Raw genomic sequence first — 144,179 nt, forward strand, 5'->3', positions numbered from 1 at the left:
CATTTTACAAGAAAACGGAAAAGTTTCCTGCCAGAGATGCGAGAAAAGCAGCTATAGCTGAGCTAAAGCTTAAAGCAGAGCATTTTTATTCTGTGCTAGCATATTAACATATACTGAGACATATTGACAGCCAAGATGTTAAAATTTTTAACCAGTAAAAGGGACATAAAATGTCGTGGGTTAGGGTTAGGCTCTTCTTAATTTTGGGTTGCTGACATACGCATGTATGCATCCTAACCATTTCACGTACTCATTTTCTGCGTGGGAGCTTTTAGAGGCATCAAAAATAAACTTTTTAATACGTCTGGTTCCATCATTGTGAATGCTTTTGATTCATTTGCAGGTTTCCCTAAAACAAAACATTTCACATCAAACCACTCTGAATGACTTCGTTCACATTTTAATAATTTAATTATGCAAAAATTCTCGACTTCAAAAATCGGAATCCCCTTTTAAACATTTCAGATGTCTGGTTGCTTTTAGCACCACTGTGGACAATTCTGAGTCGATGAGTTTCTCAAAAACACCAAACCACTCTGCATGGATGCTTACATTATTAATGATTTATTCATGCTGCAATTAAGGACAAAACTGGAACTCCCCATTAAAGCAAATGTGCACATTTAAAATACACAAAAACACACATTCAGTTTACAACGTACGCCTGAAATAAACTTCCCAGATCAACTGAGTCGACTGAATTGATCAGTGAGCTTTTTTTCTGATTCTCTTCTGGGCTCTACTGGTAGCTTCTAGAATCATCTGACTGCGGACTGTTCTATCTCCACCTGCGCGTGACAAGGCAGGATTGTTGTTTTTTAAACTCGTGAAAACCGTTAAGTGACTCTTCCGTTGCATTTTTGCTCATCTCTTCGCTAACAGGAGACTGCTGGCTGCTGAGGGTCTGCTGGAAGAGGGTCCAGACAGAGATTTGTGAGTTCAAACACACCCACACCCCCGTCAGAAGTGCAGGAATGGAACATGACCGGTCGCATATGAACCGCGTGCGCTAACGTACGATAATATTTTGTCTGTGTCATTTAGCTAGCTTAGCATTACCGGAGAGAAAAAGACTGCTACTGAAATCTGCCACCATGGAATGGAAAGCTATGGAAATCAACCCTGAGGTTTGTGCTCCGTTTTACTATCGCCACTTGTTCACAATGAAAGCAGCGTTGCAGTTTTCACTCTCTCTGCACAAGTAATGTTAAATGTTATTCATTGAGACGTTTGTGTGGCTTTTTTTTTGTCGTTGCAGATGCTGAATAAGGTGGGTTCGCTGAGTCATGGTCCGAGGAATGGCGAGGCAGACTCTACTTGTTCTTTTTAATGGTGCTTGGCTTTGTTAAGTGATGCGGCGAGGTGGTAGAGGCCTTACTGTGAACAGTCTTGCACAATAGATGGGCGTAGGCTCGCCACTTTCCACCTACTGGGGGGGAGAACAGTAACAGTCTGTTTAGTCGAGTTAAAGCATCAGCAGTGTTATTTTATCTTTTTCTGTTTACTAGGCTTTAAGACATTTTCACTGTTTTTTTCCCTCATAACTGTCTAGTTGGTCTTGATCATACTTTGCAATCTGGTAATAGTAGTTAAATAGACTTTGATTCGATTTTAATATTGAAGAGGATTCACCAGCAGTTACATTAGAGTATTCTGTGATGAGGTGAAGAGATGATCCCCCAGCCTAAAAGATACACGTACGATGTCAAAGCAGTATCAGTGGTATGGTGATGACGGTGCAAATGTTTTTGTATGTGTCGCTGTCCGCTTGAGCAGGTGCTGGGCAAGTTGGGTGTCGGAGCAGACTGGCAGTTTGTGGACTTGTTGGGTTTGGAGGACGAGGCTTTGTCTGGAGTGCCCACGCCCTGCTGCGCCTTGATGCTGCTGTTTCCTTTAACTCAACAGGTATCCACACACAAGCTGATGCGCAACAGCAGAACCGAAACTGCTGAGATTTTGCCTCCTGGTACCTTGTCGTAAGACCCTGTGAACAAATTTAGGTCCTTTGGCCTGATTTAATATCCCTCCAGGGGAAATTGGTTCGATGATATATGTATATCCAGCAGTCAGTCCCCTCGTCTTCAAGCCTAGTTGGTCAGAAATTGTGATTATATTTTTTTACAGATGAGCAGCAGATTTTTCTAGTGTGGGTACATTATACTTAAAAAAATATATTTGTTGATTTATGTATTAGTGGGTTGATTCTTTGCAGTTTTGTGCATTTTACAAATAAATCAGCACATATTAAAGCACAGTAAATTAAAATCTTAGTTTCATTATTAAGGGGATTCAATGAAAAGTAGTGTAGTGGCTCATTACCACTGTATTCTGACATTTTTACCAATTTTAAAGTTGTGTAATCCCGTAGTGCCCTTATCTTGTCTAAGTCTCTGTAGATGTGTTTGATGGTTTTGATTCAGTTACATGCATATGTTATAAGTTAATGCACAATTTGGGAATACAACAAATTTATTTTTCTTTTTCCTCTGTCCTTTATCTTGTAGCACGAGGAGTTTCGCTCCAAGCAATCAGTGGACAGTTGCGAAGGCGTCTACTTTCTGACTCAAACTGTGGTGAACTCCTGTGGAACTGTGGGATTGCTGCATGCTGTTGCCAACAATCAGGACAAAATGACTTTTGGTTAGTAAGCTCATGGGCCTGCACACACACAATTGAAACTGATTTCAGTCGTTTTACTAAATGAATTAGTCAGTAAACTAGATGAACCATATTCAAACATTTTTACTCAAAGCTATTTGTCTTGAATTAAATTAGTGTTCAAATGAGTTTTTGCAGAGCATCTATAAAGAAATCTGTTAATCATGATCAGTAATTGCAAGTTCTTAATTAGCATTACTCATGTAGTTATCATTTTGGTCTTTTTTTTTAAGTTCTGTCTTGGCTACAGTGTTTTGATAACCAATACCTGGTTGAAATTAGTCTTAAAATAAAAAATTAATTTAATATTTTTCTCCAAGCATGGCCTAAAACAGCTCAGTAAAATAAAAAAATATTCTTCTGCTCCCCAGAAAATGGTTCTACCCTAAAGAAGTTTCTAGAAGAAACAGCTGGGATGTCCCCTGCAGATCGTGCCAAACAGCTGGAAAAAAATCAGGTACTCTACAACTCCCCACCTTCATTCAATGTAGGCTACAGTATATCTGAAATAGAAATGAGCATCTGTAAGTGGGTAACCAGGATTTAGCCAGGGCTTATATTGAACAGATAAATGCACGTCCCTGTTTTGTCTTTTGCAGTACAGAGGTCTAACAGCAGGTGGCACCTAAATCATAGTCTTGTCTACACGTTTGTTTTTGTGCTTGCATCATTTGATTAAATATTTCTTACATACATTATTCTTGTTTTCACTTGCAGGCAATCCAGGAAGCTCATGATGAAGTTGCTGCTGAGGGACAGTGTCGTGTAAGACTGAGATGAATACCCGCTTGCATACGTCACGCATATGAGGAAATCTTGTGTAACTTCTTGATACTGAATCTTGCCTTTTAAATTGTATATTTTACAGCCAGAGGCAGACAAAGTGAACTTTCACTTCATCACATTTGTCAATGTGAATGGTCAACTTTATGAATTCGGTAGGTCATTCTTTTCTTACTGTGTAAATTTTTATGGCTTTTTTGATTTCTTTGCAGACAAATTGGCTGAAGGCATTTTAATTCATGAATGAACTTAGGGCCATTTATTAGTTGTTTTTTTTTTTTTATTTAATGTGAAGCTCACACTGTGTAGGGTCAATTAGTTACATTCCCATTAATTTCTAATAGCAGAATTGCAATATAAACAACATTTATTTGCTCTTTTACTGGTCAAACTGGCATATAAAATTTGTACATTTCTATTCAGCTGCCTATTTAATAACATGAATTCAGTAAAGTGCCACATTGAGAGTAAGAGGCAACTGGCTGTTTAGCACAGTGAGTCATGCATAATTTTGCTGCGACATTTTGGTGCAGGTGTAGCAGCAGCATTCAGATACATCTCACTGACCTGACTCATGTTATTTGTATCATAGAATTGCATCACAGGTCTGCCAAAAGGAAAAACAATCGCTGATTCTGTGTTTTGACAGGATCTGACAATTTTAATGTGTATCCCTAGTAATACTTACAATAATGATTATTCTGCTTAATGTTTTATTAGTATTATTAGTAATTAGTAATTTCATTACTTAGGTTCATTGGTCCCGCTATTAGAAATGTTCACAAAACAGACAGATTTTTAAAAACATTTCTGATTGGGATGAATCATTATTTTATTATTTATTTAATCAGTATTTTTCCCTTTTTCCCTATTTACTGAAATCTCACTTGGTATAATGCATAATGTTCTGTCCGAATCCCTGAACTCCTAGATATCCACTTGGCATCAGTATTAAGTAACAGAGCAATACTGAATATTGATAGAATAATATGCTATGCTGCAGTATAATTTAGTAGTAGTAGTAGTTGGTGTGTGTGTGTGTGTGTGTGTGTATATATGTGTGTGTGTGTGTGTGTGTGTGTGTGTGTGTGTGTATATATATATATATATATATATATATATATATATATATATATATATATATATATATATATATATATCCAGTAAATATATATGTATGTGTGTGTGTATGGCTCTGGCTTCTTTCGTATGTTAATGTGTATGTGTGCTTGCAGATGGCAGAATGGAGGGGCCTGTGAAACATGATGCAACAACACCAGACAGCTTTGTCATGGTATTTTATTTTGTATTTGACTTGATCTGAATGAGTCATGTCTCTGAGTGATGAATTCATGCTTGTGATGCTTGCAGTGATCAGGCAAACCTGCTGCCTTGAGAGGCTTCTTGCTTCTATAAAACGGTGGCAAAATACAATGATAAACACCGGTGTTCAGCATCTGATCTAATTTGTTAATAGTAAAGATGGCAAAATGACTTCAGTGTTTGTCCCTTCCAGTTCATTTCTGATATTAAATCAGAACTTCACTTTAAGCTTCAGTTAGTCACACTAAGTTTTGGGGATTTGGAGACCTCTCTGGCATAAATGTGTGGAAGAACATTTTGTAATCTTATGCCAACTGCCTTCTCCCCCAAACTCAGCAATGTTACATCTTACAATTTTAACCAGAAAATAAACATACATAGTGTACATAGTGCAACTGCTGATATTGGCCCCATACCTTGTGTCACACAGATCGGTGCCGTCTCTACTTAATAATGTAACAAACAGTTCTGACATGCTGCATACTTTGTCAATAGGCCATTGCTGCAACCTTATCAAAGATTGTCCCATCCACAACATTGTTTTTTTTTGTTTTTTTTTTTGTTTTCAATTTGGTGCATTAATAGCGAATTTACCTGATTGGTGGCCTCATGCGTATGTTACAGTGGTTTTGAATGTGGCTCAACCAATCAGATTTTAGGGAGCTATCTGTTTTATAACATGACTTTAACAGTGATGTGATTTTAACTCTCGTGTTCTTGTCAGGATGCTGCAAAGGTGTGCCGCGGCTTTATCGAGCGAGAGAAAGGAGAAGTCCGATTCTCTGCTGTGGCTCTATGCAAGGCCTAAAGGTGACCAAGACCATGTGGCTGAGCGAGGAGCAACTGACCAAAATGAAAACACTTCACTCTCCCTCCCTTTCAGGCCAGAGCACACAAGCCCTGCACAGTCTACCCAAAACTGCCTGTCTGCCTGCCGGTTAATCTTACTCTGCTGTTTCTTTTACTATCTCTGGCTTTCAATCCGCAACAACTGCCAAGCTTTCTTTGTTTCTCTTGGTATGTTGTATTTGTAGTTTTTGCACAAGTGCCTTAACTGGCACTAGTTTTTTTTGTGATTAAAATTTTGTTCTAAAGATGTCATGTCAAACATGTGATGTTAAAGGTGGTTGGTTTGGACTTCATGTCTATAGTTCCACTGGTTAAAATCTGGGCTGAGTGGTCTGGGAGTATGGTGCTGGGTTTAGTTGATATAGCTGTGACGTGAATAATAGATGACGTGGGAGTTGCCGTTCTCTTTTATTCCAGAACTCTGTTGCCTCTTTAAGCCCAAGCACTTTGTGTGTGTGTGTGTGTGTGTGTGTGTGTGTGTGTGTGTGTGTGTGTGTGTGTGTGTGTGTGTGTGTGTTGCACCTGCGCAGACATTTTGTTGCACACAGAGAATCTGTCTCCGTTGCTGTGTTTACTGCTAATGTAGACTGCATTGAAAATAAACATAATTCACTGGATAATGACTCTTTACTACAAATGTCTCTTTCCCCTCTGATTAAATAAGTTCACAGATCTGCATCCTCAAGCTGTTCAAGCAGTACCTGCCAGAAACTAAAAGACATTAACAAAGATAGTCTATGAGCCAAGGCATGTTTAGCGTCATTATTGTACTCTTTTTTTTTAAGTTTTGCACTGGAGCTATAAGTCTGATGTAGCTAACAAGTAATGGATGCTAAAGCCTGAGTAGACTGATAAATCAGTGTGATCACACTGAAATGTACTGAGATGGAATTGCTCACAGTGGAGGTGACAGGAACTAGACGTGAGTTTTACCAAAAGCTATGACATTAAATGCTTAAGAACATGCTGCCTGGTGCCCGTCATACTGTTTTATAATAGCTTTGAGAAGGTTTAAAACTAATTCTTTTTAATTTGTTCATGGCGGAGAGGTACATAAGAGGTTGTTAAAAGTAACAAAATAAAAAAAAATAGTCCCCACTATTGTCAGTGTATTTCAAGAACTAGTAAATCTCGACCCACTCTAACATTGTCATTTCCAATAAGTGGTCCACAAACCTGGCAGATTTCAGATTAGAGTTTATCATACTATAGATTATGAAGCTGTAGGCAGATTTATGTTTTCAAGATGGCTGCTACTGTTTTGCGCTATGCCATGTACCTTTGGATGTTTACGTAGATGTCATAGTGTCAGACATCCTGAAAATAGTGGAACAGTGGCCTAATGCACTCATGCTATATCCTACATACTATACATGTTATATTTGTTTATATATTTGTATTTGTATTTATTAAATATGTTGGCTGTGTATTTCCTTATATGCTTCTACACACAGAACAAGTAATGATATATACAAAAATGAAACTGGTGGGAAATACAGTAATAGTCCTTTATATGGCAGCTAGTGATGTGTAATAGTCTCTTTAGTTAAAAGGAATAGTTACTTACTTGCTTCACATTGGCAGTAAGTTTGAGTGTAAATGCAGATTATGAAGTATCTGAGCAGAGTGGGTGCAATAACGGCTGTTCACCACCAGGGGGCGGCTGCTCATTTACCCCAGAGACGGGCTGTGTGTTTACCCGCTACAACAGAGTGGCGTGCAGTAATAAAATGACATGAATGTTAAGTTGAAATAGATAATACAGTGAGAGTTTTATATATCGAGGGAGTTTTATATATCGACGTGTCCAAATATCACAAAGAAAAACAGAGAGAGTCGGAAGAAGAAAAAGGAAAAAACTGTCAACAAAGAGAGAGCAAGAGAGAAATACAGTCACACAGAAACACAGGGCGAGAAAATGATATCTAAATAGAGATGGAGAGAGAGAGGAATGCGAAGAGAGACAGAAAGAGGGAGAGAAAGTGAGATAAATGAAAAGAGAGCTGCAGAGAGAGACAGAGAGAGCGATGGAGAAACACAGAAGGGGGGACAGAGAGATAGGATAGGACAGATGAAGAAACAGATGAGAAAGAGAGAAAATGATAAAGAGAGACAGAAAATGAGATACATGAGAGAGAGAAAGAGAGATTCGGAAACAGAGGGGGAGGAAGAGAGAAAGAGAGAATCGGACAGAAACAGAGAGTCAGAAACGGAGAGAGAGAGAGAGAGAGAGAGAGAGAGAGAGAGAGAGAGAGAGAGAGAGAGAGTAGGTGCTGCCTGAACTCCTCCATTGTCCTCGCGCATTCCTCTCTCTCTCTCTCTGCGCGCGCGTTCTCGCCAGGCAGCAGCAGCAGCAGCTCGCGCTTGTCCCGCATTGGCTGAACGCAGCGCTCCGGCGGCGTGAGTGTGTGTGTGTGTGTGTGTGTGGGGCTCGTATTTTTAGCGCCGCTCGGCTGCCAGTGCAGAGCTCGCGCGCTCGCGCCGCTCCTGTCCCGCAGCAGCAGCACTAGCCTCGAGCTGGAGGTGTGCAGCACGAGAGCGGCTTTGGTGTCGATCACGCCTGTGTGGAGATGGCGAGTCCCAGCGAGGAGACGCGCTCAGACACATGCGCGGAGCAGCAGCACGAAAGCGGAGAAACGAGCCAGGAGCCCGCAGTACAGGAGGCCCAGAAATGGATAGAGGTGAGTCCAGACACAGCGCCCTGAACACAGCGGAGCAAGTAGCCTCACACACTCAGGCGCTCATACTATATACTACATACATGTTAGAAACAAATGTTTATATATTTGTAATTATTAAATTATATTGGCTTTGTAGTTCCTTATATACTTCTACATACGGTATATATGTATATGTTCGCCGTTTGTGGTGCTGTGTAAACCATAATTTAAAAGGTTCTATAAACCAAAGGCTCTCCGTTATAGAGAAAATTCTACCATTTAAAACTCAAATGGCGTTGTTGTATTTCAGTATGTAACCGTTGTATTTACAAAACAACTTATGAAAAAGAGGTGTGTATATGGTTTACTATGTAGTATTGCACACGCGAGGACCACATATGTGTATTCTATACACTATATTGTAATATATAATAGGCTATAGTGTGTTGGTTCTTTTCCAGCTTTATTCAGCGTTTAAACTACACAAACGCTACAAACAGCGCTTTCATTGTAATGGCATGGCACTTAATGCTTTCTGGCTATAAATATTGCACCGTCACCTGTTGTACGTGTGTGCGTGCGTGTTTTAAACGTCCATTCCACTGCGGGAGACGGCGCGTGTCAGTTTACAGCAACAATGCGGGTGTCACGTGCGCGGGATTCGCTGGCGACAGTTTCTGTGCGAAATGTTTTGCCTTTTTTGTTCACGTGACCTTTATAACGCGAGCAGCAGATTCAGGCCAGATTAGGCTGAGCACCGTGTGCGTTTTGAATGTGTCTAACAAAGAGTTTGGCTGTGTTATTGGTAGAAATAAAGAAGAACGATGCGCAGGCGGTTTTTTCTTTTCCCGCCCGTATTCAGACAAGCCCCGCCCTCCCAGTCTGGGATACGGCGCACAGCTCGTGAGTGAGAGGTGCCAGCCAATCCTAACGTAGGAGGCACGATGGCGATAGCCAATCCTAGCGCAGGAAGGCGGGGTTTGTCGAGTACGGGTGCAAAAGAAAACAACACGCTTACTCTTTCACGGAACCGCCCCCCCTTTTCCCGCGTGATTCCCGTCGCCATGGCAGCGCGCAGGCGCAAGTGAACGAAAACGCATCTCTGATTCCCATGTCGCTGTTTTCATCTCCCAGCCTCACAAAACGGACCAGGATTAATAGTTACGTCCACATAAAAGGTGTTTTGGTATCAGCTTGCTACTCAGTTTGATCATCGTGCTTTCTTTTGACCTCCGTAACGATTTCGTGACCTATTTTCGTGGCCTTCGTGCTGTTGGATTGGACTGGCGGGTGTCGTGACGTCACTGCTCCAGATTTGAGTGTGCAGTAGATTAGAGATGGCGTTTTCTGGTGACAATAAACTGAGATGAGAGGACTCTCTGTATCAGCCTTTTGTTTGTGTGTATGTGGCTCTTTGGTAGAGACCAAACGTCCCCAGGATGAGGCGTATAACACTGTGTGAACAGTTGGCTGGTCTTCATGAGGGGAAAATGCGTTTCTCGCTAAAATGCTGCTTTTATTTGAAAAAGTAACAGAACAAATACGTTTTATTTCGGCTCCTTGGGTTTAGGGTTGGGTGAATAGAACAGCAAATGCAGCAGCACTGTGCTGTAGTCATACAGAAATCAGTGGAGAGGTTAATGGCCCACAAACACAGAAACACAGATGTGTGTGGATGGTGGACCCCCACTGCGCTATGACACATTAAAGAGTAAAAAGCTCACGCTCATTTTGCTTATTTTTATTATTTTACATTGTCTATGCAGATAGACTTGTTTGTTGTGTTGTGTGGTTTGGCAGAATTCACAGTTTTAGATCATTTTCATGTTTTCACTCATCACTACAATACCTAGCATGCATTGCACAAACAGCCACTGGGAATCCCTATGTAGTCAACCAGTCATGACTTTTAGTCTAGCCACTGAGCTACAGGCTAATAAATGCAACCCAACATGTAACATTGTGTAACAATTTCCTCTGTCACTGAAAAAAAATCGAAAGAAAAGTGATCCAACCTTTATTCAGTACACAACTGCACCTTTTTTTACCAGAGAAAAGAAGCTATACTCTAAACTGTGGTAAGATAGCCAGGCAGCTACCTTGCTCACTGTAGCTGTTAGCTTGTCCTCCTGATAAGTAATTTTTCTTGTTTTAGAAATCTATTCTCTTCGTTGAAATGATGATGTGAAGCCAGTGAGCACAGCTGTATGCCTGTAACAAGATATTCAGCTTTCTAGCAGTGATGTTAGCTATCTGCCCACTTATGTATTCAACAGCTAACAAAATAAATCAAAAAAGCCCCCAACTTCCACCTTCAAGATACATCAGAATAAGGGTTTCGTAGTTCACAAAAAATCTTTGTCTAATGACTACTGCCAAAGTGTCCCTTTAAAATACGCACATTTACTTATGTTTGTACATTCAGGAGATTCTGCTTATGAATGCGTGTGCGTATGTGTGATGACACCAAAAGCAATATGTCAGTCTGCCTCTGTCGTTCCATGGGCTGCGAAAAGTAGAGCAAATCAATTCCTTTCCCTTTATCCCTACCCTAATTCTCTCTCTGCTTCTGTGAGTGTCACTGCCCTCCCTAAGGTTTAGAATTAGGACTGGGTTTATTCTGTTATTTTTATCATTAGTGTAATTGCAGGTGCCCTACAGTACTGTGCAAAAGTGAGAGACCACCATTCACTTATTTAAGTCAGTACGGCCTTTAAGTACAAGCCGTTCATTTTTCAGTGTTAAGAAAAAAGTCCGAAAATTACACAGATGTTTCAACTACTAAACGAAAAATCAAAATTTTCAGGGTTGACACCCTAGCTTTTTTAATGTGTGTGAACTACTTACTGTTATTACAGCCGTCCATTATTTTCATGAGCCTTGCTCTCAGTTTTTCAAAGAAGGGTCTGGATATTTCTTCACACTGCTAAAGTTCAGTCTTTGAAGTTGGTTGCCTTTTCTGCATCTAGCAATCCAAGTAATCTCCAACAGGTCTGGACTCTGGAGTGGTCAGTCCATTGTTCTGAAAATACCAGCAGTTTCTTTGTTTCATTTCCAAATTCCAAATTCTTTTTTTGTGTCTTTTGTGGCTTCTCAGTAGCAGACTGCAACACATCCTTTCAGACTTACAGTGTTGAGTCGTCTTCTCACAGTGATCTGAAGCAAGAAAGGAGCTTGATTTTCTCCTATCTCTCAAAGATGAATGCTTTATGTACTGTTCATCTAATGCTGACAGTTGTCTTCCAGGTTATGCACCGTTGATAAGAGTTTGGAAATCCATTTTAGAAATTCCTGTGAATTATTTTATATCTAATCTTCACAGAAATCTCTTCTTCTTTCTCGCATTCTGAAAAATGAATAACTTGTAATAATGGACATTTTAACTAGAAATCATATAAATGAAAGGTGGTCTCTGACTTTTGTGCAGTCCTGTATGGTCTCAGAAGTTTGGTAATAGGCCCACCTAGGCCAAAATCATGCATGTGTCTCTTGAGGTATGTCAGCAGTAAAGGCAGAAGCAGCTGTGATGGTGAGTGCTTCATAAATAGCCAGGCCGAAATAGCTGAGCACCCTGCTGCTTCCAAAGAGCTTTAAGAGCATTACAACACACACACACACAGCACTGTGGGGTAACACGACAAAGGATGTATCTTTTGGGTTTTCTTTGTGGTGATGATACTGTGGGGGATTCTGTGTTGCTGACCTCATTTTTAGCAAATAGGTGTGTGTGCACGTCTAAAGCAGTTTGTGGGACATTGTCTGGATAATTCTGAGATGAAAATTCCCACAGCAGCTGTCACTAGTCAGAAACGGACAGTCCCGCCGTATCACTTTACAGAAACGCCACAGTTCCTCAGCATTGGCCTATCACATTACAGGAGCCCAGGAGTTTCTCTCCCTCGGCCTATCAGGTTTCAGAGTGTTTCTGGCTCGCTCTTTCCATACCTCTAAAGTAGCTTGCTGTTTTAAACCCATAGAGAACTCTGCTGTGAGCATCAAGCATAGGATGTGGGATTTAATGCACTTCAATATGTGGTTCACTTAGAGTGCGCTAAAAGCAGCAGACTGTTATATGGGGATGTAATGCACTGTGTGTGTGTGTGTGTGTGTGTTTTCATATAGTTTAAGGACAAAAATGCCCTGCCTATTAGGAAAACCAGAGAAAAACCTACAGTGTGGAGACCTATGAAATGACCTTCATTGTGTAAAGTTTTATTACAAAGTTTTATTGTTTAAAGTTGTGAAGTTAAATCCATTTATTTTTCCCCCTTTTAGTCGTGGTGAATTCCCACCCACTAGCTAGGCCCACCTCCATTGCATAATGCTACCCGGCTGGGAGGGTGAAGGCTAGCATGCGCTTCCTCCAAGACGTGAGAACCACCACTACATTTTTGTCATACTGCTGCCAACGAATGTCACTGGGCAGCTCAACATGCTTGGAGGAGAATGCTAACTGACAGTTCTGTTACCTTATGATTATACTGCATTGGTCAGCACTTAGCTGTGTGCGCTGACTGCACCCACAGTGAGGCCAATAATGCTATCTATCTTGGACTCTGGATGGCTGTGGCATCATTTGTCATCAGGGATCGAACTTATGCTTAGACAGTTGTGCCAGGTGGGAGCCCAGCTATTTCTTTTTGGATATTGGGGTTAAGATGAGTTTTTTGTTAAATACCATTTGAAAATGCCAGCTGCCTTTTACATTGTGTGAACAATTCATGATGACACAATTAAAAAATTACTTGATATTACTTGATATAAATGGGAAGTTAAGAATATTTTAATTCATTCTCTATAAAGTTACCATTTCGGAAATGCAAAGTTACGACAGCTATGACAAAATGTGTGAAACATATGGGACATATGCACGACCCAACGCCCTGAACGTGTGTTTGTGTGTGTCTGTGTGTTTGTGAAGAAGCAGAGATGAAGAGCTGATTCTGTACATTTCAGTACAGATGGTGTTGTAGTCATAGAACAACATACAGCCAGCTGCCTCTGCTCACTCACTCATACACACACACACACACACACACACACAGATTAAAGCACACAGCTGTTGTGGTGGGAAATGTTAGGAAGAGGCAGCACAAAGCTGAGATGGCATTGCATTTCCATATGTGACAGTCTATCTGTCGCCAACATAAAAGCATTCAAACCAACCCTTTAAGTTGAAGCATACTTTTAGGCTGTTTTCACACCTAGTTAAGCTGCTAAACTCCACACAAGACTTTGTTTTGTGACATTGTATCTTTTTCTTTTTGTTCGGTTGTTGTTTTTTTTTTATTGCAATAACTACAGCGCACCACGTTACACATGTGGGTGTTCTTTGATTGGTCAAGAATTTTACAGTGATACAAGGCAAGCCCCCTGTTACTGTAACATTTGCATCTATTAGTGTCTAAAACAACCTGTTTTTAATTTTAAGATCCTGATATGTCCCTCGAATATGCTCATGATTAAAAGTATAATCCTACCAGTTATTTTATATAAAATAGAGATGCTTAATGTTTAGATGTGTCACAATCAGGGAAATAAAAAGAAACCATCTACAATCGATTGGTTCAGTTAAATGTCAGTTTAACCAATCAGGTCATCAATGCCCGATCCAAGCTATCAAAAATACATTGACCAGGCAACTGACAAAATCAAATGTGTCGTTATTGCTCATGTGGCGTTATTAGCAGCCATGCTGCAAGAATAGTATGAGCATCTGTAAAGAGCCAAACGTTAAAAACACACATGATGTGCACAGAGAAATGAACTAAACTAGAGAAAAGTTTGGTTGATGTGCACCAAGCATGTTAGGTGCAAAAGCACCCTTAATTGCTAATTCAGCTATTCTACACACTGAAATGAGCATCTTTAGATATATGCTTGGTTTATGTGTGCATGTTGACCCCAGTGGAATAAGTACTGGCAGTGCGATTGGAGCAGTTGCACTGGAGCTTGTGGTGTAGGGTGGTCTAAAAACTTTAATATTACTACTTGTGCAACTTTACACATATTAGTCTGCTGTGGTAACTTAATAATACTTTTAAAAATAGCAAATTACATTGCATTTTTCTTCTTTTTATAGAGTGGGCTCATTTAATTTAATGTGCACTGGGGCCCCTAAGATCCTAGTTACGCCTTTGACACCAAAAGTAAGACGTCTATCTGCCTTGACCACTGAACATTGCTAAAGATTGTATCAATTCAAAAGTGGAAAATTAATATGCAGCAGGCAAGGCTGCTTTTAGTCATCTCAGTGGCTAAAAGAGCTAATCAAGCCACAGTCAAAGACACCATTAAAGCCAATATCCTCATCAACCTCAAAACTTACTGATCAACTGGCTTATATCCATAGGGGTTCAGTGTTCTCCTCCCTTTGACCTCCTCTGACTAAACCCTTAGGCCGGAGATGTGATCTGGGTCATTTGGTGCTAAGGACACACACTTGATTAAATTTGGCTGTTTTTGTGGCACCGAATATCCTAAATAACCCTCCAGCTGTTCTAAATTAATGTCACTTAGCTCCAGTTCTGGATACATTCTGGATAACACCTGGTTCAGCTCAAGAAGCACTTACAGAGACATTATAAAGGAGGAGACATTTCACTGGTTGAAAATGAATTGGAAAGCTCTTTATGATCAACATCTGTTTATGGAGAAAGTCAATCAGCCTGTGTTTGTGAGTTATTTGAGCCATGTTTCAGAATAAAGCCAATGTACTGCTAGGAGTTCTTCCCAAGGCAGCCTAAAAGATTAGCCTTACTGTCCAAGTAGGGATTAGAACCCTTAGCTCCAGCATACAAAGCTGCAATGTTACCCACTATGCTGTCTGTTTTTTATGAACCAGTGAGTTATAACTGAATTTAAGAGCTCAACACTGCCTGGCATAAATCCCTCATTTTACAATAACAAAATTTTGACTTAAAATTTTTTTAGTGCACCTTACTGCTAACATTATGTTTGGTTGTTGTTCAAAATAACCACATTATGCAATATGACCCTTTTTGAAGTGGTGTCTTATTGGGATTTCCAGCATTTGTGTGCGGATCGATGTCATTGACATGAAATCTGCATAGGCGGTCAGTACTGCACCAAAGGGGGCGCTCAAAAGTTATGTAGCTTGTGGAACACTTACAAATAAAGCTAGTGACCCATTAGCTCACTAGCTCTATTTGTTGGAACAGATCTTGGAAAAATGGAGTTATTATACAAGCTGACCAAGAGGGCACTTGTACAGTCTGAGGGCAAAAGGGCACGGGCTTAAGCCCCCCCTGCCATCTGTCTGTGACACGCTTGGATCTAGATGATTGTCCAGATATTGGTCTAGAATTTGAAAATTAATAAAAAAGAAGGAAAAACGACTACTACGTGAAATGCAGAAACAGCAACCTGGCGCTATGCATTACTCTCCACATAAGCAAAGAACAGTTACAGTTGGGTAAAAATGATAAACAGATTAAACAGTGTTAATAAATAGCTAAGGCACATAATTACATTTTGTAGTGTGTTGTAATTGCCATTGGTTTAACAGAAACTGACCATGGAAGCCCAGTAATGTCAAATTAATTTTTTCCCTTATGTGTTATAGAAGTGTTGTAAGCTTGTGTAACAAATTGGGCTCATTATCATGATTATGTCACAATATGTTTATCTGAGCAGACTGTGGTCATCGTCAATACTACTAGAACACTGACCAACTGCATTATTAAGTTTACATTACATTTACAGTTTTAATAAGGCACCACTGGTTCTTTTTTGTCAACTTATCAGATGTCAAAAAAATATCATGATGTGAACATTCGTATCATAATATTGTACCTTTTTATGATTTATTGTATTTTATTATTTATTTTTATTATTTATTGTAGTCATATCGCACCCATAGTAAGAAATGATTCATTTTTCCGATGAGTAGAAAAAAATTTGGACTAGTATTGTGACCATAATGCACACACAAACTGACTGTGTATTTAGCATTCTCAAGACGTTGTCACGATCTGGAGAGTCCTTTAACTAACATTACGTTTTAAAGGGAAGAGGGAGACATGAAGAAAGAGAGGGAGAAAGAGAGGGAGGCCTCAAAGCATGTAAAAGACTGAAATTTGCTCTTGAGATGGACAGAGACGTTTGAAAGACTGACAGAGATGTTATGTCTGCCTTGTGCAGAAACATTTGGCTATTTCTCTTCTTGTTTTTCAGAACACTGAAAGTGAAAGAGAGAGAGAGAGGGAGAGAGGGAACAGGGCTCATGCTGGGAGCGGTTGAGAGGGGGCGAGAATGTGTGTGCAGAAAGAGAGAAAGAAAGAGGAGCAGTGTTGGGTAATTTGTCGGGGGACAGGGGGGCTCCACATACTTTTGGAGTACACTGTTCCAGACGTGTTTCCTGGCAACTCCCGTGTGTGTGTGTGTGGAGAGAAAAATGGCCACAGTCTCTCTTCAAACCCTGTAAAACAAAGATGTGTTGTCCTGGACTGATAAAGAGTTTGATCGATATATTTAAAGGAATGGTTTGGTGAAAAATCTAAAGATTTAGATCTAAATCTAAATTTTCCGCTTAGCCTAGATGTCATCAGATCATCCCCTAGATCAGCCAAGACATGTTTTGTTTCCAAATTTTGCTTCTGTAGTTTTAAACCTGAGTTAAGAGGCTATCATTGCTAACAAACATTAGACATCAATAGTCACCCAAATATTTTTCTGTAAACACATCCCCAAAACTTCTCTCAACCTGCTCAACCCGCATCCTGGTGTTCATTAAGGTTGCTTAGACTTGTCGATGCAGTTTAGGAACCAGTATGACTTACTGTGAACTACAAAAAAGCAAAACCTCACTGTGTAGCTGAACACTGTGGTTCCATTTAAGGTGAAACGGGAAAATTTAAACGAGAAGCTGTCAACTAGCTGACTTCAGCTCCACATAACCAAAGAATTAGGAGTGGGCGATAATACATAATTGTCGTATCCCCCTCTTTGAAGGCATACGATGCCCTAAATTTAACTAAAGCTGAGCAAAGAGGTTGCTGAACTTTACCCTCCTCTGGTATCACTGCAGACGTGAAGGGTCGCCTACAGAGCACTGCTAGTGGTAGGGTAAGATTTCAACTGCTACCCCTTGTTACTCAGTTCTAAGAGGCAAAGTGACACTCGAAAATAAGGGGTTGGGTTAAAAATAAGAAATAGGACTGGGCCTTTGTGTCCAGGAATGGAATTAATTTTTTTCTTGGACAGACAGCCAAAATCCAGGACAACCCAGGAAAATCCTGGATGGGTGGCAATCCTAAGGCATGCATGTCATGCAGGAATGTTGATGCTACAGGTTATGTTTGGGATTTCTGCTCATTTTTATGAATAATTGTTGAATTTTAAAACTTGAAATGTATATTTATAAATAGAAACAGAAATTGCATCTAGCATCTATATGGCTGCATGACGTATGTGCAGACAAAGGGGATTTTGTGAGGAAGACAGAAGTCAGCACATCTTTTGTCTAAAATGGCTGTACACTGTGTTTAGCTACACCTGTTTTTTGTTTTGTTCATAGTTATAGTTGTACAGTAAGTTGTATGATCTTAAACCAAGTCTACATGACCTTAAAGAAGACCTGGATGCAGTGTGAGTGGGTTGACAGAAGTTTTGGGGATGTATGTACAGAAAGGATTTGGGTGACTACTGACTGCTAGTGTTTCTTAGCAATGTTAGCTCGAGTTTAAATCTAAAGAAGGAAAATGTGGATGCTAATTCTGATAGGGAAGTATTTATGTTTGTTTGTATGTGTCTTTTTTTGTGGTGCCTCTAACAAACACCAACACACACTCTTCAGCTTCTAAACTGCACAGAGGAAAATTTTATTGCTCAAATGTTGCTCTTTGATGGCTCAGGAGGCTTGCTGTTGATTCTCCTAAAATCCCTTACAGGAGATATAGCCTTAGACAAAAAGGAGACACGAGGTACTTCTCTCAGAGGGTCTTAGTCTTGGATGAGAAATGGTTGAGTTTCTCCCTTTTACTTCAGTCGTAACATGATAAACATAAGCATTTTTACCCTGCCAAAGCTCAATATTTGAGATCTCCACTAAAGCTCAAGAGGAGAAACATGTGACACCACTGAGGTGTTTTGCTCAGGCGAAACATCTGAGCAACAGGAAACTTCAGCAAAAGTCTTCTTTGTCTTTCCATCTGATCTCCTTGTGGTCTAGGAGAAAAAACTGAGATATTAAGGAGATCTGTTCTCCTAACTACTGGAGCTTTCCTGACAGTGAAAGGTGAGGGAAGAATGTTGCTCTTATTCAGAGAATATTACAAGCATGTGGGAATTTGGAGAATTTAGAAAAAGAGGTCTTGCAAAGGGATTATATACACACACACACTGGAACAGTAATGTTTGTATAATAGGCTCCCATTTTGGCCTACAGTAAAATATGTGACCACAGCTACTTGGCTTTTCTTACCACTCCTCTCATAAACAGTCTTTGCCTTCTCAAATTGATTAACAAAACACAGTAACAGAGGATTATACCCTAATAGCATCGTACAAACTGCATGACTAAATCATCACACATTTGCTTCAAATTGTGTTAAATTGTTTTGTACTCCCAAGCAGATTTGCTTATGTGGCGACTATACTTGGGGAATGAAGAAAATTGCATTGCAAGGGGATGTGGGGGTGCTGAGGAAGTTGCAGCACCCCCAGATTTTAGGATTATTTAACTGCAACTGCTAAAAACAATAAATAGAATGATTGAGCAGCTTAAGCAATTCTCCAGTAACGCTAGATAGTTGTCAGGTGGTTGCTGTGGTACGTCAGGTAGTTGCTAAGGTATTCCAGGTGGTTAATAGGTAGTTGCTATGCTATCCCAGGTGACTGCCATGTGTTATTACTATGACATACTATTCATAGTGTCAGCTGTGTCATTAAGAAGACTGCTTTGCCATTTTGGTAGGCAAGCTGTAACTCTGCTCTGATAGAGCTCATCTCATCACCGTTACTGCAGATACAACCTGCAGGTGGCTGAATACCAAAAACAAAATAGCAAAATAGATCCGAATGATCACGAAAAACATGAAAAGATATATGGACACTTTAGATGCAGTTTAGATTTGCTAGATTGGTGGACTGGATCTGTATAGTCTGTATATCATTAGTTCAGAAAATTTAATCTGTGAGATTTTACACAATAACTAATAAAAACGGCTACCAAAGCAGCCAAAGCTCTTAAACAGTAAACTCATTCACACATATAAAGCTGATGTTATCCTCTTATTCGTCAGCTTTTCATTTCTCTTTTTCTGTTCTACCTTAAACGGTGCTGCAGTTATACTGAGGTGCCTTAAACATAGAACAAATAATGAAATTTGGTGAATATGAAGTTAATATCAGCTTACCTCAAAAATGCATTAATTTACCTCAATAAATGCATCATTAATCAACAAATACCTTACACTTTTGCTTGGAAATGTTTAATGAGCAGCTAACATGCAGCACAGCAGAGCAGCTGTTGAATGTGTCTCAGCTGAGCTAATGCCGAATCCCAAAGCACACCCTTCTGTACTTTATCTGCTTCACTAATGAGCGCACTTCTAATGGTATATGCACTATTTTTACACACTATTTAGTGTGCCAGTGTGCAGTTTGGGACAGGGCACCACTAACGCAGCAGGAAATCTCAGCCATTTAGATTTCAGCTTTCAATTTGTTATCACTAAAGCAGCAAATCAAATAAAATCAAATCAATACACTCAAATATATCAGTTAATGCGCTTTAAAATGAGATTTAAAAAAGTGTTTAACTGCCTTTGCTGGATCAGTTATGGCTTTATCACATTAAAAACTGTCACACTATCACACTAAAAACTTGATGTTGCCTACCAAAATGCTGGCAGTGCGACTGTGACTTCATCAGAATCAATATGGCCTTTTTCTAGTGGCGGAAAGGGGCTTACATAGAAGCTCGTTATGTGTGGTCTATCTTCTTTTTGTCTTCTCATCTACTTTGTGGGTCCTCACACCACACATCACTTAGTCAGCAAATTTGAAGAGCAGTCTTCATCCTTTTGTGGAGGAAAACAAGTAATTTGACCAGAGGTGTTCAAACTTTTGCACACGACTGTATATGTCTCACAAACAGTGGACGGACAAATCTTTGACTGCTTTTTACAATTTATCACTGGCTTATCTTTGTATGATACAGGTTTCTCTGTTTATCTCACTTGTAAACTTGTTCTACTTGTAACTCCACTCCACCGACTGTTGGTTTCTCTCATTGTTTCTTCCTCATGCTCTTAGTGATGTTTTTTATCTCAACCTGATCATTTGGGCTCTAGACATGGACTTCTGTAAAGCAGCTTTGTGATGACTATAACTGCATCTAAAACCACATGCCACCATTCTACATAGTATTTCAAAACAGCATGCCATCATAAGTAGTGTCTTGTTTAGTGGTATATAGCGGTATAGTGGTAAATAGTATATAGTACAGTCCACTACTATTTGGATACAGCCAGTGTCTGGTGTAAAAAGCCTTGTATATAAATAAAACTGAATTGAATTGAAGCTTATTTACAATCTGATCTGTGGCTTTTTCTATTTTCTATCATGACTCAATCACTCCAAGCAAACTGTGCAATCCACAACCGAATAGAGGTAGACTCTTCAACTGAATAGAGGTAGACTCTACAACCGAATAGAGGTAGGCTCTACAACCGAAGAGGTAGGCGCAGCAACCAAATAGAGGTAGATTCTAAAACTGAATAGAGATAGACTCTACAACTGAATAGAGGTAGACTCTACAACTGAATAGAGGTGGACTCTACAGCCGAATAGAGGTAGACTCTACAACTGAATAGAGGTAGAATAGAACTGAATAGAGTTAGGCTCTACAACCAAATAGAGGTGGAAATTGGTAGCTATTAAAGCCCCTACAGAATAAGTTATTTTTCTACATACATTCAAAATCTCCACTTAGTAGCTAGTTGAGTCCTGTGTGGAGAAGTAGCTGCTGAGACTGATGTTTCCTATTCACCAGTTAAAATTTTCTGTCAAAATTTATTAACATTGAAATTAAGGTGGAATGGATAATTCGAATAAGAAGCTGGCTAACTTTAGCTTTGTGTTTTCCCCTCGCTCCTGTGGCTGACAAATTTGGTTGTTCTCTTCACAAATGAGTTAGGACAGTTGTGGATTAGCATGGGTACTTGATCCCAGTGTCGGCGCTCTGTCACCATTTAGTCTACCACTTTTTGTCTGTCATTGGCTTAACAACCATCTGAGGTAAGCTAACCAAACCAGTTTTTTGCAGTTGCAGGAGCTTCGTGGTTATCACTTTCAGAAATCTCACATACTCTGTTAAATAGAGCTATAGAAACCATTCCTGTTATCACACATTTATAGCATGAAATCTAACTACACACAATTTTCACTGCTATGCTGATGACTACAGTGCACCAAGCCTGCAGTCTCACATCCTGAAGTAGATGCCTTAGTTAACAAATATTGAACACACACACACACACACACTCTTAGCACCTCTGAGTTTCTCTGTGTGAAATGTGTGAGATGAATAAATCACACTCACTCAGACACACTGCAGGGTTTGTGTAACAGTCTACAAGTCTTTTTGCCTTGTCTAAAATTAGTGTGAATACAGCTGATCAGCTGTTTTTTTTTTAACATGTGTGTGTGTGTGGAGGGTAACACACTGACATTGAGAGTTCTTTCTAACCTGTTTTCCAACCTGTTCTTTCTTTCAAGGTCATAGCTCATGTGGTGAGTTTCATATGTGCTTGACTGTAATAACAATCTCACAATACGATGATATAGACAGTTTTTTTAGCACAAAAATCCTAAATGCATACAAATTGTAAGTGGTTTTGGTTGTTGTGTAGAGATTTGTGAGGTCGATAGTGAAGGCTGATTGTCCCAGCAGGCCAATGCTAATTCCAGTTGAGGTGGTTACAGGATGCCATGACACTTAACTGTCCAGATAAAACTCAAAACTTGGTATAAATATGTTTAACAACCAAAACATTGAATTGAACCCATGTGAAATAGGTTGCTTAAGGGCCAAACTGTACATGTAAAATAATTTTCTATTGTATTTTCAGACAAAAATAGCAAAGTTATATAATTAAATGACAATGAACTCATGTAGGTAGTTAGCATGCTGCAATCTCACAAACTTGCATTATTTTAATACAAAAAATTCTATCAGCAAAATAATAGGTTTTAATGTAGAATAAAGTGGCATAGGCACATGGCTATGCAGCAAACTTAGGGCTTTGATGCCATTTTTTTCACAGATCAACATTTTAGCATGTTAGTTTTTTCAGACTTTGCAACTAATATTGGCTTGGAAGCTGTCTGACTGACAAAATGTTTTCTTTCAGTGCATGTAGCAAAATTTACCCAATGAAAGAAATAGACAAATCACCTCTTGCTTGTTTAGGCCGAAAAATTGACTGATTCCAGTCTATAGCCGATCCTAGTACCCAAGTGTTACGCATTTAGCAATATCATAAAGTGTTTAGTACTAGAACAGTGGACAACATTCTAATTTTTGCCAGTATTTCTGATATCACAAACATTTTTAGAGCATAACATCAAACTGTATTTAAGTCATGCCTTCTCTTCTACTAAGTAGCAGGCCTGTCCTACAGACTATGTATAGGCTAGTCTATAGTAATCTAAAGTTCATAGTCTGTGAGCTAAATCAGTGATTGTGTGAACAGGACAAGAAAAGCTTGTCTTCCAGTGCACTGTCTGAGCTCTTCTGCTAGCTGTTCATCCTTTCACTGGCTTTCGTTTACAGGGAGAGACTGAAGGAGGCTAAATCCTAGCTCTATATATATAGGCGATTTGTCTGTTTGACACAGTCAGATGGCCTATTTTCAGATGTATTTTAAGACACTAAGTCCGCAGAGATGCTCTCACTCCTCCTCCTCCCCCGCTCTCAATGAGAATAGTCCGGCCCGCTGGTCCTGAGGCTGTTGCTAAGGTGATTATTGTCAAGTATAGCACCGATCAAGTGCTATTCCTATCCATGTGTTGTGGCTGAGGCACTTAGTGATGACATCATGGAGCTGGTTCCATATAGGAATCACGATGGTGAAGGCAGGCTAAGGCCCTGACAGTACTGAGAGTAAAAAGCGGGTTCAGTGGAAATGTGGTGGTTGTAGTGTAAGCTCTAAGTGTGAGTATACGTTCTCTCATATAATAGGCTTCAGGGTTCTACATCCATTTTTAGCTATGCATTACACTTGATGCTACTGCATTGCTAGTGTGTTTTGTCTAATCATACTTGTTGATAAACCTCAGAAAAACTAGATACTGTTATACATATCATATATCATGATAATGTCTTCATGTATTGTGATGTTTTACTTTTGCCATTTCACCCACCCCTTCTAGCAGCTGTAATACAACCTGTGGAGTTCCCCAGGGTTCCATTTTAGGTCCCATTTTATTTGTATTCTATGTTACTACTATGCACTAAAAGAGAACACAGAATTTTCACTGCTATAAAGATGGCTGAGGTGCTAAGTGATGACATCCTGGAGCTAGTCCCATACATACTTTTCTAAGTAACAGGCTTCAGGCTTCTGGATAACTGCTACTGCAGTTTTTAGTGCAAATTTACACAATTCCCCCTTACCTGAAATGCAATCAATCAAACATGTTTGTTTCTTTAGTTTAGAACTGGACAAAGTTACAGACCAAATTTGATTTCATTTAATTTTGTCAATTGTTATAGATTATAGAAGTTTGTTTCTTGTGCACTGGAGCTACAAGGCTAATGTAGCTAACAAATGATGGACACAGCACTGTGCAAACTGCATGCTTAAATCATCACACACTTGCATCAAACTGCATTGAGCTGTTAAATAGTCTTTATAGATTTTCATAGATAGATGTATCTATAAAAATGGACTGTTTTTTACTGTTTTTAGCTATATAATGTTCTTTTATCCACTTTTACAGATTACAGTGGGACACAGTCAGATGTTACAACATGTTTTTGCATCTTTTATTTATAGGTATTTGCCACAACCCTACTAATATAAACAAACCCAATTCACTACAGTTCTGTTTGTTGCAGTGTAAACATATGATTCTATAGGCTAACAGCTGTGAAAAACAGTTGCAGTCAGCTAAAATAATTGTAATCAGGTGATTATGTAATAATTGTGACAAGCCTATCAACAACTAGAAGTTGTGTAGTAATTTAGGCACACAGTTCACACCATGTTAATTGGTGAGGTATAAGTTTCTGTTACTTGTTAGCAACGTTAGCATCATAGCTTCAGTGCACATCTAAAGAAGCAGTACCTCAGACACCAAACAGGGCTTGGCTGACTGACATATTTGGGGTAAAGGGGAAAATTGTGTACATTAGATTTTTCACCAAAATGTTCATTTAAAAAGCTTCTCCTGACCTCTTCATTCATCTCCACAAACATTTACTAACTACAAAACAAATCACCTGTGCTTTTCATGTCAGTGTTTCACTGTGTGTTGAAGCTATAACAGTAAGTCAATCACCATCTGTGTGTGTGTGTGTGTGTTGGATTGTCAGCAGCAGCTGTGTGAGTTTGGCTCGACGGCAGAGACGACTGCTTGTCTGCCACCGGAACTTTTATTTGGTTCTTCCTGAAAGTGTCACCCACAATTATCTCTCTCTCTCTCTCTCTCTCTCTCTCTCTCTCTCTCTCTCTCTTTCTTTCTTTTTCTCTCTCTGTCTCTCTCTCTCTTGTCCTCTCTCTGTTTCTCTCTTGCTCTTCTGTTCTTTCTTTCCTTCTTTCTTTCTTTCTTTCTCCCTTCCTATTTCTGTCTCTCTCTCTCTCCCTCTTTCTGTTTCTTTTTCTCTCGTTCCTTTTTTTCTCTTTCCCTATTTTCCTCCTTTTCTCTTCCTGAAAGTGTCACCCACAGTCTCTCTCTGTCTTTCTCTTACTCATTCTCTCTCTTGCTCTCCTTTTCCTTCTTTTTTCTCTCTCCCTATTACTCTCTCTCTTTCTCTCTCTCTCTTCCTATTTCTGTTACTTTTTCTGTCACTATATCCTTCTTTCCTTCCTTTTATCTTTTTTCCATTTTTCTTTTTCTCTTTACTTCTTTTTCTCTCTCCGTATTTCTTTCTCTATTTCCTTCTTTCTTTCTTTCTTTCTTTCTTTCTTTCTTTCTTTCTTCTTTTCTTTCTTTTTTCTGTTTTCGTCTCTCTTTGTCCCTTTTACTTTCTCTCTTTCTTCTTTTTCCCTCCATCTCTTTTCTTCTTCTCCCTCTTTCTTTACTTATCCGTCTCTGTCAGTATGTGTATTGTGTGTGCTCTGTTTGTTAAAATGTGCTTTGATTTTCATTGTTCAGCTGAGTGTGTGTTTGATGGAAAGTGAATATTGAAAAACTAAAGGGCAGATTTCTGACCTCATGACCCGCAAAACCGCTTAACTCTAATCCACAGCCAGTGTTTCACATTGTGTGTGTGTGTGTGTGTGTGTGTGTACAGAGTGTACTGAACTAAAACAGCGTTAGAGAATGTTGGAGAATAATGTGATAGAAAACACTAGAGATGCTGGACTTGATTCTCTGCAGGCAGGAGACCTAATTTACTCTTGTTCTGCCTCCAATACAGTCATTCCAACCTTCCCTCCCTCTCTCCTTCTTTCTCTTTCTCCCTCTGCTTTTCTCTCTCTCTCTCTCTTTTTTCTCCTCCATATTTATCTTTTTCTTTTTCTCTCTCTCCCTTCCCACTCTCACACTTTTTCTCACTACCTCCATTCCTCTGTCTCCTTTCTCTCACTCTTTCTCTCACTCTTTCTCTCACTCTTTTCTATTTTTTTTTCTTTCTTTTACTCCTCTCTCTCTTTCTACCTCTCTCTGTGGGGGAGTGTTGGAGAAGACAGTGACCTGTATTTCAGTGCAGGCAACAACAGCTGCAAACCTACAGGCCAGGAAATCACTCCCAGACTCAGTTACATAAACCCCTGCAATCAGGAGGACTACATGAGTCTATATGAAGCGGGCTTGAAACTAATATGAACTGTGTCTGGCCTACACAGAGACTCATGAAGGAATCTTTTACATGTAAAGCCTCCATGCAAGTAACTTCCAAAATAATGGAAACCCCCTGTGTACAGTGCTTTAAAAAAGTATTTGCTCCCTTTCCAGTTTCTTCTATTTTTGCATATTTGTCACACTTTAATGTTTCAGATCATCATACTACTTACAATATTAGATTAAGATAACCGAAATAAACACAAAATGCTGTTCTTAAATAATGATTTCATTTATTGAAATATTTTCAGCCCTAACTGGCCCTCTGTAAAAAGTAATTGCCCCCTTCAATTCAATTGGGATCTGTTGCACTAGCCACACCCAGGCATGATTACTGCCGGACATGTTGAATCTAAACATCACTCAGATAGAACCTGTCTGTCAATGTGAAGCAGGCTAGAAGGTCTCAAAAAGCAGCACATGATGGCACGCTCCAAAGAGATTCAAATACAGATGCAAAACAAAGTCACTGAAATCTGCCAGTCAAGGGTTACAAAGCCATTGCTAAGGCTCTGAGACTCCAGCAAACTACAGTGAGAGCCATTATGCGCAAATAGAGAGCACTTGGAACAGTGGTGAACCTTTCCCAGGAGTGGCCGGCCTATCAAAAATTTCACCAAGAGCGCATTGACAGCTCATCCAGATGGTCACAAAAGTTAAGGTCAATGTACAACATTCCACAATAAGAAAGACACTGGGCAAAAATGTCATTGATGGGGGGAGTTGCAAGGTACAAACCACTGTTGACCAAAAAGAATACAAAGGCTCATCTTGCATTTGCCAAAAACAGGTAGATGACCCCCAAGACTTTTGGGATAATATTCTATGGATTGATGAGTCAAAGGTGGAACTTTTTGGAAGGCATGGGTCCTGTTACATCTGTCGTTAAGCTAACACCGCATTCCACCATAAGAACATCATACCAACAGTCAAACGTGGTGGTAGTGTGACGGTCTGGGGCTGCTTTTCTTCTGCAGGACCTGGACAACTTGTCATCATTGATGGAACCATGAATTCTACTCTCTGTCAAAAAAACCTGAAGGAGAATGTCTGCCTGTAAGTTTGTGACCTAAAGCTCAAGCGCAGTTGGGTTATGCAGCAGGACATTGACCCGAAGCACACAAGCAAGTCTACCTCTGAAGAAACAAAATTAGGGTTTTGGAGTAGCCGAGTCAAAGTCCTGACTTGAATCCCATTGAGATGTTGTGGCAAGACCTTAAAAGGGCAGTTCACGTTCAAAAACTCTCCAATGTAGCTGAATTAAAACAATTCTGAAAAGAAGAGTTGGGCCAAAATTCCTCCATGTTATCGCAAATGTTTGATTGCAGTTGTTGTTGCCAAGGGTGGTAAGTTTTTTTTTATATGGGTAATAATAATAAGTTCTAAACAAATCTTTTTCTTCAATAAATGGAATGATCATTTAAAAGCTGCAATACTTTTCACAGCACTATAAATGTGGGATAGACAATATGATAGGAAATGTTTCACAACAGCTGTGGTTCTGGTAGTAGCTAATCAATTACTGTGCTATGCTGCTTTCTGTTATGTTTAAAATTTAGGGCTTTGAGATGAACGATTGAATCACATGTATTATTATTCTATATATATATATACATACATATATATATATAGGTGATGATACCAGCTCCTGTAATTGTAGCCTCTCACTCTCATCGAGCTTGTGGATTCTTGTTACACTTTGCTGTTTCTTTTGTTAGTTTGTTACTGGTTGGTTTATCTGTAGGTCTCCTGCAAGCACTGTCCACTGTATTCTGCTGGAGGTGTTGCGTTAAAAGCCATTTAAAAGCTGTTTGAATTAGAGGTCACATTCACAGATTCTATCATAGCAACAAACAGCATGCATGTTGCCTCAGCCTGGACTTCTGTGGGTGGTCTGAAGGGTTTTTACAATAGAAATTATCATTAAACTGCTTTGTCCCACACAGTGGCAGGTATATATTGTGGAAGAAAACATGAGACCGAAATCTTTTGAAGAACCAAGATACATCCTCCTCCAGATGACACATTAGTGAAATTATAGGTAAATTAGACACAGAGGAAAGTAACTTAAGAAATATTAGAAACCATGCAAACATTTGATATTTACAGAAGGCATATCTATGAGGGAAGCCAGTTAACAAATGTCGTATGCTTTGGAGTGTATTGGAATCATGTGTTCTTGGCAGATTAAGAACTCAGGAGTTTCTAACCTGATGGTAGTGATCTCTTTCAGGCTGACATCATCCTCAGTGCCAAATGGTTACTGAATGACTGTCAATGTAAACCATATGCCTCTGCCCTCCAACACACCAATTCTCAACCCAACTGAAGCTAGCAGAGTCAAATTGCAGTGAAGGGAGCTCCTATAAGACAAGAACACTCAACAGAAATGCCTGTCTCTTTCATTGGCAAGACAAGAAGACAAGAACGCCCACAGCGTTAATGCAGTATGTAATTTACACAGCTGTGTAGCATTCATCATTTATCATTTATAACACAGATCCACACATGTATTAATGCTTCTTGATGTTTTGTATAGCCAGCTGTAAGCCAATGGTGCAGTCTTACATGTATAATAATGAATAAATTAGGATTTTTTTTGATGAATAAGATTTGAATCAGGACTATTCCCTGCATCTGAAGCGTAACTTTAAGGGTTAAGAACATACAAAAATGAATGTTTAATGTAAAAGTAAACTTTTGTGGTTGTGGTTTTACTTATTGTGTTTTTTCATATGGTTTAGTTAATAATCAATGATTCTTTCATTAGTAATGCCAACCATAACCGAATGCCTAATTCCCCTTAACATAACATTGGGGATGGGCAAGCCTGCATCATGTGTGGTGGATAAGAGGTGCCCAACTGACCTATCCATTCTCCGCCCACAAGTGTGTTCTTTTATAATACACAGTACATCCACGGAAGACCTTAAGATCTAGTCATATGATTTACACATCTATTAGTTCATGCATGAGGCCTTATTTAGCAAACAAGGGTACGCCCCCCTCTAAAACCAGCCCCCAAACTCTGTTTTATTGTCTGGAATATGGTCAATAACACAAGCAAAACAAGCTAGCTAGCAAAACGCTAACCTTTGGCTAACCTAACTGTTTCTTCCTTGCTATTGTTTATTTTTACCACATGTAATGTTCATGCTTAATTATAGTTTTTTGGGGCTTCTCACCATCGCCCCTACTTTGAGCTCTGCCTTCACAAAGTATTGGATTCGTTTAGAATTGTCACAGTCAGTTTGTTCCTATGCTAATGAGTTTTGGTTCCCACTAACATTTAGCCCTGAATTTCTCATGGTTGCCCTAAGATGTTCTTGTTTTGAGAACAGTTCTGGCCCTGTGAGACTAGTAAACTTTCTGTTCAGCCTTCCAATCAAATGTTTGTCCCAAAAAGAGTCACATGGCAAAAGACGTTCATACATAGGCAATGTTAATATCATTTGAAATTGCTAACACACTTTAAACCTCTAAACACTCTCTAACCTCCTGGGAATGCCACAGCTATCTGTGGCCAGGAGCCCAAGCGTGTTAACAATAATTGTCCTTGCTCTCTCTGGGTGGGTGGGATGGCTAACTGACGTAACAGAATTAGCATATTCAGCCGGCAAATGACGTCGTGTTAGCAGGAGATCAAAAAGTTTCACTTCACGTGTCTCAGAGAAAGCACGTGCTAGCCTCTACCCTCCTGGCCTGGTAGCATTGTGTGATAGGAGGAGAGCTAGGCAGTGTGCCGCAACTATGTTGGGAAGAAAAAAAAATCCTTTTAGGAAATCTAGGACACACAAAATTCCATAATCAGATGGTTTGAGATTTGGTTTTGGCCTCTGTTAAGACAAAGTAACTGTTTATGGGGATTCTCAAATAACTCAGAATATCTGAAGTTCCTTCTGTCGTGAGAAGCAGACGTGCGTTGGCAAAGAGCGAGAGAAAGACAGAGAGAGAAGAAAGAGCAAAGAGATCTGTGGGCAGAAAAATCTGCTCAGCGGATATTGTGCTATTTAGGAGAACAATGGTGTATTCATTATGATGAGACGGTGTTTGTGTATGCACGTGTAAATATGTTCATCACTCCTGTTCATTTTCTTTTAGCCAATGTCTTTGTGTTTGCATATATGAGTGTATTTCTGGCAGATGTATTTAAAAGTATTGTAAAATCTGAAAAATACATGCTGAGAAGTTTAAAAATCTTTAACTTCTACTGTTTTAGTTATGTAACATACTGCTCCCCATTTTTATGGGTAAGAGTATGTCATACAGTCATTCAGAAACCAAATAAGTAAGTCTGATTTCTTAACAACTTGACACTGTCTGATGAGTTGGGCATGTAGTTTTCACAATGCTAATTTGTAGCCATAAGCTTCTATTACTTGTTAGCTAATGCTAAAATTATTTATTATGCTGCAAATTTTAGTGCACAGTTTCTATTTATTTGTTAAGTTTAATATAAAAAATAATACAAAGTATAAAGTGCCATAACTTTTGCACAGGCCACATTTTATGTTTCATTCACTTTTTTTATGGTGTGTTAAACTCATCAAATAAACAGTAAATAAAATGCATTGTGTGCAAATTATAAACTAAATATAAACAATGCTATTACTGTTATATGCAAAAGTTTGGGCGCCACTGCTCCAGTGATGTTTTGTTGGTTTTCTTAGTGAAAGAAAGTCAACACATCCCTTTATAGGGGACAAACATAGACGTTTTGCAAATTTTAGTGCACAATTTCTGTTTAGTTGCTGAGTTTAACATATTGGGAAAAAAAACTATTGTCCTATTGTCCTATTGTCTTTGTCTTTGCTGATTGTATTTGGGGTTAAGGGGAAAACTGTGTATATTTCTTCCAAACTATCACTTTAATCAAGTCACTAAACATACATGCTGCTATTATAAGTGAGGGGTGGCCGAACATCCTTATGTGAGTTTTGGTATTATTACTATGAGGACATCTGCTTCTTACAAGTATAGCCCCCCCCCCACACACACACACACTTCCACCCTCAGCTGTAGGTGAAGGACATTAGACAATAAGTGAGCTCACTGTGCCTGATATAGCGCTCAGCTGTTTCAGAGTCCAGAGGAAGTATGTCTGTGCGTCTTCCTCCGTTTACACTTAAAACTCCTGTTCCGTTCGGTCTAGCTCAGAGCTCTCAGTGGGTCTCTTCTGTTACTTGTTGAGAAGATTGCTTGGGTATTTCCCTGTAACTCTTAAGTGCTCTCTCTTACATAGATCAAACACACACAGATACACTCCACATGCTGCACACACCGAGACTCTCAGGCTCCTTACTACTGAACACAGGCATATCAGTAAGTTGTCATTTGTGTTTGTGTGCCTGTATATACAGTAGTGTGCAAAAGTCAGAGATCGCCCTTCATTTGTTTAATTTCCAATCAAAACAGATGTTAAATACAAGTTATTAATTTTTCACTGCCAGGAAATAAGCAAAAAAACATTTGTGTATTACACAGAATCCTCAACACATAAATACAGTCATATGCAAAAGTGTGAACATTCCTGGTCGAAATGCATGTTTTGTTAATTAAAGTAAAAATAAAAGTGCATCCTTTACATGGAGCAAACCTTGTTTAGTTAACAGATTAGAAAAACAGTAAAACATAAAGTATTGCCATCATTTTTGTGCATTTTTCCCCAAGATATTAAATTGACCTGATAACCAGTACTTGTGCATTACACTGTGAAGAAGTGGGTTCTTTGTAGAGGATGTGTTAACTTGGGCCCAAATCCATTTCTTTTTTTTACCCATGCCCCTTGTTTTCGACTGTCACCTTGCCCCTTGGAACTGAGTTACAAGGGGTAGTGGTTGAAATCTTCCCCACAAAATGGGATGATCATCAAATGGACCATTTAAGGTGGAACAGGAAATTTAGCTGCTGAGACATCAGCATACTACTAGCAATTTGTTATGCTTGTTATGAAGAAAAGGAGCATAATACATTAAAACGACATTAAACTAATGTAAAACAATAGTTATCGTAAATACTAACAGAGAAAATACTCACATTTGTGGGTTTCTTTGGTCGCTTGCACAGCCATCTTGCCGGTGTTTTTTTTTTTCTCATCAAACTCAGTCTGGAGTATGCTTCTGAAAAACCTGCATTTGGAGGGCCATGTAGCTCTAACATGTCATTCTACCCCTCTGTCTAAACAAAAATCGGGACACCCTATAGGCATGAACATGCAAAACGAAGAGGTAAGGGCTAAGTAGTTGGGGCGAAGGGTGAAATGGGGCTGGGCCTTATTTTCACGTAGACAATCAACAAAACATTTGACCAGGGGTGCCAAAACTTTTGCAAAGACATTACCATATAACAATTTTCAGTATTTAATGTGTGCACCCTGTGCCTTTATTACAGCTTCCATACTTATGTGAGACTGACTTTCAATTTTTCATAGAAATCTGCAGGGATACTTTTCCACACCTCCAAAGTTGAGGTCTGGACTCTGGAGTGCTAAAGGTGAACCATTGCCATGATTTCATGGATCTGCATGACATTCTGCAAATAGAATTCAATGATTTAAATCCATTGCCATAAACTATAGCCTTGCCAGAATAAAAAGTAGGCCATTGATGTGATTATTGATGTGAGAGAAGCTTCAATGTCATTGCATTTGGATGTAAATGTGTAAATGACTGATGCTTCAGCACAGAAAAACCCTGTGATTCAGGACAAATTTTGTTCTTCTAAATCAACAAGATGGCAGCTTTATGTTTGATATATATTTGATCTGATCAAAATTACAACATCTCACAACTTATAATAGTTACAACTCAGTGTTTTTTGCTGTATAGTATTTCTCCAGAGATTTGAGAGATTCTGATAACTGTCATTTTCAGTGGCTCAGTGGCCATAATGTGAACATAATGTTCTTCTGTGATGGAAGATACTCACAATGCACTTTGGTATCAATTCAGCAGACATAGTCATAGTAATTATGATTGCATTAAGCCAGATTGTAGTGCCAAAATCCAAAAATCACCAAAATCACTCTGAAATTCTGTTTAGTGATTCTTACACTAAGTGAAAAATGGTAGATGTATGCAATAGCAGTCTAGAATGCTGAGAGGCGTCCATTTCGATCACAACTTATGTTATTTTAGATGTGAAGTAGAGGTCTGCACTCTGCGGGATTCCCGCTGGACCTCACGTCAGTATCTTGCAGTGCTGTACTAATTTTCAGTGTTGTGCGCTGGAGCGGGCAGGTAACCAGCCCACTGTAAAATGATACAGTAAAACAATTCAAATGAATGAAGTGTTCTAAACAATTGTCGAGGCCAGCAAAACACAAAAAACATTCTGTGGTTTAATTCTTGCTTTCTGTTCACTGGGAATAAATGGCATATGTTGAAGTTACTTCACAGTGAGCCTGGTGACCATGACTGCTGTGTTATTTTAGCAGAAAATAATGTATTTATGAATAGACAAATATAGACAGATATCGAATATTGGATGTCAGTTCGTCTTGACAGAGCCAAAATGTTTCATTTGTGGGCAGCGAGCAGGACAAAAGATTCCAATTTTCTGTGGGAGTGGGATGAAATCTTGCAGGAGCTGGTGGGAGTGGGACTGAAAAAACTGTCCCGCACAGACTTCCAATGTGAATTATGGACCTAGCTTGTAACACACTCACAAACTCACTCACTCACATTTAACAAGACTGTCCACAAGGGGGAGCTACTGGCACTCTAGTAACTAGAGAGAAAACAGCCTTGTGTTAGCTAGAGTCTGTTGAGCATTGTGAATGCGTGAGAATTGCATGGTTATTTAGGGTATACTGGTGCTTTCCATCAATGACACTTTGTGTCCTTTACTCAGCTGCCAGTTGCAATGTAAAAGCAATGATCACTTTACTCTGAGATGCTGCTAACCTATCCAAATATACTAGCTGCATTAGCTAATATGCTAGCAACATTTCCATTTAGCTATTAAAGTGCAATATTATTATTCTGTTGGGTGGTGGAACTACTTTTTTGAAAGAGGAAATTGCAGATATTAAAAACATGCAGTGCTCAGGGCTTCTTTGTTTTACATAGTGGAACATGAGGGAGTGTATTACTATGAATAATATTACAGACGTAAATATGTACAGAATTTTCTGTGGCCTTCACATCACTATAAAATTTCATCACAAACTGTTGTATACAAGCATCACAGACACATCGTCAGATTGCAGTGACAGTAGGCCTATATTACCTGTATTGCTCGGACAGAAAACCAGACGTGTGCGGATGTTGAACAGAGGAGGTTTAATATACACAAAGCGGCCAAAGTCAAAAAGAGAAAAACAGAGCTCGTAGTCAAAAACAGTCCAAAAGAAAAGCCCAGGCTTTTCTACTCTAAACTACCTGTCATATGATCATCAACACAGGTGAAAGCAGTCAAAACTCAGGTGATTGTGAGCGCTGATAGGAGCGCCTGTGAGAGTTCGAAGTCACGTGAGACTCCATGGTATCCTGGGAAATATAGTTCTCGTCTGAAGTCGTTGAAACGATGAAGTCCGATGAAGTTCCTCCATAGAGGGAGCCGAATGCGTGACATTACATAACAGATACCAAATTGTACAAAATGCAATACATCATGAAAAAAATGTATCTAATGCAGTGGTTGTGATGTATTGTCTATTTTTATATGTGCTTTCTTCTCAGTTCTCTTACACAACAGCCTGTAGCAGTCGGATAATCTTACCAGTTACGTCTTAGCTCACAGTCTTTGAAAGATTAACTGTGCTCTTTGCTCACAGGTTGCCATACCAGGCAAAGATTTTCTTCTATCAGGCTCTTGTATGCTAATGACAGGATTTTTTCTTACATCAGGACTTCTAAGTTTCCTCAAAGGAAATAATCTCTGTATTGCCTTTTTAGAAACATGCTCTCTATTTTTCTTAGCAACTCATCAGGCTGCCAGTGCAAGTGCTTAAAGCACATTCCAGTCTTGACTGACTGACTATTTACATGCACTGAATGAATCATTGTTGGCATTTGTCTCTGGGAGTTTACAACCAATTTCTTTGTATTGTCTTCTATTGCACCAGACTGACACCGATTCAGCACAGACAATACTTTCTCAAAATAGCTCATTTGGTCATTTGACTCACTTAGAGCTGCCAGTGATAGTACATCATCAGCATATTTTAACAGGCTAGAAGTGCTCACATTCAGCAATTTTAAAGGGGTAAATTGAAAATACTGTAGGCCATAAGGCATACCCCTGAGGAACACCATTCATTAAAACCACAACCTCACAATTACATTGATAAAAACACTTCAAAGACAGTTACAAAATAATGAGTTGATACAGAATATTAGTCCACCCTTAAAGTGACAATTAAGAAGATGTTGTAATAGAATATGCCTTAATAGAATTAAAAAAAGGTGTTAGTTTGATTGCTATACATGTCTGTGCTAACTGTATTACTCAAGAAAAGGGTACCAATAGAAGAACACTGTCGCTAAAATCTTTGATGCTTACTGGAGTGAAATACTACGACTATTAGAATATTTTAATTGTTTTATGATTAATCTTAAGCATAGACTGCAAGAACATCCTTATTTGCTAGGTTTGATTGACCTTACTGAAGAACTGTTGTACTTTTAAGGTTCTACTATTCTAAAACTCTGTCTTCTCTCTGAATGGCAGGCAGTGACGGGGAGAAGCTTTGGTGAGAAGGATTTCAGGAGCGGACTGGAGAATGGCATTCTTCTATGCGAGTGAGTGTTGCAGCTAGTGACTTATCTAAAAAAGTTGTTAAAAATTCCATGATTTTCACTACAAAAGTTATTAACTGTAGTACTTTAACTATTAATTATTAAAACAATTTCAGTGAAGTAAATCATCTTTGAACTATATAGTTAAAAGCTTTTTATTAAAGCTTTTTCAGTGGTTTAAGCCATGGTTCCCAGCCTTGGTCCTGGAGTATTGCTGCACATCTTGCACATTTTAGCAGCATATTAACCCCTTAATGAGTTCAAATGGAAAGCACTAACTGCAAGTGTTCAGTGTAGGTCTTTTATCAGGGTTCGACAGTTGTGGCTTACAGCAGTTAAATGATTGTAAAAATGTAATTGGCTCAATTAGCTCTAACTAAAGAATAAACTATGGAAAATGTTTAAATGGCTAAAGTAATACAAACTACAAACTATAAAACTATTTCAACTATTAGTTATAATACTATTTTATTGACTAGTGTAGTTCAACTATTAACAGTAGAAATGTTTGGCTAACAGAACCATTAGCTAGTGTAATTCAACTATAAACAGTCAAAAACTTATTTTCTAGTGTAATTCAACCAAAAATTCTTGAAAGTATTTCATTGGCTGGTGTAAGTCAACTAATAACTTTGAAACCATTTAATTGGATAATATTTTTTAAAATTAAAATGATAAAACTTTTTCATTGGCTTGTGTCAACTAATAATTATAAAACCATGTAACTGGCTAATGTAGTTTGACTGAAATATATAATTTTTTTTATTGGTTGATCAGCTTATAACTATGAAACTATTTCATTGGCTAGTGTAATTAGCTATAAAAAATAATAATATAAAAAAAAATAATAATATTAGCAGTCAAAAAATATTGACCATCAAAATTCAACTATAAACTATGTCAGCTATTTTATTAGCTAGTGTAATTCAGTAAACAGTTAAAGATTCATTGGCTGGTATTATTAGTAACTATGAAACTATTGAATGGATTAGTGTAATTCACCTCTAAAGAATATTTCATTGGCTAGTGTATTTTACTGGCTAGTGAATTTTAACTGTCAAAGCTATGTCACTGGCTAGCGTAATTCAATGACTATGAAGCTATTTCACTGGCTAGCGTATTTCAGTGACTATGAAGCTATATCACTGGCTAGCATAATTCAATAACTATAAAGCTATATCACTGGCTAGCATACTTCCGTTATGAAAAGTAGTCCGCTGGCTAGTGTAACTCAACTATTAACTATGAAAAGTACTTTATTGACTGTAACTCAACTTCGCAATTAACTGTGCAAGTAAAATTGAATTGGTTGGTACAACTCAAAATACAAACTATGCAAACTATTTAATTGGATAGAGTAATTAACAGCTATTAACTGTTGAAAAAACACTGGCTAGTGTAGTTCAGCTATTAACTATGAAATCTGTTTCACTGGCTAGACTACAGCAGTCAGCTATGAACTGTGAAAACTTTATCTTTTAGCACATGGGTTCTTTATAGCGTTTTAACTATGAACACTATTTCACTGGCTTGAAATAGTTTAACCTACTGTTAAAGCTACTTCATTTGCGAGAGGAAAATATAAATGTTCCCTTCTCTGAGTGGCTCTCTGGGTTTAGTAAACCACATGAAAATTTGGAGGGCTTAATAATTGTCCGATGGGCAGAACTGGCTGTGTTAGGCCTTAGCAAAGCACTCAAATGAGAAGAAACCTCTGCTTTGGTGATTTTTTCTTTTCACCTGAGTGGTCTTGAAAGCTACGCAGAAAGGTTTAAATTACTGAAATATACTCACACAGAAAGTGCACATGCATAACTGTTAAAGAACACAATGTCATACTCTTTAATTCTAGGTTGCTGAGTTCTATCAAACCAGGACTTGTGAAAAAGATCAACAGACTCCCAACCCCCATCGCAGGACTAGTAAGTACTCAGAGTGTGTGTGTGTGTGTGCGCATGTTGGTCATTCATCTGTTGAGTTTTTCTCACATCTCGCAGCATCACATAGCCTGGAAGCACTAGAATACACAATGTATTGAACATTCAATGTTTTGTCAGTAAATGACAAACAATTTTATAGCTCTTTATTTAATTCAGTTAACACTATGTTGACATTGTGCTCTGCCTACGGCATCAAACTGTGCATTCTTATTTGACTCAGATAGCATATGTAAAACATACTAGTGAAGAGTTTAATTTAGTAATGTACGTCACTAGGGCTTAATATGTGCCCGAACAAGTTGGGTCTGGGTCTGGCATGTCCCAGATTGGGCCTGGCCGGGATATTAAACACAAATCACGTTTTCATGCAGTAAAAAGCCTTATTCGGATTGGATCAGTTTATCAGGCAGATGTCTGTAAAACAAATTTAAACGTCTTCTCAGTGATAAAAGTCACGTATCCAGACCATAAAATTACCAAAAGAGGCGTGAGTTTGGGGCTGTAATTTCTACAAGCCTGGATTTTGCGTCACACATGTTCTAAGCTTTATTTGTGTGAATAGTTGATGCTATAGTACATATCACTGCACATATCAGAACAAATCCTCTATTTTTATCGTTTTTTAGTTTTTGACATTATTTGAATATGCCTGTTATCCTTTACATTATGTGCGAATTTCATGATGAATGGACCAAAGGAAATGCCCCAGATTGACTTGGAAAAAATTCTGGTTCCACTGACTTACATTAAAAGTAAAGCAGGTTTTTTCCTTCGCCTGTAAAGTTCTCATTTTGGAGATACAAGGTTTTTGTTCTGACAACATCATTATGACATTGTATAGCTGTGCATGGATAGAAAGTGCTTTATACATGTAGCCACCGTTATAATTGCCCCTTTAATCAGCCTGCGGGATATCCCTTCTCTGGTAGACTTTGTTTCTTTTTCTGCTAATACTTTCCCAGTGCATAGACGATGAAGATGAAGTTCTACCATCCAGACCAAGTTAATAGTTGAAAGACTATCAAAGCATTAACTTTGAAACAAAAATTTAATAAAGAAAAAAGCTGGGATTGTCCTAAATTATTTTATTTCTGGCAATCAATATTTGATATGCTTTCCAACATTACTGATGAATCCTTAGTACAATCAGCCTCACTTGCTTTATTTGCACCACAACGTCTTATTTAAAAGAACAACCAATTTTTATTGTATCTTTTGCCACATTAGTGGCTGGATGACAAATTCTGGTTAGATGGAAAGACAGCAGCCCCTCAGAATTTGCACATCGGATTAGGGGCATGTTGGATATTATTAAGATGGAGAAGATTAATTATATGGTTAAGGGGTCAACTGATAAGTTCACATCGATTTGGCAGTCTTTCCATAGTCATGTTGATGCTTTAAGCTCTGCTTATTTTACAGCTGAGTAAAGATATTGGTTTATATGTATGTAACAAGGAGTCTTTCATCGATTTGAATGTATCTCTGTAGCAGATTGTTAAAGTTGTGTTATCAAATTCAGAGATAAACTTTGTTCAAAGAAAAAATAAGGATACACACACTAGGAGAATAAATACGGGCAAGTAGCAGCGACCACAAAAAAATCGGCCACAAAAAATCTCCCAAAATCTCAGAGATGTGTATCCAGATGGGATTAAATTTATCATATGACCGCAGAGTTTGGTGAAAACAGTAGGTAATTTGGTCTGTAATGTTCTCAGGGGGAGAGGCATGGCCAATCCGGACAGAAATGAAATCATACAGAAACATCTGTAAAAGAAGAAGTTACCCCAGTACCCAATGTAATCTTAATCCCATCTGAATAGGGCTAAAGTGTATATAAAGTAAACAATTTTGTTTATTTAGCTGAATAGCTGAACAGGCTAACATGTGATATTCAGTTAGGCTTTACTGGATTCACTTTAAAACAACAAACAGATTAAAGAAAAGCTCTGCATAGCATGATATTGTTCAGTTAAGTCTACTCTTTGGCATCAAAAATACTCAAGGGAATTGCTAGATTTCATGATTGCTTATATAATAGACAGTGATAGGCCTATACTGGTGTAAGAGATGTATGTGTATGATGAGTGTTTCTGTCCCAGGACAATCTCACCATGTTTCTGAGGGGATGTGAGGAATTAGGACTGAAAGGAACACAGCTGTTCAACCCAGGAGACCTGCAGGACACATCAATACGCGCTAACCTAACGTACGCTACACTGTGTGTCTATTAACCAGGGGTTTCCAATCCCAGTCCCAGTGATCCCTTTCCTCTGCATAATTTTTTGTTTTTTCTCTACTCTACACACCGGACCCAGCTCTGGAGGAGCTTGTTAATTAATTGATGAGTTGAATTAGGTGTGCTAGATGAGCCAAAGCACAAAACTGTGCACAGTGTGGGGTCTCCAGGACTGGAATTGGGAACACCTGTATTAATATATCTGTCAGTGCTTATTGCTGTATACATTGTTTGAAAATCTGACACTGTTCCATCTTCTCCTCTTTTGCTGTTCTTGTAGGGGTTCAGATTGTAGTAGAAAGCTAAAGAACGTAAGTATGCTAAAGTTATATAATCGCTGTCATGAGAAAGGGTAAACAATGGGTGAACATTTTATGGCAAATAGACCAATAAAAATGTTAAAAGCAAACTTTTCCAGTTGTTATATTAACAGTTGATAAGAACATTATTTGCCATTTTGGAAATAGTTACAAATTGCAAGAAAAACAATAGGCATATGCATATTTTATGTGTTTTTATTTGTGTTATTTTTATCGATCATTCATTTTTATGTGTGTGTGACTGTGGCCTTTGCTGTATGTTCAGGTCCTGATCACTATTTACTGGCTGGGCAAAACTGCTAACAGTTGTGCATTTTATAACGGTCCGATGCTTGACCTGAAAGAGTTTGAAGGCCTTCTATCCATGATGAGGAAGGTAAAAAACCTGACAAATATGGCTGTCTTGTGTGGAGCATTAATCATGGAGACAAACCTCCCCAGCATGGGTGGACAATATGATGACACATTATTGTTATTGCGATAATTTATGTCACAATATGCTTTTCTGAATATATCATGCAGTGAGGAACCCTCAGGACCTTCACACCTTAAGAGAAGGTCTAATGATTTTTGGGAGCTAAATTATCATTTAGTTTTTAATTATCACTGTAGTTTCACTGTAGTTATTGTAGTAATGCTTTCATTTCATTGTCAGGCTTTTATAGGAAACAAAACAGTTAAACTCTTGAAATGGCCAGGAGAAAGTTATTCAATCAGTTAGCTAGGAGCTAACTTACTGATAGAATTCCATAGGGGTGTTAGCATGTACATTTATGGCATTTGGCTGATGCTGTTATCTAGAATGACTTATAAGTTGATCGATGTACACAGGTAGGCGAAGGTAATGCCCAGTGACTCTTATTGGTATAAGCTGGCCATGGGTGCTTGCCCAGGCGGGGGATCGAACCCCACTCGGTAGCGTGGAGGTTACCCACCACAATATATCAACCACTCAAGAATTAGCTTTATTGTAGAGTTGTCTTTTGCATTTATGGCCCAAACTAAAGACCTAGCTTTAACAGTCGCAGTTGCCATTGACATCATGGGTATCATCAGTATTTTAAGAACTCTGAACAACTGCACGTATCATTAAATTGCATAGTAACAGATTACAGTAAAAGATTAGATGTCAACTCATTATGCCAATGTATTATTTGTTTATTGTTGGGAAAACAAGTAAAAAAATATTTCCTTGCCTTTTTTAAATGTTTTTTCTTGTGCATTTTGTCAATTCTAACATGTTCACAAACCTCAGAAAGGCTAAATACTGTGATACGTATCATGTAATGTGTTATGATGTTATTGCCAAAATAGCTAACATATGGAAAGTTTTATTCTAAGCAGCATCCTCAGTGGTCCTTGCTCATCATTCCAGTCTCTGCCTATGTGTTTGTCTGTGTGCAGGAGTGTGTGAGCGAGGAGTCAGACTCTCCTAAGCGGAATATACGGGACAGTGGTTATATAGATAATTGGGAATCGGAGCGTTCTGATTCGCTGTCGCCGCCAAGGCACGGGCGAGATGACTCTTTCGACAGCCTGGACTCTTTCGGTTCACGATCACAACAGACACCTTCCCCTGACACTGTTCTCCGTGGCAACAGCGACGGTAAGTTTCCCTTCTCTTGCTCCTTAATCTGTTCAGTTCATTTTGATATCGATTTCGCATGATTGTATTTCATAAAACATTGTCTGAGAAATGAGAATATACAATAGATTGTTTCTGTAACAACGTGCTTTTTTAGGTCCCAGCTGTAGATTTTGTATACAGGTTTAAATTTTTAGCCCAAATCACAGAAAGGATTTTATTAGCGCCATAATTCATTTTTACATATAAATTAATTGCTAAGCTTATAGATTCATGCAATTTATGAATAAATTAAATGTATATATCATGTTCCACAGCTATGATTTAAACTTTCAGGTGACAGAATTAAATGATTTCCTTTGAAACTGCATTGCATAAATGTTAAATAAAAAATAGAATTTAATAATTGTAGTGTATTGCATGTATACATACAGTTATATACAAAAGTTTAAACAAATGACGTTTTTTTGAAATGAAAAAGATTCATCCGATTTCAAAGCACCATATTTTTACAACCGTGAGGCGCCTAGGAACCAATCACATACCAATTGAAAGAGGGGGTCATAGAGTTTCTGATTGTCAGTATGGCAATGAACCTCCAACAGCTCAGAGCATTCGTTCCAAGAACATCTAGTTCCAAGAAAAAGGTCACCAGCATCACCAGATCTCACACTGTGTGACTTTTGTTCCGTCGAGTAGGGGATGAATTTGACTATGTCGTTGATGTTGTCTATACAGCTGAAGAAGGTTCATATTGAGCACTTGTAAAATTACATAATAAACTTTATTCTCACTTAAACCATTTACAATTTACTGCATTGTTCTGTAATGATTTACAAGTGAAATAAATCATTTTGAAATCAGGGGAATCTTTTTGAATCACCCTGTATATTAATCACTGCCATACCACAGTGATTTTTTCACAATATGTTGAATTCAGCAGGTAAACAGTAATTATGTGTTAAATGAGCAGATTTATAGTCAACAAAACATGTCATTTGACCAGAGATGCACCAACTTTTGCATATGACCTTATGTCTGTCCCACATTTATACGTCCTTGCCACAACACTGAGCAAATGATTCACAATAAAGTCTTTTTCAAACGTGAAACAAATCTAGTTTCCATGGAAACTAAGTTTGCCAAAGAGTTGACGTGTGGGAAACCTGATCTTTGAAGAGTAGCAAAGTAAATGTCATAATTTCATAATCAGTATTTTCTGCATGTCATTACTATACAGCCTATAACTGGTGTGTTTTAAATTAGATTTTTTAAAGCAATTTCACATTTATGTTGAATTCAGATGTAAGTTGTGCACTAAAGCTAATGTAGCAGAACATGCTGTTACACTGAAACACAGTGGAAATGTCTTTAACACAATATTTTCTTACTGCAACAGCTCAGAAAACAAAATGCTGTTTTTGTAAAGGGCACATGTTCTGAAAGACTGAACTGTCATCACTTTTTTTAAGTTAAAGCAGTATGTAAACATTGTTGAAGCTCAAAATGTGTCATTCATTCTTCGGTCCATACAGTATATGTATGGAAACTAAGCTACAAAACCATTCATTGTTTTTGCGATGCCGCAGAAATCAAATATTCACCCAATCACCCTAATTTTTACCATTTATACATATTCACCCAATCATCCTACAGCAGTTTAGCTCCGCCCACTCAAGTTGTAGTTATAAGAAGTGTTTCAGTCTGAACTGCTTTTGTGATGAGGCACAATACAGGGCAACCAGTCAGAGCAGCTGATGACTTTTTGGTGCATAAAACCACACAAATGTTAAAGGTGGGGAAAAATAATAATTGTAGCCATAATTGTAATCATAATCTCTCTGTTCATATTTTCTGTCTTCCCATGCACACACAGACACTCATCATATCCAAATGGCCTGTCTAGTCACTGAATCTTCAGACTAGAACAGCTGGCCATGGACACACACACACACACACACACACACACACTTGCACCCACATAACTGACTACCATGAACACACAATCATAACACTCAGAGTGCAGCTGTCAGCTTTACACACCAACATGACACACACAGCTGTTGAAAAATGAGGATATATCATAGAATCTGTGAGATTCACATGAGAATTGTAATCTGTGACTGATCACTTCATCCAGAAACACACAACACTGGGGCTGTTTAATTCCACAAATTTTGGACTTGAGTACAAGTGATGGGAGTCGATGAGGTCGATGAGGTAGATGAGGTAGATTCCAAATGTTGATCCACACAGGAAACTCGGCGTGTGAGTTGTGGAAGGGTGCGTTTTCACACAAAGTGTCTAGACAGTGACAGCAGAATATCTCTTACTATCAAACCATGTGGAATGAAGTCCAAAGCTTTGGAGTCGACTCTCGATTTCCAAAAATCCTGGTAAGGAGAAATTGATTCTGCACAGTAAAGTTTCACAGTAAGTTTCATTGTTTTTTAAAGATCTTTTTGATTTCTTTTAAAGTGAGATTGAAAGATTTAGATTTATCATGAGTTTAATTTAAAAAAACTTTATTAAAATATACGCTGTCTCACAGCCTTGTTGTAGCCACACTCCTGCATTTTAGAGCAGGAAGTGAGACTGCATCCCTGTCCCTCATGGCCACATGGTGAGCAGTTAGATCCCATTGTTTTGAGGTAAATGTGTCCCAAAGTGTGTACATCAGTGCGTAACATTAAGAATTGTCACTGCTGCAACACAGATTTTCTGCAGTTAAGTAAACGTTTTTATATTTTAATGAAAAATACTATGAGTTTATGTGTGTACAGCTGTTCAAAGCTGTGTTTGCTAGTCATATACTAGCATTTTTGATTATTACAAATTACATTACCAAGCCTCTTCTGGTAAACTAGTCCAGCTCGAATAGGGCTTATGTCTCATGTTTATGTCTATGTTTCATGTTTAGCGGAAATCTTTCCAGACTCTCCTCAGGCATCACCAGCTACCCACTTCTGCTGCAGCCATATTTCATTATTAAAATCAGACACTGTTTCTGAGTCAACATTTAGTATTAGTTGAGTAGTTGAGTACTCTTCATTTACTACCAGATCGAAGAAAATCTTTATTAGTAGCAACTAGAGACTAGTAGCAGATGCTCCATTTGTAGGTAGTTATACACAGAGGTGGGTAGTTATGTTTCCTCAAGACTGTACTTAAGTAAAATATTGATGGCTTTGTACTTTCCTGAGCATTATCAAATCATAATACTTTACTTTTACTCAAGTATAATCAGTGAGTAAAGGACTTTGCTTTTTACTCAGTTACATTTTAGCTGTTCATATTTAGTTACTAATTTTATTTTTGGGTTTAAATTTATTATGTTTTGTTGTTGAAAACATGTGTACTGCTTTGTGATCGGTCACACTCAGTGTGGGGGGTCCCATGTTGGCTGGCTAATCCAGCATTGCCTGGTTACTAACGCATTCACCATAGTGTCGCTAATGCTAGCTTCAGTGGCAACAAAATGTTTGGTTCAATGATTCTTTGTTTGCTCTTTTCTAGTTTGGTCATGTGGTCTTACACACTTTAACTGAGATCTTACACATGTCCTCGTTTTCTTCAATTTGACAAATGAGTAACAATTCACTCTTTTCAGCAGTCTGTTGGGAAATTGAGCACGTTTTCAGATTTCCAAATATTCCTCTGCATATTGTAAAGTTTTTCAGAGGTAAAACGGGCACTAAGAGGTTACTCAGACCCCCAGGACCCCCTGTAATTTGCACCTTGGTCACACCTTCGAGCTGTAGCATTTTATTTTAGACCAAAATAATCCAAAAACAAAAATAATAGAGCCTAATCTTCAGTTCCTGTGCTGATATATTCTGGATTTACTAAGACATTTCACTACAGTTCTACAGTGGAGAAAGTAGTTTTTAACTTGATATTTTTGTACATCTTTTTAATTTTAACTGAGTGACTATTTTACCCAATTATCAATACTTTTACTTGAGTCTGGTTTTAAGCTATTCTGCCCATCTACTGTATATAGCAAAGGTCTTTTTGTTTAGCAAAGTTTTAGATGGACCTATTTCATTAATAAAATCAGGCACTGTCCCAGACTAGTCTACATTTAATGAAAATTATTTTAGCAGTAGCAACTAGTGACCAAAGGCTGATGCTCCAATTATAGGTTGTTATACATTGGAGAAATCTTTTTTAAAGTTTAAACTGCCATATTTCAAGACTGAAATAAGGCACTGTCCTCATCTAGTTGACATTTGCCGACTGTGCCGACTAGTGCATATATTAGTTGACTTAATATGCAAGCCGTAGGCTATAGACCCAGACCCAGTCATATCAACACGCACAAGCTGAAGTTAATCAATCGTATCAGGTCCCTAAGGCTGTCTGAATGGAGGTTAGAAGGCACCGTCTCGCCTGATTGCACCAGTCTCAAATATTTATGTGCGTTTTTGTGTGTGTGTATGCAGTGTGGATGAACAGTGGTATTGTTATTTGTTAGTTAGATATGAGTCCCCCTGCTGGCGGTGGTTATAACATGCATTTTGGAAATATGGACAATGAATTAGTTGCCAATATGGCTGGTGTTTGCCAATCTGGCACCTTCCCAGAATAGAGAAAATCATGGTTTTAACAGCCGTTTAACCTACTTGATATCAAGATATCGTCCTGTTAACATCACCCTGTAACAAAAAGGAAAATACTGTTGAAAAACATTATCAGCAACTGTTTCAACCAAAACCCATATTAAATTATGAAACAATGTACATAAAGCCAAACAGCCAATAATTTTGTTTAAAAAAAAAAACAATTGAAGTACAAAACCAACTTGGGATAGTAGGTTATATAAACAGAAAGCAGTGATTTATGAATGTACTTTGACCTGCATTTGAACAAAAAACAGTACAAAGAGAAAATATTTAATGTTTTATCTTATGAACTTAATTGTTTTTTGTAAATGTACACTCATTCTGAAACGGATGCCTGCAAAATTCCAAAAAAGATGGGACATGGCAAACTTAAGACTAGGAACATTGTTAAATGCATCAGCAAAAAAATCCAGCATTTTAAAAGTAACGTTCCTCAGCCAGGGATTTTAGGTATTTCACCCTCAACAGTACATAATATCATCAGACGATTCAGGGAATCTGGAGAAATCTATGTGCGTAAAGGACAGAGCTGAAAACCTGAAGGGACTGCATTAAAAACAGCATTTTTCTGAGATGGAGACCACCACATGGGCTCAGGAATACATTTACAAACTATGGTCAATAAACACTGTCCATCACTGCATCCACTAATGGAAGTGGACTATACTCTGCACAGTGCAAGTCATATATCAATAACGTCCAGAAACACAGCCAACTTCTCTGGGCTCAAGCCCTTCTGAAATGGACTGATGCACAGTGGAAGTGTGTATTGTGTTCTGACGAGTCCACCTTTCAGATTTTTGGAAACAATGGACATGGTGTTCACTGGGCCAAAGAAGAAAAGAACCATCCCGATTGTTACGAGCTTAAGGTTCAAAAGCCAGGGTCTGTCATGGGGGGTATTAGTGGGTAAAAGATTATAATGTAGATTTTCATTTTGGCAAAAATGTGCTCAGGAATACACACATAGATAAACTCGGGTACATGAGATCTGCTCTCCAGTAAAGACTAAAATGGATGAGCTTGTCCAGAAAAAAGAGTGCCAATGTGGCAGTTTGGCATTATTTCGGTTTCCAGCCAAACAAAACTGTGAATTTTAATGTGTGACACTATTTAAGTTACATGCCGTCAGTGTAGAATATAGTTATCATGATAAATAGCTAGTACTTTTGAAGCTAGCCCAGTTAGTAATTATAGGGTAGTAATATCACAATCACCGAAAAAGCTGTGTAATTCTCGTGTGGAATTTCATAACTGAGTTTGGATCACAATGATATGGTTTATTACCAATTCTGTATTTGTCTAAATTTACGTCATCATCCAAGCTTAGCCAATGGTCAGAAACTAGGCAAGTATAATTGGTCTCGTTTTCTCTGGCTGTGTAGGATGACCCTCCTACTTCTTCCATCCTTCAACTTGATGCTAACTATGGGTGTCTGTTGGCTAACATAACAGAATTAGCAGTTAGAGTTCTCCTCTAGTCCTCTATGTTGAAGCATGCAATGACGTGCAATGACGTGTGTTAGCAGCCGTTTAAAAAGATGTAGTAGTAGCGCTTCATGTGTCTCAGAGGAAGCACATGCTAGCCTTTATTCTCCCAGTTTGGTAGCATCATGTGGTGGGGGAGACTTAGCTAGCAGGTTAAACTGAATGGCACTAAATTTGGCGGTGGCACCCCTAGTGGTCTGGTACCTCTGGGTGAATGCATCAGTCCTGGGTTATGAAAATTAGCCCCCAGTTTATTCATTTTGTGTCTTCTTTTCTTTCAGACTCGGAGGGTGACGGTGGTCCCCGGAGGTTACCAGACGTGCGCAAAGACGACATGTCTGCCCGCCGGGTCTCCTATAAAGAGCCTCGCGCCGCGTTGCCCTTTAACCAGTATCTTCCCAACAAGAGCAACCAAACCAACTACATCCCCGCTCCATTGAGGAAGAGGAGGAGTGAGCGAGAGGAAGAGTGGAGGAGTGCCAGCAATGCTACTTCCCCTGTCGGAGGAGAAAGACCGCTCAGGTACTGTTAAATGAGTTGAGGAATGAGAGGTTGTCTTTCTTTTGGGAGAAGAACTGAAGATCCTGCAGTTGGCTACAGTCCATGCCTGTCCAGTTTCCAATTCATTTCACTTGAACTCAATTTAATTTCATTTGTACTTCCAGCAATAGATCCCAAATAGCCTCATAGTGATGCAGAGGACTATTGCTACTATTACCCGTCCAGGTTGTTTGGATTACATCATTTAATAGAACTGATAAAAGACATAGATTGTGGAAATATTGACAGTTTTCTCCTTAGCCTAAATGTAGTCGATTAGCCAAGACATGATTAGAGGTTGAAAATCACTTCTTCAGGTTTGCAATGCAACATTCGGTGCCAAATTAAAGATGCAAAAATTCAGACACTGAACATGTCTTGGTCTGATTGACTACATTTTGGGGCAAGAGGAGAACTGTGTTTGTATTTTTTACTAAACTATTGCTGCACAAGGTATCAAGCATCTGTCCGGGCTGTATGAACAAGTATTAGCGCACATATACATCTTCTAGGCCTTCATCCACCTTCCATCAGGCTTGGCCTAAAACACTTATGGTTTTCTCTTCTGCTGTGTGTGTCAGAGAGGAGTGTGTTGGGGTATTGAGAGATGGGGGTATCAGCCCCAACGCCCAGAAAACTGTCACCTGGGCAGTTGCAAAAGGGGCAGAGCCTGAGCTTGGGGAGGAGGAGCTAAAGAAGATGAGAAAGCTAGAGAAGGCGGGGATTAAAGTATTGCCTGCCACTGTGAGATATAACAGGTTAGCAGCTGCCATCGTGTGTGCATAGAATGGGAGTTCACTCACCAATGAGAGTGCATGAATGTGAATATGTGTCTTACCTCTCAGACAAAAATGTATTTATTGTGTGTATTATCTCCTCTAATATAGCTAAACAATAGTGGTGGTGTGTGTACAGAGCTGTGTGTGCATGTGAGCTTTTTCAACTCACCGATGTAGAGTGTGCGTGAGGATCCAAAATACTTGAAATTTACAACATTGCATGGCAGGTCAGAAAAGCAAGGAAAGGGGAATAAATGCGCAGGACACTGATAAAACAGCTGTGGCCAATGATTACGAGGGGCTTACAGACAGCACACAGGTGACATAGGCACCACTCATACGTGGCCATAACAGGCATCCTGTGTGATCCGATCGTAAGTGGACAGTACAGGTGTGAACAGGGTCCAGTGCATCTCGGAGACACATTGTGATCCAGTCATCCCTGAGGTGGTTAGGGAAGCCTAAAGCATCCTGATGCATCCCTGACCATTATGAACTGTCATCACCGCAAAAGTGCTTTGTGTAGCTTCTTTCCTTGTTTCCACTCATGTTGGTTTATAAGGCTATACGTCTCAGGGTGCACTTAAGATCAGTTACATTCAGCTATGTACAAGGAGACTTAGAAGGTTTGCCTGCCTACTTAGTTCTCATTTGTGCCTTATCTGAATGCATTGCCTGCTGTTTTATCAGACAACTTATGAGTGCATAGAGGTTGTTGTATGTCTGTTATGCTTATGACTCTAGCTGTGCTAGTTCCTTGATATTTGTTTCAGTTTGGTTTAAATGGCCTTACCTCAAAACTAATCTTTTGTCAAAGAGTGACGAAAAGCATACTGGATGCAAGTCGTGGGTTTGAAAGTACTAACGCTCCGCTGCTCGAACGACTTGTGATGTAGATTCAAATTCTCGTTGTCATGGCAACCTTCCCCCTCCAGTCCTAAGGTGACTGGTGTCGAACCCGATCAGGCCAAGTCTCCATCACCTGACATCATCCTTCGTCATGACAATGACTTCCTGCGGGCAGACCACCCACACGACCGGGACGCCAACAAGGATGATGAGGATGAAAATGCAGAAAGAAGAGTCCCAGACGTCCAGAAGGACGACCTGGCGTCCCGAAGAGCGCGTATGAACCAATCGAGACCCCACGTGACTCATCACTTCCTGCCAGTGGGGTGCAGCATGAAGGACCGCAAGCGATGGGAGGGGATCCGGCTGGCATCCCAGCATGCAGTGCTGGAGAGGATGGAGAAAATGGAGCAGGAGAAGAGGAGGTGTGTAGGAATGCATAAAGTGGAGGCAGGGCCCATTAAATGGGGCAAAATAAAACTTGCCGATATTGGTACGATGCATGGCTCGTAGGCTATCACAATATTTTTCATTAATCTTTCCTAAAACTAGCTAGCAAGTTATTAAAAACTTGGTAGAAGCTAACAAATTACCTTTTGTTTTTGTTCAGAAGGTAAATCTACAGTGGATTATTATTAATTATTGCACCCTTGGTAAAATATGCAAAAAAATATGTCAAAAAACTGCTAAGCTAAATTCAAAGCCATTAATCAAATACATACACATGATCACACACATCAGCTGAATTCTGTATTAATCCACCAAGTATATGGAATTCTGTTATGTCCTGCTAAAGCTCTTAACTCTACGAAAACTAAACAAAACACTCTATAAAGTGGGAATTCCTATTCTGAAGGTCGGAAAGGTGTTCCCACTAACATGCAGACAAGAGTTGGTTAAATCTATAACACTGACCAAGTCTTTTGAGATGGTAAATATGTCATGGATGTTAAAGTTATCATTCATATCACCAACATTAGCAGGCAAGTTAAATGATGCAGTTCCCACTCCAGAGTTAAAGTTGCAGTGTGTACGATTTAGCAGAAGTGGGACAGAGTATACAAAACCATGTTTCCATTGGTGGATAATCACCTGTATCTACGAATTGTTGTTTTTGTTAGCTTAGATTGAGCCCTTCATAGCAACATAGAAGCAGCAGGTCCATTTCAAGTAGAAGCAGCCATGTTGCACCGCCATGTTTCTACAGTAGCCCTGAATGGACAAATCGAGCACTGCCTTCTGCTTTTTTATGTTGGCGTGGCAGCTTGAATTTGGTGGTGCTGTAGCACTATGTTGGAGGGGTCAGAGAGGGGTGTTCAGTTGGTTGCAATCTGCAACATGGCCACTGTGTGCCACTAAAACTTACACACTGCACATTTAAGTTGTACATTGCATAGTTTTGGACTGTTACTTGGCACCTGTAAACTACTGTTAAAGAACTACAATGCTTGGCATAACCGTGGTGTATTGTAATTATTATTGCTCATAAATGAAATTAACTATTGAGCTTTGGTATATTTGTTCATATTTCCAAAAGCAGTGGGCCACTGAAGGTCATGTGGTATAGTAAATTCACCACAGAGGAGTTTATTGGCTTGCTTTGACATGTCACTGCTAGAAATTGGCTTTTCTGTTAAATTTACCAAGGGTGCCAATAATTTTGGAGAGTACTGTAAAGATGTAGTCTTAATTTAAGGAAGTTAAGGATTCAAAATAAAAGTTTCATATGAAACTTTTATTTTGAATCCTTAACTTCCTTAAATTAAGATATAACATTATATAACAAGATATATTATATAACATATATGACAAATTTAAGAGTGATATGAAGTGTCTGAATCAATAGTTCACTTTTTCATTTATTTATTCATTCTTATTTTCTTCTTTCCTTCTGTCTGTATGCAATGAAAATGTGTGTCCTTGGTGGTGGTGTGTTTGGGGTCTACGTGTGTGTTCCGGGGATCTGTGGGGTATTGTTTTTGGGGTTTTTTGTTGTTTTTTTTTTGTGGCATTGCCATACTAAAGTGAGGCTGACTCTGCCTCTACTGAAGTGTCAATCATTACCCGTAAGGACAACCCCTTTCTTACTCCTCGTGGGAAAAAGATGGGGGAGAAAGAGGAGAGTGATGAGGAGGGAGAGGGGCGGGCAGTGGTGCCAAATCTATATAAGGATGACCTGGCCAGGAGGAGAGCTCAGAGTGGGACCACCCTGCAAAGAGACCCCCGTCAGTCACTAGTCCAGACGGCCATTACTCAGTCTGACCTTGAGAAGTGGCAGAGACTTTCAATGAACACTGAAAACAGGTGCTTTGAAATAAACAAGCAAAAAAAACGAAGGAAATTAAAATCAAACCAGTTTTAGGGAAATGATGTTTTAAACTGCTAAAAATGTTTTAAACTTTGGGTATATTTTACACAGTGGCAAAACATGACTATTATAGCTAAACCTTTAATTAGGGATATAAATGTCAAAATGTGGGTAAAACATGAGGAAAAACCAATTTTCCTGTGGGATTCTAGTAGTTTGTTAGCGCTAAGCTAATTGCAGTTCGCTTGAACATTCTTCGGCCATACCAGATTAAACACAGACTTTTAAATCTTCTAAATGACGCTGTTTTCCATTTCTAACAACCCATTGATTAGGCTGCAGCTCGTATTCAGTCAGTGACATATCTAGGACTTCCAGAAGGCCTACTAGAGTTTTTTTGTTTTTTATTATGTCAGATTAATGAAACATATTAACAGAAAAACTACATGAAGAAAACTGCCAAAATCTGGGTTTTTCCCATGTGTCTTATTAGTAAATGTATTCTAAAATGTTACTTTTTATGTCTTGTGATGGAATACCAAATACATTTAGCAGAGTGTATTTGTATTCAGCCATCACTAGGTATTCTGCCCAAAGAATGTGTCAAAATGTGGAAGGTTGGCTTTGACTTTCTAAACATGGTAACTGTTCTGTTGTTGAAAAATCATAAGACACCAATAGCCCTTTCCACCTTGTTGTTCTTCAGTGAGGCCTCCCCTGCTGAGGCATCAATCATAACTCATAAGGACAAGCCCTTCCTGACCCCTGAGAAAGCGAGGGTGAGAGAGGATGAGAAGGAGCATGGTGATGAGGGGGAGTCAGAGGGAGGAGGGAGGGCGGCGGTGCCTAACATACAGAAAGATGACCTGGCCAGGAGGCGTGGCCAAACTGGGGCCCTCCCACAGCGGGATCCTCGGCAGACCCTGGTTCAGACGGCCATCACTCAGTCAGACTTGGAGAAATGGCAGAGGCTGAAGATGAGCACAGAGGACAGGTGCCTGACTACAGACCTTGACCTCTGACTGACTGTAGAGCTGACCTGACGTTAAAACACTGCATAAAGGCAGGTTTACAGTGTATGATGCTGTCGGAGACAAAAAATGCAAATTTAAGTTAAAAGAGTTAAAAAAAGAGTTAAAATTGGTCTTTGAACGTTAATGTGATACGCTCCACAGGGGCCAGTGTAGTGCCTTTGCAACCGAAGACAGCCTATGAAAAAGTTTTGGTGGCCCAAATTTTAGATTTGTTTTCAAAATCCCACAGTATGTGTTAAGAAGCAGAGATGTGTGTGAAAGGGACAGAGAGAGAGAGGTAATAAATTAAGGTAAAAAAGTGTTACTATTAATCATATATTAGCTCACATACGTTAGCGTGGCCCGTTTATATGTGTTGCATATAAAGGTATATAGACTGATGAGCCAAAATATTATGACCAGCTGCCTAATATGTTGGTCCTCCTCATGCCCCTCAAAACAGTCCTACCCCCTGAGGCAAGGACTCTACAAGAATCTCCTATGGGAGATGTTATCAGCAGATCCTTTAAATCCTCTAAATTGTGAGATCGAGCCACCATGGATCCAACTTGTCGTTCCACTTGCCTAGGTAAACAGTGCACGTGTACCCGACCATCCACATGACGTTAAAGAAAATGGGATTTATGAGACCAGAAGAGCTTCTTCCATTGGTCCAGTTCCAATGCTCACATGCCTAATGTGGGCACTTCTGGTGGTGGACAGGGGATAGCATGGGCACTCCAACGGGTCTATGACTAAGCAGCCCCATACGCAACAGGGTGTGGTTGTGTGTTGTGACATATTACTCCCGCAACCATCATTTAAAGATTTCTGTGACTTGCGCCACAGTAGCCCTTAGCCGGTTGGGACCAGATGGGATAGCCTCTGTTGTTCATGCTCATCAACAAGTCTTGAGTGCCCAACACCCTGTCTGCATCCAGTATGTTCGGTACGAGAACTGTGTGTGGTCATAATATGTATTGTGTATTCTGAGGTATTCCACTGGTTTGTAGTGATGCACTCTGACTTTAGCATATCCTATGGGAAAAGCCTTTACACTCTTATTGAAAGTCCTTCACACTGATTGGATCAAGAACATCAGCAACTAATAGATCCATGTTGTGGATCTATTAGTTGTTGTAAATCTATGTAGGAGAAACACCAGGAAAAAACAAATGAAGAACCATTTATCAGTTAGTTGTACACTACTGCTGTTAGGGCTGCACAAGTAGCGTTAACATTAACACGTGTTTCCGCAATTATTAAGTACTGCAATGAAAGAACAAATCAAATTACCTTTGAATGCGCAGCGCCAGAGTGATGGAATTATGGTGATTAACTTCCCTGCGCTGTAAAGTGAGTAACTTAACCATTTGGGTAAACAGCCAATTACAAAATACATGTGAGCAGCTCAAAAGCTCTATCTTTGATAATCAAATCTGTAGAAATGTTTTAAAACATGATTATTCAGCTGATATGTCTACTGTCACAACAAACCTGCATCATAATTAGGAGCTTTTTTAAGGAATTAAATATATATGTAATATATATAATAGTTGACTCTTCTTGGTCTTAAAACTGCTGGTAGTGCTATTTTTCCCCCTAGGAGATTAAATCTCCCTGTCTAATTTAATGAATAGAAACCCACTTAAAAGGAGTTGACATAAAGTTGGCTTGGTTACAGGCCGACTGCCAACAAACTCCTGGTTTGTTGGTGATGTGAATGTTGTGGAAGTTGGTCTTGGAGATTTGTGTAGATGTTGTACAGTCCTGCAGGCAGCAGCAGACGCACTGTGAACATGGATCGTTCAGTAACTATGAGAGAGATGCCTTCAGCGAGATTAAACCATCACCCAAAATTTATGTGCCAGTGTGTGTCTGTGAGTGCAAAAAGGTCACGTTTCACAAGACGTGCCTGGCTAGAGGCAAGACTAAAGAAAGGGCAAGTGAGAGAAAGAGAGAGAGATGCTTTGGCTGGTATCTGTGGGGCTTTTGTGTCAGTTTCAAGCATTGCGTCACTAGTATGATGCCTCCGCTGCAGATCTTCATGAAAGCAATGACAGAGCCTAAACGCTAGAGAGCCTTCACTTGTTTTTGGCTCTTTGAATTACTGTAACACAAGAGTTCACTCTTCTAATGACTTTTCTATGTGACACAAGCCAGGTTTCCATCAAGCTGTTGAATTAAGTTCCAGTGAATAACTTAAATGTTCCAAATCTTTAATTAGGCATTTTTTCCATTAGCTAGTATAAAAGAAAAAACTATTTATGTCACATTTGTAAGAACACTTCTGAGAAATGTGGAGCAAGACTACAGACAGATCTTAAATGTTAACAATAATAATAATTACTCATTGCGGTTTTGTTAAGTTTATGTTCATATTCAGTATGATAGACATACTATTCAGTATGACAGACAGACAGACTGTTTAGTACAGCAGACTATTCAGTATGACAGACTATTCAGTACAGCAGACTATTCAGTATGACAGACAGACTATTCAGTACAGCAGACTATTCAATATGACAGACTATTCAGTACAACAGACAATTCACTATTCAGTACAACAGACTATTCAGTATGACAGACTATTCAGTATGACAGACTATTCAGTACAACAGACTATTCAGTATGACAGATTATTCAGTACAGCAGACTATTCAATATGACAGACTATTTAGTATGACAGACAGACTATTCAGGTCAGCAGACTATTCAGTATGACAGACAGACTATTCAGTATGACAGACTATTGAGTATGACAGACTTTTCAGTATGACTGAAAGACTATTCAATCCGAACGACAATTTAGTATGATAGACGGACTATTCAGTATGATGGATGGACTATTTAATACGACAGACGGACTATTCAGTATGAAAACGGACTATTTAGTACAATACACAGCCTATTCAGTATGACAGACTATTCATAGAGACACTACTCAGTACATCAGACGGACTACTCAGTACATCAGATGGAATACTCTGTACGATAGACAGACTATTCAGTATGATTCATAGACTATTTTGTATAATAGACTATTCAGTAACACAGACTACTTAGTATGACAGAGCATTTAGTGAAATAGACAGACTATTCAATACAACAGACTATTTAGTATGATGGACCATTCAGGAGGACAGACAGACTATTCACAATTTTTTTCACAGTTGTTTCTCTTCATCTGACCTTTTTTTAGTGTTTTTAGGTCAGACTTCTATCTTTTTTTGCCGCTCTTTATAAATGTGTATTTGGGCCTGTACTGTGTGTAACTGTGCGCACTTGGTGTACTTGCATCTGCGTGGTGTTTGTGTGTGTGTGTGCGTGTGTGTGTTCAGTGACTCGCCCCCCGCTCCTCTGTGTCAGGCCTGTCTTGAGAAAGGCTCCATCCTTGCCGCCTCCTCGGGAAAGGTTGCCAAGGGTGACCTGGCTGCTGGCCGAGGGCGTTCCCACGGCGACCGGCGGCGATTTGTGACGTTCGGGGGGGTTACTGAAGTGGAGAGTGTTTCCTGGAAAGAGGGAGAGGAGCAGGAGGATGAGGAGGAGGAAGAGGAGAGGAGGAAAGAGAGAGAGAGGGATGAGTCAGAGACACTTCGACGCCTCCTCTCCACGGCAACAGTTGCCATGCCCACCATTGGGGTGAGCTCAGGGCTCACAGCAGAGAGAGCGGTAGGCAGGTAGGGAGAGCAAGAGTAGGGGATACACACTATACAAAACAAACACACACACGCACGCAGTTCAGACACACATAGATACAATGAGCACAAACACAAAAGCACATTCAAACACATGAAAAGCACAAAATGCACAAACGCTTTGCTTGCTGAATGGCCTGGTTCTCCTCTCCCCTCCAGTGGTGGCCGTGATTTGTAGCTCGGCGGCTGAAAGATTTGGCAAACACTTTCTCACTAACTCACTCTTGAAGTTTGCACGAAAATGAACCAGCAGCTTTGATAGCCGAACAGACCAGCCCCAGTGTTGCTGAATATGGAACTTGACCAGAACCCGCTCGCATGCACTAACATATATGGATTATCGCAGATGGTTTTCGGGAGGAAATCTGAATGCAACAATAGACTATACTCTAGTTTGTGAGAGTGCACAAAATGTAAATTACCGTGCAAAAACCACCCTTCATTTATTGACAATCAAAACAGCAGTTTAATTCTTTTTTAGTGTCAGAAAACAAACAAAAGCTATAACGAGTACATTTTTTTTTCAGTATTTTATGCTTCCACTCTTTGCTCTTAATAGAATTTCATTCTTTTCAGGAGACTCTGCAGGGATATTTTCCACACCTTAGAAGTTGGTTGTATTTTCTACTTTTCATGATCCAAGTGATCTCAAACACATTCAGTGAACACCAGCACCTTTTGCATGTTTGCAAATTTTCTTTTTTTTTGTGGTTTACCGGGTCTTGCAAAGTTGTTAGGTGTCTCATTTTCTCGAAATCATATATATTATTTTCCTCAGACTTTCCCCTGGATTAAGTGGATTCTCTTATAATACATAAGATGTAATATCTTCTAATAACCATTATCTTATATCATTAATCTTATATCTAAATATCTCCTGAAAAAAATTAATAACTTGTACTTAAATAAATGAAAGTTGGTCTTTAATTTTTGCACAGTACTACGTAGAAATTTTTCTTCAAATGAAAACAAAGACGACATTTTAAAAAAGTCTGCAATAGAAAACAATCCCAAGCCCTTCCTGATACCAAAATCAGTCCAAACATGGCTCCGATAACTGAAATTTTGTCGGGCCGCATTGGGCCTAGTTTGGCTAGCAGACCTCTACCTCTCACACACATGCTTACTGAACAGCCTGAACTAATTATTGTTATTATTGTAGGCAGGTGTGATTGGGGCACTATTATTATTACTACCCCAACAACTCCACAGTGATTGGGCTCATCTGCTTAGTCTGGTATGTTTCAAGGTACACTAAGATAAGCCATCCATGACACCTAGGCCAAATATTAAGCAAATGTAGTTAGAATGTAAACATTTTTGAGTCGTTGGATGTTAAGAAGTTGTAAAAAACTTGAAGATTCACATTTCTTTACAGTGGTGGTGATTGGAACCAGGAGATTGCAATGTCTACAATGCAAATGGTAATGGTAAAATAGAGATAAATCTGAAGAAACACTTTTTCGTTGGCGACTATTTTGCCTTACAACATCCTGGATGTACCTCTCCACCGTTAATGGATTAAAAAAATGTTTTAGGCCTCAAAACTATACCCAGTGTCTTGAGCATCAGGGAGAGATCTCGAACCATTTCTTATAATAACTTTCTGTTTTCTAACTCTACAAGTTTCTTGAGAGTGGAGCATTTCACATCAAACCAATCTGAATGGCTTTGTTTCCATTCTCACATAGCAATGCTCTTTGGGTCAAACATCTGCCGTAAACTTTGTCCTAACATAACAGTGCGAAACCCATAGATGTAACCAGAAACAATTAGTATGTTTGTGGTGGCCATTGTTTTGAAATGCTTAGCCATCATCTAATCTGCAGTTGAACAGTCTGTGGTGGTAGGAACCAGATGTCTTATAAGTTTAAAGCCTCTAAAATCTACATTACAGAAAGTTATTCAATGAAATTAATACTAATGCACTGCCTGCTGCCTGAAACATTGGTTTATAGTAGTTTTAAAATATATGGCTATATTTGCTTTGTAGATACCATGACCCCTGCTTTCTATCACTGCTATTTAAAAAAATCTGAGCCAGTAAGTACAGTGCAACATTTCACTTCAAACCACTCTGAACATCTTTGTTTACATCTCAAAGATTGTCCTATGCAGAAATTTTGAAAATCAAGGTCAGGTGTGCTGAAGCAGAGAGTAGCCAGAACAGTGCAAGACTGTAGCCCCCCGGGGTGGGATTTTGAAACACGCAAGATTTTACCTTTGAATAATAGGAAAACACTTTTCTGATGACTAACATGAACTTGAAGTACATTTTGATGGGTCAATACTTGGAAACATACTTGTTTGATTTTTACTGCTCACTAACTAAAACCATTGGGTTAATGCAGGAAGAAGCCAGATATCTGACATTATTGCTAGGAATCCAACTAACATATTGCAATCATCCAACTTTGCTAACTGGCTTCAAATCATCTTTACAATTTGGAGCATGTATTACTGATGGTAAAAGGTAAAGTTAGCAAGTTAGCTACCTAGCTAGCTAGATACCTTATGTCAGTTTGGGTAAACTGTATTGCATTATGTCTTCCATAAGAAAATTATCTTGCTCCATGACCAGTGTGCCTGAGAAGTCGTATTTCACTAATGCTAGCCAGCAGCATCGATGTATTTATTAGCCTATAGCTAGTGAGGATTTGTTGAGTATCGTAGGGATTTCCAAAGGATGTATGACATATTTGGATAAGGAATGCTGGGTATTGTTGTGAGAAAACATTTATGGACAAAATCATGAGCTTTGGCTCCCAAATGGCACAATCATCTAAGTGTTGCCAGGAGCTGAGTCCCCGATGATACCACACCACATCCCAGCCATGGCCGGGAGTCCAGGACAGCAGAGTTCTAGCCACTGCACAGAATTGGCAGTTAGCGTTCTCCTCCAAGCATGTACAGCTGTCCAGTGACATTGCGTTAGCAGCAGGTTAAAAAAGATGCAGTGGTTGACTTAATGCTAGCCTTCCAGCTTTGTGGCATTCAGGACACTTAGTGGGTGGGAAAAAATGTTTGGTAAGAAAGAAAAACAAAAAAAACAATTCGGTCAAAATGCTGAGACTGTCATATACAACACTCTGCTACAGAATACTTTATGTTCTGTTGGTATTTACATTCTGTTCATGTAAGCAATGACGGTGTTACTTAGTGTACCTTTAAGGGCTGATGTTGGCGCATCTGCGAATCAGTTGGACTAATATCTTCATAGTCTTGCAGATTTAGAGTAGTGATGCATTATGCAGTACTGGCAGCTGCTTGACTGTAAGCTTTTGTACATGAGTATGTGATTTAATGGCATTTAATGTGAGTTTGGCTTGAGAGTTTGAGAGAGTAAGAGAGCATCTGTGGGTGAATTAAAGTGTACACATGTGATCTACGTATGTGTGTTACCTGACCATGTCTGAATATGAATATTTACGGTGCTGCACAAAAATCTAATTTATTTAATTTCTGATCAAAACAGGCATTAAATTCAAGTTATTTCGGTATTTCTGAGATTAGATAAAAGACAATTTACTTGCTTAAGGAAGGGGAAAAGTAAAGGAAAATGAGTGAAAAAACAGTTTCCAAAACTGGTATTAAAATTACTAAGAGATTTACAAAAAATGGGACTTCTATGAAAAACGTAAAGCAAAAAAAAAATGAAAGTTAATAAATGCAACAGCTGGACAAAATCGTTGAGACCTCTATGTAATTTTCTGATAAACATATCTGCTTTTTTCTGACTCTGAAAACTGAATACATTCTACTATCGGCCAGTTTGATTGGAAATTAAATAAATGAAGGGTAGTGACTTTTGCGCAGTGCTGCATAACTGTTGGTTGCGCTTGGCTGAAATGCATCTTGCTTTGCTTTTATCTGCGTCATCTCTTTCTTTGTCTCTTCTTGTATTCATTATTTCTCTTCTGCCTCTATCACTCCCCCCACACACACTCAGTGGAAGTGCGAATGCAGCCCCTGCCCTGAACTCATCCTCAGAGTCTCCACAACCTTTGACCTCTGTCTCAAAACGCTCCTCAGCCTTGGCTGAGCGGGAGGCTCTGGAGTTGAGGCTGGCTGAGAAAGCAAGGGATGAGAAGGAATACGAGGAAAATGAAGAGGAGGAGGAGAAGGACAGGCAGCCGGACATAGAGAAAGATGACATGATGGCGCGAAGGACAGGAGCATTTCAGAAGGGAATGAGCGGGACGTCCTATAACCAGTTTCTGCCGCCGCCAGGCTCCAAGAGGGACACGGGTGGTTTTGGGTCGAAAGAAAGGAGTACAGATCCTCTTATGCTGGAGAAAAACATAAAGACAAAGCGGTTCAAGTTTGGACAGAGGTGGGCGTATTGAAAATGAGTGGTGGCCTCACACTTGTGTGTGTTGAATGCGTGTCTAATACGAGTTGCAGTGCATTATTATACACTAACCGGAGCTGTAGACCTGTATTATTGCCAGATGGGAGGGGCATGTTTGTGAAATGGTCCCAGACTGGCTTGTGGGAGTTTTTGTCCAAGGTGTGATGGAGTAGGAATAGATAAAATATTGCTTCCTCTTGCCCCAAATATAGCTGATAAGTCATATTTGGTGCCCAACATTTCCTTCTTTGTTAGGCACTTTACTGCCTAACAATGCCCAGTCTGGGAGCAGCATACTGTTGGAAGCAGTGTAGCACCAGCTAGGGCAGCGGAGGTTAAGTGCCTTGCCTAAGGGCACAACTAGATAACATGCTAAAATGCTAATTAATGAGGTATAAGCTTTCATTACCTGTTATCTACATTAGCCTTATAACTCTTGTGTAAAACCAAGGAAAGGATGGTTTGGACACCAAACTGTCCTTGGCTGGCAGACTTTTAGGGTAAGAGGAAAATTGAGTCAGTTTGTTTTTTCCCCAAACTATGCCTGCGGGGTGTGTTGCCGTTGTGTGTAAGACTACGCTTATTACTGAGTGCTCTTTTAACAGAGTTGATCCGGTAAACCTGGAACCAAAGCTGTCAGCATCGGCAGCCACAGTTGCTCTAAACAAACCAGCCATTATCAGTTCAACTTCAGCCCACAGTGCAGTTCGCAGTGACTGTTCTGGTTTTCATGATGATGATGAGCATGATTATGAAAGTCCCCTGCCTGACCTGGAAAAGGATGACATGCTCACGAGGAGAGCAGGAGTACATCAAAAGCAGAGTGGGAGTCCTTTTAATGTGTTTCTGCCTAAACCTGGAGCTGTCAAAAACAAAGCCATCACTGGTAGTGCACAATACCAATCCAGCGAGAAAGAGAAGACAAACACCCAGGACAGGTTAGGCCCTCTGAGGAATGCAGTGCGCATGAATGTTTGCTAAATGTTTTGTCCAAAATAGGAGAGTTTGTCGGAATTAATGTTTTTAAATATCATCGCCTTGGATACTAATTTTGTGCTGTGCCTTTGAGATTGAGATTAATATTGAGCATAAGATTGAGATTGAGTGTGACTGTAGATCTGAAATTTTTGTGTGCAGTTCTTTCTTGTATAAATACAGTATTTATGGTAACACTTTATTTGGATGGCTGTAGATGCTTTGTAAATACTCAGTTTATCTTTAAGCAACATTCAACTAAATATCCATTAAATGCAGCTAAACTTTAAGTTGAGTGTTACTTGGATGGTCCACTGTAGATGCTTTGTAAATGCTCAGTCTGTCTTTAAGTAACATTCAACTAAATTTCCAGTAAAAACACCTGAACTTCAAGTTCAGTGTGAAAGAGTTTATTAAATCTATCCCTAACCCCAACCCTAACCCTAACCCTAACCTCAAAGCAAAAACCTACACCTACTCCTAACCCTAACCCTCACCATAATGTTGTTGATAATCAGCTAATTATCACCAGAAAGGTGGTTAATGATTTAAGGATCTGTAGAGCATCTACAGGGGACCATCCAAACAAAGGGTGACCGTATTTATACCTAAAATTATATACCTGATCAGCCGAGAAATGTTTAGTAGAGATGGTACAATATCACTTTTTCTGATACTGAGATGTTGAAAACTTCAGTATTCACCATCTTCAGTATTGGCTGATACCAAAGCTGCTCTGATACTTTTCTTTAAAAACTTTAAAAACTGAACTTTACTAAGCTTCAAAGCAGTTTACATAATTAGGCTATCATACTCAAACTACTCGATGCCTGTAAGATGCCTGCTCATGTTTTAGTGATGACTAATCTGTGCTGTGAAAAGAAAAAGTTGCCTGGTCCTTGTTTTTCTTAAATACTTTTGCTAATTGTTGCTGTCTCCTGTATTTGTTTGCTTTATTTGGTAGACATTGAGTTTACTTTTGCTTGGACATTAGGCTGCCCACACTGTGGCCCATCAGCTTTGACAGTGAGAGAGTAAAATTGACCAGTGATGGTTTATTTGTAAGAACTCTGAGAATTAAAGCTGCACTAATCCTTGTTATAATGTATGCCCTTGTTATAATTTATACCACTCACACTTTTACTTGGACATCCCTGCTTTTCTACACATTGTGTCTTTTTTTTGCATTCCAACTATTTCTACAGCAGTTTTCCATTATCTTGCTGGCGCCTCCAAGTGCATTACTTTTAGAATACTAGCAAAAGTTTGAACACTCCCAGTAAAATTACATGTTTAGCAGATTTTCTACAGGGTTAAGGGTTAAAAATGGTATTTTGTTCTGCACATTTTTGTGCACAATTTAAGAAAAAAGATAAAATGTGCCATAATTTTTACACAGCCAACATTTTATGTTCTATTTTCCCCAATATGTTACATTCAGGCAATAAATAGCTATTTAAATAGCTTTAAAATGTGCAGAGGTGTGTTCTCTTAAACATGTAATTTGGCCAGGGGGCCAAACTTTTGCATATGGCTGTAATTGACCTACCCATGCTCCACCCACAAATGCATTCAACAGTCTGTCAACTAATTTTCCTTTGATTGCTGTATTTTATGGCCAAAATATCCAGTTGAGGAACAGAAGTGCCATTCGTCTTTTGTTTTCCGCTAAGTTAAGGACAGCTTACTTTTAAAGTTATCGTTTTGTCCCCTTGAGTGTCTTTAATGCATTCTAGGACAACGTGCAGTTTACAGCTGTCACTACAGCCCAGTGAATCTGAGAGTTTGGCAGGAACAGGAATGTTATGAGCATAAACCTCTCAAAAATGCACAGTGCTTCAAATCACATATGAACAGGTCTTCATAAGCACTGCTTGAGAAAGCCCTGTTTTATTGTTGAGGTTTGTGTCCATAAAATCGAAATTGAGAATTGCAGTTGCAGCTAACAGACTCGCTGTAACTGGTTTACACTTTATATTCTCTGCAACTGGATCCATACTGCGTTTACTAGAGTATGCTGAGTAGGTCAGCAGAAAGCTAAACGGAAAACAGGATGATTGATAACTTGGAGTTCAAGCATTCACAGAAGTTGTTATGTAAGAACTGGGACATACAAAGTAAAGAATATCTTACATGCTTATAACAAACATAGATTTAATACTTTACTTAAACTATGGCTGACATCAAAATCCAACATAACCTTATCATATGAGGAGCAGTAGTAGAAAAAGAATGTTTTTTATTTATTCCATTTCATTTCTATCGTGGTAAGATGTTATTAGTGTTAAACATATTTACCATGTATAAACTTCTGCTCATAAACGACTCAAAGCATTAATGAGATAAGAAATAATACTGCGTTCACATGTTCTGCGCCTCATAGCGATAACCAATGGCAGCATTAAACCATGCCAACGTTGCCATGGTGATAGCATTACCAACAGCTCTGTGCTCCTTTATTTTTGTTGTGTAACACCAGGTTTGTCTGGAATTCAGCAGCAAGAAATTTGGCATCCATGTCTCCCAAAATAATCAATATCCTGTTTAATTGGCCACTATAGTCGATGCAAAAGTTGGGAAAATTGAACTCTTGGTGGATTGTTCTGCTCACGGAAAGAATCCGTTTTTTCATCGTCAACTGTCAACATTGTGAACGCAGCATAAGGTGGACAGGATTTTTGCCTACGTTCTATAAAGCTTGTCAGACCTCACAAGTTGCTAAACTACTGCGGCTAAAGAACACATTTGTGGGCGGAGCATGGATGGATGAAATGCTCATTTGTATGAATTCAGACTATACAGGCATGAAAAATGGAACACTGCTCACACGCTCCCTTACAAGTCCACTCCTCTTTCGCTTTAGTAACCATGGAAACCCTCTCAGCTGCACCCCTAGCGCTGTGACCCCACCCTCAGCAGACGTTGAGAACACGCCCAAGATGCTGGACAGGCAGGAGGCGTGCACTGAGGGTGTGATGGGTGGGAAAAGTGATATTTTAGGTGGGGCCACAGGCAAAACTCCCTCCCCCAAACCTGACCCCAACCCACGGCGTCCGTTTTGGCTGGAAGACGATGATCTCCCCCCAACGTGAGAAACTGTTTAACCCCCTTAGAAATGTACACACGTGCACACACTCACAGTGTATTCCTGTCTTTGTGGGGATTCAAGTCATTGAAAGTAGTTTGATGGTTCATTGTAGAGAAACTTGCTCAGATTTCTTTACAGTGGTGGTGATAGGAACCAGCATTTGTGTCTTCAGTGAAAATGTAGCCGTTTTATTTACAATCCAAAATGACAGTGAAACATGTATGTCATTTGAGTTTTATATCATTGCTGTCCAAAAAAATCTCAATTTTTTTTGCATTTTTTATATTTTACATGTAATTCAAGCACAGTAGTTGTCCTTTACATTGTGTAAAATCTTCTGATGAATGGACCAACAGAAATACTCCAAAAGTATTTGGCATGAAATTGTAACCATTCAGCAGAATCCAGACGCGTGAGGATAAAACTGACAAGATGGGTTTTGTTAACACGACAAAAACGTAGTCAAAACACAGGCGTGGGTCAAAACCAAGAAGTGCAAAAAGATCACGAAAGTGATCATATCATGAGGCGAACAAAACAATAGGGCAAGACAAAAGACGAGGTCAAAAAGGCAGGCAAAAATAGTCAAAACACAGATCCAAAATACCAGGCAGCAATACAAAAGGGAACAGGCAAAAGGCAGAGTCAAAAAGGAAGCAAAGGTCAAAAACAGAATCATGCAATCAGAAATAACGCTCAGTATGTCTCTTGGGTAATGGAGTCCACGTCGGACTCCGATTCCGAAGGGAAGTTCCTAGTCACGTGATCTCCCAAGGGAGCTTGGGAAATGAAGTCCATTTCAGTCTGCGAGTTCGTACAAGGCGTGACAGACATCTTTTTACATGAACTTTAAGAATATTTTTTTCCTTCTCCTGTAATTTTTTTTTTGGACACCAATAATATGTAATGTTGATAATGGAAAAATAGAGGTAAAATGGTTTGCATTCTATTTTGCTTTACATTGCCATGCATGTACCTTTTCGCCATGAATAGCTTTTGCAAATGACATTTCTCGGAACCATATCTCAGAACTAGCGTGAAACGATGTCTCAGGCATCAGGCAATGAATTTGTAACCATGTCATGTAACAGCATCCTGTCAGTTAGCATTTAAAGCCTTTATACTTTTTGGACATCTGGATCACCACCAGTGTGAACTATTCTGAGTAGGTGGGTTTCTCTACAATGGAGCATTTCACATCAAATCAAAGAGATCTCAAGATCAAAAGGGAAATACTTATCCCTTTTAGCCCTTTTACTTTTTGTCTTAAGCACTGCATCCATCATTTTTTCAAATGCCGACACATTTTTATGTTTTCCATCATTTGGCACCCACAAATTGAATTATGTTCCCTCATATACACAGACATTGACTTTTTCCCTCTTTGTTAGGGATCTTAAAACTGTCTGATCACTAGCAGCTGCCATTCAAACAATGCATAGTTCTCTCAATTGTCATGTTGCAATATGTCCTTTACCACACTAAAAGGTTTTGCATTTGCTTGGTATGTGAAATAGCGTAATTCTCTAAACAGTCATCAAAGTCCACCAGTCTTTTTATATACAGCTTCAGTTCCAGTACATCTTTCACTGGTAACCAAATGTGCAGCCATGTCCATGTACGTTTTCTCTGGATGACTTTGAGGACTGATTTTAGAATTGTGTGTAAATCTACTAAAGTGCATTGGACTGGGAAAATGTGGTCCGGTGTTGTGTGCTGATTGCTAATGCACAGAATCAGTTTTGTCCACAGGTTTGTTGTGTATATTTATTCTGTATTTAATGGGTTTCCACCCAGAAACACCCAAGAAAAGACTGTGCTATGAAATGTTAACACAATTATTTAACAATGTTGGTTTTTAATAGCTATAGACCTTATAACCCTGCAGAGGTCTTCAAGTCTGGACCCTGAATCCAGTTTACAGTCCTGGATTATGTATTCACTGGGAGTTAGTTAAACGGTTGATGTAACAGATTGGCGACTTGGCCACCGAAAATGTTTGGGCAAAAATGGTAAAAATAAAAAATGGTCCTAAAATTTTGGATAGGCCTGTGAAAAAGTGAGTAGGCCAACTTAGACAAAATTTCCAGTGTTGAAATTCCACAGTGTCATGACATCAGACTAAAGCTTCTTCCTGACAACAAAGGAGTCATCACCCTATCTATGCCGCCTTATGGTGATACAAAAACAATAGCAATCAGAATACTGGACAACATCGCAACACCTTTCACTATGTGTCCGCTCACCACAGGCACAACTTTTGCCCGATGAACCCGACATAGCTGAAATAAAATCAGACAGCTGAGATGCATAAAGAAGAGGAAAAACAACACAGAAAACCTTAAAACCTTAACCTAAAGCATACTGCCATGGTGGGCATGAAAACATGTTTATGGACCATTTATGTCTAAGAAATGTTTGCGCTGACATTTTGACACAGCCCATTTCAGCTTTTGTAGTAAAAGAGCATTGTAAGTATCAAACTCACAGAAAACTGACAACGTTGACACTTTTTAAATTTGTTTTTAGCTTTGGCTGCGTAGAAAACAACAAACTCTATGGCATTGAGTCTCAACTTTACAGCTCTACATCTTTTGACTGCAACTGAAGCTTCAAATTAAAAACTGATAATGAATTGAAGAGCTTTGTAGAGAGCATGGTTTGATTTGCCGTGATACAATGACAGAACCCACTAAATGTAAATCAAATTCTGTTATCTTAAAAAAGCAGTTCAATAAATATTCTCACCCCATTTGATTGTATAGGCCTGTAGTCAATATCTTGGTAAGCCCAGGCCCACCGATCACCCTGCTTTTGATTTTCAGCTGAAGGCAAAAAGTTTTGATCAGAGAAAAGCAAAGGTTACCTACAAGGACCTACAATGAAGTGTCAAAATGTAAGACATAACAAACTATTTATGGTAATGAAAATGACTAATGGAGATGAAAAATGCTGTTGCGTTCGCTTTCAACTTCTCCAGTACAGGCTTGATAGCACTTACAGCAAAAAATGACAAAAACCAGGGCCAACGTGCAAATTATGACTAAAAATATGATGAAATTCATTTTCTTAGATGGTCAATCATTCTCTGTTGTCGACGACATGGAATTTCATGTTATATGCTGATACATATTATTAAAATTTTCGTTCATTTATGGTCATATGTAAAAGTTTGGGGGTCCTAGATTCATGTTCTATATGAAAATAAGTTAACTCATCTTGTACAGAGCACACACTTTTGCACATTTAATGCCCTGTTATTGGTTATTTGCTACATGTAACATACTAAAACCATAAAATGTGGTCTGTGCAAAAGTAATGGCACATTTTATATTTTATTTTATTTTTATTATATATTTTTTTCCAATATATTAAACTCAGCACATAAAATAATAAAATAGAAATTGTGCGCTAAAGTTTGCAAAAAGATGTCATATTTAAGTTTGTCCCCTGTGGAGGACAAAACATGTAATTTAACCAGAAGTGTTCACACAAGAAGTTTTTATTTTTTTTAAGTATTTATTGTCAGCTTTTATTGGTTTAGTTTTTTGGCCCAGTGTGTCAGCCAGGAATTTTCATTTTCATTTCTACCAAAGATTACAAAATCCAAGACTGGGAGCTGGATTCAAGGTCTGATTTGAGGGGTCAATGCATGATATTTAAATGGTTCTTGACCTTTGGGTAGATATTGTGGATTGAAATCTATAAAGCCTACTGTAAAATAGATTTACAGTAGGTTTTATAGCTGGGTATTTATTGAGGACAGACCAAGTGGCACAAAAGAACAATTTTGTGTAGTAGCCAAATAACCTGCAACATTTCTACTTGCAGCAACATTTTTTTTTCATAGATTTTCCCTTTCTTCATAGAAGAGGCTGGTTGGCCTGTTATATTTCATCATGTATTGATTTTGCTCTTCATATCAAAGGCTCACAAATCTTTCTTTCATTTTTTTTTATCAATTTTTAACATTCTAGATTCAGTCACAAGGCTGCTATTGTTTCTGATGAAACAGAGTAAGTTTGTCTTTCTCTCTGCCGTCGGCTCTCTCGATATTTCTCTTTCCAACCTGCGCTGCCCCTGAACTGAGCTTTTGCATGTACTTTTTTCTTTAAGCACAGGCACTCTTTGCATAACTTCTACACACATGCATGCAAACAGATATGTTTTAGCCTCTTGGGTTGAATTTGTTGTGGTGGAACCCTACTTCTACGTTTAACTCCACCACCATTACACAACAGTACTGAGAATGTCTCTGAAAAGCATTTTTTATGGTTTATGGCTGGTTTACTGACTTGGAGTGAGTTTCCCAGAAGTTTCACACTCTTAAGGTCACCTTATGAGTTGGCAAGAGCATTCAAATAATAGTATTATTAGTAGAATTAGAAGCATTCTATTGATTTTTAAAGATCTATTTGTTGAATTTTAATGTGTAAACAAAGTCATACAAATAAATCAAGCAATTTTTTGTCAGTTGTTGAAGTGAAGGTGCACTGGCCATATATTTTCATTACCGATTCCATTTTCTTTACAGTCAAATTGGCCAATGACCCTTTCTTTTTGTATTTCATATTTGTGGAAAGTGAAAAGTCAGTTGCTATTTAAATAACATGAATTAAATAAGTTGCTGCATCTGAAGTTAGAAACAATTGGCTATTTAACCATTCATGCATAATAATATTAAATTAGAAATTATGTCAATATAATATATTCATATTAACATAAGTTTATATTCAAAAAATTGGCCGAAAGCCGATCACTTGCTTGGAGCAAAAATGTGCTCATTCTGATCCTGGCCATGTTTTAGCCTGCAAATTTTAAGTTTTGGGTAAAAATGAAAATGAACAACATATCAGTAATCTTTGTTTCCTGTTGTTTTCAAAAACACTCCTACTTTGGATGGTCTTGGTTTGGTGGCTCTTTTGGGAAACTGGACCCCTTCATTCTTGCCTTTCCTTATTTAATCTATTTCTCTGAGAACTGTGTGTGTTGTGCCATTGCTAATATTAATTTCATTCTGTCATTTATTTTAATCCCATATTTTGACTTTCTGGATCTACTTTTTTCTCAAGCATTTTTCTTTCTTCATTAAAAAACTTCAAGCCTCGGGTGATGGTGTTGCTTTGGATATGGGCTTCTCCTTCTTTTCTGATTTTTGCACATACGTTGAATTCTGCTTGTAATGTTTGGGTTTTGCTTGATGTTTGTAGGAGCGTCAGTTTGATTGACATGCGTGATGAGGAGGAAGTGGACACCCTGTCACCACACAGCCAATCACGGCACGAGAGGCTGCACAACCAATACAACAAGCTGAGGGAGGAGGAGGACCAGTGGCAGGATGTGAGTCTCACACACGAACACACACAGCAGTATGAAGTAACATATCATCGCTGTCAGAACAAAACCTTGTATTTCCAAAACGGTAACATTACAGGAAAAGAAAAAGATTATTAACTTTAAATGGAAGCGAATGTAACAAGATTTTTTTTTCAGTAATATTGTAATATTAGAGTATTTCTGTCCTGTAGTTTTTAGACTATACAAAAAAATGCAAAAAATGACAAAAGTGGAGATACAGCGTTCGACTGTAGATTAACATGCATAAATGCAGTGCTTCTTGTTGTAAACATTAGCATAGAGATGCAAACACACAAACCATCCTATACATGATTCTATTATCGCTTTACCTTTGTCCGCCCTTCATGAAAAAGTCCCTTTTTTTGTCATGATGGTCTAAGAGTGGAGGAGGTAGCCCACATCGGCCCTGAGGTGTGCCTCGGGCCGTTAATGCAATCTCGTTCGATAAGTGTGGAGCAAGGACACCCTGGAAGTGCCATTATGCTGATTTTTTGGCAGATATACAGGCAGGTTTCAAATCAAATGAGAGACCCTGAATAAATGAGTTGCTTCCAGGTGTGAAACATTTAAGCGATTACATCCTACCAAGCTTTGTCTCGTATAAAAATTCGGAATTCAGCCCAGCTGACCTTGATTTTGAATCAAAAATGGCGCTCCTCAACTCGCCAGTGTTTCAGTAAGAACATCTGATGTCATGAGAGACAGTAAGGAGTGATATTGCAGAAGGATTTCCCGATAATTTAGGTGCTTTATATGTGGATGAATCCCTGTTTTAGGAGTTTGGCATACACATAATCTAGTCCAAATTATTTGATATGTGGGTACATTCTTCAAAAATTAGTTTGATTGACGATGAAATGTTGGTTTATGATGGTTTCCAAGTGCCTGTTTACATCTTGCATTAACATGTTTTTTGCATCTGGATCATATCCGGATAAATTTTGTCTGGATACCATTTACACTTTCCGGACTTTATTTTACATGTCAAAAAAATGTGTTCCTGGTGTAGCCAGATGAGATCCCTATATAAAAAGCATCAGTAATAAGCACTTGGCTTGTGGAAAGCTTCAGTCTTGTGTATCCTCAGTCTTTCTTTTCCTTGTTTATACTGTTGTGACTCATTGTGACATGATTCAGTATGGATATACTTCATATCATATATATATATATATATATATACAATTATTACATATATATATATATATATATTCAATACTGCCGTTATGTCTTGCTCTAAAATTAAAGTCACCCAGTAGGAGGATCCTTATAAAGTGAGTGTGATGAAGCACCTCAACTAATGACTGGTAGAAGCACTCAGAAATGGTAATGTTGGCACATAGTGGGGAATACATTTCTCGAAAGTGACATCCAGGAGATTTTTTCACTTTCCATGTTGTCAGTTTAAGTGAACTATTTTATAGTATTCTATCCAGAAATGTATGAATGGCCAATTAGAATCTTTTCTAGGCATATGATCGTTGGGATGAGCATTGTGATCCTCAAATAGTCACAAAGGCTAGTAAGTCTCCATTGCTAGCAGTCATTGCCTTCAATGTAGTTGAGTAATGTTGTGGCCAATTCCCATCCACTATCTAGGTCTCCCTTACTCACTCACCGCTACCAAGCCAGGAGGATGAGGGCTCGTGCATGCATCCTCTGAGACACATGGAGTTCCATTGAGTCTTTCAAACTATGACAAATGCAAAGTCATCAGCTCAACATGCTTGAAGCAGAGTGCTAACAGACACATTGGCTCGCATCCCCCTGAGTGAGGGAAAGGTCTGTCCTACCCACCCAGAGAGAACAATGGCTGTGGCTGTGGTATCACCGGGATCGAACTTGCAGTTTCCCAGAGACAAGTCCAACAATTAGTCATTGCTCCAGTTGAGAAGTATTGCCCTGCGCCGCACTTTTAAGGCTCATTTATAAACGTTAAATGCGTATATGGACATGGACAGAGCATTCTGTCCGTACTCTGTGTTCATTTTGTCTATATTTGTGCACGTTTTCTGAAAGCTTACAGATACAGATGAAATCTCCCAGATATGTGTCGCCAATACAATGCTTTTCTATCCAGGTGTGCTCCCTTAGCCTTAGCCTCCTCAGATTCACTTCTTGGCAGTGGACTGAGTGATGACTGATGAATGATTTGTATCTCCTTTACTCCTGCTCTATATAAGCTGTATATCACACTTTTGTGTGTTTGTGTGTAGGACCTGGCTCGGTGGAAGAATCGAAGACGGAGTGCCTCTCAAGATCTGATCAAGAAGGAGGAGGAGAGGAAGATGATGGAAAAACTGATGATGTCAGAGGGAGATGCCCATCGCAGGAAGAGCATCAAAACTTACAAAGAGATTGTGGAGGAGAAGTGAGGAGATATTTCTGAATCCAGCAAACCCTCCCTGACTTTATTAACTTCATTAACCCTCAATACTTGTAATTAATTAGCTCAGTCTCACACAAACCTTCAATCAAAGTAAATTTAGTCTAAGAGAACAAAAGAACTTCTCAAAAAATATTCCACATTATTTCACAGTAATTGGCACCCCTGCATGTAGTACTTGTGCAACCACTGTGCCACCATAACAGCAATGAGTAAGAGAATTTACAGCAAACCCCACAGGTTTATAGTAAGGTTTAGGTCAGAGGACTGGGATGGCCATGTCTAAAGCTTGACTCATTTTTGTGTGATTTTGACTTATGTTCTAGATCACTGTCTTGCTGGAGGATCCAACCCTGATCCTTTTTGGCAGAGACAGATTTTCACTTTAAATCTCTTTGTACTTCATACTTAGCATGTGTCCTAACAAGGTTCCCGAGGCCTTTGGAGGGAAAAAAACTTCTCTGAAACATCACAGATCCTCCACTATTTTACCTTTGAGTATTTGTTGTCAAAAATTATTATTGGGTCATTCTACAGAAACGTCCACTTTTTTATCTATCCGTAGGAGTCACTGGTGTTACCAATCCTCATTGGTGTTACACATAAGAAAGGTAACACCAGAGACAGTAACACCAGTGACATTTATGATGAAAAACGCATTTTACAAAATGGCTGCTACAGAGCACCAAACCACATGTTATCAGTCATGGAATATCAACTAAAATGTGTAATTTAATCCATTTGTATTCTATTTTTTTACAATTACCTAAGAATAAAGTAGGTCATACCAGTGACGTCAACTAAAAGCTTCATATGAAATCATGAGCTAAATGAGAAAATTTCTGATAACTGAAAAGACGCAGTGGACTTACCATGGGATTTTTTCATAGATCTTAAGAAAATAGGTAAAAGGAAGTGAAGTGATGTCATCAGTGTGATTTTTATTTCAAAATAAGAGATTTTTTGTTACATGGTAACACCAGTGATATAACTTCTGGAGACAACAATTTGCATTATATATTTTATAATATTTATTTGGCATTTGTTTCTTTATGTCATTTAATTTATATATTCCATAGTCATGTATAGATTATTGTACTTAAAATTGCTGAAAAATTACTATGGGAACAAGCACTTTTGTGGTACTCAGAATTCTACATAAACGATTTAAAAACCAATATTGCAAAATTGATTGATCAAGAAGGTGTAATTGTTAAAATAACATTGTTTTATTTGAAAATGTAAAAAAATTGTAGGGACACAAACACGGACGTTTCTGTAGACTGACCTATTATTAAATATTTTTGTCCCATTTGACTATAGATCCTGGTGTCAGTCAAGGTTCCAGCAACATCTAGCAAACTCCACGTGCTTGTTTTTGCGGTTTGAAAGAAAGGCTTTCTTCTTGCATGCCTTCCACATAGTTTGTTGACATGGAAATGACATCTGCCTGTAGTTTTGGAGACTTGGTGACCTCAAAATGTTCTTCTGCAAATCTCCAACCATGATCCTTGGATCCTTAAAAAAAAGCATAAGCGAACATGTTTTGCATTTTGTTCATAAGAATGGCTATGGATGCCTATAATCATGACCATGTAATCAATGATCATGTGTTTTTGTTAAAGAATTATTTTTGATATTTTTTGATATGAATGATTATTTTGATATATTTTTGCCAAATTTACTTCAAGTAAGTGTTAGAGTTTTTGATATATTTTTACTATGAGATTGAGCTAATTAACCACAAAGATTTTTACCCATCATTATTAAAGCTGCCAATAATTATGGACTGTACATAAAGTATATTTGGTGTTAATATTTTTTTCAAAAAGCTTTATTGTTGTGGTACTGAAAATGGGGAAATGTATATCGATATGCATTGATGAGCCAAAACATATGACCACTCACAGATGAAGCAAATAGCGTTGATAATCCCATAAAAGTGTTGCATGTCAATGTCTGAGATATTTTAGATGATAAGTGAACAGTTGGTTCTATGGGTCAACTTGTTGGATGTAGGAGAAATGGATAGGCATGCAGACCTAAGCAAGTTTCACTAGGACCAAATCATTATGGCCAGACAACTGAGGCAGAGCATCTCTGAAACGACTAGGCTTGTGGGGTTCCCCCGGTCAGCAGTAGTAATTACCTACATTGGTCTGGGGAGGGACCAAGAGTGCTCATGCTAAACCCTGTTCACTGTCAAAAGCTTATAATGTCAGAACTGGACCTTGGAGCAATGGAATAAGGTTGCCTGGTCTGATGAGTCTCTACATCACATGGACAGCCGGGTACAGGAGTATTGGAGCCCAATACCGCAGGGCACCTAGAGAGGTCTTGAAGAGTCAATGCCTTGGAGCTGTTTTGGTGGAGGCCCAACAGGCGGGTGTTCATAGTGTTTTGGCTCGTCAGTGTAGGTTGGGGCTTCAGTGGTGCATTAGAGTGTATTTCATCATATATTTTGATTTTAATTTATTTTGAGTTCTTTGTGCTTTGCTCTAATTCTTTGTGAATATACTTTGAAATAATACTGAAAGATTTAATCATATTTCATTCTCCCTCTGTCCCACTCCCTAACTTTACAACTGCTCTAGGGAGCGTCGAGAGCAGGAGCTTCACGAGCTGTACTGTAAAGCCTCAACTCCAGAAGAGAAGGCAGCTGTGCTGCAGCGCTATGCGCTTCGCTTTACTATCAGTGATGCTATACTAGAGAAACTACAACTCCCAAAACTCCCTCCTGCTACAACAGCAGTGGTCACGTCTTCTCCCGCTCACCCTGGGCAACAAGCCACGTATGCATTAAATGAAGAAGCAGAAGTTTCAGCGGCTCTGCCGTCCACCCAAACACAAACACTGCCCACCGTCCAGCCCCACCAGCAGACACCTCGGTGTTCATCCCACAGTCGTCCCAAAACACCAGAGCTATCACCCACTCGTAGCTCGAAAACCCCAGAAGTCCCACTCTCGCCCACCCGGGTACCCCCTCCACCCTCCAAACCTGTGCCACTATTGACCCCAAAGCCTTACAGCCAGCCTAAACTCAATCAAGCCTTTTACAAGCCCCTCAAAGTAAGTCAGAGAACACTCTTCTGTTTACTTAAACATTTTTGCTACCATGCCCATCTAAAACAGAAGGCTCACAGTGAATGATAGTTCAGTAATAAATCTAATTTACACAATTTCCCCTTTTATCCTGAATCTTTGGTTTTGCACTGGGGCTGCAAGGCTAATGTAGCTAACAAGTAATGTGAGTTTACACCCCACCTTTAGTTTACTTTACCATTTTCCAGCATTTTTTTATTCCTTAGAATTAAACAAGGTGGTTTTTGTTACTGTGCCATTAAGACTAATATGAAGGTGTTGCTAAGCCATTGCTGTGGTATCCGAAGTGTTTGCTAAGGTGTTGCTAGGCTATTGCAGTGCTATCCCAGGTGGTTGCTAAAGTGATGCTAGGTTGATGCCATCGTATTGAAAGTGGTTGCTAAATCCCATACCCCATATAATATTTGCCATTATTGGGTATTTTCCTTAATTTTATAGCAACATGCAGATCAGACTAAGAATTTTAGTGACAGAAGTTTTGACCTTCTGATGTTGGTCTCCCCACTTGTCAACGGCATAATAATTACTTAGAAATCCAGTTTTAAATGATTGCATACATGCCATTACACATCTGTAGAATATTCCAGGTTACCATGGTTACTAAACATGTTTGCTGATGTGCACGTTTGTGTTCTGCCTTAGACTGATGGATTGGTGCGTGTGAATGGGGAATGCAGTGTAGAGGAAACAAAAGAGACTCCAGCACCAGTACAACCGGTCTCCTTCTCCCCATTGCCGCCAAAACTAGCAGCCAAAAGTCCTCAACAAGAACCAGAAATCTCACCAGCAAGTGAGACCACAGCACAAGATCACACTCAGACCTTATCCAGTGTCTTCAGCCAGGAGACAGAAAAGGCAAATGAAGAGATAAAGAGCCCCAGTAGTCCGCAGGAAAAGAGTAGCGAGGAGGAGACCTCCACAACACTCACAAATTCAGAACTAACAGGTTTGAGGCTTCCCTTTTCTCTCTCTGAGTTAAAGCAATATGTCTTCCCCTTGCCTCAAAGAGATCACGTTTTGTGTCTGATGTTCGCTTCTTTATTTTTGTAATGGAGCACCAAGTCTAATGTAACTAATGGATATTTGAATTTTGTTCCAATTTTATAGATAACAGTGTGTCATACAGTGTGTCTTCATTTTTGCCATTTTCATTTTTTGACATAATTTGAAAAAGCCAGTTGCCCTTTTTGTTGCGTCACAATTTCATGATGAATGGACCAACAGAAATGGTCCAAAATTACTTGGAAACAATTATTTTTCCTTTTACTTCATTAAAAGTTGGATGTTTTTACTTGTCGTATAAAGCTACCCTTTGGAAGATATGAGGTTTTGTTCTGACAGCAGTGATAAGCAAGTTTATATGAGATAATACCTGGACATTGTTTGTGGCAAGTGTATGATAACTTAGGCATGCAGTTTGCGCAATGCTAATTGGTAGAGTATGAGATTCTTTTTTTTTTAGTGACAAACTTTAAAAAAAAAAAATGGTGTTGCTAGATTGGGCATTTTCCCGCCAAACTGGGCAGGTTTTGGTTGGATTGGGTGTAGGAAAAACAGTGCTTTGGTGGGAAGACAAAATGTTGGCTGGTTTATTATGATATTAGCAGGTGTTCTAAAAAGTAAAAAAAAATAAATTGCATTTCTTAATAGGTCCAACTTCTCCCCGCATCCAATCAACATTCTTCACACTCTTATGAGCTTGTTGGGCATCCCTTTCGAAAACCATGGGTATTTATATGGAGTTTTGCTATTTGCTGCTATAAAAGCCTTCACTCTTCTGAGAAAGCTTTCCACAATGTTTTGGAGTGTGTCCGTAGGAATTAGTGCCTGTTCATTAAAAAGAGAAGAGAGTTGGACGAGAAGGCCTGGCTCACAATCAACGTTCCATTTTTATCCCAAAGGCATTCAGTGGGGTTGAGGTCAGAACTCTGTGCAGGCCACTGGAGTTTCTCCACACCAAACTCATCAAAATAGGACTTGTGCTTTATTATTACTATTATTATTATTATTATTATGCTTTATGGAGCTCACTTTGTGCACAGGGGCACAGTCATGGTGGAATAGGAAAGGGTCTTCCCCAAACTGTACCCACAAAGCTGGAAGGATATAGTTTTCTAAAATGTCTTTGTAGGGTTGTAGCATTAAGATTTCCCTTCACTGGAGCTAAGGGGCCCAAACCCTGAAAAACAGCCCAGGTTGTTTTTCCATTTTCTCAGCTGATGTTTGACAGTGAAGATGCATGAAAAGCTATGATAAAAGCTTTTGGTTGACACGAAAGACCAGCAAATGTAGTGACAAATTAAAAATGTATCTGCAAATTCTTAAAGGTAAGGCATCAGTGGTTAGCATACCCCGCAGCATATTTCCAGACAATGTTGGCTTTATTATTATTCTTGCATTATGTATAAAATGCTGACACTTTACTGTTTTTGAGACTTTTGAGTGGTGGGGGGAAAACTGTAAATTTAGGCTGAAATATCACTAAGATTACATGTTACAGGATACAGTGGTTAGTATTGTTGCTAATGAAATTTTCTTTTCTTCCCCCGGAGTTTTGCATTTACAAAGTGTTTATAGGCCATAAGTGAGTTCAGTCCAGCATGAAAGAGTCATTAGCCTATGCTTGTTTTCATTTGCAGAAGAGAAGCAAACAGTCTCTAATTCAGCGGTGAAGCGAAACTGTATCATCAAGACAACAATTGTGACCGAACTTACGCAGACACATTCACTTACCACAACAGACATGTCCAGTGCTGACCAGGTATGGCCAATGTTGTACTGATCGGTGTACATGGATGTATCGAATACTCATGTACAGAACATGTTTTATTCATTAGAGGTGTAACTCTCTGACCCCACAATGATTATATACAGTTACTATTTTTCAGGAAATTATTTAAATTTGATAAAAATAGTATTATATGTATTATATATAATTCATATAATACATTATAGCCAACTTCACCATGATGTATAATCATTTTAGCATTCAGTCCTCTCAATAGCCTTTCAGATGTCTTTGTAGTAACACCATAGTGGGAAATGGTGACTAGGCTTTTCCTTTGTGACTTGGCTTTTCATTTCCAGTAACAGTGGCTGATTCACTGGCCAAGTTATTCATGCCTTTAAAATAGATGATAATTCTGAGGAATTTTGTGGCTTTTCACACACTGTCCCAACTTTTTTTGGAATTGGGTTTGTAGTATTTTATTTTGTCATTTTAGAGCAAGTACATCAGCTCTTTATTATGTCTGTTCTTATATTCTGCTGCAAGGTAAGCTAATGCTTAGTTAGCCTAGCCAAGAAACCTAGTGAAATTGTGGTTTTTTGATCATTAGAGCTTCTTTCTGTGGGACGAATCTTTAATTTATGTAAAAGAACACAAGTAAAAAGTTCTGTATTATAGCCTTCTGAAAAGACATTTTTTTCTGGGTAAAAGATGCTAACTGTTAATGCTAACACAGCTAAATGCTGTTGTGATGTATCGCTGCGTTCTTAGTACATCTTAAAGGTGATTGATTCAGTTGCAGGTAAACAAGTTTCAGACAACTTTAAAAAATTGTTCGTTCTGGAAGTCTGAAATGCAAAATCACGCATCATTACTCTTTTGATTCACACTTTCACAAATGTAGCCTGCTTTTGTATTTTGCTAGTAAAACTCAGCGAATTCTCCTTTTAAATCCTGTTCACCTCCATTTACCAATAATGTTATTGACATCTATCCTAACAATGTGATCTAACAGAGGCATACAAAGTAAATCATTTGAAATTAGTAACATCCTCTAAATTTGGTTATTGAATAAAAACCTCACAACCTTGCCTTGTCGTAACTATGAAGGAGTAGCTTGTGGGTGTAGCATGGATGAGTAATTTCTGCTTCATTTATTCTAAGAAAGGAAATGATATGAAATGATATGTTCCCCCCTTAGTTGAGCACTTCAGATGGTTCAGCTCAGAAGTCTTGTGATGAGGTTTCCTCTACAGACTCCGGAAGGGCTGAAGGTGCCTCGTATTCGCTCTCCCTGACAGGTAACAAAACTACACTACCTATGCCTATTTGCTTTGGATTAAAAGACACAGCTAAAGGACAGAATACTATAGTCAAAGACTGTAAGGTCAGAGACAGAAGCTGCATTCCAAAAGCTAGGCTGTGGTCCAGGTGGGCAGTCATCCAAAGCTGTTCCGATCAGAAATATCCTTTGAATACAGAAATTCTGACCATTTTCCCTCCCGTTCTTCTGTTGCCCGTAATCCCTTGTGTAAACATTGATTTTTTGCAGAACTTAAAAAGTTCAGTTACTTTTTGCCTTTTGTTAAAATTTCATTATGAATTTACACTGAAAAAAAAAATCTTGTTACATTAACTTCCATTGCAAGTCAAAAGGTCTTTTCTTCTCCTAGGAAGCTACAGTTTTGAAGATACAAGGTTTTCTTACTATTTACACTACATGTGTCTGTTTAAGAGAGTGTAAATTGAATGCAGGGTGTGAAGTGCTTCTGGTTTTGGTGAATTTTGCCGTTTTTAGCTAGCAACACGGCATGTTATTGCAAAGAATTGTATTGCTTGCCACATATTACATCATTCACATCAACGTTTTGCTAGCCAGCTTCTCATTCTCAGAAAACAGCATATTCTTCATTAAATTTTATGCTTCAGCTACTTTCTGATGACAGTTCCATTTTGCATTATGGAGCCTTCAAAGCTCCCACCTTTCTCAGCTACAGCCCAGCTTTTAGACCACAGCTAGAGAGTAGTCAGAAACAGACAGTGACATCTTCTAAATGTGTTTAACCTTTTTATTAAACTCCTTTCTATATTAGCACATTACTTTGGAATTTCCTTTCGATTCCCACTGAAGTCCCCATTTCTTTTTTTGGTTGTTTTGTTTGTTTGCTCTTCCTGCTTCTGGCCCTGTTTCTTTGTCCTCTCTCTATCTGTCTTCCTTTGTTTTCTGCCCTCTTTTCTCTCTGGCTGCTTTTGGTGTGTGTCTTTATTTACGTATGTGTGTCAGAACCCTCACACTCCTCCAGTAGCTCTAGGTTACGCTGGGAGTTCTTCGCTCCAACAGGTAAAAGTGACCGACTGCACAGGGGTCCTTCACCCTAGTGGCGCTTTTGGGTCAGGGTGGAGTATGAGGTCACACTCATCCACCTGCCACTCTCTCGCTTCTTGTTCTTCGTCAGTGGGTCCAGTCCTTGTTGATCTGTCCATCCTGAGAAGTTGCACATTCAAACCTGCTGAGGGCACTATGAGACTGGATGTTTGTTACAGCTGCTCTTCAGTCTCACCACTTAAAGGGGAATTGCATAGTTCCAATTTTTCACAATCTCTACAAAGTTTAATGGTTAAGATGGAAAACTCATGCAGAGCAGGGGACGCAGGAAGTGGGGGTGCTGAGGGTGCAGCCAAATGTTTTTTAAACTTAACAATAATCATCTACCATAATAATGTTTTTATCCACAATTATATCTCCCGCTCTGTGTACATTTCAGTGATAAATCTCAACACAGACTGTGAACGTGACACAATAAATAGTCACACCACATGTCAACAATCTGATTGGTTCCCCCTCAGTTCATTTGCATAAAGTTTGTCCAGAACGAGACAGCAGAAAGATGACGTGTGTCAGCGATTTGATGTGGCATTTATATGCTTCTGTTATCATCTCTCACTATTAAGTAAGAGAAGACTGTACATCACTTTACATCCTGTTATTATAGCTCCGTAAGACATTCTGTTCGAAGTAAATTAGTGAAATAAAGAAATAAATAAACAATCAATCATGACAACATCAGTCATGTCACATATACGCAGTTTAAAATTTAAGCACCCCCAACTTACAACACTTTCCTGCGTCCCTGATTTAGAGTGGTTTGGTGCGAAATGCTCTTTTCTAGAGAAACTTTCAAGGTCAGGATTGTTTACAATGGTGATGATAGGAACCAGATGTCTGAAGCATTTAATGCCTCTGAAGGCCCCCTTCACAGAAAGTTATTACATCAAATGGGTTTGAATACACTGCCTGATGCTTGTTTTATGATAGGTTTGAGAAAGCTTTTGACCTAAAACATTTTTTTAAACCCATGGTGCATACAAGGGGTTGTAGGGCAAAACAGTCCCCAAAGAATCCTCATCTTTTTCAAATTTACCAATTTTACACAAAAACAAACAGAAGACATATATATAGGTTCACTGGTGGGTTTGGATAGTAAATAAAATGGCTACACACTCAAAAAAGGCATGTTAATAATGTTATTTGAAGTGGTTCCATTCAGCTGTGTTAACTAGCTTTTAAGATACTTGATAATAGATGAGAGTAATATGCATATACGAAATTCAAGCAAACCATACTATGGTGATTTGAGTCAGGTCTAATAACTGGACTGATTTTTATATGTATTACCCAAAAATGAAATGTTAGATTTATTTAAAAATGTTACCTGATGTGGTTCTACTCAAATGTGTTAAATAGTTTTTAAGATGCTCAGTTGAGCATAAAAAACAAAGCTGAGTTTTCAGATAATAGGTGATGGACAGTAAATCTGGCACACTTTATTTCATAGAAATATCATTTCATATTTTGGGGGGGGTTGTGTTGTATCACTGCCTCTGCAAAGAATTCTCAGTCTGTAAGTTTCTCTACAACAAACCATTTCACATCAAAATACTCTGCCTTTGTTTACAGCTAAACAATTGAGTTATGCAGAAATCATGAAAAGGTCCCCTTTAAGTAGATATTCATTTTTAAACAGAAACGTGCTCCATTTTGTCCTCACTAGGCTTCTATAGTAAGAACGAATAAAGTGTAAAGAGTAAGAAGAATAAAGTGTAAATCATATGTCAATGGGTGATTTAAAGAGAATTTGCGTTGATGTTAACCTGTACTTTTTGCAGCATTCTCCTTGCTAGTTTAGGTTTTAAACCAGTTCATAATTCTCAAAATGCTCAGTATTAGCACATTGGTTTCGTTCGTTGTCATGTCCTGTTTTGTTTCTATGGTCTTTTATGTCTTATTGGCTGTGTTGTCACCTAGGCTTGGGCGATTGTGACAATGTTATCAATGCAAGCTCAGTATGTTTGCATAAACTGCATAGGAGCAAATAGCTGTTTGGATGATTATGAGGAGATTATTTTCTTCAGTTTATTTTTTACCAGTTGTTTGACTTTCTTCCTTTTCATAAACAGTTAATTTCTGCAAATGTTGAATTATGAAATAGCACTATTTTTAATAGGAACCCTGACTGTTAAGACGTGTCAGTCTCAATATGGTGCACATTGTTCAATTACGTTCAATGGTCACTTCATTTACTCTATTTCCATGCTCATTGTCCATTTTATCAATCCACTTACCATATAGGTGCACTTTGTAGTTCTACAATTACAGACTATAGTCAATGTGTTTCTTTGAATACCTTGTTAGCCCCCTTTCACCCTGTTCTTCAGTGGTCAGGACCCCCACAGGACCACCCCAGGGCAGGTATTATTTGGGTGGTGGATCATTCTCAGCACTGCAGTGACACTGATGTGGTGGAAAAGCTTTATTTATGAATAAAAATAGACAATATTCCTCTACTACTAGCCATTTTTGGCCTGAAACATCCAATGTTTAATCTCTTTCTTGCCTACTGAGTAAAGAACAGCGAGCTCAATATCTAATTTAACTCAAATATATTGCTGAACCTTTCCTATGTTAGCTGAAGCTTGACATTACCCAAAAGAAAAACACTATATTGTCTTATTTTCTGTAGGACTGAGTACCAGTGCAACCATACAGAGCTCAAAAATAGTTTGGTGACACTTTCTAAATATAGTTTACAGTTTCAACATGATCCCAGTAGTTAACTAAAAACTTAGGTAATGTAGTAAAAGTACTGAAATATTAGCAGGATAGACAATAGTATCTTCTTCTTTATGTAAGTCAGTATTTAGTATTTTATTTAGTATTTTGTTGCATATCTATGACCATTTGAAGTCTTCTAGACATGGAGTGCAGGAGAGCACAACTATCAGAGTGGTCAGCAATCTTTCTCACAAAAGTTTCATTACCAACAAACAATATTTTTGATTAATTAAGCACAATTTTCTAACTTTCAGAATATTAATGAAATGTAGAGTCAGATGTGTTGGATGGTGCATTGCAGATCTCTGGTTTGAATGTGTCTGCATTTGGATTAGTGTGCCAATACTTGTTTTGATGTAAAATGGAGGGGGTAGGAGAATATTTTCTAGCTTGCTTTTGTTCAGTTGAACCCAAAGTATCGATTGAAATGTCATAATACAGCTGAAATTATTTATTTCTGAAGATACTGAAGTGCAGTTGCAACTATACATCAATAAATGAACCAATTTACAAAACAAGTGTCCAAAAACACTTGCGCACTGTATGACATCGGCACAGGGCGACCATAGAGGCCTGCTCACAAACATTTTGCCTATTTGCCTTGTTTTTTGGTGTATATATCATAGTTTAATAGTATTGGACATACACATTATTTTAAGGCATGTAAGTCTTAACGGTCAGGGTTCCCTTTAAATATGGCACATGCATTTTGCTTGTCTGATTTGTCTATTTGTATGTTATTGAAACATACTCATTGAAACTATTCAGCGCCACCATGTGGCCCAAATTGAACTATGCAGATTTTGAAAGTCAACCTGAAATCAAAACCTTTTTACCTTGTTAATATGAGGATGCATCCACATCTATTTCACCACTCATCTCTCCTAAATCTCCAATTAATCCCTCTACTTGAAACAGAATGTGGTCATTGTCCAATTGTCCAGTTGTCCAGTGTCTAATTCATGTGCTATCAAGAGTAATTCTTTATTAGCATACTGGAGAAAGAAACATATAAACAAACAAATAAGTAAATGTAGAATTACATAAGTGCATAAATAAATAAAATAAGAATGTATAACTTTTATGCTTTTATGTCCCAATTTTATTTATTCATTTTTTCTTTTCTGCTACTCATTTATTTCTTTCTAAATTGATTTATTTTTATTTATTTGGGGTTTTTTTTTACGTATTTTGTCCTTCAAACTCAATGGTGTACTTCAGTGGGTGTACCATTTACACATCCAGCCACTATAAATGATTTTGTTTACATCTCGACAAATGAACTATGCCAGAATTTTCAAAAATTGGAGGAACTATAAAGAACTTTATAGAAGACTGATCAGCGATTTTGAAAAATAAGTATCGCCCAACCCTTGGGATTAATAAAGCATCATGCCCTATCATAGCTCAGCAAAAGGCTTTGTGCTTGAGTGAGCATACTGCAGATACTTCAGTAGTCATTAAGACTCTCTCTAAATACTCTCTTTTCATTTTTTGTCTTCTCCAGAGGGACTTGACTTTACCAGCGAATGTGTAAGTACCTTCAAGCTACCGTTATTACCCTCCCATCACTTCTTTGGTTTTTCTTTCCTTTTCTGTGTGTTTCTTTGTTTCCTTTACACTGAGTAGAACTGCTGCAAGCTGTCCTGTTACTTCCTTCTTCCTCCCTCTTTCCTTTTTCGCTGTGTATGTGTTTGTGGGTACTTTTGTGTGTCAGATCGAAACCCCGATTTTAAACCTCGCAAAGCGGGTTGATCACTGGACTTGGGATCCTAATGAAGAGCGTAAACGGCAGGAGAGGTGGCAGCAAGAGCAGGAGCGCCTGCTACAGGTACACAATGACAGCTGCAGGTGTGCCGCATGAACATCCACAGCTACAGCAACCAGCACTACCTATGCTGAACTTCCATATTCTGTAAGAAGAAGCTTGCATTGATTGTATCTATAGTATTTGCAAAACCCAGAAGAGGATTGCCACAGCTATATTATTGACATGCTGTCTACTATGTGCCTATCCAGTCCATGTTGGGCTCAGTTTTATCCATAGCTTTAAAGGGAAATTCTGCTGATTTTTCTAAAGAAATGCATAATTAAGTTAATTGAGTAGATGTAAGTGTTCATTACGCTTGTATAAGACAAATGACTCGAGAATTTCAGATGTGAAACATTTAATGCCATTATTGCAAAAGAAGCTGCTGTGTGCTTACCCATACGTACCATAGGTTTATCTATTTGATGTGCAGTTCTGTTACTGCTATTTTGGACAATAAAAATATGCTTAAAGAATAAATAAGAGTGAAGGGGCATTCCAGTGTTGGCAGGTGCTTGAGGATCAGGTATTGGTACTCTGTACTGGCAGAAACTTGGAACTCAGGTATTCGTACTTGGTATCAGCAGTTATTTGAGGATTAGATATCAGTACTAATACTACTTTTACCAAATTAAAATATTTAAAAAGTAAGTTTACAAAGTTTATAGGCATCTATGGAGTAGATGGGTTAAATGATACTTAAAGATCAAGTATCAATTCTCTGTATCAGCAGATACTTGAGGATCAGTTATCAGTACTCAGCTATCAGTACTCTGTATCAAAAGATACTTAAGGATCAGGATCAGTCCTTTTTTATCAACAGATATTCAAAGGTCAGATATTAGTATTAGGTATCGACAGATACTTGATACTTGAGGATTAAATACAACTGCTTCTATTAAATAAAAATATTTTTAAAAGTTTGCAGAGTTTATAGGCATCGATGGAGTAGTTAGGTTAAAGGATACTTGAGAATCAGGTATCGGTACTCTATATTGAAAGAGAAAATTAAGGATCAGGTATCGGTCCATGGTATTGGTCCACCGTGTCGACAGACACTTGTGGATCGGGTATGAGTCTTCTGTATCAGCAGATACTTGATGATCAGATGTCGGTCCTCTGTATTGGCAGATACTTGAGGATCAAATACTGGTCCTCTGTACCGGAAGATATTTGAGGATCAGGTATCAGTCCTCTGTATCAGAAAATACTTGAGGATCAGGTATTGGTCCTCTGTATCTGAGGAACAGGTTTCAGTCCTTGGTATCGGTCCTTTGTATTGACAGATACTTGAGGATCAGGTATCGGTCCTTTGTATAGGAAAGTACTTGAGGGTCACGTATCAGCCCTTGGAATCGGTCCTTTGTATCGACAGATACCTGAAGATCAGGTATTGGTCCTCTGTATTGGCAGATACTTGAGGGTCAGGTATCAGTCCACTGTATCAGCAGTACTTGGCAGATTTTGCTTAGTTGTTCAGTTGCTAAATAATTTCAGACAGGCTTGCTTATGTGGTTTCTGACCCTGTATGGCATGATGTTATTTATTAAAATCCTAAAAACAATCACCGCAGTCGCAGTCTTATTTAAAGAGTAAATCACTCTTTAAATAAGTTCTAGTGGCAGGCGTATGTTTTTTTTCAACCTATCATAAAACACTATAGATACATTTTAACTGTCTAAATAGTTTGTTAACTAATGTAACAGTAAAGACTCTATGAGCGCTGCTGTCATCAGACATCAGCTGTCACTTTAGTTGACCAGTGCAAGTCAACAGTATGCTGGCGGCAACACATATGATTTCAGGCAAATACTTTGCTAAACACTGCTACAGTGCAAAGGGCTAGTACTGGATCTTATACTTAGTCAGCATTTTCAGCTTGGGGTCCAGGGGTCCACCCCACTGTCCTTGTGGTCCCTTCACCTGTTCACTTGTTTCGTGCACTTGTCTACAGTATAGTTGAGCAACTGTAGCAGCATTAGTCCTCTGTCAGGTTTCCATCTTCATCAGGTCTTTTCATCTTTTCTTATGTCACATATTATTTTCAGTTTTCTGCATCCTTCTGGCCCCAGACGGTGACCCTTGATCTCTATGTTAATCTCCACCTCTCTGTTTCTCTGTAGGAGAAGTATCAGCGGGAACAGGAGAGGCTGAAGAAGGAGTGGGAGAAAGCTCAGAAGGAAGTGGAGGAGGAGGAGAGGAAACACAATGAGGAGGTGGGCCATCATACCAAGCTTCCATTGCTCACAGAGCCATTAGCTTAAGAATCTGATCCTCCCTGTCTTGTATATTTTAGTGTTTTCCTGCTGTAACGTGCACACTTCAGCTCAGAACGGAAATGTTAATGAGCTCAGGTGTGTTCAAGCAGAAAAAACACAAAAGAGATATAGGAGAGGATTCTTCAGTACCAGGATTGCTCTACAGTGGTGATGTTAACATGCTCATCTGACAAGTAATCAATTCCTAATAGGAACGACGGATTCTGGAAGAGACCGTGGCACCGTTGACTCCACGTGCACCAGCTCTGTCTTCTCCCAGTGTGACAGAAGACCCGCCGCTTTCCACACCTCCTCACGACACCGTTGTTCTCTCATTGGCTGACTGGGAGAAAAAACAGGAAAAGCTGGAGAAAGAGACAAAGAAAAATGGGGTAGAACACAGGTAACAGAATAAATTCAGAAACTGAGAATATGTGTGGGGTGTACACGTCTCCAATGGTATCATCCCTGGAGGACAAAAAGACATCATTAACTTATAATAGAAGTTAATATATAGACATTTTTTCCAAGTAATTTGGACCATTTCAATTGGTCTGTTCATTACGAAATTTTAACAGAGAGAGAGATCTTGTCGCTGTTGTGCAGTGGGCTCCAAAAGTCTGAGATCACTAGTAAAAGTGCTTCTATTCTGCATTCTTTTTCGATGTTATACAAATTGTTTAATTACAAATGATTATCAGCATAACAATTTGAGTGAAAATTACAATTTTCAAAATTTTTACATGAATCTTTTTTTTTAGTATTTGGTATGTCCCCCTGTTTGCTTTAATGAAACTGGCATGGATTCCACAAGTTTGCACAAAAGCTTTTGTTCAGTAGATAAAATCCACTTAAGAGTCTTCTGAACATGTGCTTCAGTAGAAGGGATAAGACTATAAAAAATCAGACCTTTTGGTACAAAAGCATTAACGTGGTCAGTGTCATGGATTTGCCTAAATTTTTATGTTTTTTGTAAGTGCCATATTTTTTTAAACAGTAATATTACTTGTATCCACAAACAGCTCTGATCACACAGAAGCAATCGCACCTGCACAGCAGAACGGCCAGAGAGCAGAACATCAGGAGAGTCAAACAGCTACACCACAACTACAGTTCATACAGGGTAACATTCCCCATCCATTTATGTTCAAAGAAACAAAATCTCAATCATACAACTACAAAACCAGATCCAAAAAAAGGTGGGACAGTAGGAAAATCCTTGCAAATCATTTTTGACCTGTATTCAGTTAAAACCAGTACAAAAACAAAACATATAATGTTTCAGTTAATTAACAGTATTGTTTCATATATATATATATATATATATATATATATATGTGCATCACTCCATCTCCTGCTTTAGCCCAGAGAAGTCAGTGGCATTTCTGGATGTTGTTGATATATAGCTTCTGCTTTGCATTGTAGAGTCTTAACTTTTTACATTTAAATTTACAGCACTTGGCAGACACTCTTATTCATTAGGTGAAGGCAGTGTTAGTGTTTACATTACTCCTGTCCCAACCTTTTTAGAATATGTTGCAGGCATTGTATTGTATATGGAGTTAGCGTATAATTAAAAAATCAGTGAAGTTAATTAGTTAATAAATAATATTAAATATCTCTTTTTTGTGCTGTTTTTTAAATACCTGTGAAATAGAGTTTACAAATCACTGCTTTCTGTTTTTGTTTTATTTATTGTCCCAACTATTTTCTGAAGACTGATTTAACACGGTGTTTGGTAATGCAGATGGGACTTGGAGCTCCAAATCTGAGAGCAAACCAGAATGGAAAAAAACTGCCTCACTGGACAGGAATCTGAGCCCTTCACAGACACAGCCTCCCAGGATGAGGAGGTGCGTGTTTGATATGCATGTGCTCATATGCATATATATCTGTTTGTTCTCAGCTTGGCTCTGTTATGTTCAGCAGCATTTGAATGTTTCTTTATTTTTAGCGCATTGAAATATTTTATGTTTGCTTTATTGTCTTGCAAATCACTGCTGTAGTTGTATACAAAAGTATGTTTGAACGCTCCGGTCAAATTTCATGTTATGTTGATTTTCTAGATGAGAATATGTTTACGCAACATCTACAGAGAACACACTTAAAAGTCACATTTTTCTACCAATTTCAGTGCACAACCTCTATTTGCTGAGTTTAACATATTGGCCCAAAAATATCTATAAAATATAAAATGTCCCATAACTTTTGCAAACGCCACATTTTATGTGCTAGTTTATTTTGCAATATGTTAATTTTAGAAAGAAAAAGAAACAGTAACTGTGCATTAAAATGTGCAGAGGTGTGTTCTCTACAAAGAACATGTAATTTGACCAGAGGTGCCCAATTTTTGTATACAACTGCAGGATAAATCATATTTCCCCATTCATAAAAGTACATTTGTCAAATTTCATGTTTTTTATATGTTAAGTGCATTTTCATAAATATTAAGGATGCTATTAATATTAAGATGGTCCTCACTATTATACTCAATGTGAAGAAAAGGGGAAAAAATAAAGCACGCAAGCAAGCAAACGAAACCACTCTGCTTGCTTTCTCATGTTTGTGTTTGTTATGTGTATGCGTGTGTGCGTGGTCAGGACTGGCTCGTATGAAAACATTTTAGGGACGCACCCATCTCAATCACTTCCATCATCACAAGACACACCGCCCCCATCACCAAGCAGGTAGGATCTCTTACACGTTTTAGTATTACATGAATACATACATTTTTTTATATTTGAGAAAATGTAAATTATCTGTGAAATATTACAATTACAACACAAGTGGGATTCCCCACTGCTACTAGTAGGAGTCCTTGGATAAGACTCCCAACGATCATCTTACCATTTTATTTTGCTTTAGATAAGAGCTAAATAAGCTCTCTGGACAAGAAAAAAATGAGTTGCATGTATCATTTCTTCTCTGATTCTTAACATTCATATTTATATTAACATTTATATTCAAATCACATAATGATTTTGCTTGGAGTTAATGCTTTAACATCTACATTTTTCTTAAATTTAATGTCACCTATGGGATTCGTGTGATTTTATGTACAAAATTAATTTTTTTACATGTCCACTTCGCAACCTCCCTTTATCCCTTAGAATTAAATAGACTTTTTTGTTACTGTGGCTTTAAGACCCATGTACACTATATGGCCAAAAGTATGTTGACACCCTTCCTAATTAGAGGTGAGGTGTCTCGATAACACCTGTCACTAACAGGTGTATAAAATCAAGCACATAATCATGAATATCCAAGAAAACACTGGCAGCAGAATAGACTGTACTGAAGAGTTTGGTCACTTTAAATGTAGCACTGTCATATGTTCCTGTCTACTAATCCTGTTAAGTAACAATTACACCAGTCTCTCGAGAGTTCCTGTCCATTGTAGCCTAAATTTCCACTAACTTTGTGTGTTCAGAACACACTAACAGTCCTGTTTCCAGGATGACAACTGTAGGGTGTCTCAGACTGGTGTAATCTTTACCTGACAGGATTGATGCTGTCTTGATTGTGCATCAATGTCTTTCCACTGTGCTTATGTTCAGTAATTTGTGTATTTATCATGTGCCACGTTCTTGTAGCACCCAGATTTCCCATTGAGGATCAATAAAGTACATCTGTCTATTGTGGGTGTAACAACTAGGAATGTATAAACACAATGTATTGTATTGTAGTGTATAATATTGTATGCTGTTGAGGCTAACATATTAGCTTCTGGCTAGAGTGTAAGATCGGGATACTATAAAGCACATTTTTGTTCAAAATATTGTACTATTGTGACTAATTGCAGCATTAACACATTAACATTAGGGACATTTTTAGTCATGTCTGATTTCTGCAAATATACAGTACAATGTAATACAAAATGGTGCTTCAAAGGTTTATAATAAAGAAAATGGTTCTATATAGAACCATGACCACTCAAAGAATCCTTTGCACAATTAAAGAGTTCTTCGCATCATGAAGAGGATCTTCACATTGATGGACAGTGTGCATCAACGTGGTATAGATGGTTCTATATGGAACCTTTTTAAGAGGGTTTCTACATAGCACTCAAAAGCGTTCTTTTTCCTTAGTTACAAGGCAATAGAAGAACCATTATGGGTGCAGTATAGAGCCATTTTCAAAAAGGTTCTTTATAGAACCGTCTACAGCACATTCTCCATCAATCTGAAGAACTCTTTCGTGATGCAAAGAACGCTTTAATCATGCAAAGCGTTCTTTGAGTGGTCATGTTTCTTTATAGATGGTTCTTTAAAGCTTTCTGGCTTTAGATCAGGACAGTAAAGCACAGCTTTTATTTAAATTATATTGCACTTTTATTATGTTAAATGCTCTAATAAACTGAAAATGGAAACATTACCATACTAACATAAAGCCTGTTTTCAGCTGCTTCTTATTTTTGCTGTATCAAAAAATTAAATTGAGACATTAGTGTATCATTTTGTATCAAATCATATTGTATTATAACAAAGTATTTAGCATATTAGTTTGTGGCTAGTGTGTTAGGGACTAATATATTATCTTGTGGCTAGCTCTTTACCTTGGGGCTAACATGTTGGCTAATGGCTACTGTGTAACCTTGGAGCCAGCATATTAGCTTGTGGCTAACATACCTGTCAGTCTACAGTTAAGTCTTTACATTATTGCCCCAGACATTCTACTTCAGAACAAATCCCAAAAACACCCATTACCATCATTTTATCATTTTATCATTTTAATAAAAAGAGTAAGCTTTTCCTTTCAGGCCATTATGCAATGCTCAAGCTTTGCGAGCAATTTTAGACAGCCTTTGTTATGCTGTGATACACATTTGTATATAAGAAAAATTGCAAATCCTTTAGAATTATCTGGATTCTTGCATGAATGGCCCTCTCTGGTGGCATGTGATCTTCATAATCTTCAAGTCATAATAATGAAATGAAATAAAATGAAAATAGTCTAATTTAACAAACAATACATACAACAAATCCAGATCATTCCAGAGTATTCATAAATCTTGTCTCACACCTGAATTTGCTGAGGCCTTTGTGCTTTGTGCTGAAATCTTTTTCCGCTCGCCCCAGATGCAGTTGATCAGCAAAGGCACGTTTCCACTGTTTAGTTCAGAACTGAAGCTAACGTTGCTAACACTAAAATTCAGGAGTCACCCAAATAGCCCAAATATTTTCTGTAAAAATACATTCCTAAAACGTCTGTCTACCTGCTCAGACCACATGCATAAACTTTAAAATGGCCTTTCCATTAATGAATTTTTTAATCAACCAATAAATGATTAAATGTAGTGTATTTCCCATGTTAAAATTAACAGGACATTTTAAGAGCTGAAAGCTTGACTGTCTTAATTTTACTTTACATCAAAAGACTCCAACCTTAACTGAAAGAACAAAAACACTAAAATTCGGCATGTTGTCAACAGCAGTGTTTTTAACTGATGGTTCTAAATAAATCTAATAAGTCTAAGCATTTTCATTACAGACCTTATAAGCATTAATACTTTGGTTAAACACCATACAAAACAGTTTATTTGCTATGTAAATCTCCCTAAACCTATTTAACATTATTTTTCTTAAATACAGATGATACCATTTCTATGGAGAACAAGAACAGTCTGGAAAATGGAACAAAGTCAGGGTCTTTGAATGTTTAAAAGCATCAGTGAATTTATCAATTAGCTATAGTGACAGACGTGTTCTAAAAATTAGACTAACAACATTATAGAAAAGCACCTCCTGAAAAAATGGAATTAACTAGCGACAAAACATGCAGGAATCCAAACAAGCTTTCCAACAAGTCAGAGACTACAAAGCAATTTGTCAAACACATGTCAAACCAACCACTATTGTATTAGAAGTTAAGTGACCCTTATTAGTTTCACAACGGGGAAATTTCACCTCCACATTTAACCCATCAGTGAAACACCCACATACAAACTAGTGAAAGCCCAGAGAGATGGGCAGCCCTATCCACAACGCCTGGGGAGCAGTTAGGGGTTGGGTACCTTGCTCAAGGGCACTTCAGTCATGTCCTATCGGCTCAGGGGATCGAGCCGGCGACCTTACGGTCACAAGGCTGGTTCCCTAACCTCCAGCTCATGACTTTCACATTAGATATGTTTATATTCAGATACCTAGCGATGAATCGCTGACATTAGCAGGCTATTTGAGTCGCATTAACTGGCATGCTAAAGTATAGTGGACTGAGCTTACAATTTTTTGTGATAAAACACACAGATCATCAGATTAAATACATTGAGTAGACTACATATCCAAACGAATGCCACCAAGGTTTGAACAAATTAGAAAGCAAAGCACTAATTTTATCACTGATTGTGGAGTTTCATGGCTGCCTTCACGTTCCAAACACACGCCGTACTGACAGCCATGGAGACTTGATGGGCGGACATTGCTGCGGAACCATGACTTTCCATTGGTTAAATGGGCTATAGGCTGAACTATACATGCATTCAACAGACTTTGCTTCATGCACACACTTCAGAACAGAGTAAAACAACTATACACAGTTTCCCTGTAAAAATATTTACCAATGTCCTTGAGATCTGAGCCAGAACACGGCTCCATTTCAAACTTCTGGCCTATTTCCACCCCTTCTCACTTCTCACTGCTACAGGCAGCCATTTCAGACAACAGGGCTAGTATTCACAAAGTGGGACTGATCTTGGATCAGAGTCCCCCATATTTTCTGTACCATAAATACTGATTCTAGATCAGCACTTCTACGCCTGAAGTGGTTTGTGAATACAGACCCTGGTGTCTAAAGTGGCTGCCCACAGTTTGGTTCATTTTTGTAGTTCACATTTTTCACCAATTCATTAATTTTATGGCTGCTTCTAAAGAAAAGAATACATTTTTTATAATATGGTTTTATAAAGGCTGTTTTCAGATGAGACATCGCTCTGACAGTATAATTTTCCCTCATTGTTTGCTGTGAAAAACCATTTATGTCAAAGGTTTTTGATAGGAATTTATATTTAAAACAGTGTTTATTGTATAACCAATTATGTTTTGTCCATTGGCTAAAAGTGATGTTTTCCTAGGCCTTATAGGAGTACTGTATTGTTTGGTGCCCTCTGCAGGTCAGTGAGTGGTAAGAAGCTTTGCTCCAGCTGTGCACATCCGCTGGGTAAAGGAGCTGCTATGATAATTGAGACTTTGGGGCTCTACTTCCACATCCAGTGCTTTAAGGTATGTGTAAGTGTGCGTGTTGAATGAAACTGAGGAAAATTTACTTAGATAAACCTTTCCTAGGCGGCACGGTGGCGCAGTGGGTAGCGCTGTCGCCACACAGCAAGAAGGGCCTGGGTTTGATTCTCGGCCGGGTGACCAGGGTCGTTTCTGTGTGGAGTTTGCATGTTCTCCCCGTGTCTGCGTGGGTTTCCTCCGGGTACTCCGGTTTCCTCCCACAGTCCAAAAACATGCAGTCAAGCCAATTGGATGTGCTAAATTGCCCCTAGGTGTGAGTGCGTGTGTGTGAATGTGTATGTCTGTCTGTCTGCCCTGCGATGGACTGGCGACCTGTCCAGGGTGTATCCTGCCTTCCGCCCAATGACAGCTGGGATAGGCTCCAGCACCCCACCGCGACCCAGAAGGAAAAGCGGTTTAGATGATGGATGGATGGATGGAAACCTTTCCTAAAGGGAGGTCTTGCAGTGAAAAACGGGGGGCTTGACAAAGTCATTTAGAGAGGTTTGATGTAAAACGGTTCATTGTAGAGAAACTTACTGATTTCTTTACAGTGGTGGTAATAGGAACCAGAGAGTCGCAATGTATAGCTTTTTATTTACTACCCAAAAACACCATTGAACCTTCATGTCTTCATTTTTTTATGTGTATAAGTGATGCTAAAAATATTTTTTGCTGTTTTTTATGTTATAGTTTAGTATGTGTGTGCTTGTATGTGTGTGCCCATGCAGGCTTAAAGGGGCACTTGCCTACTTGCCTCTTGCGGCAGTGCCACAGTAGTTTCTAGAGCAAGATTTGGTGGAAGGTGGAAGGAACTTTTGAAAAATTACAAGCGCTTTAGGGGCAGATACGTGAAGATGGGTTGTCTGAATTTTTTTTTTCACACTAGCTGTCTAAAGCAGAGGGAGGCCAGGTAGTCAGCGTTATTGCTGGGAAGTCGAACATCACATCTGTATTTATTAGCCACTACATCAGAAGTGCACAACTCTGGTTCTGGATGGCTGGTGTCCAGCACAGTTTGGAGGTTTCTATACTCAAACACAGTGACTAACAGCAGGACTCCAGGACTGGAGTTGTGCACCCCTGCACTACATAATTGGCTTTCTTTATCTAGCCTAAAGGGTGCAATGCTGCCCTACAGAATATGACATAACATGACAAATAACACATTAAATGCTAGTTTTAGGTGCCCTTTTCAGAGTGTACCATCGATGAAATGCCTCTGTGTGTTGTGTGTTGCAGTGTGGTGTGTGTAAAGGGCTACTCGGTGACACAAGTGCAGGAACTGATGTTCGGATTCGAAACGGAGTGCTCAACTGTCAAGATTGCTATATCAAATCACGTGGTGAGTGAACTGAAAATTGTATTTGTTTATTCCACTTCAGTCCCATTACAAATGAAAATCAGTCCCTCAATCGCTCAAACATAAAGGCTAGTCCTATGGAGTTAGCCTAAGCCTAACATGGCACTAGAGCAACTGCCATGCTGTTTCCTCTTGACTTGGTCAGCTGCATCAGACAAAGCCTGTCTCCTGGGCTTGTGTGCAAAACAAGCCATGGACCAACTGGTACTGAAACGTGAATGACTGTAATATTTTCCAGCAAAGATGCACATAAGACACAAAGGACTTCAGATATTCAACAAAGCAGAACATGGCTTCTTATTCTTATTTACCTTAAATGGTCCAGCAGTTAGATTCAACCTGTACAGGTTCCAGTATTGAACTGATGCTCCATTTAAGGTGGAACAGAAAAAGCAGCATGTTTTTCCTTTTTTTCCATAATTCTTGGCCCTTTTTACGTGGGGCTTTAACATCTGATCGCAATGATTCAATCATCATAATGTCAAGACACAAAAAAAGATATTTATTTGCCAGTGTGCACTGACTAGTAATTCTATTATCTAGCAATTGTAAACCAAATCAAAAAAAGACATAGGTTGTTTTAAAACCTAGCAAGAAGCTGATGCATGATTGTCTCCTGAAAAACTGAAAAAATGTCCTCACATCTGACTAAATTTAGAAACGGACTGCTGGAGCTACATTGCATCTACCACATTTGTGTTTGTAAGTGGAAAAGAAGATTTTGTTTTGGAGAAAAATACACCTTCATATTTTTGCCATGTTTTTGTCCAGAAGTACAGACTCAAACCTGCCAGTACAAGCTATGCAATAATTTCATATAACAATATAGCAAAATGAATGTAATATCCCTCTAAATGTCTAAGCAGTAATTCTGTTGTCCTGTGTGAATCTTTAGAAGTCAAGGGGACTTAACTTTTGGGTCTCGGTGTCGACTCAGCTTCACACTCATTTGGACTCAGTCTTGACTTCATATTAGCCCCCTTTAGACTCCATCTGGACTTGATTTTGAGTCATAGTCTTGGACTCAACAAATGTGGTCTTGAGTACAGCCCTAGCGTTTAATACTTTATAGAACATTTTGTTATTGTCATGCAGAGTCTTCAAGACATTTTAACCATTTAAATGGCTAGGGCTCAACGGCAGGCCCAAAGTTTTATTACACACTGCTTTAACCTAAGAATAGCTCAGCCAGTTTGCATTGATGTCCCTGTGGTTACTAAATAAAGTGCCTTAGTATGTAATAAGAGAGATTTTAAGGGGTTAAGATTTTAAGAAAGAAAAGACATCAGATTATGTATGTGTTGCTTGAAGCACAGTCTGTGAAAATATATGGGTTAAAAATCACAGTTTACACAGTTTCACACATTAACATTATGCAAAATAGTAACAAAAAATACCACAGTATTTTAAAATGACGGTATTAAAAAAACCTGGTATTTTAAAAATATTATGTGTCTAATTTCTGTTCCGTATCTGAACAGCCAGATAAACACATTCCACCTACTTATATTTAGAGGGGCTCAATCTTTGTGGGAGCCGACTGATCAGTGGCGCTGATAGAAAAAGGAGAAAATTCAGAGCCGGGAAAAAGCTGGCATGAGAGCGACTCAGCATTAACTACAACTTTACTCACCACAGACCACATTAGATTTCAGCTTTCACTCTAGTTTCTCAGTTTTAGAAGCTCTTAGATATCCTCTTAATGGGCATCTGTTTAGCATCAGTTAGCTGGAACCAAGCCTGTGCTGTTGACAAGTTTGGCCTGATAATTAAGCTATCGTAGAACATGTTTTGGGTTTCTTGCACTCCAACACCAGTGACTCAACTCAACACCAGTGTGGTAGAATCAAACTTGAAACGTAATATGTGCCATTGTTTGGGTCTGTAGCGCGCTCGCTGAGCTAAAGCTCAGTTAGCCGTTCTGGCTACAGATCCAAACACTACAGAACAGGTTATTTCGCCTTTCAAATCCAGTTGCTCGACTTCCTTCAAATTTAGGTCATTATCATCTAAACTTGTGTCAGTGCTTTAGTTAGGCAGAATCTAACATGTTCTGTATTTAGCAGAGCTGCTGTTATGCTAGCTAAGCTAATGCTAATGTCTTACAGTTTCTCTCTCCTAGCTAGCAGCATTGTTTAACATTTAGCAATTGTTAGATAGATGGTTTGAATTTGGTTGAATGATGGCTTGAAAATCATACACTGCCCACACTTCTTTTGTGATTATCTAAGCAAACTAAACATTCTAAATATTTTCGATTTTTAAAAAAAGTACATGAACGGCATGAAATAATACTGGCCAACACTGATTTACTCACAGATCTGACCATGCTATATTAGCGAGGTCTAAACAAAGGCAGTTACACTTGTCTTTTAATGCATATATGGACAACATTCACATTTTAATGCCAAGTGTAAACAGGACCATAGTTATCCTTATTATTGTAGCTCACCTGCCTACCTGCAGAGTTCAGTTCTAACCCACATTTAATACAGTGAAAAGATTTATTAGTTGTGTACACTGCCTTCACTGCCTCACAAAGCTTGTCTTTTCCCACAGCTGCTGGCCAGCCAACCACCTTGTGACACCTTTGCCAAGTCTACCGAAGCCTGGACCATTCCCGCGGAGAAGACATAAGTTGATGTTTCACTTCTGGAGCGATTTCCATAAAGCACAATGTACAAATCGCCCTGTGACACAAATTGATTAAATTCGAACTCTATGGAGCATTCGATTATTCTTCTGGGCTTTAATATTAATCTGGAAAAACGTCATTCTGACGATTAGACACATGAGCGTACATCGTGGTAACAAGTATTAAACCTCACATTAGCTTGTTGTACAATGTGGAGCTTTCCACTGGACAGCCTAGATAACTTAAATTAGCAATAATGATACCGACCCGCGTTTTGAACGAGAAAGTTTCCCCTAAAATAATAACTAACCTCAACATTGATCAAGTTGCACAAAAGATAGGGGTATCATATAGTTATGTCAGCAGTTTTGCACTTTTGGATCCTCTATCCATGATTTTCAGCAGTTATTGAAGGACAATTTTAACATTTTGTCCAAAAAAAATCCCATATTTTCCAGTTTCACACAATTTGTTTTTAGTTTTAATGGTGTTTTTTGGTGAAATGTGCGCTTTTAAAGTAAGACATAGCACAAAAATGACCTCTTTTAGGCTTCCAGAGGGCTGGGCATAAAAGGGATCCAATTTTGGGTTTAAAATAATCTTGTATCGGATTATCAGTATTTTGCAAGAAGCAAAAAAACGTAATCGTCCTCAACTGTTCTGAAACAGAAATGTTTATTTGAATTCTCTAATGTGAAGTGACAATGTTTGTTTTTCATTAAGTGCAGCCCACTAGCTTATTTAAGTTTTAGCTGCAAACTTTGTTCTTCAAACATAATAATGTGTGTGTACAAACAAAAACCAGAACTGTCCAGGCTGTGGCCTTTTCTGTGGTTCTTTATGGATGTGATAACTGAACAATAAAAAACAGGACAGGAAAAATACTGATGCCTTTGAACTTTGGTGTCAGCGAAGACTTTTGAGAGTACCTCGGACATCAAACAAGAAAACAAATGGATCCTCGACCAAATCAAGCCTCACCGCTCACCCACTCAGAACATAAAACATAAAATAACAGATTTTTCATTCCATGTTTGAGCCATTGCTGAAATGTACTTGGTATTGTTTTTATTTAAAAGCATCGTTTACCTAGGAGCTTGATAGCTAGCATTCTGGCTGTAACAGCTTCTGAGATGGGGTAAAGTTGAGTGTCATGATATGTAGAATGAAAGCAGTGATGTTACTACTTTGCTATCTTGTTCTATGCCCTGTGAAAGCCTATGGGAGGTCAGTTTAGGAACCACATTTCACAAAAACGGCATGCTTCAAACTGTAAACTGAAAAACTTTTTGCTACTTTGGGGGGAACACCCTTTTAATGTTCCTTTTAATTCAAATTACTGTAAAACAAAAATCAAAGATAAGCGTAATAAGCAATGGTTATCCCTTCACCCATTAGCTTTGAACCGTAGGAAGTCATTGAGCCTGTTATTATTGTTAATATTCCTGGCCTGCCTACAGACGTCCTGCGATATTTGGTTCGATTTCTGCTGGAAGATGAATGGGATATAGCCTTCAGTGAGGCAAACTTTATTTTATCTTACAGCCTTAATAGTAGGCGCTATATGCTGCATGACTCTGCGAAGGGCCGGTTCTAAAGGGAGCGACTGGACATCTTTCATTATGGTTTAAAAAAAAAAGAGAAAGAAAAAAAAAAACATTGGTTCTTTAACTTGTGTGGTTTTAAGTTAATTGCTGTGTTAACCCATTTTGAGTATTCTTCCTTCTCATTTTGTATTTTTTTGTTCTCATTTGTCTTCTCATTTTCGATCACATATTAGCCTAGCTTGCGGTTTAAAATGCATGATGTTTTGAGGTCTCACTTAAGTAGTGGATGAATACATTTCCATTTGGTTGTTCTTTACATTGTAATTTTCATTTTCGTGGCCATTTGGTGAAGAAGAAAAAAACTTAGGCTGTTAGTTTTGGAGAAGTTTTCCTTTTCTGTTGTTCCAGACAGCTGTCAATCATATACATTGCTATGTTGTGCCTTAAGAATGATTGCACATTTGGAGGAAGGTTGTGTGGTTGTGTTCTGTATGCAACGTCCAGAGCTATTTCGTTTTGTTTTTTTCTTTGCAAATGGTAAAAGAAATATGCACAAATTTCTCTATTTCTATCATTGTCTTTCTATTCACAAACCTTTCAAGCTGCATAACAAAACTTGTAATCGTTTGGCTGTTGTGAATGATGTTTTATGCCACAGCAGGGCTCAGCATGCTCTCGAAATATGTTTTAATATCCGAAATCAGTTTTAAAAAACCTGAAGGAAATGGATAGATTGAGGTTTCCACATGCAGCCGTTTATGTTGTCTGTCTTATTTGCGTAGGCTAATCTCTAATTAAGATATAAGAATAATGAAGAGGAGCAGGATAATGTAGCCGAAGGTTTTGTTACTCAGAGGAATAATGGCCCATGTATTAAAGCTCGTTATTTATTTTATCACCTTAAGGACGATGAATAGGACAACCTGGCAACCCTTGTAATGCAGTGGGTTTTATAGCAAGTGTATGTTTATAAATAAACTATTTTAAATGCGCTTTTGCTGTGGGGCGTGTTTATTTTATATGTCAACAGATAAAAGGATCTGTGTGATGATTTAGCTATGCAGTAAAAAATGTAACTGTTGCTACATCTGTTGTAAACATGCCTCTTTGCCTCTACAGGATGCCACAGTAGTCTCTGGAGCTGTGGTCACCAACCCTGGTCCTAGAGATCAACCTTCCTGTGGGAATGTAGTTCTGCCACACCTGCTCCAGCTAATTAACTTCTTCAGAAGTTCTTGATTGGTTGGATCAGATACAGTAGTGTTAGGTGAGGAGGGGGAGCATGTTAGGAACTAAACTATGCAGGAAAGTAGATCTCCAGGAAGAAGGTTGGTGATCACAGCTCTACTGTGAGATTATCCAGTTTAAAGACTATGAAAACACCCTACATATGATGTACCTTGAAGGTGGGCGGGGCTTTAAAAACCTACAACTTATTCAGGGTGGAATTTTATGTCGTGCACTTTTTCATTAACGTTAGCTGTTGAACGCAAAAGTTAGCAAGTATCTAGATACTTCCTCTGTTTTGGCTCATTTTCTTTGACTTAGAAGGTAAAAACCTGGTCTCGAGTGTCCATTTTGTGCTAAATAAACATAGAATCGCTGTTTTCTTTGCAATTTAGTTTGACGTTTGAGGTAAGAGTTACATAAATGCAGGCATTTAGCATATAGCATATATTAGCATATAGCTCAGTGTCTAGGCAGTCAATATTGGATGACACCACTAGTAGAAGTAAAATAATACCAGGTCTTTTAGTGGAAACAGAAGCTGCACTGTTGTCCCCATCTTCTTACTTTCATTTTATTTTAGAAAAATATCATAAAAATGGAAGAATCAAACGTAAAGTCCAGCGTCCACGCTGAGAGATGCTGAATGTAACGTTAATGTTTCACTGCAGCGCTACAGACTCGTCATCGCTGCGCGCCATTGTTTTGCTATTGCTGGGCCTACGTCATCGCACCGCGCAAGAAACCAACCGTTTGAAAGAACAACGTGACTGAATTATTTCAGAAGCTGTGATAAATGTTGTGATCAGGCGGTAAAGATGAGGGAAACGCCATTGTCAAACTGCGAGCGACTCTTTCTCCTTAAAGCTGTCGAGGAAAAAAAGGTGAGTGACTAACTTTCCCACCGAGACCCGAGATAAACATGTTTAGCTAACGGTAGCGTTAATGAATGAACAGCGTATAAGGCTCATAAGTTACTGTCGACACTTCTAAAACAAACTGTTCGCTCAGTAATAAGACCTTTAGCACCCGTGAACCTAAATGCAAAGTGCTGTTGACACTATTACTGAATAACACACTTAACACTAACGTCTTGAGTTTAAAAAAGTATTCATTGATTTACTGGATTTCGCCCTTTTCACTAAAATAGTGTCGTATCTTGCAGGAAACTTGTCAACTATGGTCTCATCAAAGAGCTGTTTGGGATTCTGTTAGCCCTCACAAAAATGATCTGTAATAATACTGTAGACACTATAGTTTCTGTGGCGCTGTGTAATACTTATGTAACTAGATAAGTCATTCAGTGAAAACTGTCATTTGGGTCCACAATATGAGGCCTTGTGTGTCTTTAGATGTAATGTACAGCCATATGGTCAAATTACATGTTTGTGTTTTTGTACACATCCTCTACAAAGAACACACTTGCACACACCGCACATTTTAATGTGCAGTTATTGGTTTTTTTTGCTGGTTTTAACATTGAACATGGAACATTACAGAAATGGCCTGTGGAAAAGATGTGCCACATTTTACATTTTTATTTTTCCAATATGTTTAACTCTGCACATAAATAGAAATTGTATTCTAAAATTTGCAGAAACTTAATATTTAAGTATGACCTCTGTAGAAGATGTGTTACCTTATTTTCACCTAGAAAATCGAAAAAATGTGACCAGCGGTCTTCATATATAGTCGTATCCAAAAGTCTAGTTTGTGGGAAAAGGGCAAGAAGGTACAAGTCACCAGAAAATAACTTCCATTTGTCTGTTGTTCTTAGCGCTTGGATGGAAGACAGGCATACGACTACCGCAATATAAAAATTACGTTTGGCACAGATTATGGTTGCTGTACAGTCTGTCTGGGGAAAACAAGGTAAGTTGTTGTAGTTCCACCACAAGCAGTTGTTTATTCTCACCATACAGTCCAGAACCACCCCAGAGATTTAGCCTTCTAAGGTCTCCAACCCTAACCTAACTCCTTATTCTAATGCCCCTATTGAAGAGTTTTGCACCTCTAGTGTTGTTACATTGTGTGGCATGTGCTGAGTGCTGATGTGCTTGTTGATTTCTCTGTGTATGTGACTGTATCTGTTTGTCTCTGAAGGGTGTTGGCACAGGTGTCTTGTGAGCTGGTCCCACCCAAAGATTCACGGCCCACAGAGGGCATCATGTTCTTTAATCTGGAGCTTTCTCCCATGGCATCACCTGGCTTCCAGCCCAGCAGGTTAGTTCTCCTGACATGGTGAAAAATTAGTGCTCGAAAACAGTCAGTGATATTCAGGTTCGTTTTGTTGTTGCAGGGATGTCTTACACATGCATGTTTGGGTGTCTGTTAATGTGCTAAAAGAAAAATTCTGCATTGAAAAAAATCTGCATAATTAAATTAGATGTCAGACGTCTGAAGCTTTGAAGATGAACTCTATTGACTTTTAAAAGTTTCCGAGTCAGAATTGTTCACAGTGTTAGTGATAGGAACCAGATGACTGAAGAGTTAAATGCCTCTGACAGCTCCCTCACAGAAAGATATTACATTACATAGTTATGAATACCCTGCCTGATGTCTGACATTGTTTTGAGATAGTTTTGAGAAGGTTTTGGCCTGTTTTTTAATGCATTGATGGTGGGCTTTGTAAGGTAAAATAGTCCCAAAAGTGATTTAACAAGTTTACCATTATCAACATTACTATAAAAAGTCAGAAGACCTCTCTAAGTTTACTGGTGATTTTGGATAGTAAATAAAATGGCTATATTCATATTGTAGACATTGTGGCCTTTGGTTCCTAACACCACCACTGTAAAGACACCTGAGTCAGTAAGTTTCTTTATAATGAATTATTCACACAAAGCCGTTCACACCAAACCTCTGTGAACGGCTTTGTTTACTCAACTACCAAATTATTCAGAAACTTTGAAGATGCATTTAAAAGCTACCTCACAGAAAGTTATGATATGAAATTGGTATTGATGCACTGCCTCCTGCTTTAGATGTTATTTTATGATAGTTTTGTGATTAGATTTAGCCCTATTAAGTTTTTTTTTTTAAAGCCATAGTGGTGGATAGAGATACAGGCAGTGTGTTGCAAGGCTAAATAGTCTCCAAAGAAAACTTATTTTTCAGAATTTACCACTATTTTGCTATTTTACCCTCTACATTACATGTAAAACTGAGAAGACACAAGTAGGTTCACTGGTCATTTTGAATTGTGAATAGGAGAAAGAGTTGGTAAGTTTCTCCACAATGAATCAATTCACATCAAACCACTCACAACAATTGAATCATGTAGAAATGTAAAAAATAAAATCCCCTATAAAGTTGAGTTTGGCTTTCTTCTAATGTCTTTCTTCTGTATGTCCTAGGCAGTCCGAGTTGTTGGTGACGCTGAACCGACAACTGGAAAGATGTCTGAGGAACTCCAAATGCATAGACACAGAGTCTCTATGTGTTGTCTCAGGAGAAAAGGTAACACGCTCAATTAATATGCTATGACTTTTAAAAAGTTTGTCCATTTGTATTTGACATTTCCATTTGACATCATGAACGATATTCTACTTAGTGTTCTGTTTTCTGTATCTTTGGACAAACCAATGCACTGAATAGTGTGCTTTACTAGGAATGAGTTGAATGCTGGAATTGTTTAATCAAATGGTAAATTGATAAGGTAGATTTTTAATATGCAAATTAGCTTCTCTTTAACGTTACGTATTCTCCTATTGAAGAACCATAAAATATCTGAGCTCTGTACTCCATCAGAAAGACTTGCACCTGATGGTTTGGTTAGAGGTTCTTATATGTTGGAACCATAGACAGTATGGTTGTTGTACCAGTATTTATGCTGTACCAGTTCAGTCAGATAGCAAAAGGATATGAATTTCAGTGACAGTAGTATTTTGTATGAGTATATATTGGTTTATATTTGTTATTTTTTGGATGGACCAACAGCTGATATTGCTTTGTAGGGTGTGGATTTTTATTCAGGTAATTGACCAATCGAACAGTTGTGCTTCCTGCTGTTTCCTCTTACTTTGCCCCAATCACAGCGTACTCTGTACACTGTATTCATTTTTTTAAGGTGCAATATACACTGTGTATAAAATTAACATCATAGAGTGATATTTTGGAGGCCCTAAGCATTTTTTAGGGGGATCCTCATCTTGGTAGCTAATATTCTGTAAAATTAACTAGTAACAATGACTACCACAAGCTGTCTAAATTACATAAGTTCAAAACAGGCTAATTTATGCATTGATGATGTTTGGATGCTCATTTGAGGTTTGAATAAGTTACAGTTTAAACAACATGTCAGTCGCACAATGCAGTGTTTTTTGCTTACCCAGCTGACTTAGTAAGAGCTAATCCTGGCAATGGAGACAGCGTTGCTTTTTTAGTGTTATAAATGCTTTACTTTCTGTATATTTAGGTTGTATGCATATTTTTTTAAATTTTTTTGACAATTTCATCCGTCTTTCTTGTGATTGTCTGTTCGTCTTAAACGTCATGCTTTCATGTGTGCGCATGAGAATCAATTACAACCTGAGTGTCTAAACCTGGATTAACAGAAAAAAATAGTTAACCATTGTAAAACAAGGTAACTGTGGCTGTAATTTTGTTAAGATGAAACTTGAAAGCTCAGAAAGCCTGTCTGAACAGGCTTCGTTAGACAGACTCAGATCGACTCCTTGTTGTCCAACTACAGGCCAAGCTATTATGCCAAAAAATGGCATAATGTTACCACCATGAAACTTAGTACAAAAAGCTTAAAGATAAAGCTTTTTCTCCTTTTCTTTTTATCCTTCTTTTCCCTGGGTTTTTGGTTCCAGATATGGCTCCAGTGATTTAGAAGTGGTTTACCAGTTGCTTTTCCCCTCGAGCTCGAGCTGCCCTGTTTGGGTGGGATTAGTTTTACACGAGGAGGTGGGGTAATGTAATTTTTACTGCCGTTTCTCAGTGATTTTAGTCCAGTTTGAATGCACCATATCAGTTATTTTTGCTGACTTTGTGCTGCTGCATCAGGAAAGATTTTGGTGCCTTTTACCTTCTGCAAAACAAGCCATAAAAATCACCTTATGTTATATTAAAATCCCATACAAATCGACATGTTGGCAAAATGCCATCATATCCCATGGAAAAGTTTCTTAAGTATGGTGACACTCAAATAAGCGTTTACTTTGGTTCTCTGACAAATATGAAGTCAGCTTCTTATTTGCCAGCTACTTGTTTCAGTTTTCCGGTTTCATCTTAAATGATGTAGCAGTTACAGTCTGGTGCCCCAGGTGTTACTATAATAATAACATATAATAGTAATAATAATAGGTAAATAGTTAGGGTAAATGAAATAATGGCTAAATTAAATGTTTTGTTCTTTTCTTGAGTGAAAGTGGCACGTAAATTGAGTGGCCACTCCTGTCTCTGTCATTTTACCTGAGATTTCTCATCCCTAGCGAATCAGTAATAAACATTACAGACATCCTGAGGTAAACTGGCATTACCCCACCTCCCTACAGAAAACTAATCCCGTCTGAATAGGCAACATAATGGTACACCCAAAGTTGTTTGGGGGGCCCCTGCTGGCTGCAAGGGAAGCAGCTGCTTATGTTGCTTATTAGGCAGAGACAGAACTGGTTATCGCATATTTGTTTATAAGTAATCGATGCATCAGGACATCAAATGACTCATCAACTTCGATGACTGATCACTGCGGCTCTAAAAGGTCATCCATTGTTAGTTTTGTTGAGTAAATAAATGCTGACGCGCAATCTACTTAACTTCAGTGTTGGTGATCTGATTGGCAGGTGTGGCAGATCCGGGTGGATGTTCATGTGCTGAATCATGATGGCAACTTGATGGATGCTGCGAGCATTGCTGCAATTTCTGCTCTGTGCCACTTTAGACGGCCTGACGTGGCCATCCAGGGCAGAGACATCACTGTGGTGAGTAACAGCTTCAAAATGGCGGTCGGTTACAGCAAGAACTGCAGTATTTCTTTTGGTGGTTTGGGTTGTAGCTCATCTTTAATTAGTGATCATGCAGTGCAAAGCAATGTGCTACACTTGTGTTATTAAATTTTTACTCTTCTTCATTCTGTTTTTTTTTTTCTGGATTTGTTAGAAAAAAATAGCAACCCCCTGGGATACCATAGCAACAACCTAGCAACACCCTAGCAAACACCTGGAATACCATAGCAACCACCACTTTAGCTGTAAAATCATTCTGTGTTTTCTTCAGGAAATGCACTTTTCTAGTTTAATTCAAGGATCCAAGTATTTGAATCAATCTTTGGGATAACATTGAGCCTCATTCACCAGCTGTTCTTAAGAAGAAATTTCTTCTTAAAACCCACTTTCTGATGTTCAACAGTGTTTTCTTATTTGGGTTTGTTCTTAGATAAGAACAGGATCTACACACACCAAGAGTACAAAGATGTGAACAATTTTGCGGTTTAAGAACACGTCATGAATCTGACAGACTTTTTGGCCGCTTTTCCACTATCAAGCCAAATGGTTCTCATTTCATTCGCTGGTCCGGACTCGTGAGACCAGTTAAGGTTTCTGTTTCCATCTGTTGTACCGCTACATCAGAACCAGGAAATACCCAAGAACCGCGCACTCGTGTAAGCTTAGCCTAGCAGGCTACAGCTTAAAGCACTACAAAACAGGTCCTATTTTGGCTTTCTGTTACTCCAACACTGATCAGTCGACTTTGCTCTCACTATTATAATTTGTTTTTTTTTGTTTTTTTTCCTCCATCTATACTTGTGGTAGCAAAGCAGTTAGTCGAATTGAACGTGCACTGGGGTGTTTGGACCTCTTTAGCTAAGTTAGCTAGGATGGAAGAGCCAGCTAGCATTAGCTTAGCCAGGAGGCTCCAGCTTTAGACACCAGAGAAGAGCTTAATTTCAGCTTTCTGCCCCTCTAACATCAGCCACTTGACTTTGCTTCTTCAGTTATGAGTCATTATTATCTAAATGTGTCAGTAAAGCTTTTGTTAGTCTAGTTAGCTAAGCTAACGCTAACCAGCTAGTCTCTTCTAGCTGGTTAGGCAGCGCCGTTTAACATTTTAGAAATTAGTTTTAGATTGAAGCTTTGATGTTTATTGAATGGTGGATGTAAAATTGTGCACTGCTTTCATTTATCTGAGCAAACTGAATTTATTTGTATGCTTTTGGGTTTGAAATAGTGCAGCAGGATGCTGTGGCACAATGCTGATATAAACATAGAACCAATCAGCGAACAGCCACGTCGTTACATCATCCCACCAAGGTTCTGTGGCCTCGAGTACGGTTAGCTAACCGTGCCAAAAAACGGTCTGAGGTTTTTAAGCGTTCCGTGTAGAACCGTGTCCATATGGAAATGCCACTGGAACGGTTACCCACTATGGTCAGAACCGCTCGACCCCGCAGCGGAAAAGAGGCTTTTCTTATGACTTTTCTCAAGAACACATTAAAAAAAAAAAACTTAGGAAGAGATTGGTGAATGAGGCCTAATGTTGTCGTTTAACCTCCAGGAGAGTGGATTAAATTTAAGATTATCAATGTACAATTATACTTAAGTCTGTTGTAATCTCCACATAGCTGCACAATTACTGTTTATTTGCTGAGTTTAACATATTGAATAAAAATAAGCCATAAAATGTGAAAACTCAGAAAGCCTAAGTTGAACCTGCTTTGTTGGGCAGACCCCAGATCGACTTCTTGCCAACTACAAGCCAAAAAAAGTTGCATAACGTTAAGACCACAAAAACTAAACATGGCTTTGTCCTTATGCTTTTTCTCCTCATCTTTTTCTTTTCTCCCCCATTTTTCATACTTTTGTGAATGTAATGTTTGACAATTCTAATGCTGACAACTTAAATTGCTGATTTGGTTGTCAACTAACTTGAATTCTTAAGTACAGAGCATGATTCCAGAGCTGTTTAACACAGGTTATTTCTTGCTGTCAACTTTATTTTCAGAATATCTTAAAATGACCTTTGTAATTCAAAACTCATGCTGAGCTATATATTGAAATGATGTTTGACGTGCTTTGTCATGTGAATTAAACATCCGATGTTCTGTGTTTAGTTCAGCCCAGAAGAGAGGGATCCTGTTCCGCTGAGTATTTACCACATGCCTATTTGTGTGAGCTTCGCTTTCTTCCAGCAGGGGTAAGAACGAATTCTACACTTTAAATCTACAGTCAGCAAGTTTAAGTAGATAATTTAGGAATAACACTTTTTTGGGCTTAGCAAGTTAAGCTGGCAGTGTAGTTCAAATGAGAAGGACATTTCGAAGTAAAACGCTTTTTTGCCAAAGCAGTGTGTTTGAATTTGCATGGTGCAGTGTAAACTTGCATTTAAACAGAGCTCCTAATCACTGTAGGGCTGAAGCAGTTATTTGATGTTATCAATAATGTTGACAATAAAACAATAGTGACAGCATTTCCCACATATTTTATATATACACAGCATTTTATATGCTCTTAAAAGTGTATTGTGACATACATTTATTACAACAAATCATCATGTTGCCCAGCCCTACAATAAACTACACTAGCATATGCTAGTGTACTGCTAGAAATAAAGGTTCTGTGCAGGTACATTTTTTGTTCATCAAGGTACAAACAATGTAAATATTCTCTCACACACAACAGTGGTTTTAAGGTCCAATTGTGAACCTTAAACAAGTTTTTTCCCTAGTGGAAAAAGTATATATTTGTATCTTTTCATAACCTAATGTGTAAAACAGAACAATAAAATAAAAAGCCTGGAGACGAGACGGGGTGTGTGGAGTCAGTACAAGTTAGAAAATATAATTTCAATGGATTATGATACAATTATGTTCCCTGACTAAAGGTAGTGAGATGTACCCTTGAGGGTCCCACCCCAGTGACAGGAGGGGTACTGCCCCAGTGACAGTTTCATACCCTTATTTCTGAGAGTGTAGGTTGTAAACATGGCTGCTGCTCTCGCTCTTTTTCTCTTTCTATCTGTCTTGCTCTCTCTTCCCCCATAGTACTTATTTGCTTGTGGATCCCTGTGAAAAAGAGGAGCTTGTCATGGACGGTCTTTTGGTCATAGCCATGAACAAACACAGAGAGATATGCTCCGTTCAGTCCAGCGGAGGCATCATGCTGCTAAAAGACCAGGTGTGTAAACAGTATGTTTGTCTGACATCATGTTTTTCTTATATACACCCAGTTGTCAGTTTATTAGGTACCTTGTAGCTCCACACATTGGCCATTGGCAAGTTCTATCTATCTATTTTATCAGAAACTCCTACCATACAGGTGTACTTTGGAGGGTTACAGTTACTGACTGTTGCTCATCTGTTGATGCACAATTTATCAGTCCCCCTCCACCTCATCAATCAGTGGAAAGGGACCACTGTAGGACCACCACTGAACAGTTATTATTTGGATAGTGGCTTATTCTCAGCACAGCAGTGACACCCATGTGGTAGTGTGTGGTGAGTTAAGGTACAAAGTTCCTAATGAACTGGCAACTCAGTGAATTTAAAATGCAGTCCCACCAGGATCTCAAAGCCATTTTCTGAATAAACATTCACTATGTGGTCGAGGTATATGGACACTCCAAAGTCCAGTGGTGGCATGCTATGTGAACCATGTTGATTTGAACTGTTAGTTTTCAACTTTAGTGAAAACACAGCACAGCAACAGTTTGTCATTGTTCAACCCACATATATAGTATTGAATTTTTAACAATCAGAATTTAGATCACATTACCCAAACATTAAAAAAGAGTCACGTTTCATTGTTAGAAAAAGATAATCAGATTCTATTTAGTTTGAATCCGAAATTGATGTAGAACATGTTGATTGCCGTGAACTGTCAAAACTGCTACGAGAGCTTAGCAACAGGCTACAAACTTCAGACTGCCAAATGTGTATGAGTGAGTTACATCCACATGCTTTAGATATACATGATGAGTTGCTTATTTAATAAAAATAAATAAATGAATTTAAATAAGTAAATAAATAAATCATAAATTATTGTTGTTATTTTATTTATTTTATTATTATTATTATTATTATAAATATGTGAGCATAAGTACTGTGACAGATGTCTGAGTAAGCATGGAATCTAAAATACTGTCTTTAAAAGAACAGCAGTACAAACATGCTTATTTGTGTGTCTGTGTTCAGGTCCTTCGCTGCAGTAAAATAGCTAGTGTGAAAGTGTCTGAAATCACTGAGCTCATCAACAAAGCCTTGGAAAATGACCGACAAGTCAGGTAAGTTGTTTTTGTTTCCATGTCATATCGATTGCTGTTACGATTAGCTTTAAAAAATAAACATATTCTGCTGATTTTTCAAAATTTCTACATAATTTGGTCGTTGAGTCATTCAGAGTGGTTTGATGTGAAATGATGAATTGTAGAGAAATGTACTGGCTCAGACAGGCACAGAATGGTCTCTATACTTGCACTGTACTGAAATATTGTTACTAAATGCATCTCCCAAATATCATTTTCTTCCTTTTTTGGAACAATTTGGGTTCAGGAAAGAGGGTGGCAAGTTTGGCTTTGCTGAGTCCATACCTAAGGAGCGAATCACGGCCCTGAAAAGAGAGGAGGCTCCAGTGGAGATGAAGGACATTGAAGAGACGGCTGATGAAATTGTCAGCAAAGCAGAAGCTCCCTCTGAAGCGTATCTTTCGGAGTTTAATTGTAATATGGCTTACCAAGACACTTTGTCTTTCCTCTTTGTGTGCACTATAAAATTTGACATTCCAATGTTTGTAAAATTCACAGAAAAATATGCACATTCGAATACAGAAAACGTACATTTGAATCTTGAAAGCTACAATTTATGGCCAAAAGTATGCGGACACACTTCCCAATAATCAAGTTAGTGTTTCAGCCACACTCATTGCTAACAGGTGTAAATTAATACTCATGGTTTTGGAATAGAATGTTCAACAAGTACATATAGGTGTGATGGTCAGTTGTCCACATACTTTGACCATATAATGTATGTCTGAATAGGCCTATGTACCTCTTTTGGTGACCATGATAATTAATGCTGTGCACACCCTAGTGAATGCAGGAGACATGATGAATTAGTGGTGAAATGAGCTGTCATTAACGTTAGCTAATTGTTCCTGCAGTTGAAAGTGAGCAGGTGCAGAAAGGTTGATGTGTAAATTGTCATTGTTTGCTACCATGACACTCAACTACAACAAATTTTTTTTTAACTTAAGTTGATGCTGTTTTTCGTAGAACATGTTTATTTCTATGGGCTGTTGTAACTGCTGTGAGTTGCTAAGGGGTCTTAGCTAGCAGGCTATGGCTGGCAGGCATAATTTAAAGGGCTGCGACCAATATTTGATAAAATTTCATCATTTAAAAAATCAAAAACAGAAAAAGAATTAAAACTTAGAATTTGACTTGTTTTATGAAAACACACACAGCATAGGTTTTTATCTGGGAAATAAAGTTCTGTTTATGAAGCTAAACCCTAGCAAGTCACCAGTATCGCAAAATAATCTGCCTGGACGTCAAATAGAACAGCAATGTTTACGCTTATCTTATTTTCATGACGATCAGATGATCTGTTTCTGTCAAAGTCACTGTGATGGCAGTAGTCAGAAGTCGGGTTGTCGGGTCTCTGTTCCTGGCAGCCTGTATTAGAGCTCTGTTTTAAAGCTACAATGATGAAATGTCTTCCTACTTGCCAGCTTCTTTTTCTGTTGCCCCTTGAACAGGCACCGTTTTTTTACGGTGGAATAGATAATTCAAATAAGAAAATGCCGAATACGACTTAAGTGTGAAAATATTAGTATTACGGCACATTTGTACTTGTAGTTTGGTTCCTTTGGTCTGGACCAAAGCAAAATATGATATTGTTGCATTTTAGTTCTACAAGTAATGCGATTAATGTCCACTGAACTTTGTGAGTCATGCTGTCTTATCTAGACTCATTGTGTTGTTTTGTCTGTCTTGTGATGTTATAGCAATTATCCAAGAAACTCCCTGCGTTACTTTGGTTTTACATGGGTGAAATCCCTGTAATAGCTTCGATATATTATTTATTTGTGCGGTCAAACCAGAGTTCGGTCGGTTTCGCCTCAAAAATCAAACCTGCCAAGTCTCAACACAGCCTCAATCGCCAGGTGCAGTCAGCCTGCTTACTGCTCTGGGCTGTGAGCTAGCTCGCTCTTAACCGTATTTATTTCAGAGAATAAGTGACGGCAAACTGGCCATCCGGAGCAGAAAGAAATCTACTAAAACTGCACCAGGCAGTAAGACGAATGCAGCCGAGTTTAGGGCGTGTTTTTGGAGCTGCTTAAAAAACTTCGTATAGAATTTAAAATGTGGTCACCCACTCGCTTACTGACAAGATATGACCAACAAGCTGTTTTCAGTATAAAGACACTGTTTCCTCTGCTAATAACATGTTTTCAGTGTTTTTTTCATTATCTTGTAGTATAATGTTCATAAATGAATAATAATTATTGGATAATAATAGTAATACTAAATAACAATATTATTAAATCATTACATTAAAAAAACATGTTAGCTTTTCTTTTTTTGTGGAATACTTGAATATGAAAGAAAATATTAGTAAGAATGAAAATCTTCAGTAGTTCTAGGCCTAATCATTTGCAATCATATCTCATTTTTCACAAATTGTAGAGTAATATGAAGCATTCTAATGGGCCAGTGAAACTCTTCCAACATGTGCAGTTCCATCTGCTGCATGCTCTGTGTGGTTGACCATTTCACACTTATTTTAGTGAGCCTTAACTCTCGATCAGCGTGCCTTCGCCTGTTATTGTTGCCACGGGAACTGGGCAGGTGGGTGAGGGGCTCCAGAACACCTGGGGCCTAGAGGAGGAGGATGAGGAAGAGGAGTTGCAGGGTGGGACAGATGGAAAGAAGAAAAAGAAAGGTACTGTGTGTTTGTGTTTCTGGGTTTGTATGTCTGCTGTGCTGGCTTTACACATTAAACTATCATGCAACTAGTTGCATGTTGTGAGCTGCATGCAACAAAATTTCTGGGCAACCTGACAATCATGCGAAACAGTTCAAACAAAGTTGCACGCAACACAATTACTCCACAAGAGTATTTTTGATTCACTTTGAGGTTCTCACTTTGAAGTCATCCATGTGGTGTAATTTACATATTGACAGCATTTTCATCAATTCGGTGTCTCCCTTTTCAGCTGTCCAATAAACCATCTTCTGTTTTATTTTCTTTTCTATTTTGAATGTATGTCGTTCGACGTGATCATATGACGCACTGCTCACGTTTTTATTGGCTATTTCATGAAACTCTTCTTCACAAAGTTGCATTGGTTGCAGGGAGTTTAAAATGTGTTGGGGGAGGTTCTATGTCATAAAATTTGGTTTCATGCAGGTTTCAAGCAACTATCGTTGCATGAAACTTTCACTTTGAATTTTCTTTAGTTGCTTGAAGCTTACAGGAACTAAGTTTCAGAGTTTGAGTTGCACAATACAACTCCTTTGAAACTCAGCTGCAATATGTGCAGGAGTTTCATGAAGAAGCCAGTCAAAGCACTGATAACGTCACATGATCATGTTGAATAACACAGTTTCAAATGATTGATTTCACCAGTTCAATGGACAAAATAATAAAAAAGATCCTGTTTTTTGGGGCGGTTCAAAAGGAGATGCCCCTGATCCAATTTATGCAAGTTCGCATGGTAGTTTTTTTGCTTTGTCAGCTACCTGAGCCAAGACTACAAACTAGTTTTTGAAGGTCACATTTCTGTAAACAACTGCTTATGCCACTATTCATTCCACTTTGTTTTCTTGGTGTTATTGTGATCTACATAGCTAGATCATTCCTTTTCTCCTCTCTTGATGCCTCCTAGTTTTACACTGAGCACAGACTCTTTGGAACGACAAAATAATGAAAATTATTACAGAAGAGGAGATGGATTGGCAGTCCTCGATAGACTTGTAGTCCTCTAGAATAGGATATGTGAGGCATAAAGATGGCAATAACACTTAAAAAAAAAATTATACAAACATGATAAAAATATTGCAGTGTTAAATAACACCTTGCACATGACTGTTTAGCGATGCATCAAAAAACACAAGCTGTCAATTTAGCTAAATTGTGGAGTAACTGAATGTGTTTCATGCAACTTTAACTGCTTTGTGTAACAGTCAAGTTACTTGGAAATATGTTGAAAGCAGCTTACAACATGCATCTAGCTGCATGATAGTTTCACCGTGTAAAGCTGGCCCTACTCTTTCTTAGTTTCTTAGCGTATGTGTGGGTTTTCTTGTTTTGCAGAAGAAGTGATGGTAATCTCAGACAGTGAAGAGGAGGAAGTGGTGATTCTTAAGCCAGAAGCCCCGTATGTATACTCAATATGTTTGTTGCATTATTCATATCAGTAGGATTTCTTGGGAGATTACAAAGTCTTGAGTGTAATATTTGTTCACATTTCTTTCAAAGGAAATCCAAAAGCAACCGGCCCAAAGACTGAAGAGGAAACAGAAGATTATGAATGATTGAAGCAAGCATATCTCTGAACAACCTGGTCTTTGTCTTTAAATAAATGTATTTTTTCTTTACTTACTAGAGTGGTGGTCTTGTAGTTGGAGAGAAACTGCACATAATCTGCATTGTGTGTTGTTACTACAGAGATAAAATGTTAATCAGTCCTGATCTAAACAAGTGCTGATACGTTATTTCTAGTAGGGGTGGGTAGAATGTTCTGAACTCATACTCAAATATGTGTTTTATTTCTCTGAAATAAAGTCTCAAGTAATAATATCTTTTCAAGAAACAACTTGAGTAGAAGTACAGATGCAGGTTAAGTACTGAGTAACTTATAGAACTGCAGTGAGATCTTATAGTATATCCAGCATCTATCAGCATAAGAAGTGATGATTGATAGACGCAGTTCCTCTCTTTTTGGTGTACTCTTCATCTAAACTAAATGGGCGTGTAAGGTTAGATGTATGACCAATTGCAAAGCTGTACAGCTGATGTAAGTAGTTTTCTCATAAATATACTTACATTCTTGTAACATTACCAAGTTTTCACATCATTTCACATCAAACCACCCTGAATTGCCTTTGTTTATAGCTTAACCATTTAGATGTGCAGAAATTGGTGGAAAATTGCCCTGTAATATATACACTATATGGCCAAAAGTCTGTGATCACCTCATCATCACTGCTACATGAGTTTGTTGGACATCTCATTCCAAAACCAGGTGCTTTAATATAGACTTGCCCCCAACCCTAACCCTCCCAACACTTTTGCGGCTCTAACGTCTACTCTTTTGAGAAGGCTTTCCGCAAGATTTTGGATTGTGTCTGTTGGAATTCATGCCTATTCTGACAAAAGAGCATTTGTAAGGTCAGTCATTGATGTTTGACAAAGTAGGCCTGGCTCATAATTGAGGTTCCAATTAATTCCAAAGGCCACTGGAACTCCTTCACAACAAGGGGGACTGGGGGACCAGTCATGTTGGAACAGAAAACGGCCTTCCCCAAACTGTTGCCAGCCTATTATTGTCTAAAATGTCTTTGTATGCTTTTGCATTACCCTCCACTGGAACAACAAGGTCAAGCCCAAACCCTGAAACACAGCCCCAGACCATTATCCCTCCACCACCAAACTTTACTGTTGGCAGTATGCATTTGGGTATGTTGCATTCTGGCATCCACCCAACCCAGATGTGTCCATCAGACTGCCAGATAGTGAAGCGTAAGCAGCTGCTCAACCATGAAAACCAATTTCATGAAGCTCCCAACTCACAGTTAATGTGCTGATGTTGTTTTTGGAGGCAGTTTAGAGCTCTGCAGTGAGTGATGCAACAGAGGATAGGTACACACTTCAGCGCTTGGTGTGAAGCTACTGGTTCGTGGCAGAGGTGTTGTTGCCTTTTTGCCCCAGGTCAGAAATCTCATGATCTTGTGGCAAGGGTGGCACCTTATGATCATATGATAGTGCCACATTCAAACACATTCAAAGAAACCCATTCTACTGCTATTGTTTGTCTATGAAGACCACGACTGTGTGCTTGAATTTGTACACCCGTTAGCAATGAGTGGTTGAAACACCTGAACTCAGTAATTAGGAGAGGTGTCCACAGACTTCTGGGCCATATAGTGCATATGAGCATGCAAGGAGTTATCACTCACCTCTGAATACTGAACTGTAAAGAGAAAATTACGTAAGGCAGGTAGCAAATACCATACATAATGTAACAGACATTTATGCTTAAGGGACTCATTAAAATTAGTTTGAACCCTGAACCTAAACGACCACTTCACTAATGGCTATAAGGAAAACATGTTGGCCCGTACGGGGATCGAACCCGCGACCTTGGCGTTATTAGCACCACGCTCTAACCAACTGAGCTAACCGGCCGGTGATACACTTGTGTGGGAATATTCTCTTTTTCAGGATCACATTGTAATTCATGGTACCATTCAGGCGTACATGTATTATTGTACGGGTTTGAAGGCAGAGGTCTCAAATGCTGAAATACAAGTTATGACAGACGAGACTGACATGCGAGGCATTCTTCCTCTCTAAACGTCTCGCACACTGAGTTACGTAACGCCGCTGTAAACATTTCAGAAGAAGAGAAGCTCGACAGCACCGCTGTTCGTCTGTACGTTAACTTTTATGTGGAATCATCCTTCGAACGCCGGCACACCGCAGTGCGCGTCCCCGACTGCAGCTCTCGGAGCGGCGGCGCGTTCATGACGGCCAAGGGCGCGCGCCCGCAGACGTTGCTCAGGCTTCAAGATGGCGGAAGCCCTGACAACTCAAGAAGAGGTGGTAAGACACCTTCACGTTTTCTTCTTCTTTTTTTCTTACACAGGCTTCACCGCGCCCGCCTCATTCCTCAGGCAGTGTTTATGGCCGTTTTAACCGTTTGTCGTAACTGACAAACCCGAATGTGATCTGTCGTCTTCACAGCGTGAACGGTTAGTCCTGGGAGACGCGGCCCAGCGGCTGTTTTCTAACCCGTGTTCGCTTTAGTTAGCAAGCTAACTTGCTAACACCTTTCCCGGGAAATACTGAGCTAAGCTCAGCCATGTTTACTGACTTTCTTATTAATGGTCGACAGAGGCGTTTGAATATATCTCACATTCATTTGTAATTAGTGCGAGTCCTGTCACAGGCAGCTAAAGCTTAAGGAAAGACATAGGAAAGGTCCGTCACATTTCTGAAGCAGCTTACCGCTAGCGAGGCTAGTTAGCGTGCCTGCTAAATTGCTTTTAGACGGAAAGGGAGTGAATTTAATTATAAGAAACATTTCAGCCTCAGCTAACGATAGACTGCTTGTCAGTTCTGCACACTGTTGCTGCCACTGCAGGTAGGACACATTTAGCTAGCTTATGCTGATCTCTTGCAAAGCCTTTTCTATAATAGGTCTCAGTATTTTCATAATGTGGGATATCCATCCACACTCAGCAGCCCTGTATTAGCCCGCTATAAGGTCTCTTGCATAAAACTGTCTGTTCTATATTCTCCTCTTGTTTTACTACGTATTTCAAACGCTTGCATGCTTAAAAGTCTCCACTTAAAGTGAATTTTTGTCCAATATGCCTGCATGATTCTAGGGTTAAGATGTAAAAGAGTCATTCAGAATGGTTTGATGCGAAATGTTCCAGTGGAGAGATACCTGTGGACTACCTGTGGAGAGGAACCAGACATCTGGGGGCGTATAAAGGGGAATTCCACCAATTTTTAAAATTATTCATGAATAACTCTGAGATGTAAACAAAGTCATTCAGAGTGGTTTACGTGAAATGGTTTATTGTAGAGAAACTTACCAACTCAGATTTCTTTCATAGTGGTGGTGATAGTGAACCTGTGGTCACGATGTCTGCAACATAAATATAGCCATTTTATTTACTATCCATAACCACCAGTGAACCTATCTGAGTTTTTTATGTGTAATGTTGATAGTGCTAAATAAATAAGTTTTTTTTTGCCTTACAGTGCCCTGCCATGAATGGTCGAGGGTACATAATTTGTACTCCTCACAGTTTGTATGTTAGTTGGGATTCGAGAAGATGCTCTTTTTGTCAATCCTCCCTAATTGTAACTGATAACTTGTGGCAAAAACTGACAGTTAAGCTGAGGCCATACTTTAGTTTAGTCAACAGGTTCCCAGCCTCGTACCCCCTGTTGTGCACATTTTCATGGTTTCATCTTCAGGCAACCCCACTTTATCTCAGAATGGGCTTGTTAATGAGCGGGGCTGGCTTTCCCCAAAAGCAAAGTGTCAAATCACATCATTAAAAAAAATCTTCTAATATTCGATTGAAAGATCTGTGCTTCAGTAACGTCCCTCTGCACCAGCAGGTGGGAGGATTTTATTAATTGATAATATAATATTTGACCTCCTCCTCCCACCTTTCTTATTCTGTCTTTGAGAGAAAAAGCTCAGCTAGCTGAACGTCCCTCCCTGATGCCGCGTTGCACTCTAAAATCTGTCACAGTGTGAAAGAAAAATGTGTTATGATTTCCAGTTTAAACAGATGCAGGGCAGGGTTTGTTCCAAGCCCCCAGGGAGGCATTAGTTTAGTCAAAGTTTAAAACAGCTTGTACAAGAGGTGTAAGAATACTTGACTGTTTAGCTAGCTGTAGATTATGAGTGCAAGAGTGCTGATGCTTTTAAGTGTGCTAGTTGTATGTTCACTGATTTTTGACTGGTAAGCAGTAATGGAAGTTGTGTGTGCTGCAGGTGATGTGCAGATGAATTCGGCATGTTTTTATCTGTGTTTTTCTCAGGCAGTGGAGGAGTTTCTGGCTGAGGTGAGATGTAGAGAACAGTCACAGAATGCCGCCCTCGTCAGTCAAATCACTGCAGTCAAGTTCCTCATGGCGCGAAAGTTTGATGTCCGTAGAGCCATAGACCTCTTCCAGGCTTACAAGGTAGGGTATAATTTCTTCTTGACCCCTCTTCATAACAAGCACAGCTTCATTCGAGTGCTGTTTTATTTCACTGTGACTAGTGTACCTTTGTATCATTGGTTTTAAATGGATAGTTTGGCAAAAAATCGAATTGACTTCATTTTCCACTTACACCACATGCAGTCGATTAGCTGAGACATGTTTGTTGTCCTAGTTTAGAACTGGAGCTAATATTGCTAACGTATACTGGAAGTCATCTTCCAAACTGTTGGACTATAAATACATGTCTAAAACTTTTCTCAACCTACTCAAACTGCGTCCAATTCTTAATTCAGGTCATGCAGACAAGTCAGTGTAATTTAGAACACAGTATGACTCATATGCAGTATAAAAAGTACTTCTCCATGTCGCTGAAAGAAGGGACAGCCATTTAGGATACCCTGAATCACTTCTTTCCTGAGCACATTTGCTATCATTCTGGGCTCGGACAGGGCTCAGAGAATTCAGAACACCGATGTAGAGAAGGTAAGCGAGTGGAGTCAGAAAGTCAATTCAGTGTCTTATTGCAAATTTGAGGACCATGTTTTCTGCACAATTGAGCTTCGACTGTATTTGTTTGAACCTGAATATGTGCACAAGGGAATGTGTTAGTGACTAGTGACTTCTCAGACCACCTTTAAACATGAAGATGAAGTTAGCTTCTTATTTGAATTTTCTGTTCCACTTCAAATGGTGCAGCAGTTATATTGTGGCATCTCAGACACTAGAACGTAACTGCTGCACCATTTAAAGTGGAATGGAACTTCAGCCTTGTTCTCTTAGCTAGCATTACATATCCCATGACGTTAAGTGAGCACAATAAAGACAAAGAAAAACTGAACTGCACTTCCCTCAGATTCCCGTCTTTGAGGTGTCATCCGTAAAAATGTGCTTGGTTTTAGAATATCCTGCTGGAGACCTTCCTCGTAACTGTCAGGTGAAAAATTATCACCACATACACAAGATATTTTGCATAGGAACTTAACTGAACATCTCTGTTTGTGGTTCGCTGCCAAAGGCAAGAGATTGCATGTGTCTGCATTAGTAGGAAATCTGTGGCAGCGTATCAAACTACATGTAGATTTCTTTGTCCTGTTTTTGCAAAAAGTAACACAACACCTCATTTTCGCAGGTTTATCATTATTCGATATGCAGCTTCCAGCTCTCCTACAGTAAGCAAGCCTTAGGTATTACTGCACTAACACTATGTACCTGCATAGTGACCCCTGAGATCCAGCATCCAGGACGATTACGATTCAGAGGGCTGCGATGCGATTATAAAACGATTATCGATGCATCTTGATGCATCTTTGTTTTCTATACAGGATTTCTTTTTTCTCACTGTGTGAGGACTTGGTACTTTTAAAGCAAAGTATTTGTAATGATCCATAATGAATTTACTTCCAGTATCTTTTATTAATAAAACAAAGAAGTGATGTGGCAAGTGAACTAGAAGGCTCTCATTCACTGCTCTTGTTTGGAGCACATGAGACGCAGGCTGCCACTCATCTGTGATAAAATGCACAGTTATGGTGAAATAAGATCCTGTGGCAAAGGATGTCCACGCAGCACATGTTAGAGCTGTCCTACCCGTTTTCTTTAGTGTTTTTATAAGTTTTGGTCTCGTTGTAGAGAGTGGGGAGTGCTGGGTCAGTAAAATATCTTTGAGACAGGCATGTGCGACTGAGAACTGGCGTGCAGACTGCAAGTCACCTAGCAACGAAGTCTCGCCTAGCTAGTAGCTAACGAAAAGGCAAAGAGAGAGATTTAAGACGAACATTTGGAGATAAATGGACTTATTAGCATTTATAAGCACCGCAGTTGGTTTCCTGGTATGTTAAATCTGCAACAAGAGACTGTCAAACACTAAAAAGTTGCGAAGATAAAATCAGCTTCTCTTTCGAATTTTCCTGGTCCACCTTATATGGTGCCGCATTTACATTCTGGCACCTCAGGCAGAATTTAAGGTGGAACGATAAAATTCGAACAAGAAGCTGGCGAATAAGTAGTGACTTCAGCCTTGTAAAACAGTTGAATGTTGGGAGACATTTTACAAGAAACTCGTCTACTTTTGAAGAAAAGTTCTCTGGCGGCAATGGGAGGAAAGCGGCTATAGCTAAATCTTAAAGCAGAGCAAAGTAAGTCTGCATTTTCGTTCATATTTTTAGCCTATACTAGGACATTATCGCATACTGAGACATATTGGACATTAAATGTTGTGGATCCCAAGCTGGTTGGATTTTTGGTGAAAGGACAAAATGGCTCTTCTTAACATTTGGGTTGTCGACTCCTGACCTAACCTAGCTTTTAATGCAGAGTGTGCCTGTCGGATTTCTTGCTCATCCAGTTGTGTTTTTATGTGCCGCGATACTAAATTGCCCCTAGGTGTGAGTGTGTGTGTGTGAGTGTAGATGTCTCTATGTCTGCCCTGTGATGGACTGGCAACCTGCTCAGGGTGTTTCCTGCCTTCCACCCAGTGAATGCTGGGATAGGCTCCAGCACCCCCTCGACCCAGGAGGATAAGCAGCTTAGAAGATGAAGATATTTGAAGAATAATTTAGTGGTTTTCACATGAGACACTCTCACTGCTCCCTTTTTGCTAATTAGGCAGCAGGGCCACACTGTGGTTTGTGTCAGATTATAATGTGTGTTTACTTGTATATGTTTATGTTTAGAATACTAGGATAAAGGAAGGTATCTACAATATTAATCCTAATGAAGAACCTCTGAGGACTGAGCTGCTCAGTGGCAAATTCACAGTTCTGGTAAGTCTGTTTTTAGATACAAGATTTTTTATTCAACAGCCATAATTCTTTCTGCATAATTTTGAAGCAGTATGATTCTACATTCCACACTGATTCCTGCTTGTACATTTACATTAATTATATTTTTAGTTGAATTAGTGATCATGAAAGGAAGGGAGAAGAATAACAAGTAAAATAATAAGTTATTCTGTTGAAACTAAAGTTCAGAATCAAGTCAACTTTTTGTTCTGTTTGGATTGCATTTGTACCATAGTGTCATTCGTGACCACAAATTGTTCAAACCAGCATGGTTAATGGCTGTGTGCATGGCCAGTAAATGCTGTGAGCCCTTCATAATATGTGCTATTGCATTTCTGTTGAATTTTTTATGATTTGTTTGTCTGGATGTGTGTAGCCAGGGCGTGATGCAAAGGGTGCAGCCTTGGCACTCTTCACTGCTCGCCTCCACCGGCCCGATGATACTACCCATAAGGCTGTTCTTCAGGCCATCATATATCAGCTGGACAAGGCCATAGAGAGGTAAGACATGCATCCCTTTAAATCCACTGTACATTTGAGTTGAACAGATATTCATTGGTCACTAAATACACTACACACTTGGTAAAACTTTAGGAAATTCAAAATGGAAATCATGATAAAAAGACTTGCATATAGTACATGTTAGTTTATTATCACTACACAGTTTGTTATTATGGTGTATGTGTCTTGTACTGTCCGTTGAATGAGTTCTGTTAGTGACTGTTTACATGTTGATTATTATAGAGCATGTTATCTTAATTTTTTTAAAGCTGTTGCCCTGCTAGCCTTTATTTTACCCTAATGTGTAATTCTTTAGTAATTAACTGTTTATTAATTAAATATTTTTTGCATGTGTATCTAAAGTATTCAGACTCAAAGAGATGGTCTTATATTCATCTATGACATGACAAACTCAACCTATGCCAACTTTGACTACGAACTCTGTGTGAAGATTTTGAACCTCCTCAAAGTAAGTGTTTCTTTGTCCACTAAGAATAACATTTTGATTGCACAGGGCCACAGCTGTTATAAAGATTAAGCTGTCCTACTATTGGTGTCAGTACTTACATTACTTTCATTTATGTGAAGGGTGCTTTCCCTGCCCGATTAAAGTGTGTATTCATCGTGTCATCGCCTCTCTGGTTCAGAGCTCCGTTTGCCGTACTACGTCTTTTTGTGCGAGAGAAACTCAGAGAGAGGGTATGTCCATTTCACTCTGTATGTCACCTTAGCAGACATATAACAATACTTCTGTTTTGAACTAGTATCCATTTATATAATAGTACTGTATACAAAAAGATGCCTTGCAAACTTTTTCAACCCTTTTGAAACTTAACGGCATTTTCTGGATTATAAATGATACGCTTATGCTACATGGCTTGAAGATTATAGCCCTCCACACTCGTGTTAATATAGAGCTAGACCTCCCCTTTGCTGCCATAACAGCCTCCAGTCATCTGGGAGCACTTCCCATTTTTGGAGCATGACTGCAGGGATTTGCTCCATTGAGCCACAAGAGCATTAGGGAGGTCAAGCATTGATGTTGGGTGATATTGCCTGGCTAGCAGTCAGCATTCCACTTCATCCCAAAGGTGTTGGATGGGATGAAGTGAGAGCTCTTTTCAGGCCAGTGTAGTTCTTCCAAACTCAGCAAAGTGTCTTTATAGACCTTGCATTGTGCATGGAAGTGTTGTCATGCTAAAACTGTACAGGCCATTTTCCAAACTGTTGCCAAGGGTTGGATGCACACATTCCTCTAGAATGTCACTGTCTGCTGTTGCATTAAGATTTCCTTCATTGGCCCAGCCTAAACCAAAAACCTGCTTGAGACCGTTATTCCTCCTCCACCAAATTTTGCAGTTCACACTATACATTCAGACAGGTAATGTTCTCCTGGCATCCCCCCAAACCCAGATTAATTTGTCAGGCTGCAAGGTACTAAACTGTGATTTATCACTCCAGAGAACACATTTCCACCACTGCACCTCAGAGCTGTTGTTGCTCCTAGATGTTTCCTCCTTACAACAACACAGCTTGCAGTTGACCTGGACATTTATAGCAGAAAAGAAATTTGATAAACTGATTGTTGGAAAGTTGGCTTGCACCTGTTAGGAGTGAATGTTCCTGAAATATCCAGAGCCACTCATTAGAAAGGGTATTGACACATTTTTTTTAGCCCTGTTGTTTTCCCAGTCAGTATATCTTTTAACACTTCTGTAAACAATTATCTTTTGACTTTGAAAATTCATTTTATGAATGTACGGATCACAAATATATCTGCAAATATCGTTTTCAATCAGTTGAGAACTTTCAAAGGGGTTGAATAATTGAGCAAATTCGTCATTGTTTTAATATGATCAAGTATATAAAGTTTTTAAATATTTGTGCTTTTGTTCTTATGTAGATTCTTATTTCTCTCAGGTATGTACAGTAAAAGCTCATGAACTGGCCAATCACATCCCAGTCAGCTCCCTCCCAGAGCACCTTGGAGGCTCATCACAGTACAGCCATATTGCATGGATCCAGTCATGCGTCAACTCCAGCCCCAACAACCCCACCAACTCACCCTACGCCACTGCGGACTGCCTGGGCAGCTTATTGCGTTCCTACTCCCTTGAACAAAACCAGTCGGCCAACAGTAACCCCATCACTGCCAACACCTCCGCCCAGGTGGGGGCCACCCTCCTTGGAGACGGACTTAACTCCAACTGCCCCCACCTGGATGATGGTAATGCAAACCTGCAGAACCACAGGCATGCCCACTGGAACGGGTCAGTGCTGCCAGGGTCAGGGCTCATCACAGGCTCGAATGCCAACGTTGTAAATGGTCGCGGGCACCAGCCTCCCCCACAGTCTGACACGCCGCCCGACACACCCCTGCACCAAAAACACACCTCAGACATGGCGGGCGCCTCGGTGACTAAAGTGGCATGCCTGTCGATAACTGCAGGCAAGAAGGCAATGGTGCCGAGGACAGCCAGCAGGAAGGTGACTTTTTCGAAGAGGATGCAGGAGATGGAGTCCCGCCCCTTCCTCAGAAATCCTCAAGGCAGACACCCCTGTCCCGCAGCCCCGTCCAGGACATGAGCTGGTTGCCAGGAATGGGTGGGGAGGCATCGGTGACGTCCATACATGTCGCGGAGCCAGGGGGCATGACTGTGCAGGAACTGGTGCAGCACATCAAACGCAAGAAAAAGAAAGGCATCTACCAGGAATACGAGGAGATCCGCAAAGAACCGCCTGCTGGAAACCTTCGACTACTCCAAGTGAGATATTGAATGCTGCAAATGATGATTACAATGCTGATTGCATTAGCAAGCTCATGGGCCTTCACAAGTAGAAGAAGTTAAGCAGAATTTGATTTCTTTTAACCAAATACGTTGCAGTTTCGGGTGTAAATATCTGACCTCACAGTGATTTGATTTGATTCCAGGCAACCCCAAATCAAAATTGACTTTTTTTATTTTGTTAGTTCATGACCTTAGTTACACCATACAATTAAAAAGACAAAAATCTTGGTTTTCCATAATCTTCAGTCAAAATGTGCTCTAGCGGGCAAGGAAAAATAATATTAATGTATAACGTCACGTTTTATCTCCACTTCCCACCATCCCCACTTATCATAATGATCAACTAGCTCAGTGACCATCCCTGATAATGTGTTTCACTTGCAGGTTCACATTCAGGAGAAAAGTGCATCTCAACATCATTACATCTCAAATGTTGTGATTGGATTCTTTTGTTATTTTTTAAAAATACTTGGAGTTTATAAAAGTAATTGAAGGAACTGTTTACACAGCAACATAGTAGAGACAAAGAAATACACTAAACATTTTTGTTGTGACAGTTGCTTGAAAGTGTTTATTTTTGGTCACAAATTGAGCACATCTTTTAGTAATGTTATTAGCATTAACTGCAGTTGTCTGACATTCTCAGATCGATGCAGTTAAATCATCACCTTCAGATTGATGCATTGATGGGTTTTTACACCTTTATTCGCCATGCCCATTACTTTCATATTTTGTTGCCCATTGTTTTCTTTATTCAGTATCTGTTGATATATGGAAATTGATTCAAGTTCCTCTTTAACGCAGGGATGTCCAAACATTCAGTCCCTGACTGAAGTGTAATCTAGAGAGGTCACAAACTAACAGAATTGGCAGCCATTATTTACAAGAATGTTTCACCTAATGGAGAGGGAAATAGTCACGGGAGAGTTTGTCCCCCTCATATGTAACGCTGTGATGCTTGTTCCAACAGGAAACCAGCTAACCAAATAAAGAATCGCTACAGTGACGTCCTCTGTTTGGACGAATCTCGCGTGCGACTTTGTCCTCTCAACGATGAGGATGATGAGGTCAGCATCACTCCACTTATATTTTACCCTGTTTTAATCAACTGATATCCACTAGTTTGTAACTGACTACCATTGTAGTCGGTTCTTTTAGGAAAATTACTACTGAAACACTTCTGTCTGTCTGACTGCAAAAATAGTAATGGACAAAGCAAAATGGTCCACACTGATCTATTAGAGCCTGAGAAATCCATGTTTTCATTTGCAATGAGGCATCTGCGAGCCATGGCTTTAAATATATAAAATACTCTGATGCCTTGCTATAGGATTTCATTTAGAAACTAGTCTGTAAAGAGATGTTAAAAAATTGCACTGTTTAAAGCAGTCCTTCTTCTTACATAGTTTTCTGAAGGAGTTTTTTTTTCATGCAGACATCTGACTACATTAATGCAAGTTTCATGGATGGCTACAAGATGACAAATGCTTACATCGCTACTCAGGGTGAGAAACGTCTTTATTTGATCATAGTATTTCATATATGATGTAATTTACTGGTGAATATCCTCTTAATTGTTTTGGACTAGAGGAAATAGCTCTTTAGTGGGATATTTCTGACACCCCAAAGATTGTGAAAATATGAGTGAATTCTTAGTAAATGAGCAGGACCTACTAAACTTCATGCAAATAGAAAGAGAAGTTACTGCTCTTTTGGCTGACGTTAGTAAGTATGCTGATTGATGTTTCTTATACCAGAAGTGCCCAGACCTGGTCCTGGTGATCTACCTACCATTGTTCAGTTAAGCTGAAGCTATGTCAGAGTTCGGACGGTCATGAAAATCCTTAAAGAAGTTTGGTTTTTTAGGCCTGGAAAAGTCATGCAAAACAATAAGTATTGGAAAAATCATGGGATTTCTTGGACCTTCCCCCCATGCGATTCATCATCTCATTACATTTGAAGCATTGAAGAGTCTAGATCGCAAAAATAGTACTGAGACTAATGTGGACTAGCTTCACTAAGGCTGGGTGTACACTACACAACTTCTGCAATCTTAAAAGATTTCTAAAAGCATCACGAGCATCACAAACTTAACGTCAGTTTGTCACAGAATTAGCCTTCACACTAGACGACAAGGCAAAGAGAGTGTAGCTCACATAACGAGTTTGCGCTACTAATAAGAGCTCAAAATCTCTTCAGAGATCACATGACACAAACAAAGCTCAACTTACTGGATCAGACCTGTGTATTTGGGGTTGAGAAATGGTGATATCACAGAGAGATGGAGAAATATGAAATTTTAACTTGAAATTGTAAAAAGAGCGCCTTGACCACTGGATTCATACATTATGTACATGATAACGGCTCTTATCTGCCTGTGTTTACACCAGCTCTTTCTCCATGCTCCGCTGTTCAGGCGGTGTGGGTGCATGTCTCTTCACCTTTTTCTCCACTCTGTGCGTCATGTGTGTGACATTTCACACTGCACGACCCGTTTTGAGTTGTAAATATCAAACCTTCTGATATTGGAGGGCCTCCGATCATCTACGCCATCATCGAGCACCCAACTTGGAAGATCACTTCAGATTGTGAACATTTGTCACCAGGAACAAATCGAGGTTAAAATCCGGTAAAAATCATGTAGTGTAGGCCCAGCTTAACACGTTGTTAGTATGAATCTCGACTAACTAAAGTGACATTCAGGACGTATGTGCTGTGAAAGATGTTCTGACATTCGAGCACTGGAGAAGACGAATTAACAACACGAATGTAAGAGGAAAAACACACCGCAGCTGCTTCTCACACCGACACCTGCATGACTGGCTTTTTCACTGTGAGTCAAGCTAGGCTTATACGTGAAGCATCATGAGTAGCGCATGGGTGTGCACCTCCGAATTTTGTAACTTTGTGCTCGCCGCTCGTGGTCCTTCATTCAAAATGAATGAATTAGAAGGGAGATTTGCTGAGCACGTTCACCTCTTGGCGCTTGTATGATGCCTCTGTCATGTCATATCACAGAGAAAACAGCAGTGATGGAAACACTAATTTGTTCGCTTCAGGTGTGCACACCATCTGCAGAGTCTTGCGCAACACCCTGCTGCGAAACTCAGCCTTCACAGCGCTTAGTCTGCACTGCAGCAGATAAACAAACGTCACATGCTGCAGCTACTTTAAGAAATGATGAGCTAACTGCCTTACAATGATACACCATTCTTTTGGCCTGTAAATACTTACAAAGAAGTGCTTTCTTTGTATTACCTGTCAATACTCTGATCTGGAAGTTGTTGTAAATACTTCAAAAATGTTTGGTAAGATTTATTGTTTCAGTATCATTTATTTATTTACTTATTTGTATATAGATTACATTTAATTCTTTAAAATATTCCGGCTGCAACTTATAACTTGGGGAGGAAGAAAGAAATAAATGTGTTTGGATTTTTATATGTGTGTGCTTTGTGTTAATGATGAGTCTTGCATATAAAATGCTTGTGGTTTTAGGGCCTTTGCCAAAAACGTTTGCCGATTTCTGGAGAATGGTGTGGGAGCAAATGGTATTAATCATCGTAATGACGACAAGGTAAACACCACTCATATACCCTCTGTCTTCTTCCTGTCCTTTCTTTCTTGCTTTTTTCCAAAAATGACACAGAGGCCTCCAACATATAACACAAAGTGTAATACAAATTCTGCCAGTATTTTATGTATTTTATTTAAAAATGGACTAGAACACTGAAACGGGATAAGGTTTAATGGCCTGATGAGTCTAAATTTGAGGTCTTTGAAAGTAACAAGTGGCAGTGTACATGCTGCTGAAGCAGTGAAAGACTTTACAATGGTTACAACAAGCATGGTGGAGGGTGAAGTTTTAGATGTATGTGGTGTTGGTTGGTTTGCCTTTGATTGAAGGCATTGTAAATGCTCATAAGTACAAACAAATTTTGATACATCATGCAGTACCCTCTGGAAAATGTTTGATTGAGAGGAAATTAATTCTCCAGGCAAGATAACAACCCTAAGCACACTGCTGAGATGATCAAGAAAAAAGGTGCTGGTGTTCTCAGAACAGTCCAGACCTCAAGATCATTGAATTTGTTTAGGATTACTTGCATCATGAGAAGCAGAAAATGGAACCAACTTCAAAGACATAACTTTGGAAGTGTGGAAAAATGTCCCTGCAGATTTCTTTGAAAAAAAAAGTTACAGTAGATGAGAAGTGTGGACACACTAAATACTGAAATTGTTCCGTTAAAATTATGATGCGTAGTTGAGGCTTCTGTGTAATTTTTTCCTGACATTGAAAATTGAATAATGTAAATGTTTTGGGTTTGTGAATGGAAATTAAGTTAATGAAATGGTGGTGTTTGAATTTTTTTCACAGTACTCTATAAACATTATTAAATCTGGTTTGAGAAGTGTCTTTTAACCATTGCTCAGCTATGTAGAATTTCTCTCAGATTACTTCAGAATAATGAATTATAAATTAATCTGCTACTTTAGGTAATCAACTATGGTGCCAGTGATATTCAAAACTTAGCTTCGTTTAACATACTTAATTTCTCTCCCTCTCTCAGAGTTGTGGAGCGAGGCCGGGTGAAGTGTGGACAGTACTGGCCTTTGGAAGCAGGCCGCACAGAAGAGTATGGGTACTTCCTGGTGAGAAACGTCCATATTGAGATGTTTCAGGACTTTAAACTGTCACATCTGGAGCTCTATAACAGTCAGGTGTGTCTGTCTTTCTCACACTCATCTGTTCTCTCTCATCTGTCCTTTATCTCTTTCTCAACCGCAGCCCATTTTCTCTTACTAAAACATACTCATGTGAATTGAGGTCATTGGTTGTTAAGTGCAAGAGTCAAAGCAATAGTCTGATGTTTTTCCTGTTCAGTGTTTAATCTTGACAGTTTTATATTTGCTTTTAAAATATGCGAAAATGAATGAGGCTCTACTTTGTTGGGATGATGTTACTGCCGAACATTTTTGTGACTGCTGTAGTTTCTATACACCATGCCTTTCTACTTTAGCAGCACAAGTATTTGGAGCTAGAGTTCCCTGTAGAATTGTTGTAAAACGTAAGTAGATCGACCATCTTTCAGCACAGGAACTAAAAACTGTTTCTTTGAAACTGTTGCTTCTTTTTTTTTGATAATAAATGCGAATTGTTTGAAAGTGAGAGATGGAGGCCAAAGCAAAGCAGGTGCTGCAAGAAACTAGAAACACTAGAAAGAATTTGATGTAAGAGACTAAATGGAACTGAATAAAAAGTAGTCTTTCTTAAAATGTGCTTGGATATGGGAAAGCAAGGCACACCCTAATGTGGAGTAAAATTTAACACTTATAACACAAGACTTTTTCTCATGTGATAATGACTTTCTTTATAATTGGTGTTTTTGATTACTGAGTCACAGAATTTTTAAAAAAATTACAACAAACAAACATTTATTTATATAGCACCTTTCTAAGGTTACAAAAGTGCTTCACAACAGTAAAACAACATAAAACCAAAGACAGTGCAGCTTCATCCACAAACAACACAGAGAACATTAGCTATGTCCAACCTCAAAGGCTAAGGCATACAGATACGTCTTAGACTTAGCAAGTCTAATGTCTAAGGGCAGAGTATTCCAGAGTTCCAGAGTAAAAATATCCTCTGTAGTCATGTGCAAAAGTTCTGTTGTTTTTGTACATGAAATAAGTAAAAATTATGCACATTTTAAAGCTTACATTCCAAGATTATCAAGTCAGCAGTGATGCACCTGATTCTCCACTGATCTCAGCAGTTATTAAGTGTGCATTGTAGAGAATTTTGTTGTCATTCTGTATGCATCAATCACACAAAAATGAAAAAAAAAATTCCGAAATATGCTTGGGATGCAAAATTGGACATGGTGTCTGTTTCCACTTTGAGGATGTGAAAACATGTTTGTTTAAACTTCCAAAATAGAATTTCCCCAGACATCCTGAAGAGATGTTGAAAAGAGCCATTTCCACTATGATCCTGCTATGATATGGGATTCTTTTGTGGGTTTTCCCCAGATTGCCAGTTCTGATTGTATCTCTGATATTGCCTGGTAAAGCTTCTGATTCTTTCACCGTTGTTCTAGGCTTAACCTTGTGCTTTTGACATTGTCTGTCATTATGTATTTCTTTCTTTTTTTCTCTCACAGACTGGTGAGTGTAGAGAGGTGTCTCATTACCTCTACGTAAGTTGGCCAGATTTCGGGGTTCCAAAGTCTGCTTCAGCCATGTTAGACTTTCGGGCGCAGGTTAAACAGAGGCAGGAGCTTGCGTTACGAACGCTGTACCCAGATTGGACAGGCCCTCCAGGGGGCCCTCCAATAGTGGTTCATTGCAGTGCTGGAATCGGAAGGACAGGTATGTTTGGATTCACACTGAGAGCTGTTGAGGTTGCTACAGCTGTTTATATACTCCAGCATTATTATGTGATGAGCTTGATCAACCAGCTTTTAAATAGCATTGATTAACGATAGGAATGCACCGATCATGATTCTGAGCACTTTATAAACAATAGTTCGATGGCCTTTTCATTAAGTGCTGTCAAGTTGATTCTAGCTGGTGAGCATTTAGTGTTTCTCAAGAATGGCCTCTTCTGTTTGGGTCTTCAGGCTTCTTGGTGTTTTATCAATGATTATTCTTATTGCCTCCATCCTAAAATGAGATCAGATCTTCATTTAAGTAAAAGTAATACATAAAGAGAACTCAATAAAACAAACGCAAAGTTATATTTTTTGCATTGCTTTATTGAAGAAAGTGATCCAACATTATATCGACATTTTGATTGTGAGTAGTATGTGAGCCTCTCGAATTAGCAGTGTGATACAGGTGATAAAGTCAGGGGGTTCAGTCAATTGAAGGACAGTCAGGTGTGAGTGTGGCTGACACTACCCTATTTAAAAAAATCTTCTTCTCAATCAAAATCTGGTCTTTACCACACACATTTGTGTGTGCATGCTAGGGATGGGCAATATGATATTTTATCATTATCGTGATCGGGGTGGACAAGTACATTTTTTGAGTATGTGTACTTGAGTGTCAGTTTTTTTGGGAACTTTTACTCTACTACATTTGAAAGACAAATATTGTACTTTTGACTCCACTACAGTTCTATGATTATTACTCATTACTCATTGCTTTGAAGCATAGCTTTAAGTCAGTGGATGATTTATTTTTTTCTCTCTAAAATATGATAAGCCATACTGTGTTCGGCACTGGACAAAAAGCAATCACAGTAAATTACTACACTACACTTTCAGTGTGTGCTGCATTTTTTGAACAGTTGAACTTGGTGGCTGTAATTATGGCTACTGCTAAGATAGATAAATATGATAAAGTTTCCTCACCAGAGCGCCAATGGCTGTGTCCCAAGTCCATCTTTGAAGTTTTTGAAAGAAGAGAGATTCTGTCATTTTAAATGTTTGCTGTGTTTACCGCACACAGACTTCATCATTGGCTGTCCAACCTGAGAAAGCATGTTGAGGATTGTAAATATTTGTTTAATTCCTGTAAACATATTAAACAAAGTTCTCTGTGCTTGTAGTGGTTGCAGTTTTTATGCTATGATTGGTCAAATTACTTTTTTTAAATGGATTTTTATGGATTTTTTCGCAGGTGGCTGTGATGTGTTCACTTATACAATCATATCCACTGCAGTAGATAAGAGATGCAACTTGAAAATCGCAAATATGTTTGCAAATGTGTGACGAATCTGGTGACCGAAGCAGACCACAACTGTTAACACAGCACATACTAATAGCTAGGATTTGTAGCATATTCCACAAGCTTTTTATTCTACAGGTCCTACAAACAAGTTAGTGCATTCAGTAGGTTGTTTGTCATTAGGTTCTGGAAATGCATTGTGGCAACAATACAACAACGCGTTGACATTAAAAATGTACTCTTAAGTATTTTTAAAACCAAGTACTCCAGTAAAATTTGACTGAACAACTTTCACTTGTATGGGACTAATATTTGAATGGGAGTATCTATACTTTTACTCAAGTAATGGAGTTGTGTGTTTTGTCCACCCCTGATCGTGATACATTACTTGCTTGCGTTATATGCTTTATATGCTTTTGGAGCATATCTTGGCTGTCGTCCGTATTTTAAGAACACTGACTGACTTCATGTTTCATAAAGCACAAAATATTGTTGTCTTCAAATATTGTGATGTTATATTTTGCCATATCACCCATCCCTAGTGCATGCCATGTCTCAGTTCAAAGGAGAACTATAAGGACCTCAGGAAAACATTTGCCAGTGCTCATTAGGAAGGAAGAGGTTCTGAAACAATTACTGAAGTGTTTGGACTTAACCAATCCACAGTCAGGTCGAAACAAATGGAAAAAATTCAACACCATTGTTACTCTTCCCAGACGCGGTTGTTCAGCAAAAATGACTCCAAGAGAAAGAGGTATAATATTCTGAGAGATCACAAAGAACACTGGTATAACATCTATGGATCTGTAGGCCTCTCTTACTCTGCCTGATGCTGGACTCGTGAGCACTGATATTAGGTGAACACTGAACAAGAATAGAATGTGTGGCATGATGGCTTGAAGATGTGAAACATGGTGGCGACAGTATCATAGTTTTTTACTGCTATTGGATCAGGACAGCTTGTAGCTATCTGATGGAGCTATGAATTCTGGATTGTTTCAAGAAATTCTACAGGAGAATATTTGGGTATCCATCTGTAAACTGGACCTCAACAGAAGGTGGGTCCTGCAGAAAGACAGCGACCCTAAAGACAGTCTACGAAGAATAGTTGAAGCAGAAGAAATGTTGCATATTGGAATGGCGGAGTCAGCCCTTAATCCTGTAGTAATGTTGTGGCAGGACCTAAGATGTAGCGTTCATGCAAGAAAGCCCCCTAACATAGCAGAATTAATGCAGTGCTGTAAATGGGAATGGGCCAGGGTTCATCCAAGTCAGTGTGCGGGGCTGATCAACAGTTACAGAAGCCATTTGAATTCACTGCTGCTCAAAGTGTTCACACCAGTTAGTGAAGGCAGAGGTTCACATACTTTTTCTTATAAAGATATTATGTGTTTGAGTACAGTTCAATAAACTGTGTGTTATTTGCTTTACTGGGCTCTCTTTATCTGTTGTTAACTTCATTGAAGATCTAAGTCTTAAGTAACATTTATGCAGAAGTTCACTTAATGCCGAATAGTTCACAGATTTTCAAACAGCACTGTATGTCCAAAATAATGCAGCTTCAGTTTTATTATCTGGGCTTTAACTGAAAGGGTGAGGGTGAATTTCAGGTGTTTTCTTTGCCATCTTTGCATCAGTATTTTTCCTGTTCTGCTTTTGTATTGTCCAGCTTTCACATCCGTAAAGAACCACAAAAAAGAGCACAGCCTGGATTCACATATCAAATAAAGTGCTACATGAAAAGTAATAGGCAACTGACTACCTAGCCAGGATGAGTCGTGACTTTTTGGTGTAGATGTAGTACGAGGCATGAGAATGTAGTAGTAGCAGCATTCAAATACAGTTTACTTACCTAGCTCATGTTATTCATGTCATAATTGCACCACAAATTCTGTGTTTGGAGCAGAACACCATAAATCTAAAATATTGTATATAAAACAAGTGTTTCCCTTGTTAATACTGCAATGTTTGCAGATTGCCTGTTGTGCAATATCAGCTTTAACCAAAGTGGATCCAGATTACAGACAATATCTTTAATGGATGTTACATATCTGTTAAATAGCTTTTTAAAGTTTCGCTATTTTGTAGCTCCGTTGTAGCTGCAGTAAATATGCAATATTATATTGTGAAAAACTGAAATGTTGATACATGGATGAAGAATTTGACGGTCATCCAGCTCTATTATATTTTTTTTGTCTTATACAGTTAGGTCAGTAAATAACAGTAACTTTGTTGAACAAAACTTGAGGCAAAACTAAAGGTAAAATGGCCCAAGAACAAGCAGGAACATAAGACAGCCACAGTAAAGGCCTGGCAGAGCATCACCAGGGAAGAAACCCAGCGTCTGATGATGTCCGTAGGTTCCAGACTTTGGGCAATCATTGACTACAACAAGATGTTACCAATAACAGTTTAATTTTTGTTGTTAGTTCATCCAATTGTAAAAAGTATGTACTGGCTATGTATGTAAATGGTTATAATTCCTACACCTTTCACTTTGAGTTTGTGTTCATTATTTAATTTCAACTTCAGTATGCTGTGGTAAACAGATAAAATAAGTAACTTTGTGGACATCCAAATGCTTAAGGAGCTGACTGTACAGTCCTTACCATTTGAGCTTTATTAACTTATCCACCATTCACACAATCTCTGGTCTTCGCTAGGTACGTTCTGCACATTGGACATCTGCCTCTCGCGGCTGGAAGACATTGGCACAGTGGACGTGAAGCAGACAGTGCGGCGCATGCGCACACAACGCGCCTTCAGCATCCAGACGTGGGACCAGTACTACTTCTGCTACAAAGCCGTAATAGAGTACGCCCAGCAAATGGGCCGCCTGCAGCCTGTGGAGTGGTCCGACACAGAGTTGGAGACAGACAGTGAGTGAGAGGCCGAGCGAGTAGTACAAACAACAGGGAGAGAGAAAAAGCGACACAGGGAGGAAGAGGCACTGAAAAAGAAGAGATGCACGTCGGGCTCTTTTAGTCCTCCCTGCAACCTTCAACTAGGTGGAGTTACCTGACTCTGTGCTCAGTCTTTTTTTCCTTGCTGGGAAAACGGCAGGAAGAAGGGAGAGAAAAGAGCGGAGAAGAGGATTCTTTTGTCCTGCCACTTTTCAAGCCCTTTTTTTTTAAAACAACTCTGACTCTGAAGAGGTCAGTGATCGTGGCTTGGTGTACGAGTTGTAGCATTTTTTTTTTTCCTCAACATTGACTTGCACATGTAGAATGACAAACTTGAAATATTGCCCAGTTTACTTCCTTTCCTTTTCTCGTATTACCTGGTTCAAATATTCAGATTTTAGTGTCACACAACATGAGGTTAATCTCATGAAAATGGTGTGAAATTCTAAAACATAAAACTTGAACTCACAACAACATGGTAAGTGTCTGAACAGGTTCCAACATTTTTTTCCCTCTGTTTTTTTTGTTCATACATAAACTAACCTTCAAGCCAAAGGTATCGCGTTGAATGCTTGGATGTATCTGTAATGATCATTGTGACTTAAAAACGTGTATATTCTTGTAAGATACATTTATATATTGTGCATAACAACCTTTGAAAAAAGCCGTGTTTTAATATAATACTCGATGTTCAGAAGTATATATATATATAAATATATAAATATATGTAAAATTATATGTTGGATTAGAACAATAAGAGAAGAACAGGAGGATATCACAGAAAAAGAAAACTATGCTATATGTCATATATCTTGTATGAGTTCTAGTCCTGCATCCAGTTTTAATCTGTTCCAGTTCCTTACTTGATGATTATCCATCAATTGGCCTTAAATCCAGGGCTTATATTCACCAAGTGACCCAGAATAGGAGGGTTGTCGAGGAAAGCAAAACTTGGATTTAGCTCAGTCTTGGCTTGTTGTCTACAGTTAGTGCATTTTATGCATGCATGTGTGAGAGAAAGTAGATTTGAAATGTGAAGCGCACGCCTGTGACGACCTGAACAACCTACAAACTAAGTTTAAAATGCACTAATTGTAGCTTTGTTTTCTCAACTATGTAGATTCAGTTTCTTTGTTAAACGTCAAGTATTAGGCTTAATGTTGAGCAAGTCCATAGCGTTTAGCGTAACCACAAGGTGATCTGATCTTAGATCAGCACTCCTCATTCTTAGACAAATAGTGAATACTGGCCCTTGAACTTGAATCACTGCCTTGATCCTGTAAAAGATGCCCTCGATCTTTCTTTCCTGTTATCTTTCTACTCTTATTCCTCTTTGTTCTCCTTTATCCCTAAACTGTGGCCCTGTCTCAACACCTGAGGTCCTGCACTTCTCCTTCCTGGCCTATGCGGAGAAACAAAGACCCTGTTCACACTTGATCATTTCATGCGTCTTGAGTATCAGGTTTATACCCAGATAGATATTATGTGCAAAAATATTCAGGTGTAAAAGCACCCATTTAAAATTTCAGTCTGATCGCTCAAACCATTTCAGAAAGTGGTCTGAGACGCATTTTTGCCAGCTGATGCCGCTGTGAAGTGCCTGCTCAACTGCCACCACTAAACACGCATCGCTCTTCCTCCACTTCAGCTTTTGGATTCTCCTGATCAGAGAAATTTGTCCCCCAAAAATAGTAATGGCTGTTGGTGATCAGTATGCAGACCAGCTCCTCCTGCGCTTCATATGATCAGTAATAGTAGCATTTCTTCTTCAGCGTGACGTGAGTTCCTCCTCTTGAGTTTATTTCGAGAGTATTCAGTGGCCCAAGCTAGTTAAAATAAAGTGGCAGTTTGGTTAGTCTTTTTCACCTCGTCATTATTCCCTGTCGTGCTGCATTACATGATGTTTTGCCGCACATAGTCCATAACCACAGTAATTAACAGAGGAGTCTCATTAGTTTAAACACAACCATTTTATGTAGTAACTTTCAGTTGGGTAGCTTTTACATGAAATGAGCAGGTGTAAATGGGGTCATAGGGGTGGGAGGTATACTTGTGTAAAAATGAATACACATTTTGTACGGCTCGGATTTTGCCATATCGTGGTTATAGTGATTAGCCCAAAAACACAGTGAACCACGTACAGCCGAAATTGGTGAAGATTTTTAGGGCTACTAACAATCATTGTGATCTCATTGTTGTCCAGAAGGAATAACATATCACCCATCCCTTGTTTGCACCAAAAGTACACTTGCTGGGCCATTAGTTGCAAATGGTGCAGGCTTTAGGGAAGTGTGGACAGCCAGAATGCCCGTAGACTGGGGGCAGGGCCACTGGTTGTTCAGCGTTTGGAGCCCTGAGGTCAGCCTGGCCTCAGTTCTTTTGTGCCTTCGAGCTTTCTATAGCGCAGCATGTCGAGCAGAAGAACTGATCTTATGTACAAGGCTTTTTGATTTCTTTTTTAATCTCAGGGGTATATGTGCTGTTGTTGTCCTGGTGTCAAAAAAAACACAAAAAAAAGATATTTTTATCTTTTGTTCGCTCTCTGGCGATGATTATTTCAAAACAAAGCATAGCGTTTTTGTTTTTTTCTTTTGTATCATATACAGCAACCTGTATTATAGTCTGTTTTTATTTATGTCTTTGTACAACTTCAGCAGTATTGAAATTTGAATGTCGGTACGACAGAAGAAGACGAAGAAAAAAATACGGACAAACTATTTGAATTTGATAAGCTAGCAAAATCAGTGACTGGTTTGGATGCATTTTTTTTCCCTGGAATGATGTTACTTGCTGTTGTATTTTTGGGAGCTGTTCTCAGAAAGAAAAAAAGTATTCCTAACATGATGGATCAATAATCATGCTGTTGTGTTACCAAACATCTGTTGCGGACCCTTTATTTTACCCCTCGATTCTCCTGTCCGTTACAGAGCAAAGATTAGAGTGCTAATCTGGGGACCAGTTAGTATGTCACTGACACACTGCTGACCAGGTCATGCTGTATTTTATCCACTATTAGTAATATTAGCATTTATTTTGCTGAAATTTCTCCTTTTACTGCAGCAAAATTGTGCAGACAAAGTGAGCACAGACTGTTAGTGGCAGCCATTTTTTAACTGATCTATACATTTGCCAACTGTTATTCTAAGGAGAAAGAGAAAAAGCAGGGTGACCCGCAAGATAAAATGTGAGTGGAGGCAGCAGTGAAACTGGGAGCGTTGAAATTGGGATTCGTTGTCCAGTCTGATTAGAATCAGCTCAAGCTTTTGCTCTTAATACAGTGGTTACCTCTTCGAGAATCATCTAGAACGCCTTCTCTTGCAGTCGTAAAGCTTCTGTGATGACAAAGCCGTGAATGTGAGAGGAAATCTCTGCAAAGGAGTCTACTTATAAATGTCAGAAACTGGTTTGATAATTGTTAGATTACAGCAAAGCTGCAATGAGGCAGTGTCTGTGCATCACACCTGATTGTCTCTAAAGCAGAAACCGGGGGTGGATGTGGGTGGGGTGGAATTAATCACGTGAAAGACATGCGTGTGGAAGGTGAGCTCTTTGCTTTGATTATTTAAGACCGATGGGAATGCAGTTTTCTTTTGATTTCTTTCATTTGTGCCCAATGTTTTGTTTTTTTTTTGTTTGTTTTTGTTTTGTTTTTTTTGTGATTGAGTAATGGCCTTTTTACCTGCCATCTGCATTAGTGTCATAGTAAACATGACTATTATTCTGAAACGGATCCTGTCTGTCTGTGTATGCACTGTGTGAAAGAGAAAAGATAGATGTGAAACTACTGCATGTGAAATGCACAACTGTTATTTGAAAAGGGAACAATTCTGTGCAGAAATGTGCTGGTTCAGACTCTTTAACAATAGTGATGACAGGAACCAGAGATTGTAGACATCCAGTATGTTATGTTCATATTGACAAAATAGTGATAAAGCTGAAAAAATCTGTTTTCTTCGGGCATTTATGCCTTCCAACCATGTGAATGTATTTTTAAAAATCTCAAAATCTTATCTCAAAAGTATCATAAAACAACGTCTCAGGCATCAGGCCTGTTTTCATAACCATTTTATGTAGTAACATTCAGCTGGATAGCTTTTAATGTAATGAAATTTTGCAGACATCTGGTTCCTGTTAACACCACTGTGAACATTTCTGACTGACAGTTTCTCTACAGCGGAGCATTTTGCATCAGACCACTCTGAATGACTAAGGTGCCTTCAGATGAATGCAGGTTTTACCTAGAGGCAGTTATTCTTATAAAGCTATATTTGGCTGTTGCTGAAAAGATTTTGAGGAAGAAATGTTATTGTTGTATGTAATGTCTGTTAAAGAACTCTTACATACAGAGCGGAAGTGTCCACAAAGACTAAGGTGCAAAACGACATTGTGTGCTGTAGTTTGGGCAAGAATACCGTAAGAATGTCTGTATTTGTCTGTGTTGTTCAGCATAGTTAGTGGGGAATATCACCAATTTTTCAATACTTCTGCTTAAAAAACTTTCTGAGTCTGATATTCTGGACATCAACAGCGTATTTCGAAGCATTAAACTCTTCAGACGTCTGTTTTCCATCACCTCCACTCTCCTGTATCCTCTAGGACTAAGCTGAATCTGAATAACTACTCAGAAGTACTCTGAATAACTTAACCATCCCAGACATTTTATTATACAGAAATTTTGAGAACTTTTGAATTCTCTTTTCACAAAACATTTTAACACTAACTTGTTTGAGTGGTCTTTTTTCTTTTACAGTTGGCTCAAACTGATTGGAGCGGACCTTGAAAGAGTGAAGTTCTTGGGCTGAGTAGGTAGAAATAAAAGGTAATGTTGATTTTAAATGCACTCAGTAGCCACACACATTTTTCTCTGGGAATGGTTTTGGCCTCTTTTATAGGCAACCAGTTTTTGAGCATGAGGCAGGTGGTAGGTGTTTAATGCATTTATAAACACATTTCTGAATATGCGTCAATTAGGATGTAACCTTTAACAAGGCTGACCACCTTTTTAGTTTCCCCACTAGAAATGATTCCAAAGGTTTAATGGTCACTCATGAGGAAATAGTTTTATATTTTCTTGCAGTGTAAAGGCTGTAGTACATTTGTCAAGCATAGAAAGCCAATAAAAATAAAAATCTCATGTGTTGCCAGTGTTCGAAGGAAAGGTCAGATACCTGGGCACTGATTAGTCCAGGACTTTAAAGAATTTTGATCTGGGGGTGTAAGAAGGAAAAACATTGTACTATTATATTTATTTAGTTCATCTGTTGATTAAACAAAAACATTGCTACAGATGCAACTCTGACTGTAGTTCATTATAGTAATAATAATGAAAGTCTAACCCATTTTGATTACATATTGCCAGAATTGGTATCATCATTAACTAGGTTCAACTGACCAGGGCCATGATTGAGGTTTTAAAGCAATGCTGTAGTCAGTATTCCCGATGTGACCAGTTTATTAGGCATACCTGCCTTGTATCAGTCATTGTTCATTTGATCTGCTCCGTTCAAACAGGACCCTGTTAGGAGCACCACAGAGCAGGTATTATTTGGGTGGTGGATCATTCTCAGCACTGCAGTGACACTGACGTTGTGTTAGTTTGTGTTGTGCTGGTATGAGTGGATCAGACACAAATGCTGCTGGAGTTTTTAAACACTGTGTCCACTCACTGTCCACTCTATTAGACGCTCCTACCTTGTTGGTCCACCTTGTAGATGTGAAGTCAGAGACTGTAGCTTATCTGCTGCTGCACAGTTTGAGTTGGTCATCCTCTAGTCCTTCATCAGTTGTCACAGGACGCTGTTTGCTGAATATTTCTTGCTAGTTCAGCAGTGACACTGAGGTGTTTAAAAACTCCACCAGTGCAACACACACTACCTGACCATTGAAGAACAGTGACAGTGGTGAACAAAGTATGCATAGAAACAGATGGACTACAGTCTGTAATTGTAGAACTACAAAGTGGACCTATATGGTAAGTGAAGCTGATAAAATGGGCAGTAAGTGTAGAAACAAGCTAGGTTCCAAAGAGTGGGCAGTGAGTTTATATATT

General features: G+C 38.8%; 4 protein-coding genes and 1 non-coding gene across 14 annotated transcripts; 4 read left to right on the plus strand and 1 right to left on the minus strand.

Moving 5' to 3' along the window:
- The first annotated feature begins 813 nt into the window (after nt 1-813).
- On the plus strand, nt 814-6,240 carry uchl1 (ubiquitin carboxyl-terminal esterase L1 (ubiquitin thiolesterase)). 2 transcript variants are annotated; one of them, XM_036583029.1, is made up of 10 exons: nt 814-933; nt 1,045-1,127; nt 1,259-1,270; nt 1,777-1,905; nt 2,505-2,640; nt 3,030-3,115; nt 3,376-3,423; nt 3,527-3,596; nt 4,677-4,735; nt 5,489-6,240. In XM_036583029.1, exons 2-10 carry the CDS (start codon nt 1,095-1,097, stop codon nt 5,570-5,572), a joined length of 657 nt encoding a protein of 218 aa, XP_036438922.1. In that variant the 5' UTR covers nt 814-933; nt 1,045-1,094; the 3' UTR covers nt 5,573-6,240. The 2 variants fall into 2 exon arrangements, with proteins under 2 accessions (XP_036438922.1, XP_036438921.1); XM_036583028.1 differs by lacking the exon at nt 814-933 and having other exon boundaries at nt 964-1,127.
- Nucleotides 6,241-8,073: 1,833 nt separating this feature from the next.
- limch1a (LIM and calponin homology domains 1a) lies at nt 8,074-102,351 on the plus strand. 8 transcript variants are annotated; one of them, XM_036583030.1, is made up of 34 exons: nt 8,074-8,294; nt 35,979-36,049; nt 37,899-37,968; nt 40,092-40,198; nt 40,509-40,539; nt 40,814-40,924; nt 41,953-42,154; nt 48,528-48,768; nt 49,368-49,544; nt 50,501-50,839; nt 52,440-52,718; nt 53,429-53,716; nt 57,077-57,415; nt 61,383-61,766; nt 62,390-62,722; nt 65,623-65,847; nt 69,825-69,863; nt 71,058-71,187; nt 73,419-73,573; nt 76,183-76,657; nt 77,333-77,636; nt 79,330-79,451; nt 80,620-80,719; nt 81,703-81,759; nt 86,039-86,064; nt 86,249-86,362; nt 88,465-88,557; nt 88,812-89,002; nt 89,622-89,722; nt 90,347-90,452; nt 91,200-91,286; nt 95,708-95,816; nt 97,056-97,158; nt 99,736-102,351. In XM_036583030.1, the coding sequence occupies exons 1-34, from the start codon at nt 8,184-8,186 to the stop codon at nt 99,759-99,761; spliced, it is 5,646 nt and encodes a 1,881-aa protein (XP_036438923.1). In that variant the 5' UTR covers nt 8,074-8,183; the 3' UTR covers nt 99,762-102,351. The 8 variants fall into 8 exon arrangements, with proteins under 8 accessions (XP_036438923.1, XP_036438926.1, XP_036438927.1 ...); XM_036583033.1 differs by lacking the exon at nt 91,200-91,286; XM_036583034.1 differs by lacking the exon at nt 86,249-86,362.
- A 280-nt stretch (nt 102,352-102,631) lies between these two features.
- exosc9 (exosome component 9) lies at nt 102,632-117,131 on the plus strand. 2 transcript variants are annotated; one of them, XM_036583038.1, is made up of 13 exons: nt 102,632-102,764; nt 103,257-103,469; nt 104,363-104,457; nt 104,689-104,808; nt 105,942-106,044; nt 108,375-108,512; nt 110,642-110,724; nt 111,572-111,704; nt 112,721-112,809; nt 113,078-113,224; nt 115,335-115,468; nt 116,843-116,906; nt 117,008-117,131. In XM_036583038.1, the coding sequence occupies exons 2-13, from the start codon at nt 103,404-103,406 to the stop codon at nt 117,036-117,038; spliced, it is 1,203 nt and encodes a 400-aa protein (XP_036438931.1). In that variant the 5' UTR covers nt 102,632-102,764; nt 103,257-103,403; the 3' UTR covers nt 117,039-117,131. The 2 variants fall into 2 exon arrangements, with proteins under 2 accessions (XP_036438931.1, XP_036438933.1); XM_036583040.1 differs by having other exon boundaries at nt 102,633-102,686.
- Nucleotides 117,132-118,862: 1,731 nt separating this feature from the next.
- trnai-aau lies at nt 118,863-118,936 on the minus strand. The gene has a single exon. It is a non-coding gene; the product is annotated as a tRNA-Ile (tRNA).
- Nucleotides 118,937-119,230: 294 nt separating this feature from the next.
- ptpn9b (protein tyrosine phosphatase non-receptor type 9b) lies at nt 119,231-138,359 on the plus strand. Its single transcript, XM_036583041.1, is given in 15 exon segments — nt 119,231-119,353; nt 121,319-121,462; nt 124,156-124,245; nt 124,640-124,764; nt 125,128-125,233; nt 125,353-125,463; nt 126,685-127,186; nt 127,189-127,511; nt 127,513-127,529; nt 128,524-128,620; nt 128,989-129,058; nt 131,052-131,130; nt 132,125-132,275; nt 133,718-133,925; nt 137,891-138,359. Coding segments are annotated over 15 exon segments (2,280 nt in total). The 5' UTR covers nt 119,231-119,320; the 3' UTR covers nt 138,115-138,359.
- The last annotated feature ends 5,820 nt before the right edge of the window (nt 138,360-144,179 follow it).

This window comes from Colossoma macropomum, unplaced genomic scaffold (genome assembly GCF_904425465.1).
Source record: "Colossoma macropomum unplaced genomic scaffold, Colossoma_macropomum, whole genome shotgun sequence".
Classification (NCBI taxonomy): domain Eukaryota; kingdom Metazoa; phylum Chordata; class Actinopteri; order Characiformes; family Serrasalmidae; genus Colossoma; species Colossoma macropomum.

Excerpts from the sequence above, each read along its gene's own strand:
- limch1a (XM_036583030.1), top strand. The coding sequence starts at position 8,184 with ATGGCGAGTCCCAGCGAGGAGACGCGCTCAGACACATGCGCGGAGCAG. Across the intron at positions 57,416-61,382 it reads GCAGAGAGAGCGGTAGGCAG|TGGAAGTGCGAATGCAGCCC; the intron begins GTAGGGAGAGCA and ends ACACACACTCAG. Across the intron at positions 80,720-81,702 it reads GTATTCGCTCTCCCTGACAG|AACCCTCACACTCCTCCAGT; the intron begins GTAACAAAACTA and ends TATGTGTGTCAG.
- uchl1 (XM_036583029.1), top strand. The coding sequence starts at position 1,095 with ATGGAATGGAAAGCTATGGAAATCAACCCTGAG. Across the intron at positions 2,641-3,029 it reads TCAGGACAAAATGACTTTTG|AAAATGGTTCTACCCTAAAG; the intron begins GTTAGTAAGCTC and ends TCTGCTCCCCAG. Across the intron at positions 4,736-5,488 it reads CACCAGACAGCTTTGTCATG|GATGCTGCAAAGGTGTGCCG; the intron begins GTATTTTATTTT and ends TGTTCTTGTCAG.
- exosc9 (XM_036583038.1), top strand. The coding sequence starts at position 103,404 with ATGAGGGAAACGCCATTGTCAAACTGCGAGCGACTCTTTCTCCTTAAA. Across the intron at positions 106,045-108,374 it reads GTGTTGTCTCAGGAGAAAAG|GTGTGGCAGATCCGGGTGGA; the intron begins GTAACACGCTCA and ends TCTGATTGGCAG. Across the intron at positions 116,907-117,007 it reads ATTCTTAAGCCAGAAGCCCC|GAAATCCAAAAGCAACCGGC; the intron begins GTATGTATACTC and ends TTTCTTTCAAAG.